The sequence below is a fragment of the Ursus americanus genome, chromosome 11 (genome assembly GCF_024610735.1).
Source record: "Ursus americanus isolate L20-20 chromosome 11, mUrsAme1.1.p, whole genome shotgun sequence".
NCBI lineage: Eukaryota > Metazoa > Chordata > Mammalia > Carnivora > Ursidae > Ursus > Ursus americanus.
Window position 1 is genome coordinate 45093196 of NC_142137.1, and position 107486 is coordinate 45200681.

A 107486-nucleotide genomic window follows, 5' to 3' on the forward strand; every position below is an offset into this window, starting at 1 on the left:
GAAAACTTGCAAACTGGAAAAGCACAAAGAAAATGAGCTGACTTGAGAGATGCTGCCACAGGAGTTGGCTTGTTCCGCCATCATCAAACTTCTCCTCAGTCTCGGACCGCTCCATGGCATAAACCACCAGATCCACCAACTGGTCCTCCAGCACAGGGCAGCGCTGCTTGTGCTGTAGGGCAGAGATTAGATACAGTATTCCAAAAGCCTCCCGGTTAGTTTTAGAAGTTACCAGTTAATGGGCATTAATTGTAACAAGAGGCTGAGAAGCATGGAATGAAGTTGAACTTAGAAAGTTAAGGTTAGATTTAGTCTATTAAAGCTGCATCATGTTACATTATCATAGACGATGAGTTCCATAAAAAATTATTTTTCAGATCTCATGGAAAACAGACTTATTAACTTTTGACTTTCACTACACACATCGTTTCAATTTGACAAGGGGCACTGCACAGTAGAAAATTCTGTTATTTATCCTTTGAAAAAATGATAATTTAAAAAGCATATGAAATGAGGATAGCAGTATTAATTTCGCATTCTAACTCAAAATATAAAAACCCCAAATCTCCAAGAATCAAATATTGTGATGACAGCAAACAAGGCAGAGAGAATCTATGTATTTTAGAACAACCGCCACAAGTTTATACTAACTTTACACACAGAAGTATATCTAAATAGCTGCCAGATTACTCAGTATCTGTTTTTCAATGTGTGTTATTGATCCTGATACTGAAATGGAAACTTCCTGTACAAAAAAAAACCAACCTCGAAGTTAATCTCTGCTCTTCCTTCTTAGAAGCCAAACATAATGCAGCTTTAATTTTAAATTAGACTATTTTAAATTCTAAAACAAGAAAAAGAATTGAATTTAAACACTAAAAATGAAAATGCAACTTCCCTTTCTAGAGGCAAAAAGATTTATGCTTTTAAAAGTGATTTAAAAAAATATACTTTTACCAAAAGAAATATGTTAAGCCATATTTTAAGCCATTTTCATATTTCTTTTATAAAATATGTTATATGACTTAATGGCCAGGCACTTGGAAGCCTTTCTAGTGAATACAATTACTAATACAGATGCTTTCCCTCTAAACTTTAGACATGATTATTAGTCTTTTGCCATGAAAAAGGGATATGATTTCTTTAAATTTAGGGAAAAAATGCAAAATGGGGACGGATTTGGAAAAAAACAAAACATAATGAGTAGCATCCCCTCTTCTGCATGCTCTTTGCCAGCTCCAAACTTGTAAAGCTCCAATATAGCTGCACTTTCTTGAAGCATGCAAATAGAACAAACATCTATCCAAAACAGTAAGCATCAATGGTTGTTTCAGAGTTCTTCCAAAAACACAATGCCATGATCACAGTTCAACCACATTACAGGTTTACAAATAGCAATATTAACACCACCAGTTGAGACTACAGTACTTTCCCTCCAAATGTAATTATCATTATGAAGCAGAGCAAAGTGCAACAGACAACACTACAAACTATTTCTTAAATCAGCATGCAAAACTACTGTGTACAGGGCTTGAAATTCACTAGTTCTGCCAACCACCAACAACCTAAGAAATGTGTCAGACAACACAAATTTAGAGTGAAATCATTCAAAGTATACAAGAGTCAGAAAAATTTGTGAAAAGAAGTAAAGCCAGGATTTCCAGTAGGAATTTTTCATTAGTGATGGGAATTTGCTTCTAGTTTGGAAACTAACCAATTTGTCATCTATTCCTCCATCCATGATGGTCTTCCGTTAGTCCACTTCAGGAAAAAAGAACAAACTAAATAAAATTGGTTTTTAGCACCTGAGTCATTTTGGAATTTCCCTTTTTAGTATTAGATATTTATTTTAAAAAACTAGATTTTTACCTACATATCTTTAACCATGTTGTAATGGTCATATAGTTAAGGATTTAAAGAGGAAAGCCAAAAATATTAAGATTTTGACAAAGTAAGAACTGGGAAATTTACAGTTAAAGCTGATGATCTTTCAATACATACCACGACTCAAACTTCCTCTAAATTTTCTGTTAAGAATTTATCAGTCTGGAATCTCTACGGCATCCAATGCCCTGTGTCTGAGTGTGGCAGAACATCCATCAGGATTAACTGTTTCCCAGGTGTTTTGGTTAAAGCCAAGGATATTTCTCAAACTGAGTTTTGAGATAGCTTATTTCCTTCGTTTATTTGCCAATTTTATTAATACCAAAAAAAAAAAAAAAGAACTCCACTGAAATATAAAATGGTCCGTGTGAACTACTTTAGAATAAGTTTAGCTTTAGTTTTCATTACTAAAAAGTAAGTACATTACAATTAATATTCTCCACCATGTAGATTATTTTACAAAGTGGAACAAATGAAAATTTGTAAAGCAGTTTAATAATCTGATAATGATTAATTATCAATCACTAGGCTATGGTAATTTGGTAAGCCACTGGGTGCTTTGTCTATGGCTATTTACAATGTGCTTTCTAAAAGCTTTTGTAAATTTAAGTCTTCAAGATATAGGCATATAAATCAAACTAGCTAGTTTACATCATATCTATACGCATATTTAGTTAAAACCTGTTTAAACAATAAGAATCTAAGGTCAATATTTTAACAATTTAATTTCTGCATTATAGCTCAAACTACATTGGAAACTTATTTAATTTTCAGCTTTGGTAAAAGCTGAAAATGAGGTACAAGGCATTAATAGAAACACTAGCATTAACCTCTACTCATGCCCCTGATTCTTTCCCACCATTATTTCAAATGGCAAATGGTAATCCTTTTCAGTCTAAGTAACCACATCCTACATTAAGTGGCCCCTGACAACTTTGATTTAACAGTTCTGGTACTGCTTTTGTTGTAAAATTTTAAAATATTATAGTTAGGTGGGCTTAAGTTAAATTTCAAATCATTATTTCAGTGCTAGAAATCAATTTTAGAGCAATACCTATTCAGGACGAGTTGGGAAAAGAAATCCCTTTGTATGTCATTTATCATATTCTCTGCCAATCAGAATTGGAGCCCTATGCGTTAATACCACTTTCAATGGTGCCTTTCAAAGATAACTGAATGATTAGTCTAGTACTTCATTGTCTCAGGGTAGCCAGAGTTTACACACCACCAAAGAGCTTGAGGAGTGTTATCCGTTTTGTAATGTTCTTATTCAGCAGAAAGAACACAAAGTTGTGTAAACACACAAAACAGGATTCTTCCACTGTGAACACTCCACCTTGCTGGTCACAGAACTGGGCTATTTATGACTTTCTGAATGTGACCGACTTTAGGATAAAATATAGCCCAATTCCTACTGGAAAATGCAATATGGACAGCTATTAAAAGGTTTCAAGCTTTAAGTAAATTATTGCATTGCTAGAGAAAGGACAAGAAAGTATAGTGCAGGATATAGTTCTGTAATGATAAAAGATGTGATAAAATAACTTGTTTATTTTTAATCATATGTTTATACTTTGTATTCTCATTTTCTACTCTACTTTCCAGGTGGTAAAAATAATAATATATCAAGTCAAATCAGCATGTATCTTCCATCTACAAGTCCATTCACTACAGAGTTTTCTACCAAAACAATTACTGATGAATTGTGAACTTTTGACAATGTTTACAGTGGGACCAATACTAATAATGTTCTGTCAGCATTTCCATTATAAACTTTATTTTTTATGGATTTATGTCTTAGTCATAAACTTTTTTTAGGTTGAAACTTGTTATTAAAATAATCAAATCAGAAATACTCTTCTATGAATTGTTTTGTCAATTTCTACTTTGAGAAGAGCTGCATCCCAAGAGAAAAAAGCTAATGATAACTAAGGATATCTGGGGGAAGGTACTCGCAGCTCGAATGACCATCGGTACACTTATCCACCAAACTGTAAGAAAAATTGAGTCAAGTATGACTTAAAGTTCATTGCAAAAATTAGTTTTAAGACATAGCGTGAAGCATTCTTTCAAAGTTGACTGAATACTTACCTCTAACTCAAGTGAAAGTTGATCAGAATTAATGACTTGGTATATAAGATGTTAAATTGACAGGTTATATGAAGTAACTGTCAGGTACTGTAGTGTGAAGCAGTTTCAGTTTCACATGTACATAGGCTTGTCCAAACAAGGAAACTTGGTAAATTTTTCAGAAGAAAAAACTTAAAATAATAAAAGAGATACTGCTACTAGGGTGAGGTTTGGCATGCAAAGTTTCAACACTGAGCAAGTTTTATGGCCAAGCTATATGTCCTTAAAAATAGGGCTTTATAAATGGAAGCACTGGCACAACCTTCACTATAGTATTGCAAACAGTAACGCTATTTTATATAACCTAGACAAGAACGTCTTTTTAAAATCAAAAAGCTGGTCTATTTTAATATGTTGGGCTCAAAAATTTTTAACAAAAATAATTGGAACCACTATTTTGCTTAAAATCTCAAAGGTGAAAAGTCCTGGAACAGACTTGGGACTGTATAAGAGTTTGGTTTATAAAGTTTGGCCACAGTGTTTTTCTCCCACTACAGGTGAGCTTCAATTGCAAGGAGCCCACTCTAGGAGGAGGACACTTCTGGCAAAGACTGACAAAGAAGGGTGTTTGTCAAGCAGGTGTGGGGTCACCTAAGAGTGTGACATTTCTTAGTCAATCCCCATGTTTCCAAAAAAACCTTCCCTGTATAAAGTTACCACTCCAACTTTTAAAATAATGTATCTCTATTAAAGTTTTTCCTCTTTTTTGTTTTGTTTTTAATTTGTTTTTGTTTTAAGGCAAAGCAACGTAAGTATTTTTATAGATGTTATTTATTTATGTTTTAATAATCTGGAAAGATAAAGGCCACCATAAATCTTTCCATCTCTGAAAATTCCACAAGGCGAGCTTTAGCCCTAAAGTATTAAAAAAAAAAAAAAAAAAAGTAAAATGGAGTGGGAAGGAAAAACAACCTATCAAAAAGTGACAGGCATTATTGTGTGCCAGGTGTTGTCTCTTTGTTAAAAAAAAAAGAAAAAAGAAAAAAGAAAAAAAAGAATATAAAAAAACAAACACCAAAAACCAAAACCAAAAACAATCCACCAAAAACAACTCTCAAATCCCAAGAAGAAATGCATTTTAGTGGCCTTGGTCTCAGCATGGTCCTGCCAATTTCAAGCCCCGACCATACATGTATTCTCTAAATGGAATCAGTGGCTACAAAGCGGCCAGCGTATCGTTAGTCACAATACAACAGTAAGGTTGTGAACATACCTGAGCAATGTTCAAGGTCTAGAGCATTGGAGGATGGGCAGGACAAGACAGGACAGAACAAAAATAAAGGAAGAAAAAAAGAAAAGACAAAACAGTGACTATGAGGCCAGCCTCAAGGAACCCAGAGTCAGCACAAACCCTCCCACATGTTAAACCACCAAAAACAAACATATACCAAAAAGGGGGAAAAAAAAATCAGCAGTCAGGCCATGCTGAAGATACCAAGGGTTATAAAAATAGGCACCCAAACAAAAAAATCAAAAATTATGGTTAAGTCATGTGTAGGTTTCTCTGGCAAAAGGTATACTTGAAACTGGCCTTATAGAAAAAAAAGCAATGCAAAATAAACCAACTTTTAAAATATCTCCTTTTTAATTTAAACATTTTTAAAGCAATATATAAATGATAGGAACAATACATTGTTTAATAAACCATATATTAAAAAAAAAATCACCAAATAGTTCTTAACTGTTTTGCTCAGTTAGCTCTAGCAAAGAAAAGAGAAAAGAATAGTGCAGATTCTATGCAGAATTTACTTGGTTTCCAGCATAGTACAGTACCTGCTTATTTAAACCTAGCATATTGCAGACCATATCCCTGGAATAAGGCTGCTCCAATACATATCTCAACAAAGCAGTCTGTGGTTCAAACAGATCCTTTAAAGAAAATAAAAAAAATTATTGCTTCAAGATCAAAGTAAATGTTAATTCAAATTTGAAATTGGGATAAAAAAATCTGCTAAAGGCACTTGTTACCTTCACACAGTAGGCAGTATCTAGTGGAAAAAAATCATAGGGTTTTAGTGCTTACAGTTAATCTGATCCCACCCCTCATTTGATAGGAGATACAACTGAGGTGAAGGGACTTGCCCAAGGTCAAACAGAGGCTCAATTTAGAAAGACTTCAGTTACTGTCACAGGAGAGTCTTAAGCATCACTGTAAGGAAAATTTTCTGCTCAGAAATCTAACCAAAGAGGAATGGAGGTAGTTTCCAATCACTTTCATACAAGTGTAAACAAACAAACACTACTTCCAAATTTGGAGAGGACAAATGACTTGATAGTACAGGGGTTAAGAGTGTAGATTCTGGAATCAGCATGTCTGAGTTCAAATTCTAATTCTACCATTTCATAAACATGGAGCCTTAGTCAAGTTATTACCCTGCTCTGTGTTTCATCATCTGTATAATGGAGATACTAAGACGATAGTTGAGAATAAGGGCTATTGTAAAAAACTTCTTAGAACAGTGGCTAGCATGCAGTAAGTGTATAATGAATTGATCTGTTTTCAATATTACTGCTATCATGATAACTGTAAATGCCATTTAGTTTACTACTTTTTCACATTCCCAAGTTTTGCCGACTAATATGCCAAGAGTCCAGGATTGTGACCTTAGTGTCACTATTTCCCTCTCCTCACTTCTGGACTAGTTTCCTAATCACTCTGTACAGCATTTTTGACATAAAACATTTACATGAAAAATTTTTAGTCCAAAAAAAAAAAAACCTCTAGTCCTCCTCATACTCTGCTCTGTAACCATTTCAACACCCAAGATACTATAATGAATCTATCAAATTTCATTCTAGCTTTAGGTCTGTCTATATCTCATGCTTCATTTTATTGATACTTGTAGATTTTTTTTTTTCTTTTGAGAATATTCTACTCTACTTTGCCTTCTCCAACCCCCTTTAAAAAATCTAACACAGGTAGGGGCACCTGGCTGGGTCAGTTGGAAGAGCATGTGACTCTTGATCTCGGGGTCCTGAGTTCGAGCCCCACGCTGGGCATACAGATTACTTACATAAATTTTTTGAAAACTTTAAAAAAAATAAAAAATAAAAAATCTAACAAAGGAGAGACTCACTCTTTAAATTTTAAGAAAAGTGCAAATTCATTTTTGGTCCTCACTTTGCAAAGGAAGAATAAAAAGGTTTCCATTATAAAGATTTGGTTTTCTTAACAGAAGTGCTTTGTCGGGGCCAACTGCAGCATAAACACCCAATATTACAAACCACAGGGTGTATTTGGATACTAGAATCACATGAGAAACCATAAAACTATTTTCATTAAATATATACTTCTTCAGTCTATGAAGAAACAATTTAGCATAACATATCATATAATCCAGGATGAAGACTGTTAGATGGACCAAAGTTCCATTATATTTATCAACATACCTTATCATATGGCAAAAGGCCTTTCAAAGGAAAACGAAGAGTTGCAGGATCCAATTTCCATGAATTACAAATGGCTCCCGAGTTATTTACAACTGGCAGAAGGCTGCAGCGGCCTGTATGTATTACAAAAAAACGTTTTAAAGTAAACGTGAACACAAATGCCTGGTCCCTCGTTCACACTATGAATATTTAATATCTATTCTGAATCAGGCACTGATTTTTAAAAAGGGGTAATTAGATATAAATTTTGAGAATTTTCTTTGATTATTTTTAGTCCAGACGGTTGGAGACCAATTGTATAGGACTTCCAAACTCAAAAATGTTGGCATTTGTTCAAGTATATAGGATAAAGATCAGCAAACCATAATCCATGGGCCAGATGCAGTCTGCCACCTGTTTCTGTAAAGTCTTGTTGGGACACTGATGCTTTCCTACTATAATGGCAGAGTTGAATAGTTGCAACAGATTGTATAGCTCACAAAGCCTAAAATATTTATGGTCACCATTTATAAAAAAAAGTCTGCAGATCTTTAGTCTAGGGTCAACATGATTAACTTTATGCATGCTGTTCCTAGAGGACTTAGATGTAGCATATGACCATCAACTCATATATCCAACTGCCTAATGAATACTGTCACTTGGATGTCTCCCAGGGACCTCAAGCTTAACAGATCTTAAACTGAACTCATCATCCTTCTCAAACCTGTACCACTTCCAGAATTCATTAAATGATACCAATATCCACTCAGTTACAAAAAAGCTAGAAGTCTGAGAATTATCTGTCTAGTGCCTGCTTGCTTTATTTTTGTATTTCCAATCCAGAATAGCATCCGACTTACAAGAAGTGTTCATAATTTGGTCACTGACTAAATAATGGTCTATATAACCAGACAGTGCTGGGCACTGCACCAACTGCCAAATCACATGCTTGTTTTTAAAAGCAAATCGTGAGAACAAAACAAAACATGAAAAAATGAAAAAATAAATGAAGTACAGAACAAAAGTGTGAATTGGAATGGGCTTAAAGAGCCTGATAGTCTTGTGTACTATGGCCAGAGAGGGACAGTCAGTTGAGACTTCTAGTGGCCTGGAGATTCCATGGTGCTGTACTAGCTCTATTAAAAGTTCCCTCTAGTCACCAGGAAATCATTCTATCTTCTAGAATGATTCTATCTGAAGCTTAGACTCAGTCCAGACAGTTGGTTTTTCCTCCCCATACTCTGCAAAGAACCTAAAAACAAGTAAATGGCTATTATTAAGCTTCTACAAAATTACCAAAATGACAAACCACCAAGACATGTGTAAGATACCATCTGCCAATTCTGTTGAATAGTTCACTAAAAACCAGGTACTATTTAGTACATTTTAAATTATAATCCTACCACAAATGGAGTTTATCCTTGCTGTGGGCCTGAAGGTATCCACAAAGTCTGATACCAGGTTTCCAAGTAACTAAAAACAAAAGAAAAAACATAAGTATAAAAATAAAATCAAGATTGCTTTGACTATAACCATCATTTATGTAAAATGAGATAGTATGTAAAGATTTAACATAATACGTGGCATATAAAAATTACTCAAAAGTCAGTCCTTTTTTACTTCCTTCCAAACAATTACTTCCCAGTTCATCTGTCCCTGAATTAAGCCAAATCATACCACTATGTCCTTCGATATTTCATGAAGCTGGCATATTTTCACACATGATATAGAAACTGTCTTGGTGCACCTGGGTGGCTCTGCTGGTTAAGTGTCCAACTCTTGATTTTGGCTCAGGTCATGATCTCAGTGTTGTGAGATTAAGCCTTGTGTCAGGCTCTGTGCTCAGCAGGGAGTCTGCTTGAGATTCTCTCTCCTCCACTCCCTCTGCCCCCCCCTCCCACTCCAGGCACGTTTTGTCTCTCTCTAATAAAGAAATAAATCTTAAGAAAAAAATAAAGAAAAGAAAAGAAACTGTCTCAACAGGATAGCAGAGAAATAAAAGAAATACATTATAATGATAAAAAAGTACATTTTATCTCAGGACATAAGTGACCATTTTAAAAATAAGCACACAAAAATAAGATTAATGTAACTATTTTTGATTAAAATTTCTACCAAAAAAACTTGGAAAATATCAGATTTACCCAGTGTGGAAGTTTTCCCTCAGGATACAGTTTCCTAATCTCTGTGACTGCAAAGTAAGCTGGTAATAAACAGGCATTTCTTTCCAAGATATATGCTATAACCTAAGAAAAATAAAAAAGCAACGTTACTCCTCTTGGTTAGTTCAACAGATAAACCCTTTAAATGCAACAGTGGTAACAACAAAGATATTAAAAGCAAAGATATTATTTTATGGATTTATTGGGCTCAATCTGTAGCATAAAGAGTTCATTTATATGTGAAGAATCTCTAAAAATGAAGATTAATGAAAAATGAAATGATGTTACTAAGTAATATTGCTTTAAATATTTGTAGACTCTAACAGGAAAGCAATAGACCAAAGTAATAATTCTTGCAACATCAGTTACAAAGCACAAAGATCTTTTAAGTGGTCCATAGGCTAAAGTCTTATAACAGCTAAATACTTTAATGTCTGTATCGTTGTTTTCTTACTTAAGAGCCATGACTTAATTAAAATTTAAAATTTTCTTTTGAAATATAATACAAGTAAAACAGCATCTTTAAAACTAGAAGTGATTTTTGTGAAAGTACCCAAATGGGATAGTCCACAAACTACCATATATTTTAAAGGCACAGAACTATAGACTTTTTTGAGGTTACGATCAATGAATTGCGGACATGTCTAAATTACCTCTCTTGCTGCTAGAAGCTGCTGTACAACAGCTGAGCTCACTGTATTGGGAATTGTCAAGATTTTCTCCAAAATCACTTTTAAGAGATCTCGAACACCCTGATAAAAGAAGAAACCCATAGGTTAAAACTAAGTAGTGCTCCTTGTGCTAGTTAAAACACCTAAAGATTTCAACAATATACTCAGGAAAAAAGTTACCTTCAAGATCATGTTTTCAATTTTTCTGAATCAGAACTAACATTCGAGTCCCTAATTATAGCCCAAAAGAAGAGTCATGTTCCAAAGTAGAATTTTAAAGAACGTCTAACAATATGAATGAACAAAGAAAGTTACTTACAATAAAAATTAATCTTTCCACACTCTGCGAAGCTTTCTGGACCCTCACAACATTACAAGAGTTTCTATTGTTACAATGGTCCAAAAAGCTTAATTTGAGCTTAGGGGCAGAAACAATCTGAATAGAACTTGAAAATACTATGAGACATGGGCCATAATGTTAAACTTTCTGGCAGGAGATTCCTTCTGCTCACTCCCTTTGTCATATTCTAATTTTATTCCCCTTCTCATCCATCACATACCTAATCACTCAAACTTATCCAATAAAGCTATTTTGTTAATTGGTCATCTCCTCTCATCTATTACCAGCTGCATTACTTCAGAGCAGAATCTGATACATGGAGAAGAAATTTCATTCAACATGCATTTATTGAGTATAAACTGTGTGATCAATCTTGTAAAAAAGATAGACAAAACATACACATGAGAGAAATTAGCAACAATTATAAAGCACCATACAAATAAGAAAGTAGAAACTACATGTTAACCTGCTAAGGAAACTAAAGAGAAAGAAAAAAAAAAACTTCTTGGATTTAATTTTGTATTGAATCATGATCCAAATCAATAATAACCAGTTAAGTCATTTCAGATTTGAGAAAATACAGACATAAAGCATAGGGTCAGGCATTGGTAATTCTTTCAAAAAGGACAGCAACAAAGTGATTTGAATGAAGGAGAATGGCTGTGCAGCAAGGGAGATCCTGAGTTGTATTAAGATACACAGTTACAGAGTATATGCTGTTAGTTTGGCTCAAGAGAAGTGCTGAAGGACATGTTTTCAATGGAGGTCAAAGTAGAGGTAAAGCAGGACTTTCTCCCTTTATCAGTTGATGCCTCCATCCCTTCACAGTTCCACATACCCCTGCTCTGTGCTCTTTCATGTGAAAGGGGTCACAACATCATAAGATCTGTGGGATGAAGGGGCCCAGAGTTTGCCTGCTGACTTTCCTATCTATCATAAAAAAATATTAGCCACCTGCATTAAAGAATACTAGGAGGAAAGCAGAAAAGCTGTGGGAAACACTGAACAATTTTAAGTCCCTTTAGGAAATACATCAAAAAATAGATTTTGTAAACGCTTCCACCTCATTTCTCCCCTCAGAAGTTAAGATATACACACTGAAAAGTTAGTCATGTCTCAAAGTGATTACTTTTTATAATTAGTAAAAAATACCTTGTAATCCACTCCCCCAATTATTTTCCGAACCAGTTTAAATGTTAAGGCCCAAAGTTGTGTTCTTTCCCATTCAAGTGTGTCGGAGTTTATCAGGGATTCACAAACCATCCTAGAAAATAAGAATACCCATTCCAGTTACAAGACAGAATTTTGCCAAGTTTTCCAATAGCCAAGGTCTGTGTGCTCTGGATATTATATTGTCACAGTGTTCTTCAGAAAGGTACATTACTATTCAAGAACACTTTTAGAAAATTACATATATAATATATTATGCTGCTTACTTGTGTGAAAGATAGAATACAAAATAGAACTAAATAATATTGTTATATTTTTACTAGAAATTTACCAAAAGCTATTGATTAAGTATTTACCATCTATCAGTTTGTGGTAGATTGTATTTTTCCAAGATGGCTGTGAAAAGATTTTCAATCCCACATGCTCTTCTGATGGGTGACACTGAAACTCCTCCCATGAAGAGGTGGGAGAAGGGCCTACATTCTCTTCCCCTAAATGTGGGCAGGCCTAAGATTATGGCAAAAGGGACACTTACGCCTCAAGGCAAGATAATGCAACTTCTGCCTAGCATTCTTTTGAATGCTTGGGTCTTGGACACCACCATGCTGTGATAAAGTCCAGGTCTCATGGACAGGGGCCTATGTAGGTTCCTGCCCATAGCCACAACTAAAGTGTCAGATGACAGCCAGGCATCAACCACCAAACATATGAATGGGGAAACCTTTGTCATAGCTACAGCCATAGCCACCATCGGACGATAATCCCAAGACCCTGAGGTAAAACTGCCTACTGAGCTCAGTCAACCACCATAACCGTTAAGTGTTAATAAAATGTTAAGTGATCCTAGCCCCTGGAATGAAAGGCAAAGCCTGCCTCATTTTGAGCCTTTAAATATACAATTCTAAGAATACTACACCCTAGAAACTAAAACCTGAGGTTTTATGAGGATTACTTGTTGAGCCTAACTTCCTTCTTCATTCCTTCATCCTTTTATAACAACAACCTCGACCAATTTCCAAACATTAATTAAAAAAAAACCAAAATTCTTTGGATTGCTCATATTCACCATTAAACATACCTGGGTGGAAGGAGACCAGTCTCCACAGCCATTGCTAAGCAGTCATAAAGAAAAGAAATTCTTTTAGGACTATGCTGGCCATGAATAAACTTAACAATCCACTGGATGCATTGTTCATGAGATTCCTGGAAAATTAAAAAATGATTACATTTTAGGTCCAAAGTGACATTTACAACTGACAAATACCTAATACTATACCTGGGAGTATATCAAAACTATGAATGAAATAACTCCATTATAAACATTCACAGATGAAAACAATTTAAAAAAAAATGGAAAAATTCAGATTTAGTGTTTCAGTTTTATTAAGCATAAAATCATGTAATTCTATAAACTCCCACTATTTTTATTACAGGAGACCACTAAAAGGAGTAAGATTTTTATTAACATACTCATGGTCAATAGAAAACTCTAACAAGGATTGTATCAGTGGGGGGAGGAAATCCGCTATGAGTACATCAGTCTCATAAGAATTGTGTGAATCTGGGGCGCCTGGGTGGCACAGCGGCTAAGCGTCTGCCTTCGGCTCAGGGCGTGATCCTGGCGTTATGGGATCGAGCCCCACATCAGGCTCCTCTGCTGGGAGCCTACTTCTTCCTCTCCCACTCCCCCTGCTTGTGTTCCCTCTCTCGCTGGCTGTCTCTATCTCTGTCAAATAAATAAAATCTTTAAAAAAAAAAAAAAAGAATTGTGTGAATCTAATCCCTAAAAGCCCAATTGTGAATCCAATGACATATTAAATATTGTAGACTTGTATAGTTTTAAATCTGATACGAAAGTGTAGTCTCCATATCAGTTTGTCTTCTAGGATACGCTCAGGAAGAACCTACATGTCCTCTCCCTCTGCACTACCATTGTCCCTCATACACACTTCTATTGTTGAATGTATACTGGTGATTCAGAAATATCTATTTTCTTCCTGGCTCCATTAGGATATAAATTTCTTGAAAACAAGGACCATCCTTAATTCATAAAATGTTTAATGGATTAAAAAATTAAAATATGTTGAAAAGATGTTCAACACCAAAGAAATGCAAAATAAACCATGAGATATAATTTCTCCTGTTTTAGATTGGCAAATATCAAAAAAATTCATTAACACCCTACCGAGGGGCCCTGGGGAACAGATACTCTTACACATTGCTAGAGGGGTATAAATTGGTATGACCCTTATGGAAAGCTATTAGGCAATTTCTATAAAAATTATAAATAGACATATCCTCTAACCTAGCAATACTACTTCCAGAAATTTATGCAGTGTCCCGTGCATAAGACTGTTCATTACAGTACTGTTTAAAGTGAAGTTAAGAAATAACCTAAGTGTCAGGTAGTAGGGGACTGGTTAAATAAAGCAAGGTGCAGCCACATAACAGACTGTGCTGCTGTAAGAAAGAAAGGCAGAGAGAACTTTCGATGGATTGATGTAGAATTACTTTCAGAAGTGAACAGGAGGAGGAAAAAAGGTGCTAATAAACAGTGAACACATTATATAAACGTTCTATACAAATGGGATCCTATACGTGTAAAATACTTCCAGAAGGCAACAAACTGGGGATACTGGCTGCTGATATGAAAAAGAGCGGGTGATTAAGCTAAAGGAGATGGAAGGCAGACTATTCACTGGGTTTCCCTTTTGGTACCTTTTGCATTTGGAGCCATATGAAAAGATTACCTATTAGAAGATAATTAAAACAAGATTTTTAAAAAATGAATGTATGCCATTATGTAACCCATGTTTGAGTAGGAAGTCTTACCACCAGTGGCTCAAATGCAAACAGTTCTCATTCTCCTACCAAGAATACACCATGAGAGATAATACACTATTGGAACACCAGTTCTTTAAGGATCATACATTTTGTCTTTTTCATGGATACATTTTCTGGTGACCGTTCTTTGTTACTAAGTTTTACTGCTCCTTTCCTCATTTTTATTAGAATATGTTTCTAGGGACACCTGGATGGCTCAGTTGGTTAAGTGTCTGCCTTTGGCTCAGGGCATGATCTCAAGGTCCTGGGATGGAGCCCCACATTGGGCCCCTTGCTCAGCAGGGAGCCTGCTTCTTCCTCTGCCTGCCTCTCCCCCTACTTGTGCTCTCTCTCTCTCTGACAAATAAAACCTTAAAAAAAAAAAAAAAAAGAATACCTTTGTATCTTCATTATAGTATCCTTATTGTGGCATCTTTGTTTCTTTACTACGGTATCTTTAAACAAAGTATCTTTGTATCAGTGCTTTGCTAGCTCCTTTGTTGAGTAAATAAATGAAATCTCTATCTTTTACAATCCCTACCAGAGCTGTTTTCCCATGCACCAAATAAATCAAAATAGGATGAAAATGGTTTTATATAATGTAACATGAGGGAAGATTTTTAAAGACATCTTACACCATGCTGTCATCAGTTTGACTTCTTACTACGGGTTCTCGACTGCAAGAACGCAAATTGAAACAAGTGGAAACCAGAATATACAAATAACAAATAACTACATTTTTGCTTCTCCCTTTCCAGAAAGACCTCAACAGCAACATCCAAGTAATGTAAAAAAGAAGGCATCAAAAACAATCAGCTGAACGTAGTAAAAATGCAGTGCTCACCTGAGACAGACCACCCCAAAACTGTCTGAAGGCCCCCAGGCAGCTAATTAGTTTTGTTTTTTCATCTTCAGGGGTGTCCATAAACATTCTAAAAAACAAAATTCACATTATTTGCTACTAGTTCTAAAAGGCTAATTCAACATAACCAGCATCTTATGGATCTTAAGATACCTCCAAGACAAACCTAAGTAAAATCTTACAAAGATACACTCACGTAAAACCACAAAATTCTGCCATGCATAGATACTCACCCAGGAAACGCCTCTTCTATAATTTCCGTTTTCTGTAAGAAACAAAAAGCAAGCGATGTAAAAGACAAAAAGAAAACAAAAGAAAAATGAAAAGAAAAAAAAAAGAGGGCCCTCCCTGAGGAAAGTATTAAATGTAATAGAGGACAAGTCACCTTAATCAGCGACCCGCACAAAATATCATTTCCGGCCTGGCCTGTCACCAAGGGTGCTGTGGACTTCAAAGGGGGCTTCGAATTTGACAGCATTCTGAAACTCGCTAAACCCTCGCAGGCACACAAGGTGTCACAACAAAGGAGAGGTGGGGAAAGGTGGCCCGGGCCGGGCTCCCGGGCTCTCCCCCGCCGCCCAGCCAACCGCCCTGGGTCCCCGGCGCCTCCACTCACCACCACATCCTCAAAAATGCTCTGCAGTTGCGTCTCCATCTGTACCATCGCCCCGCCTTCCCTCGACGCCCGGCGCGCGGCCCGGGTGAGGCCCGAGCTCCGGGAATTGACGGGCAGAGGGGCGGAGACGCCCGCAGGAAACCTCAGCTCGCGGGGGATGCTTTCTCTCTCTAGCTCTCGGTCGAGAGGATTCCCCCTCTCCTGCCCAGCAAAACGCCGGCGTCCACACGGAAGCCGGGAAGCGCCGGGTGCGTGCGGATAATGAAACCTGCAGAAACCAGGGACCCAGCCCGTTGGTTCCGGCCGTGGAGAAGGGCGGCCCGCCGAGCCAGACGAGAGCGCCCCCACGTGGAGCCTTGAGCCTACGTCACCCTGAGGGGTCGTCGGCTGTAGGCCGCCACCTCCCGGCCAGAGCGGGAGTTGCTTCCTGCTCCGAGCTAATGCTTTTGCCTCCTGGGAGGGAGAAAAGAGCCTGGAGCCCAGGGAATGGCAGGCAGCGAGAGGTCAACCTGATGTCCGTGAGCTGCTGACCTTTTGGAGCCAGGAGTTGAAACCATAGATTTCTTGACGACAGAGACCATGTCTTCTCAAGTATGGTAACCTCAGTGCCTTGCACAGTGCCTGACACATAGCAGGCTTTTAATAAAAATTTTTAAAAAATGAATGCATTAATACTATTTTTAATTAATCAAACAATGTCTACCGTTTTAAAAATTTTTTTAAATAATAATAAATGATTAGCTATAATCATCTAAAATGAAATAATATAATAAATACATAATATTTGTCAATTACTGAACACCTAAAGCATCTTTGGTGAAGGTGGGGGTGGAGAATGGTTGGCAGATTGGAAGGCTGACCCATTGGCAGGGGCAGAGCAATGGCTAAGTGCATTGCAGGGAGTGACCCCTACCACTGTGTTCTTCCAAGCATCCGTTTGACATATTCCCGGAAGCCTGCCCCCCTTGTTCAAGCAGAACGAGGGTCTCTTCCTTATCCTCATATAACATCTTAGTGCATAAGTAGTAGAGTACTTCATGTATGCAATATTTGTTCACCCTTTGCTCCACGCTAGTCACAATGTTAGGTACTTAATGAACTCTGTTGCAGGAATCAATTTTGTAGAATGTCCAAGCTAGAAGGATGACAGAGTCAGAATTATTAAAATCTAAGTAGCCTAACAATCTATTGTTCTTTTTTGTATGCTAAACACATTATCTTATTTTGGGGGCGCCTGTGTGGCTCAGTCGTTAAGCGTCTGCCTTCAGCTCAGGATGTGATCCCAGGGTCCTGGGATGGAGCCCCACATCAGGCTTCTCCGCTGGGAGCCTGCTTCTTCCTCTCCCGCTCCCCCTGCTTGTGTTCCCTCTCTCACTGGCTGTCTCTGTCAAATAAATAAATAAATAATCTTTTTAAAAAATAAAAATAAACACATTATCTTATTTTGGACTATCTTCTAAGAGTTTTCAGTTACTGTCAGGCAGATTTCCATACCTCCACTCTGTTTCCAAATCAGTATGTTCTCAGCAAATGCTAGCAAATCTTAATAATAGCCAGGGCTTGTATAGTTAAAAAGGTAGAATGGTCGGGAAAGAATTACATCATTTTTTTCACAACCAAATACATTTTAATTTTTATATCATGCTTGCTGATGCTTCATCCATTGAATAAAAATTGACCATCTAGTCCTAGACCTTGATGTGTTTTCCCCCAATATTCATTTTTTCAATTGATGTATAATCTATAAACAATGAAGCACCTAAATTTTACATGTACAGATCCATGAATCTTGACCAATATTTACACTGGTTTAACTACGACTTCAGTCAAGATATGGAGTATTTTCATCACACCAGGAAGTTCCTGGTGTTCCTTTGCAGCCAGTCCCCCTTCCCAGAAGCAAAGATTGTTTTGATTTCTGTAACCACTAATTAATCTGGATGTTCTTGAAGTTTATATAATTGGAATCACACAGTATGTACTCTTTTGTGTCTAGCTCCTTTCACACAACTGCATGTTTTGAGATCCATCCATGTGTATCATTCCATTGTATGAGTATACTAGAGAATGTTATCAGTTCACCTGTTGGTGCACATTTAGATTATTATCAGTTTTTGAATAATGTGAATAAAGTTGCTATGAACACTCTTGAACAAGTCTTCCTGCAGACATATATTATCTTTTCTATTGTGTAAATGCCTAGGGGTAGAATTTTGGGGTCATGTGGTAAGTATATGTTTAACCTTATAAAAAATTGCCAAACAGTTCCCCAGACTGGTGTTTACCATTTTTATACTCTAATACTACAGATGTGTGAGAGTTCCAGTTGTTATGACAATATCATAGTATCTCAATTGCTGTAGCTTATTAGGAAGCCTTGAAGTAGGGTAGCCTACGTTCTCCAATTTTATTATTTTTTTCAAGCTTATTTTGGTTATTCTAAGTCCTTTGCATTTCCATATAATTTTAGAATCAGTTTGTCTATTTGAGCAAAAAGAATACTGAGATTTTGGGGGGATTAAGTTGAATCTATAGAGTAATTTGGGAATAATTGACACAGAAACAATGTTGAGTCTTTTAGTCCACAAACATGGTAGCTCTCTCCATTTATGTAGGTCTTCTTTTATTTCTTTGGCAATATTTGATGATAATCAGTGACAGAGTGGTTCCACAATTCTGTAGGCCATAATCAAGAATCAGTCCATTCAGTTAAAATATTCTTCTAAATCCTTACCTTGAAATTTCTATAAAATGGAATATAATTTCCTCAGCAGAAAATGTCAAACAACTGTGTTCACTAGAAGGAAGAAAAAAAACATATTAAGGAAAGGACTGGATGGAGATATGCTTGAATGTGTAACATATCAACCTTCTTAGCTTTCCTCAAAAATGACCAAGCCTTCACAGCAGGAAGAATAATTACCTGGAGCAGCTCAAAGTGGACTGAGCAAAAGGGTGAACACATAACTGCACCCAAGGAAGTGTGCTAATGATCGAACCAGGGCAACTGAACTGGTTCCAGATGGAGCCTTTGTGCTGGGAACAGGAACTAAGTCAGAAGTTCAGGAAATAAGTAAAGGCAGACATGGAGGTAGAAGTGACCAGCAAGACTGGGATAAACTGAGAACACCTAGGACAACTCTGTGGAAAAGGCTGGTACATTTAGATCATTGCTAGTTCTGGACTCAAGACAAATACTTAAATCAGCTTAGTGATGGAGGCCAGGCTAGGCATCATTCAGAATCGGAGGGCCCTGAAAGCCCGGGTGAGTAGTCTGAGTCAGCAGCTAATGAGATGATTGCTTTGGGTTTGTAAATAATGGAGTGAGCTATAAGAAAGACAAAAGGAAAAAAGGAAAGAAAAAGAAAAAAAGAAAAAAAAAAGAAAAAAGAAATTTAAAAACAAGCGCAGGGTTTAGAAGAACCCAGGGGTATACCTACCTCCTTAAGGAATAAGATATAGCAAATGTAATGGGCAGCTGGAAACCCTAGATTTGAGGGTGGAAATGAAGCAGCTTAGGGTCTTTGGAGGATGGGAGTAGAGAGGAGGCATACCCCATCAACATGTGAGCAACATAAGAGTATCATCTGTATCTTCATGTTTTCTATTCCAAATTCTAGTATAATGTCATAATGAATGAGTGAATGATGAATGAAAGAATATTGAGATTGTAAAGGAAGATATGGAGAGTAAGCTGGGTTTCAGGTTCCAAGCAGATAAATTAACTCATGGACTCATCAATGAAATGAAAATCTGGTCTTTGCCCTTGACTTCTGAAGGATAATGTTGAAGCCCTTGGAATGTTGTACTGTGTTTTGGTTTGCCTGGGGCCCTTGAGATACCCTAGGCAGTCTAACAATGTGATTTGGGGTGAGGAAGTTTGGCTTATGAGGTCAACCTCTGGAGGGGCTGGAGATAGAATTCAGCTACAAAGGCATCAACCACGTCTACATTGTGAAGCCCCAGTAATCTCTGGACACAAAACTCAAGTGAGCTTTACTGGTTAGCAACATTTCGTGTATGCTGTCAGGTACTGATGCCAGCAACGTAATGCTGTCCACAACTCCATGGGTAGAGGACAACTGGAAACTCCATTTGGAACTTCCCTGGACTATGTCTTATGTGCCTTTTCCCCTTGACTGATTTCCATATGTATCTTTTAATTATAATAAACCATAACCATGAGTATAATATGAGTCTTTCTAGAAAATCATCAAACCTAAGTGTTGTTTTAGAGACTCCCAAACTTGGAATGGGTGTCAGAAGTGAGGATAATCTTGAGGAGTGCTCCTTTTAACTACACACACCACACTTCCACTTTTGTTGGGAAGGAAAGAAAAGAAGAGAGAAGGGAGAAAGCCTGGGAGGGGAGAAGAAAAGAAGAGAAGGATGGAGGAAAAGAAGAAAGAAAATGTCAACCACTATCTATCTTTACAGGTATGTGCTTGCATACATCAGGAGAAAGTATAGAAGTAGTTTTGCCTCTGGTGGGCAAAATACTAGCCCCCCCAAGGATGTCCATATCCTCATCTCCAGAACCTGAAAAGATGTTAGATTTCATGGCAAAGGGGAATTAAAGTTGCAAATGGAGTTAAGATTCCTAATCAGCTGACCTTAAACTAGGACTACCCTGGATTATTTGGATAGACCCAATGTAATCAAAATGGTCCTTAAAAGTAGAGGAGGGAGTTGGAAGAGAAGAGCCAGAAGATGTGACTAAAGAAGAATAGTCAACGAGATGCAAGGTTTCTGTCCTAGAAGATGGAAAGGGAACCATCAGCCAAGGAATGTGGGTGGCTTCTAGAAGCTGGAAAAGGTAACGGACCAGATTCTCCCCCTAGAGCCTCCAGAAAGGAACCCAGCCACGTGGACACCTTGATTTCAGCCCAATGAGACCTGTAGCATACTTGTAAGAAACAGAACTATAAAATAAATCTATGTTGTATTAAGCCACTAAGTTTGTGGCAAGTTGCTACAGCAGCCACAGAAAACTCATCCATCTTTTTTTTTTTAAAGTAGTTTCCGTGCCCAACATGGAGCCCAACATGTGGTTTAACCTCACAACCCCAAGATCAAGACCTGAGCTGAGATCAAGAGCGGACGCTTAACTTACTGAGCCACCCATGCACTGCCGCAGAAAACTAATCTAAATGCCTAAGTATCAGGATTGGCTACCTGAGAAAGATGGGAAAGATTGCCTATTTATTATAAAGTAATACTTTTAAAAAAATGGAGTGGAGACTTCTTTCCTAGAAGATACTCTCTTTACTTTTGATGCTGAAGATTTCAACATATATGTTCCCCAAATAACTCAACCTTACTAGGTCCAAAACCTAACTTGTCATCTTTTTAGAAAACTAGACTCTCCTCCTGGTGCCCCTCTCTCTGCTAAGGGCCCTGCCCACCCTTCTCCTAGTCACCTGAGTTTAGAATCAGTCTCCAAGCTCAGAGGTGCTGCTGTCCTATTTCTCAAGGCCAGCACTTACCTGTTTCCATGGGCTTCATGGAGCTTGTCACCTCTCTCTAGGACTGTGACACTCACACCTACCTGACCTCTCTGTCTTCGTCTCTGCCCGCTCCGGTCCACTCTATTCTCCAGAACCGGGTAAATATTCTGAGAGCACACCTTCCATTATTTCACTCTCTGACATTAGATCCTTCTTTGGCTTTTCCTTTCCCATAAGCTCACATTTAAATTTTTTCAACCCAAGCTACTTCATTTTTTTTTTCTTTCTTTCTTTTGAAAGAATGGCTTTCTAACTCCAAATTTATTGTTTTAAAATTCTTACCGTACAGATTTCACAGCTTAAAGAATTCTGATTCTTATAATTCATTCTGCCTTGTAAAAACCTCATTTTTCCTGGATTGTTTTATTTGTATAGAGATGTTTTGATTCAGACAGTACTTTAACTCATACCAGTAGTGTTCATTGTGTAGTCCAGAATTAAAAACTTTTTTTTAAAGATTTTTTTTTTTATTTGACAGAGAGAGAGAGCACAAGCAGGGGGAGCAGCAGAGAAAGGGAGAAGCAGGCTCCCTGCTGAGCAGGGAGCCTGATGCCTGCTTGATCCCAAGACCCTGGGATCATGACCTGAGCCAAAGGCAGATGCTTAACCGACTGAGCCACCCACACGCCCCCAGAATTAAAAACTTTAATTTTCTGGTTATACACTGTGAAATCAATTGATAATACTATTAATATAATCCTTAACTCCTTTACACTGTTATTCTTTTTCAAAGCATTACATGTAAATATTAAAAAGATGAATAATTCTCCAAAGCTCATATTAAAAAAATAATAGTTTTCAACCAAACTCCTCCCTATCTCTCATTTCCCAGAAGCTAGCCACTTTCAAATCTTTTTCTATATAACATGCTTTATTCTACTATTTCCTGCTATTTCAGTTTTAGATATTATATCAACTTCTTACCAGGAAAGACGAGTATGTAGTGTTCCCTGGTATGCCTCACATTTCCTCCTTCTCCAACCTACTCATGCATGTATCAGAACTTGTTAAGTAAATAATTACAGACCGTTCATACTGTTCTGACTCCGTAGCGATTATCTACAGTTAGCAACACAGTGCATTGTGATTACATTTCTCTTTTCTGTACCACTTTTTGTTTTGTTTGGGGACTTAATCATTGTCTTTGGGGCACCTGAGTGGCTCAGTTGGATAAGCAGTTAAGCGTCTGGTCATGGTCTCTGTGTCCAGCCATCCAGCGGAGCCCCTGCAGTGGGCTCCCTGCTCAGCGGGGGTCTGCTGCTCCCTCTCCCTCTGTGCACTCTCTCTCTCTCTCTCTCTCAAATAAAGAAATTAAATCTTAAAAAAATAATAATTGTCTTATGTTTTTTTCTTTGCTAAGTTTCGGATGTGCCTATCACTAATTCACCCAAAAACCTCTGTCTGAGATGTAAATCTCCTCTCAGGAAGCAGACGTGTAAAGTAATCCTGTCCGGATTGCCTGCAGTCTACACCTGCCTCAAGGCTACTGGCGGGGGGATAGCATCCTGGGGATTCCCTTTCACCACCCTGTCCTATGTAACATCTGTGTGTTCAGCTACAAGCCTTCCTCTTCCTCTATTTACTCCCTGGTTTGGGGGATGGAGGAGAGCACATCCTCCATTAGCTTTCTCAAAAGACTATTTCTTTTCCCCAAACTATTTTGAAAATTTTAAAACCTAGAGAAAAAATTAGAAGAATTTAATAATCAACACACATATTTTAAACATTTTGCCACATTTACTATTTCTTTGTCTCTTCCTCTCTGTCTCTCTTCTCTCTGTCCCTCTCCATTCTGATTCTATCTGTGTGAACTACTTGAGAATTATTTACAGACATCATAACTTCACTCTGAAATATTTCACTGTGTGCCTTCTGTAAGTCAATGCAATTAGGACCTGACTTTCCCAACCACGATACACTTATCACACTCAGGAAATTAAACATCAATTCACCACTGTTATCTGGAATGCATCCACACTCACATTTCCTCACTTGTCTCAGTAATGGCCTTCAATTATCCTTTTTTTCTTCCATTTTTACTCCATTTTATTCTTCCATGATCCAGTCAGGGATCTTGCATTGCATTTAGTTGTTAGGTTTCACCTTTCAGACTACAGTTCTGTAATCCTTTCTGTCCCCACTTCACAAAATTGACATTTTTGAAGATTCCATGTAAATCGTTTTGTAGAATGTCCCTCAATTTGGATTTGTCTCATTTCTTCTGCCATATTCGTCCTGTTATGTCCTTTAAAGTGTTGTTTTTTGGACACCTGGGTTGCTCAGTCGGTTAAGCATCTGCCTTCGGCTCTGGTCATGATCCCAGGATCCAGGGATTGAGTCCTACATTGGGCTCCCTGCTCTGCGGGAAGCCTGCTTCTCCTTCTGCCTGCCTCTCCCCCTGCTTGTGCTTTCTCTCTCTCTCTGACAAATAAATAAATAAAACCTTTAAAAAAAATAAAGTGTTGTGTTTTAGAAGCTTTGCCTGATGTAAGCTATAAAGAAAACAAGTACAGAGATGCCTGAGTGGCTCAGTTTGGTTAGGCGGCTGCCTTTGGCTCAGGTCATGATCCTGGGGTCCTGGAATTGAGTCCGGTGTCAGGCTCCTTGCTTCTCCCTCTCCCTCTGCCTGCTGCTCCCTCTGCTTGTGCTCTCTCTCTGCCAAATAAATAAATAAAATCTTAAAAAGAAAAAGAAAAATACACACACACACACACACATTCACAAAATCAAGGCTGTGCATAATTTCAAGCAGCTCACAGAGCTTCCCTTGAAGCCTGCACGTGCAAGTACATAAAACCTTGGCAAAGACTGTGCTCTAGACGTAATTGGAGTGGTGATGGGACTCATGATCCTGCTACTCAGCAATAGCACTTGAGTTACATTTTAAGTTACATAACGTTTATTAGAAATGTTACCTCTTACGTTATGGAATTATTTGTTTCCCTAAAATTCATATGGTGAAGTCCTACTACTGCAGAATATGACTGTATTTGGAAATAGATTCTTTAAAAAGGTAATTAAGTTACTATGAGGTCATTAGGGTAGGCCCTAATCAATATGACTAGTGTTCTTATAAGAAGAGAACATTGGAACACAGACAGAAACACCAGACAGGTGCATGCACAGAGAGCCAACCATGGGAAGTTATAGGGAGAAGGTGAACATCTGCAAGTCAGGGAGAGAGGCCTTAAGAGAAGCCAACCCTGCATCACCTTGATCTTGGACTTCCAGCCTCCATAATTGTGAAAAAATAAATTTCTGTTGTTTAAGCCACCCAGTCTAGGGTACTTTGTTATGGCAGCCCTAGCAAACTAATGTTGATACCTTTCTGAATTCTCTTATAAAAGTTTAATTGTTTCCCCTTCTATTCCCCTAGCACTTCATTAATACCACTAGTATAGTGCATACCACACTGTATTATGGTTGAAAATGTCTCTCCTACCAGACTGAAGCTCTTTAGAGTAGATGCTAAACATTCTTGCATCACCTGGCATAAAATCTGGGGCTTGGTGGTTCTCATTTGTTATTTTTTATTCTGAATTAAATGAAAGAATCCAAATAAAGTGCATTTGTTTCATGGGCGAGACTTCCTTTGAAATGATTGCTATTTCTGAAATGCTGGATATAGGAAAAGATTTGGATCACATCCGAAGTTATATCTAGTAAAGTAATTCATTACAATTTGGTTTACTAGACATTTATGAGGGTGGGCTTAGACCTCACATTATTTTTGAAACCATTAATGATTTATTCAACAAGTGTCTATTGAATGTCTTCTAGGTGCTGGCCATTGTGATAGATACTGGACCAAATGGCAAGTCAAAACTGACCTTGTTCCTGTCATGCTGTAGAGATACCAGTTTGGGAAAATAATCCAGTTCCTGCCAGGTTTCAGGGAAGAAGAATGAACCCACGGCCTATGCCTAAATGGACCTTGGAGAGCCTTGGAGAACACAGGTAGCATGATAACACTCTGGTTTTTGGATGTCTTTTCTGGAGATGTCTCTAGAATTTCAGTCATAAATGAGGTCCACTTGAGAACACTGAAAACAAGAAGAGTCTACGAGAGCTTGGAAAATTTTTAGCAGTAAAATTATTTCAGAGTTTTGAAACAAGTAAGAAAGAGTCTTAAAATTCTAACATTACTAGGGCATATTTCTGCACTTGAGGCAAAGTAAGAGAAACAGAGCTCCAGACCCAGAGACAACCTTAGAAATGTTGACTGTTCAGAAGAAAACAATTGCAATGCCATGGGAGGAATCAGAGTAGGCTTCTGACTTCTGAATCATAAGAGGTAGTAATTGGTGGTTCAAGTGACAAGCTAATGCAAGTTTTTCTGGCCAAATACATTAGTGGCAGCCTTTGAAAGTTGGAAGAAATTAGGGGTAGATTAGGGATTAGCAATACTACAAAGGACCAGTTAGTAAGTATTTTAAGCTTTGTGGGCCAAGAAGCAAAACTAAAGGTATTATGTAGTTATGTGTATAAAATCAGAGATGTGTGTGTATTACCATAAGTTAAGAAATAAATTTTTGCAAATTTTTATTGGTAAAATTCAAAAAGTAATAATAATAGAGTACCTTTTTCCCCCCTTGGTAATAAGTGTTTCCTGATAAGACGTATGGAATTCTTTTTTTCCCCTCCAGGGTTGGGAGAAAATTTTTGTTTAACTGAGGTTCAAAATGACTGTTCTCTATCTCCAAGTTGATCATAAATGTTCAACTGAGTTGACTGGCAGTGAAACTTTATGTATTTCATCTTGGAAAATGTCTTTTCACACACAGAGGTACTGCAAAATACTGATATCAATCTATAGTCATTGATTCTACATTATCATTGTCATTGTTTGGATGTCTAGTAACCCAGCCACTTTATTTGTATTTCAGTTTCAAGAACTTGGGTCCTATAGCCCATGCTGAGCTTTTGCTTGACCCTCATATAAAATGTTGCCTCTCAGCCCTGGTTCAGCATTGTTAACAGCAGTCCTACCTGGACTGCTAGTCCTAGTATCAGCTCCAATATTGGATTTTCACTGGCCATGGACTAGCATCTGCCCTTCCTATACTAACTACCCATTAGCACAGCTTCTGCTTGCTAGGCATGCTTGTCAATATCTCTGTGTGTTTTTCTGCCTTTTCCTTATGACAGGCCCTCCTTGAAGTTGGCCACCTGCCCTCTTGTTATTATGTTATTTGAGGTCTCTCAACCTTGACAGACTCCTTTCTGCTGCTGGACCTGAGCCTAGTATCTGCCTCACCTCCACCACCTCTCTCGGTGTATCTAGTTTCTCTGAACCTTCCCAGTCTGGCTTGTCCAACTACCACTCAAGCTCTAGTGCTTTAACCAGAAAGGCTGGGTTTATGTGACTTAAGAAGTTGATGCTGGCAGTCCCTGGGGCTTTCCCAAGACAGCAGCAAATAGGTTTTCTGTGATTTTAGAAAAGCTCTGCGAATTCATGACGACCTTGTAGAGTGTGAGAAGTATTTATGACTGGTGGGAGATGTAGTGATATCTACCTATCAGAGCACAACTGTTCTAGGCCATTAATCATTACAATAAGCAGAGTGAAGCTTTCAGAACCCAGAAGGTGCAGATTGTTCTAAAGTTTAAAGGGGAGGGGTGCCTGAGTGGCTCAGTTGGTTAAGTGCCTGCCTTTGGCTCAGGACATGATCCCTGGGTCCTGGGATGGAGCCCCACACTGGGGTCCCTGCTCAGTGGGGAGCCTGCTTCTCTCTCTCCCACTCACCCTGCTTGTGCTTTCTGTCTTTCCCTCTGTCCCCCTCTGTCAAGTAAATTAAAAAAAATCCTTTTATAAAAAAAATAAAGTTTAAAGGGGAAAAGAATTGCACAGCTTCCAATGTTAAAGAGTATAGGATCAGATCCAGGTGACCAGGCAGTCTATTCCAAAGTCTAAGTTGCATGGACTGTGTAGATTTGGCCAGTGTCCAATGCTCCGGTGGACTGTTGGGAATAAGTTTCTAAGACTTGAGACGCTCAAAAGAGGTTGGGGTTATGGGCTCATTTAGGGGTATTGCTGTAGTAGAAAATAAACTAGACAGCAAACAATGCTAACATCTCTACCTCCACTGGGTGTGTGCCCCAGATAGATCCCCTGAGGTTTACTCACCTCAGGACCTGAACGACTAAGATCTTTTTCCATTAATTTAGTAATTTAGAGATAAGCTGAGACCATCTTAAAAATGAATAATTTGATGTCAAGAGTCAATTAACTTGTGAGAGAGACAAGATTGTATCAGAGGCCTCTTGACTTTCTTATCCAGTGTTTTTGTGTTCTCAGGGTTGGAAGAGGGTGGAGGATGAGGGTGGAAGAAGAGAGGAAGGATGTTTTGGCAGTGGGGGGAGGCAATGAATTACATAATTGTAGAGAGTAAAATGGAGTCTCTCATGTCAAGCAGAAGCCTGGGTCAAGAAATGACGGAAGCAGTTGAGGTTCTGCCGCTAGAAGATATTGCCTAGACCAAGTCAGCTTACACCCCAGAACTGATAACGAGCAGAACCAGAGGAGGTCTGCAGAGACCCAAAACTGATTCAATCCCTTTAAAAAGGGGAGGATTTGGGCAGCAAACTGTCAGACTCTTCAGCATGACCCCTCTACGTCTGACCTTTTAAAAAAGGCAACTGCCACCGAACACTCTACCTGATTGAACTCCAAACAGAACCAAGAGCCTTGCCTGCTGGAACATCAGAAGCAGTCAGTGCCGAGAGCTGACCCGGACCGGACCGGACTGAGACCTCATCTCAACTGTGCGCCCACAGACTGACTTTGCATTTGGTTCATTCACTTCCTGCACCCTTGCGTTATCTTGTTTGTTATGTGACTTGTCTTCTGTCCTGCTCTTTGTGCCGTGTAAGAAGCCAAGTTTAATCACATGGTGAATTGTCATTGAGTTTGGAATCCTGAACCTGCTTTATCATTGTGATTTAACTTTGCTTTATGATTGTATAAAGCTGACATCGTGGAAAGACACAAATCGTGTGCGCCTTCATAGCGTGCTCATGACAATAATAAAAATACGGAGCCAGAGTCAGTGGTATTCTGGTGAACGAAGCCGGTATAGAATCAAGTGACATCATGGAAAGTACCAGGAAGCAGCATCTGAGTGCATCTGGGGTATCAGTACCAGGTAAGCATTCTGGAGTCAAGGCATATAAATTATTATAGAAAGTATCAAGACAAAGAGTTAAAAATCAAGAAGACAGAGGGGCACCTGGGTGGTTCAGTCGGTTAAGCATCTGCCTTTGGCTCAGGTCATCATCTCAGGGTCCTGGGATCTGAGCCCACTCAGCGGGGAGTCTGCTTCTCCCCTCACCCTCTGCACCCCCCCAATTCTGCCCATATGCGCTCCCTCCCTCTCTCTCTCTGAAATAAAGAAAATCTTTTTTTTTTTTTTTAGATTTTATTTATTTATTAGAATGAGAGAGAGAAGAGAGCAAGAGCACAAGCAGGGGGAGCTGCAAGCAGAGGGAGAAGCAGGCTCCCCATTGAGCAAGGAGCCTGATGTGGGGCTCAATCCCAGGACCCTGGGATCATGACCTGAGCCACAGGTAGACGCTTACCGAACCGAGCCACCCAGGTGACCCTAACTAAATAAAATCTTAAAAAAAAAAAAAACCAAGAAGACAGAAACCAAGATAACAGACTCTGGAGGTACAAATAAGGAGAAGTTCAAGTAGGGCAAAGTCTTAAAAAGAGGTGTGAGAAGATGTTCAAAGGATGTATCAATCAAGGTCCTCCAGATAAGCAGAAGGAGGTGAAGGTGAAGGTGAAGGGAGGGATAGGGAGGGAGAGAGAAAGAAATTGACTCACTTGATTGTTTTGGCTGGCAAGTCCAAAGTCCATAGGGCAGGGCAAGCTGATAGGCTGGAAACGTAGGCTAATGGTATAGTCCTGAGGCAAAATTTCTTGTTCTTTTAGCCTTAAACTGTTTGGATGAAGCCCATCAACATTACTGAGGGTTTTCCCCTTTTTTTTTTAAAGTCAGTTGATTGTAGTTGTTACCTCGTTTACAAAATACCATCGTGGCAACACCCTAGATTCCTGAGGCAAAATTTCTTGTTCTTTTAGCTTTAAACTGAGTGGTTGAAACCGCCTTTGTCTAAAGGTCAATTGATTGTTGATGCTACCACGTTTACAAAATACCGTTGTGGCAACACCCTGGATTAGATTTGATTTAATAACCAGATACGATAGCTTAGCCAAATTGACACACAAAACTACCACCATAGAAAGGAAGGTAGAAGTAGAACTATTAAGGAGAGTAGAGGCAGGTTGGGTAGACTGTCCTAAGTGCAAATAGAAAAAATTGAAGCTAGATAACTTGTCAGATGTCTAGATGTCAGATGACTAGATAAAAGCCCTAATTCCTAGGAATCTAATTTTTATGCCAGCTGTGATGTTGATTTTCTTTCTAGACATGATTTTCTTTCTTACCCTCTGTTTGCCCCAACAACAATGGTAACAACAGTACCCCCTGATGCGGGAGTCTCAAGACCAGGTGGAGTCTCACTTCTGAGACAGCGCTACCCAAGGTGACCTTGGGCACGTAGTCAAGCTCTAGAGGTTCTCTAGTGTTATCTGTACAATTGGCAGGTTTAGGTAGAATCCAGAGTAAATGTTTGCAGAAAAGAATTCAAAAGTGCATGCACTGCTCAAAGCGAGGTGTCTATACTGACTTTGGCTACATATAAAATGGCTTGGAGGGATAATTTAGCCCCAAACCCAGAAGATTCTAATTCAGTGGAAGTGGAGCCTGGGCCTCCGAATTTCAAAAATAAAAACGAAAATTAAAAGACTTCTCTGGGTGTTTCTAAGTTTATCTGGTGCAGAGAACTGTGTGCCAAAGGTATCCAAATAGTTTTTTTAAAAAAAGATTTTATTTACTTATTTGAGAGAGAGAGAGCAGAGCGAGAGAGAGAGAGAGAGAGAGAGAGAGCACGAGCTTGGCGGGGGAGGGGCAGAAGGAGAGGGAGAAGCAGACTCCCCACTGAGCTGGGAGCCCCATGCCAGGCTCCATCCCAGGACCCTGGAATCATGACCCAGCTGAAGGCAGACACTTAACTGACTGAGCCACCCAGGCGTCCCTAAAGCTCCTTTTTAATGTGGTGGCTTTCAGCTGTGCTATGAAGTTTATACAAATATAGAAACCTCCTGGAATTTCCCTAACAAGTCTTTTTTGTTTTGGGTTATTTTTGGAAGAAAGCAAATGGTCAGATCGTATTAAAAATTGATTATTGTATTATTCTTGTTACAAACGTTTTGATTAGTATTTAGTGTTTGTCTACAATGTCTCGGGAAAGGACTTTCATCTCTTGACGCTATTGTTATTACAACATTTTCCCGCTCTTTTAATTGTCCAATCACTAAAGACCTCTAATCTTCCCAAACACTTAAAAGTTAGTCACAGCCGCGTACCTTACTCAGTTCCTCTTTGCTGGACTGGAGAAAAGGGGGAGGACTACCGTCTTCTAGTAAAACAGGTTTATACAGATAATGGAGTCTATGCGGGTTTTATCAACGGAAGAACCTGTTAAGAGGAGCAGTGTTAAGAAATATAAAATAATTTGTATTGTAAGTACAATTTTAAATTTTAGTCCTTCTAGCTTTAAGACAGTGTTAAGTGTATAAATCCCCAGTGTGTTGCTGTTTCAGGGTGAAGTTTTTAAGTGATCGTATTCAGTTTAACCCGTCTGACAAATGCGATGCCAAGTTAATATTTTTAATCCTATTTTGCCTAAGAAATGTAACAACAGATTAATATTTGATCAATCTAAGAAGTGGGGGTCTGTGTTGAAACACTCAGCAGTGCTGATTTTAGCATGATTATAATCCCCCCCCCCAAGTCACCATTTTATACTGCCTGGGTATCTTTAAGGCCAGAGAGTGAGCAGTTGAAATCACCCTATCTTCTATTCTTCGTTGGACTGTTGCTTTTAACTTAGTTTACTTCACTCTTAAAGATGGTCTCATGTCTAGTTCCTCTTTGATTTTTTTTTTTTAATATGATAAGATCTTCCCTGTTACAAAGGAAAAAAAAGAAAAGCTTTCCTTGATTTGATTATTCAGACTTTTGGGGAGAAGGGGGGTCCATCCACTACCTTGGTTTTCTCACCACCCAACCATTCTCTGTTCTGCTTGGTTTTTTTTTTGGTTTTTGTTTCAGTTTTAGTTTTTTAAGATTTTATTTATTTGAGAGAGAGAGAGAGCACAAGCAGAGGGAAGCAGCAGAGAGAGAAGGAGAAGCAAGGCTTCCCGCTGAGCAGGGAGCCCAATGTGGGCCTGGATCCCAGGACCCTGGGATGATGACCTGAGCTGAAGGCAGACACTTAACCAACTGAGCCACCCGGGCGCCCCCAGTTCTGCTTGTTTTTACTGTCCTGAAGTCATTTCCCTGAAAGTCAGTCCTTCTCCTCTGTCCTTGTCCTACTGCACCTCCATAACAATAATACTCCCGCATATTATTATTATTATTTTCTCATCTTGAGTTATTCTCTCCTCTTGCTTCCGTGATGGCATTGATATCCCCCATTTTTATGACACTTCTCTTTATCTGCATTCTTGGCTGATTTATCTTCTCACTGCACATTGCACACAGTGTTCCCACCAAACTCAGTCTAAAGATCTTTTCTGTGGGCGATCTCATCTTATGATTTTAAAAGTCACATCCTCGACCAAGAATTTCAAGCAAGCCAGTAGGTCTGACTTCCTGCTGAGTTTCTGTCATACAATTTCAAAAGCCGCCTTGCTGGCTCTTCTTCCAGTGTCTCAAGGCAAAACCAGCTGATTAATTGGTTTCACACCTATCAGGCTGCAATTTTCTCCTAATTCCCTACTTTCTTTAATGTCACCACCGTTCTGTCACTCAAGCATTGTTTCTAGAAGTGGATGAAACCATGTGTGTAAGCGCTGAGTCCAGGAACTAACAAAGTAAACCGTCAAGATATTCTATTTATTCGTTATCCTTCTGGGAACTTCGGAGTGTTAGCTTCTGTGCCATTTATTATATCTATCCCATCTTACAAATTCAAGAAATTATAAACCCTTGGAAGTGAAATTTTGTACATCATTTATTTTCCTTCCTTGTATACTTCTAACGGTTTACTAGTATGTATAATAGCTCAGTATTTTAAAATCATAGTTTCTAAAGTACCCTGTTGCCAAATTTTAACACAAGTTTCATTTAAAAAACTTTACATGTATCTACTGTGTTTCTAGCGCTCTTTATTCAGCCATCGAAAGCTAAATATTGGAGTCTCAGAGGTTTTTGACTCCGGAGCTCTCCCCTCTCCACTTTGTTGGTAGCATAAATAGTTTAAGATACATGTGCACCTCAATATCAAGCTTTTTCATGGGACGCCTGGGGTAACTCAGTAGGTCAAGTGGCTCCCTTCAGCTCAGGTCATCATTCCAGGGTCCTGGGATTGAGCCCACATTGGGCTTCCTGCTCAGTGGGGAGCCTGCTTCTCCCTCTCCCTCTGCTGCTTCCCTCTGCTTGTATGCTCTCTCTCCCCAAATAAATAAAATCTTTAAAGAAGAAGCCTGTTCAGAATTACTACATATTTAGAGGAAATGATTATATGAGATTAAAAATTACTACGTATTTAGAGGAAATTATTACATGAGATTCTGTAAGTTCTTCTTAAGGAACTTATAGAATAATGCAGGGAAGAAATAAAAAACATGGGAAAAGTACAGTCATGAAGAAACAGACACTAAAAATTAAAATTAACAGGAGAAAGTTCAAGAGCATCCTAAGGACAGCTAGGTGCTGTGTATTTTCCCATCAAGTTTGAATGCAAAAGGACCAAAGATACGATGTAAAACCCAACCGTACCGAGACGTAAATCAGATGCATGAGGTTTACCATATGGCTCTTTCCCTGTATTTCGCTGCTTTGTGTTCCTAGTCTTGGTCACCTGTGGCTTTTGAGCATCTTAACAAGGGACTAAGTGTTAGTGATGCTGCTTAATAACTGTTTATGTTTGCTTTCCCCCTTCCATTCCCTCCATTGAATGCATGCCTGCTGGAAGGTCACTGAAACTTGGGCTAACTTTCAGACTTCATAAAACAATTGTTTTTACAGTGTTTTAACATGTTTTCCCAATCGTTGAATCCACTTCTATGGTAAAAGTTAGATGGGTCAACTTTTCCAGTTGATTTTCAGAATGAAAACAAACACAATCAATGCTTATGTAGATTTTTATTATCTAAGCAATTTTGATGGTGTGTGTTTTTTAAGTGTTTTTTTTTTAAAGCCAGAACAAAGGTTATTCGTGTTATAAAATACTTCCTAAGTAATTTGTGTGTCTGTTCCATTCATGTTTTATGGCTATATATTATTCAAGCTCTGTTACCCAGATACTTATCATTGGACTTACCGGGAGGGGGAAAATGTCAGTGGGAAGAATTCTCTTTCACTGTCTCACAGTTTATTTTTTCATTTTTTTTATGTTATGTTAGTCACCATACAGTACATCATGAGTTTGTCCAATATATCACCGCAGAATTCCAGGCATGCATAAAGTCCAGTACACTGAAGAGCCTGGTCAGCAGTAGCAATAATGAATGACACACACACAATCTTCGGTCGCAGAGCTTCCACATCATTGGTCTGAGCTGTGGGATCAAAGTGGATCATTTGCCAGTTAATTATTTGGACGCTATATTTTTACATGTGTTGGATAGTCTCATTCCCTTCTGTAGGCCAGAGCTAGGCGGGGGGAGTGGGGCTTGGTGGGGGGACTTCTGCTCCCTAGGAGTGAGGTAGTTACAGTTTTCACAGTTGAGGAATGCTTTTAGATAAATGATCTCCAAACAGGTGTCTAGTTAAGAATGAGAAATGGGCAAAGGAAAATAAATGGCTCCCATGGTTTCATTCATACTTTAACTCCATTTGGGATTAAGCTAACCAGGACTGATGTATTTGAATTTTAAGATCTGTAATAAATAGTCTTTTAAAATTCTTCGTAAAGCTTTCTTATTTTCAGGCATTAAACAAAAAAAAACAACTGTGCATGCCTCTATCATTGCTGGATCTGGTGTCACTGTGACTAGCCCACTCCGTGCCTTTACTCTTCACTGAGAGAGCAAGGTCGGTATCTTTGTACATTTTACATTTTTAAAAAAAATTGTAAAGGTCACTTTTCCTTTTTCCTCAATAGGTTCTTCTTGCTTTGTTGGTGATTGTGTCACTTGGATTGGGGCTGGGGCTTGGACTCAGGCGACAGGAAGAGCAAGGTATACCCCTCCGTGTTTTCTCAACACAGTTCTTATTACTCGTTTGTCCTCACCCTCACCCCTTGAAGCTTGTCTCCTCTCTGGAGCCCCCTCTCTTGTGCATGGAGCAGTGCCCTGTTACGCTCCTCCTTCTCCCACATTGCACTTTCTAGGAGCCCACATCTGCGGTTAGCATTATCCACTGTCACTTCTGGACTTGACCGTTTTGCCTTCACCCCCTGCTCCCTTGTGAGTCATATCATTCCTGTACGTTCCTCTCATTTGTCCTCGCCTTCGTAGAGGACTTTGGTAACTGGATTAAAGATTCCTGTCCCAGCACCTACTCTACTCCCTCCTATCTGCTGATAAACTTGCTCTCAAAAGTCTTGGTTGCTTCCCTCCGAGGACCTCCTGCTGTGTTAGTCCCGCACTCTCCCCGAAATTGCACTATTTCTTGGCTAGGTGATGCCACATTCTTAAATGTAGTGCAGAGTAGAAGCTTCATGTTTATTTATTTTTCCTCATAACAAGCAAAGAAAGGGGCGCCTGGGTGGCTCAGTTGGTTAAGCGTCTGCCTTTGGCTCAGGTCATGATTGCAGGGTCCCGGGATGGAGCCCCACAGCGGGGGGTCTGTTTCTCCCTATACTCTCCCTCCCCCTCTCTCTATCAAATAAATAAATAAAAATCTTTAAAAAAAGCAGCAAAGAAAAAATAGGAGATAGAGGCCCCAAAGTATCAAAACACATCTCTTTTGCCATATCGGATCAATGTCAACAGTACTGAAACCACTTACAAGTAACTATATGAAAAGCCTTTTCTATATCTCATTATGTATTGTTTTGGTACTTTTAGGAAGGTCAAATGTAAGGTAATTTATTCTCCTTTTTAATTTGGCTGGTTAACTTCTAGTTTGATCCCCTTGGGGAAGGTCTTATTGCTTCTTTGTTAGGGAGACTTCTCGTGAGATTAACAGTCAATTTTCCAGTTCTGTTTTCACTCAAGAATTAACAAATTAACTTACAGTTTGACGCCCCTGGGGAAGGTCTTATTGCTTCTTTGTTAGGGAGACTCTTGGTGAGATTAACAGTCAATTTTCCAGTTCTGTTTTCACTCAAGAATTAACAAACACTCAGTACCCCTAGTGTAACGTGGAAACACGGTGGAACTGGACAGGTGGACCTTACCTGGAAAATGTCTTTTTTGGGGTCACCTGGCTGCTGTGTTTCTGAATTACAGTACCAGTCCTAGACCTAACAGATGGAGGTGTGCCACTTCGGTAGCACTGTTCTGAAGTTAGTGTGCACAGGTGTGCATCAGTTCCTGTTCTCTTATCCCCAAGTCACAGAAATCAGTTGCAAGAGGCATATACTAATCTCTGAACAAAATCTCTGATTATTTTGGCTCTTTCTCTCCCTTCCTTACTTTAGTACACCTACTGGCTGGCTTCCCAGTGTCATTGTTCCTTATTCTTGTCCTTTTATCTCAGTCTATCGGCCCTCATGGGGCATCACCCCTTCCCACCCAGGGCATTGGTACTTAACTCCAGCCCTTCCTTTACCAGCATCCTTAAAATATTCATCCCCTCATTCTTCCATGACTGAGTCCTAATTCCCAACCCTGGACCATTTTCACCATTCTCCACTCCAATTAACCCACTTTTTATAGGCACAGTACTTTTTTTTCTAGTGTGAGTTTTTAAGTGTTCTTATAAATTTATTCTTTTATGCACACACACTTTTTAATTATTTTTCAATAATTGGTCACTGTATGCTAGGTACTATGCTAATTTCTGGAAATACAGTGGTGAAGAAAATAGACACATCCTTCAGAGAATTTACAGTCTAGCATGGAAGGCAGACATTAAAAATATAAATAAGCCAAATATACCTAATATGATAAGGAAAGGGCTAAGGGATAAGGAAGACTGAGAAGGGATTATAAAATATATGGAGTTAGGGTGGGATGGGGATGTGTATGTGAAATGACTTTTGTAAAGAGCTAAAGTGAGGGAGAAATAGGGATATCTGGGGGAAGAACATTCCAGGCAAGAGGAAAGAACAAGGACAAAGGCCTAAGTCAGGAGCTTGCCTGGCAAGTTCATTTAAAGAATATCAAAGTTTGTGAGTTGGAACTAAGAGGACAAGAGGGAGGGTAGTCATAAAATGAGATCAACCAAAGGACTGAAGAGAAGCCAAGTCAGTAAGATTGTCAAGTCAAATCTAGCCATAGGCTTTCATTCTGAGAGTGATGGGAAGTGATTGGAGTTTTGAACAGAGACGCGACATGCCCTGGTTTGCTTTTCCACACACTCACTTAGGCAGCTGTGTTATGAATAAATGGCAGGGTGAAACCAGGAGATGTGGGAGACACCAATTAGGAAATTACTGCAATAATCCACACAAGCTCTATGTCTTGAACTGGGGTGGTAACGCTGTAACTGGTGAGAAGTGTTTGGATTCTGGATATCTTTGGATGTGGTAGATCGATTTATCCACACAGTGGATATGGAGAAAGAGGGAAGTCAAGAACAACGTCAAGATTTTTGGTATGAACATCTGGGAATACAGAATTTCCACAATAGAGATGGGGAACACTGTAGAAGAAGCTAGTTTCGGGAGAGTAATCAGGAACTCGGCTTTGGACATGTTAAGTTTGAAATATCTACTAGATGTCCAAGTGGAAAAGCCAGAAGGCAGTTGGATACATGAGGCTGGCTTTCAAAGGGAAGTCCTAGATGGACGTGCGATGCGGCAGTTATCAGTGTCATATGTGGATTTAAAGCAATGTGACTGGAGCATACTACCTTAAAAAGTGGGAAGATGAGGTGGGGCAGGGGGTAACCACTGACGAAGTCTAGGAAGAATTGGCCAGGGATGTGGGAGGAAAGCCAGGTGATTGGTGTGTCCTGAAAGCCATGTGCAGACAATGTTTCAAAGTAGGAGATGCATATAAAAATGTAAAGGTCTTTTGTATAAATGGTATATAAATTTTTTGGGGTTACTTTTTTACTGAATGTTTCTTAAGATCCATTTAAATTGTTATGCATGCAACTGTTCTTAGGCATATATCTACTTACTACGTAGTACTCTTTAGCATGTATAGTGATAGGCTGTTTGACCTATGCCTTCCTCCCGGTGCTGGATAACCAGGTTGACTTTAGTTCCCTTACATCACATAAATCCTGCAGGTTCCCTTAAGGACCCGTGTGAGATTGCTTCATCATCTACCCAGGAATAGGATTCCCGGGTCTTAGGGTCCGTATTTTAACTTGGGTGAGTAGCCCCAGATTGCTTTCTGGAATGGCTGCCACAGCCTACTCTGTCTTTATCACGCATCCCCCCCCCCCGCCCCCCAACCCTTGGCATTATCTGGCTCTCTCATTTTTGGCAATGTAAACTTAGGTATAGAGTGTTATCTTTTATTTTAACTTTTGTTTCTCTGCTCTGCTGCTCTAGTCTGTGTTGGTTGCTCTCTTGGATTGTTTGGTGTTCCCCTAGACCCTCCATTGTGTTGGATCTCATTATTTTTTGGATATCTGTTTCACTTCCTCATTTTGCTAAAGAACATCCTTTAGTAGCTTCTTAAAATAGGATACATAAAAGATAAAACTTGAGTCCTTATCTGTCTAAAGATATTTTCATCACCCTAACCTAACACTTGATAGTTTGGCTAGATACCGAATTCTGAGACGAGCATAATTTTCCTCTAGAAATATGAAGATATTGCTTTCCTGTCTTCTGGCTTTCAGTGTTGTTTTTAAGAAATTTGATACCATTCTGGCTTGTGATCTTTGATAGATTGCTCATGATCTTTCTCTGGGAACTTTCAAGATCTCTTTATCCCTGTTGTGCTGATCCTTTTATAATATGATTTGTTTAACAATATCATCTCCACTTTCTCTGTTTTCACTTTTAGGTACTCCCTTCCTTTTTAAAGGTCAATTATGTAGCCTTGATTATACCTGCAATATCTCTTTGCCATGTAAAACAGCATAGTATGTTCAGTCTTGGGGATTAGGGTGTGAAATCTTCTATGAAACCATCATTCTGCCTACCACACCCCTCTTTTTTTTTCATTTTTTCATTTACTGCTTTCATGTTTTTATTTCAAGGAGCACGCTGAACATTATTTCTCTTTAAAATTATAGCCTTCTTTCTTATTTCATGGATAGAATATCTTCCTTTCTGAAGATCTCACTGTGCATGTGTGTGCTTGTGTTCATGATTTGGCTCAAGTCATGATTTTATGTTCCTTGCATTGTTTCCTTTCAATCAAGTTTTTCTTTCTTTTTTTTTTTTCTCATTTGTTTTGGTCTTTTATGTTGGATTTTATCTTGCTAGCCTCAAATGTCTGGTAACCATTTCTTCATGTTTGTGAGTACAGCTTGCTCATCTTTTCTCATCATAGCTATCCTCTATGTCTCCCTGTGTGATGAAGGCTACTTTTCCTAAATTCCTCCAGATTATGAGCCTTCCAGCTGGAGTGGGAGGTGGGGTGGTGTCTGCTCCATCTCCAGCCTTTAAACCAATTTCACTTTATTTAGCCTCTGCCTGTCCCTCCTATCTTCACCTAATGGTGCCTGGTGTTTCTGAGTCTGGGGCCTCTCTGGAGTCCTGAGGAAGAATCACTTATCATGTATCACTTTGCCCTGATGAATCATACAGCACAATAAAAAAAAAATCTGTCTGACCTAGTCTGTGCTAGGTACCTCTTCTCTGTGCTTCTGTCATCTAGCTCTGAGATATCAGATAACTTTTTTTTTTAAAGATTATATTTATTTGAGAGAGAGAGAGAATCTCAAGCAGACCCCCGCTGAGCACAGAGCCTGACATGGCCTCAATCTCCAGACCCTCAGATCATGACATGAGCCGAAATCAAGAGCCACGCAGGTGCCCCTCAGATAACTTCTAAGCACTGGTTTCATTTCCTCCATCCCTACAGGCAGTTGCAGGAGGAAATGCTTTGATTCTTCATTCAGAGGACTGGAGAGCTGCCGGTGTGATATGGAATGCAAACACAGAGGCGACTGCTGCTGGGATTTTGAAGACACCTGTGTGGAACCAAGTATGGATTCTGAGGATAAGTTCATTATAGCATGTTGGTTGTCATTAACGCATGTCCAGATGCTCACCATACACCTTGTGTATTGGTTTGCTAGGGCTGCCATAACACAGAAACTGGGGGGGCTTAAACAACAAATTCATTTTCTCAGTTCTAGACGCTAGAAATCCAAGATGCAGGTTTCATCAGGGTTGGTTCTGTCTAAGGGCTGTGAGGGAGATCCGGTCCTTGCCCTTCTCCTAGCTTCTGCTGTCGGTCATTGGCTTTTGGCAGCATAACCCCAAACCCTGCCTTTGTCTTCATGGAGAGTTTCCCTGTGTCTTCACCGTCTTCCTTCTGTGTGTGTGTGTTCATACCCAGATTTCCCCTTTTATAAGAATACCAGTCACGCTGGATAAGGACCACTCCAATGACCTCATTTGAACTCGAGTATCTACAGAGATCTTTTTCTAAGCAAAGTCACATTCGTGGCAACGGGGGCTAGCACTCCAGCATTTTGGGGGGACCCTATTCAGCCCACAACAGCTTGTGTACAGGATTATCGTTTCCCCTTTCTCAGTACTAAACACAGAGCCCACACCTGATTTGATTGAGGTTGAGGTTGAGGAATAATGGTCTCCAGTAGACGAAACGCTGTACGTGTTGCCGGGGGTACGAGCGTCGCAAAGCAGTTTCACTATGGCTCAAGTTAATCATCTTACTCAGTTTCATTTGCAGTGGTTCTCAGATGTCAGGGTGCATAAGACTTACTTGGAAAGCTGGTGATTCTTGGCGATTCTGATGCCGGCACTCCACTGAGCACAACTTCTCTGGGTAGAAGAGACAGCTCTCAATGTTTAATTTTTTTAAGAAATCAGCAAAGGCATGTATGTGTGGGGGTGGCTAGCAGTTCAAAGGGTAACGATTAGAATAGTAGAGCTTCTTACATTGTATTTTCCGAAAAGGGCAAAGGGGAAGGGATAACTTAGTATAGATAAGATCTGTATTCCCTTTACTTAATCTCCCCCAATTTTTTCTAAGTAAATGATACCTAATGGACAATGAAGAGCTCTATACACAACAGAAGCACGTGGCAGTCACCTTTCCAAGGCATTTGTCTGAGCAGAGGGCTGATGTTGATTTTAGGCACTGCTTCCTAGCAGATGGCCCTAGGAAGCAGTCATGGGACAGCCTCTTGCTGTTTTTAGCACTGATGTTTACTTACACTGATCTGTACTGGGCACATAGCCTAGGAGAGCGCAGAGGCGTGGTGGAGGCCCTTCTAGCTCTGTTACCCCCCGTTGCGAGGTGTGCTGACCTGCCTACTTTCTCACAGATCTGACCGAGTTCCTGTAACTTCTGTTGTTACTGCCTCTTTCTTCTTGCCTGTCCTTAAACAAAACTGCTCTTGGGTGGCATCCATTACTAGTAGTTCCTCTCCGTTGGGAGCTCCTACTTTTGGGTGGGAAAAGAGCCAGTGTTCAGAGTTCTCCAAACTCAGAGGTGTACCTGCCAGGTAGACCAGAGCTGCAGCTTAAAAAACTGCATCTCTCTCTGCTACTCATGCCAAATGAAGAAAAGTGATGGGTTTCCCCTTATTTGTATTACGTATTTACATTTATTAATGCAGAGAAGCCAAAAATTTGACCTTACAATAATACAAGCATAAAGACATGGAATTTACATTTGCTATTGGGTACTTCAGTGTAAGTTAAATGTTGGGCTCTGAATTGTGCAATTTTACAGCTCGAATATGGACATGCAATAGATTTCGTTGTGGGGAAGCCAGACTAGAGTCCAGCCTCTGCTCTTGTTCAGATGATTGTCTGCAGAGGAAAGACTGCTGTGCTGACTACAAGAGTGTCTGCCAAGGTAAGCAGAGGGGGTTGGCCCATTTGCTTCTGTGTGTTCATTGACCTCAGAGCTGGCTGACCCAGGCCGCGTAAACTGAAGTAACTCAGAGACTCTTGAGCTACTCCATGTAGAAGAAACAACAACATGTTTATTGTGGGAGGAAATGTGGCTAGTGCCCTGCAGGGAGGGGGAGCTCATAGCATAGATACTATAGAAAAGAAGAGAAAGACTCCAAAAGTTCCATATTCATTGATAAGATCTTCTCCAGTCCAATGACTATGCTAGAAATATCTGTGGTTTGAGATACCGGATGGCAGATTTAAAGTTAAAACATGATGAAAGGGGTTATCTGGCCCATCTATCAATCTGTTAAACCAATGTTACTGTTGAAACTACTGTGTTCTGAGGGGTCAAATTACTGATTAAGGACCTTCAGAGAGTTAATGCAGAACCAAGATTGGGATACAGGTTATTCAACTCCTGGTTCCAACTCTAAGTGACATACTGCCAGTTTAAAAAAAAAAAAAAAATTACCGAACCCTCGGAACATGTAATGAAGTCTATGAAAAATGCACACAAACACACTGCAACAAAATTGCCTCGAGTTTTATCAATCCCTTTTTCATAATGCCACACCCAATAAAGGTAACTAACTTATACTTTTAATATTTCTAGGCCAAAAAGAGATTAGGTTGAATTCTGATTTTTTGTAAAAACTATAATCTCTTAGTAGAAAATAGATTTCACACTAATGGGTGAATTAATTTTTATTACAAAATATAATTGAAAATCAACTAATAAGAGCTATCAAAAAAGAAAAATAAATGCCTGAAATGGTAACTTCTTTTTCAAATAATTATTGTTTGACATTTAATATTGAATCATTAAAAATTCTGCTAAATCCATGAAAGCAATTTCTTGTTTGCTTATTTCTGTAGGTTCACTGACACACTGCCTCTGACCTCTATTTTCCCACCTTCTCCCTCAAATATATAACTCTTAACTTTTTATGTGAAGACTGATCCTCAGGTCATATGGTAAATTTTCCCACTAAATTCATTGCACAGCACTGCTGAAATTTAATAGAACAGTAATTATTATAAGCAGTGTTGACATTTATCACCACTGCTAACTGGGTACTTTGAAGTTAATTTTATCATTTCAGTTTATTTTTCCAAATAAATGTAAATGTTTTCTCTAAGGATTCAACACTTCATTTAAAGATGTTTCATGATTTTTGCCAAAATTAAATCTTCAAGCCCAAGTTTGAAGGCATTTGAATAATTTTTGTACAAGAAACCAGCTATTCTCCTACAATTTAAATTTAAAATTTTAAAAGCTTTATGATACATTTCTAACATATATAAAAGAGAATTGTATGGTGATTTCCCTATATGTCCAGCACCTAGCTTCAGCAGCTGTCAGCTCATGGCCAGTCTTGTCTCCTCTTGACAAAGTATAATTTTCAAAAAGATAAAAACATAACTCTCATAGAAATGTAACGTGAACATGTCAAAGAGTAATTAGGTCATTCATGAGATAACCTCCTGGAATGTCCATCTGGCTCAAAGAGAATGAAGAGACTAAGTATATATATGACTGAAAGAACGTTAGAATGAAATTATAGTGTAAATTCTGGTGGGACAGAAAGGATTTGCATTTCTGCATGACAGTTTCTTTGCTATCAGGCAAGAATCACATATGTTGCTATTACTTTTCTACCAATGAACTGTTAACTGTTACTCTGTAAGATGAATGGTAAGGAATAAGCTAGATAAGGGTATATACTCCTAGGTAATTAGATAATAGGTGTGCTTTTTGGATAATGCCCAGCATGACATTAAAATGAAGCTTAGTGATCAATCCCCCTTTTGCTTATTTTCAAGTTTTGGATTTTTTTCCTTAAGAAAATAGTCTTTATTCACCCCAACTTCTCTCCCCAAATTTTAGATTATTTCTAAGCAAATCCTAGAGTTAATATCATTCATCTGTAAATATTTTCAGGATGTATCTAAAAATGTAAATATTTAACAAAATTACAATACCGTTAATATATCTAAAAACTTCAACTGTCGTTTATTGTCATCAAATATCCAGTGTTCTAAATTTTCTGCTTGTTTCATAGCATTTTTTTAAAAAGATTGTTCGAAGTAGGATCCAAAAAGATTCCACACATTACAAGTGGCTGCTATATACTTCGAGTCCTTTAAAAATAGTTTCTCTTTGTTTTTTTACCCCCTTGTAATTTACATGTAGGAGAAATGGGGCCTTTGTCCTGCAGAGTTTTCCCATCTGTTTTGCAGATTGTATCCTCTGTGACTTAAGCAGTTTGTCATTGCCTGCATTTCCCGAAAATTGGGAGTTAGAATTAGAGGACTGTTAAGATCCAGGTGCAATGTATTTATTTATTTTGCAAGCATACTCCATAGATGGTGGTGTTCCTTCCATCAAGAGGCACATCTTGTCTGCTTGTTGCTTTTTCTGGGATGTTGGCCATTGATGATCATTGCATATATCCATCAAGGGATACAAGTGATGGTATTTATACTCTATCATTTCTACTTCATTAGTTAGCTGGAATGTTCTATAAACAGAAATATTCATAAAGTAAAATTTTCTTAGTTAAGTTAAAACTTTCTATGTTTCATTTTTCCCAGTTGAAATCAATTATTCTCATTGGCCGCATCTGTCCCCCGACAATGATTTCTTTTATCTTTTCTTTAGATGGTATATCTATATTTATTAAACTCTTTTTTTTTTCTAGTTGTCTCTTTCCAGCTAAAAGAATCACCTTTGTTTTTCTTGGTAAAGATGAGCTTCTTGGTATTCAATCTGTCCAAATCTCTGGGAAAACACTGATCTTTTCAACATGTGGAATAGCACTTAACATGTTCTGGAAGAGTTTAGTCATTGGAATAACATGAATGAAGTAGTTTGGAAAGATCATGTTCTTTGAACATTTGTTTCTCTTTTCTGTGGTGCAGCTATCTAAAGATTTCGATCTTGTTTTTCAGGAGAAACCTCATGGGTGAAAGAAGAGTGTGGCACAGCCCAGCAGTCTCAGTGTCCAGAAGGGTGAGACTACGGGGAGTTTTTATCCTCCTTTTACATGGAATGTAGCTGAGAAGCAGGGTGGCATTTCCTCGGCTTTACTTATGTTTTAAAACAGTACACTTAACCAACAATTAGGATTCTTGGTGGCTTCAAACTCAGACTTCTGTTCATGTCATTATTTGCAAAGCATTTTTAATTAATTTTTTACATTCATGTCTTAAAACAATGACTTAAAAAAGTGGTTGAAGTATTAAATGCTAGCATTTTCAGGGTCCTCTGGTCAGGACTAGGATTTAGATCTGAATTACTCTAGCCAGAACTCATTCCTATGAACATCCTGGAACTTTGAATTTACAGTTACTGAAGAAAGGGATAGAAGTTTGTCCATGGAAGGCCTTACAAGGAAAAGTGGATGAGGAAAACTTTATCATGTGTACATGAGTGATGAACGCATGAGGTGAAACACCTCATCCCACCCCTCTCAAGCCTCTCTTCCACATATTTATAATGGCTGCTATTGGACCTTTCCCAGCCCTGGAAGCATGCCCCACGTCACCTCCTAGTCAGGGTGAATTTCCCCTCCAGTTGCCCCTTCTGCCCTTCACTGACTTCATTCTTCTGGCCCAAACAGTGGAAGGAAGATGTTGAGGTAGAAGAAAAATGGAATATCTGGGTGTAGGAAGAATTGGTGGAGTCATTTTTAGGTTGCATTATTTTATTTAAAGAATGTGTGTGGAAAATGTCTGTTTTTGTACCATGCTACTTTGGTTTACCCCAATCCTCAGATCCAGCTGCCCTGTTCAGTGCCTTCTGGGTGGAAGAGCAAAAATTGTAGAATAAAAAGGATACTTGAGTATATTTGCTCTAGTCAATTCTCTAAGCTTCATCTATAAAATTGTAGTAGTAGTAATAATAATAATAATAATAATAATAATAATAATGCCAAGTTCAGAAGATTTCATGTGAGAAGTCAACATCTTGATCCCATAGGTAAACGTTTGACCTTGTTTTTAAGCTGCAAGGTTATTTGGATGGAATATTTGAATATAAAAGTTTTAACAGCCTTATACTAATGAATTTATGAAGAATAAGTATTTCCAATGCAAATTGCAATGCACCACTTGAACTTCTTGATGAGTTTTCTATATATGGTAGTTAAAACAATCCTAATTTTCCATTTTATTTTTCTTTTGAGGTATGATCTGCATATATTGAAATGCTCACATTTATATGTACAGTATAATGAGATTTGGAAATTCAGAAGCCCATGTAACCCAGAGATATAGATTATTTCCAAGATAAAGAATATTTCCATCACCCCAGAAAGACATCTCATGTGCTTATTTCTATCACCATAGATTCCTGTTGTAGAATTTCATACAAATGCAATCATCCCATATGTTCCCTTGTGTCTTTTCTCTTAATCCAATGATTTTGAGACTCATAAATATTATTGCATGTATTTACCACATCTCTCACATGGGCTGTTGCACAGCGTGTGTGTGTGTGTGTGTGTATGTGTGTGTGTATGTACACACATGTATACACACACACACACCCATTTTTTTTTTGATTAACACATTGGTCCCATTCTCTTTTCATATTATTTCTATTTGTTCTTTAGGTCCAAGTACACATGTCTGCTCTTACCTTACAAACATCAAATCTGACATCCCCTACGTAGTTGAATAGCATCCTGTAATCAAATCTACCCCTTAACCACTCCTGTTTACTTCTCAGTTTCATCCCCTAGATTAGGGCTTTAATTCCTTCATGCCTTTATTTTCAATACCTAGCATAATGTCTGAGTCCAATATTTGTTAAATGAATTACACTACAATAACTGTGTATTATGGGAAACCAAATAGACTTGTCCTCTGGACTCTCCTCAACAGTTTCTTTTACAATATGGAATTAGATGGCCAGGCTGATATTTTTCTAGCTTTACTCAGCACCTTGAAAAACATGGAAGTTATTTTTCTTATTAATAGTTTATATTAGGGGTGTCTGGGTGGCTCAGTCGGTTAATCATCAGACTCTTGATTTCAGCTCTGGTCATGCTCTCATGGATAGTGGGTGAACCCCACATCAGTCTCCGTGCTCAGCGGGGAGTCTGCTTGAGATTCTTTCTCTCTCTCCCTCTGCCCCTCCCCCTGTTCACATGCACTCTCATGCTCTCTCTAAAATAAACAAATAAATCTTTCAAAAAAATAGTTTGTATTAGCATTCAGAACTTTCTCCATAATAATATTGAGTATTCGTCAGAATTTTTAAGGAATACTCTAAGCAATTTTCTTGAAAAAGTGTGTTTTTGCTTAAAAATTTATTTTTTTCAATTTTTTTCTAACATCACTTATCTATTTATTTATTGAAGAAATATTTTATGAGCAAAAACTTGCACCAGATGTATTACAGAATAAGGGATAAAAGGCATGTTTCCTCACCTAGCATTAGGGGATTGCACTATTTTTTTCAATTTTAAAAAAATTAACGTATAATGTATTTGTTTCAGGGGTACAGGTATGTAACACCCAGCGCTCACCACAACACATACTCTCCCCAGTGTCCGTCACCACCACTGCATACCCCCTGCTTAAATATTTCAATGTGAAGCTCCTTGAGCACAGAGCTTCACATACTCAGTTGCATGCGGTATATTTGGAATTTAAAACAAATGTTGGTGTTTATAGCTGCTATTCATAATAGCTCCAAAGTGGAAATTACCTAAATGCCCAGCAACAGTAGAATGATTAACTTGTGGTTTATTCATTCACTGGACTGCAAGACAGCCATGAGAATGAATGATGGATTAACCTCAAACCCAAGGTTCAGTAAAAGAAGCCAGGCACAACAGAATACAAACTGTTGGATTATGTTTGCATGTAAATATAAAATCAGTTACAGGCACAACGTATCTCTGTTTGAGGTCAAGCTACTTCTTACCCTTGGTGGGGGTGTGGTTTGCAGGGGCTGTTGAGTGGAAAGGAGCTGGAAGGGAGAATTCTAGTGTGCTGGTATTCTGTTTCTTGATCTGGGTGGAGTTCAGTTAGGAAGTTAGGAAACATTTATCAAACTATACATCTGTGAAATGTGTGTGGGCATGTGTATATAAAATATATACAAGTAAAATTTTTAAAGTGAAAAAAAATTGAACAAAGAAAAGACAGTCTTTGGCTATACCCTGAGAGTTACCTTCTGTCACTTTAACTTAAATTTAAAATATTAAAATATTAAAAAGATTTGTAATGCGTTTGATGTTAATATTAACATAGTGAGATTAGAATAAAGAACCGAGGGGCGCCTGGGTGGCACAGCGGTTAAGCGTCTGCCTTCGGCTCAGGGCGTGATCCCGGAGTTGTGGGATCGAGCCCCACATCAGGCTCCTCTGCTATGAGCCTGCTTCTTCCTCTCCCATTCCCCCTGCTTGTGTTCCCTCCTCACTGGCTGTCTCTATCTCTGTCAAATAAATAAATAAATAAAATATTTTTTAAAAAAAAAAAGAATAAAGAACTGAAAGGGTAAACTTTAGCATAATAAAAAACCTCATAAGCTATAGAGTTCCTAAATTTCATATCATAATTATATCCAAAATACAGTAGAAGAATTAACTTTTACAATTTTTGAGTTTGAGCCTCATATTCAGTAATCATTGCTCTTGACTCTTCAGCAAAGTCAGGTCCATGAAAGGTCTGCAGTTAACAGCCCCATTTCTGGGGATGTTTTGTTAATGCTCTGCTCACATGCTGCTGACCTCTGAAAAACTGCAGTTAATTAGCTCCATATATACTCATTACTGTAAAATACTAAATATATTTGAGGTAGGGCAATGATACTAATGTTCTGTTATAGTGATTCCAAAGTATTAGGTGAGTGGGTTGGGACTGAGTTATGAGAGGTCGAGTAACTGCTTAGAGTTCAATAGCTACTAAAGACTGAAGCTAAGGGATTACTGACCTGCTAACATTACTAATATGCTAATTAGGGGTTCCTTACATACCGCAAGTACTGATTCTTAAGGGAGATAACAATTTTTATTTTATTTTTTAAATTTTTCTAGAAGATTCTATTTATTTGAGAGAGAACCCGAGAGCACAAGAAGGGGGGAGGGTCAAAGGGAGAAGCAGACTCTGTTGAGCAGGGAGCCGGATGCAGGGCTTGATCCTGGGACTCCGGGGATCACAACCTGAGCCGAAGGCAGCCACTTAACCGACTGAGCCACTCGGGCGCCCCAAGAGATAACGATTTTTAAAAAGAAAAAAAAAAAATGACCCAGGATTGTTTTCTTACTGTACCTTCTAAACATTTTCTAATTTAGAGAATTGTAAGTAGTACAGAAAATTGTCTTTATTTTTTTTTACAATCAAAATAATAGACTAATATTTTATTTTCCATTTTCAGATTTGAACTGCCACCAGTTATTTTGTTTTCCATGGATGGATTTAGAGCTGAATATTTGCAGACATGGGACACCCTCATACCTAATATTAATAAACTGAGTAAGTCTTCCACAGCCTCAGGCACACAATGGATAAGGACACTAGTTCACCAGTCTGTAGATGGGTACCTTCCTTCCTGACCTTCCATATTAGTCGTTTGCCTTCTCCCAGGTCCTCCGAAGATCCTGAGGAATTTATCACTCATGTTATCTATTTTCATACTTGTTAGCTTCTCCTTATTTTGTAGCACGTTTATCTTTTTGTTTGTTTATTGTGATTTGTTTTGTATTTGAACATAACTTCCATCCTAAGAAAATCTCTTCACATACACTGTCCCCATAGTGGTGTTTGTCAGACTTGGGTGCTGGGTCTTAGCAAAAAGAATGTGACCAGCGGGGACAGGAGCCTGAAGGAGCCTGAGTGGCAGAACAGAGCCGGCACATAACCAGTGCTCCAGGAGGCAGAAGTCCAGTATCTGTGTCTGGTTCTGGAAGTCAGCTGCCGGGAAGCTGGCTCCACAGCCTCGTAGCGATCTGAGACTGCGGGCAAGCTGACTTCACCTGCTGGTACCCATTCTCTTGAGTTGTAAAATCGTCCCTTCCTACCTGATGGGCATTCTGCGAGTACACACGGAATGATTTTTAGCCGCTATTACAAGTACTGGTTTTATTGTCATCTTAATCAGGATGTTACACTTCTATTCAGGATACTCGGCCCTCATACGATTTTATAAGGTTATTAATAAAGAGAAATTAAGTGCCTAAGGAGGCAGAGCCAAGAAGTATCAGAGTATGGTTAGAGCCAGAGGGTCGGCTCCCGGGTCTATAGTCTTCACTGCCCCACAATTCTTTCTTTCTTCCCCCTTCTGCCAGGCCTTCGTTTGGCTCCAAGGTCCCCCAAGTTTATCAACAATTTTTCCGGTGTCCTGTTTTTATTTTTCTCCAGATAACTAAAAAATAGCTGTTTGACACAAGCCATTCCTTTGTTTTGGTCTCAGTTTCCTCACTTGTAGAATGAGAGGATTAGCTCTAATGATTTCTACTGTTCATTCCAGCTCTAAAATCCCGTGATGGACTGCTTCCCCCTCTAACACAAGGTGCTTTGTTGCTTCAGCTTTTCTCTTGCTCTCTGAGGCAGATCCTTAGCAAAAACATCGAGAGTCTGGGGTTCTGACAGAACTGGCTCCAAATTCGGGATTTGCCATTGAAACGCTGAGTTGCTTCAGCCCTGAAAGTTAATAAACACCTCCCACAGTTTCTGTTTCCTTATCTGCATTTTCCTTGATAATCTGGATATCAAATTCTCTATCCAAAGAGAATTTAGCTAACCAGGCTGAGCTGAACCCCTTTTGAAGTGGCATTATTTGATTTGCTCATCCCACTCAGGGTTGGAAATGACACCAGTGAAAAATATTGGGCCTTGGAGAGTGTTCCCTTTCTAAGGTTTAATATGTATTTTTTAAGTCACGCAGACAAGGTTTTGATCCTTTAAGGTATAAACATCACTAACTAGAGCTACCAAGGCAAAATGGGACGTTAGCTTTCAGGAGACCCAATTAAGAGTAGATGTGATAAGACTTAGGATTAGGATGTCCTGGGAATGGTAGGCTTGAGGGAGGTGTATGACAACAGGCATCACGTTAAGGAAGTCTAGAACCCCATCTCCAGTGTCCCATCAAGCCCTCTGGGTTGGGTGACAGTGACAGTGGTCATGAAAACCGAGCATGAATTAATACCACAGCACCATGAGTCATATCTGTGATGGTTAAAAGGGCTCAGACTCAACTCTAGTGAGCAGGTGAGGTCATTGTCTTGCCTGAGTGTGGGTGGGAACAGAAAAAAAGGGGTCATCCCCAAGAACAGGAAACTGTCCGGTAAGATAGAGGTGATTTGGCTTGAACTTCAAGTCAGGTTTCCTGGAAAGTTGGGCGAGAAACTGGGGACAGAATAAGACTAGTAGAACAGGTGTATCTGACAGGCAACGTTTGCAGAGTTTTGAAGATTAGAGTTAGCAAGGTTTACATTCATGAATAATAGAACTCTTAAATTCTCCACAGCAGACGCCATTTGCTGTCTGCCCCCTTCACCTCCTCCTCCTCCTCTTTAATTTTATTGTGGGAAGAACACTTAACATGAGACCTAACCACTTAATAGACTTTTAAGTATATAATGTAATACTGTTATCTGTAGGCCCAGTGTTGTACAGCTGATCTCTAGACTTCATTCATCTCATGTAAATGAAATTTTATACCCATTGATTAGCAACTCTCCACTTTCTCCTCCCCACAGACCCTAGCAACCACCATTCTATTCTTTGCTTCTATGAGTTTGAATCTTTTAGATGTCTCAGATAAGTGGAATCATGCAGTATTTGTCTTTCTGTGACAGGCTTGTTTCATTTAATGTCTTCGAGGTTCATCCATAGGGTTGCATATTGTAGAATTTCCTTCTTTTTTTTTAAGGCTGAATCAAGTTCCATAACTTAAAACATGCATTTATCTGTCAATGGACATTGAGGTTTTTTTCCTACATCTTGGCTGTTGTGCATAGTGTTACACTGAATATGGGAGTGTTAATATCTCTTCAAGATCTTGATCTCAGTTCTTTTGGATAAACATCTGGAAGTGGGATTGCTGGATCATAGGATAGTTGTATTTTTAAGTATTTGAGGAACCTCCATACTGTTTTCTACAGTGGCTGTACTATTTTGTATTCTCGCCATCCGCATCCAAAAGTTGCAATTTCTCTGTGCCCTTGCCAGCACTCGCCTTTCGTGTTTCTGACAACAGCCATTCTAACAGGTGTGCAGTGATAACTCATTGTGGTTTTGATTTGCATTTTCCTGATTTAGTGACATTGATTATCTTTTTGGTTTTTTTTAAGATTCTGTTTCTTTTTTTGTCAGAGAGAGACACAGAGAGCGAGCGCACAAGCAGGGCAAGCAGGCAGAGGGAGAAGCAGGCTTCCTGCTGAGCAAGGAGCCTGATGAAGGACTCGATCCCAGAACCCTGAGCCAAAGGCAGATGCTTAACCAACTGAGCCACCCAGGCATTCCTGATCATCTTTTCTTACACGTGTTGGTCGTTTGTAGGTCTTCTTCAGAGAAATGTCTATTCAAGTCCTTAGCAAAATTTTCAGTGGGTTTTTAGTTTTTCTTTTCTAGAGTTGTAAGAGTTCATTATATATTTTAGAAATCAATTCCTTACCAGATACACGGCTTGTAAACATTTTCTTCCATTCCATGTTGTTTCTGTTGATGGTTTCCTCTGTCGCACAGAAGCTTTTTAGTTTGATACAGTCCCACTAGTCTATTTTTGCTTTTGTTGCTTATGCTTTTGGTATCATATTCATGAAATCATTACTAAAACCAATGTCATGAATCTTTCCTCCTCTTTTCTTCTAAGACTTTTACAGTTTCAGGCTTTATATTTGAGTCTTTAGTTCATTTTGAGTTAGTTATTTTTTATGGTGTTTGAAAGGGTCCAGCATCTTACTGGAAAAGCTTGGTTTTTCGTTGTGGGAATGATGTTAGCTGTGGGCTTTCCACATATGGCATTTATTATGTTGAAGTAATATCCCTTCACTTCTGGTTTGCTGACAGTTTTTATCGTGAAAGGGCATTGAATTTTATCACATGCTTTTCATGCATCTGTTGAGATATGATCATGTGATTTTTATCCCGTATTATATTAATGTGGTGCATCACATTAAGATTTTTGCATCTGTGTTCATCACGGATATTGTCCTACAGTTTCCTTTTCTTGTAGTGTCTTTGTCTTTGATATCAGGGTAACGCTGTCCTCGTAAAATGAGTTTGGAAGTGTTTTCAATGTTTTGGAAGAGTTTAAGAATGATAGCATTAATTCTTAAAATATTTGATAGAATTCAGCAGTGAAGCCTTCTAATCCTAGGATTTTCTCTGGAAAGGTGTAGTCTAGCTAAAGTTTTGTTAATTTTATCTTTTCAAAAACCAAGTTTAATTTTCATGATTTTAAAAATTATTTTTCTATTCTTTATTTTATTTATGTCTGCTGTAATCTTTATGGTTTCCTTCTACTAACTTTGGGTTTCGTTTGTTCTTTTCAAGTTCCTCGAGGTGTAAAGTTAGGTTGTTTATTTGAAGGTTTTTTTAAATGTAGCTGTTTGTTGCTATACGCGTGCATCCTCACTGCTTTTGCTGCTTCTCTCGGCTGTTCCACCTACTCATCCATTTCGTTTTCTGCTCCTCCTTATAGTTTGTAGTTACTCGGGGTATGTGTTTATTCCATTTATATTTTCAGATTTTTTTGGCTGGTACTTCCCTTTTAAAATTTTTTTTAAGGAGTAAATTATATAAACAATAAACTTTTTAAAACAATATTAAAATGTAAATAGTAGGGGAAAATACGTATCTAATAGAATAACTGCAACCAACCCACAAACAATAAAACTCTTGCCCTGATCTCATCTCTGCAGAAGCAACTACTCTTACCGGTTTATTGTGTGTCCTTCCAGAATGATTCTTTTTAGTTTTAATTTAGATTATTAAATTCTGGGAGAAACAATCATAGAAGACTTTGCTTTCTGTGAGCTGTTCTACAACAGCTGTGGTTCAAAGGCAGGTGATCCAAATGGTAGCCTGAGTCATGGATAATCAGCAGGTGTGTCCTGCTTGGGACATTCGCAATAGGGAGGTGTCATGTTCTTCCATTACCAGTAGCTTAGTTTATATTTTATTTTATACTCAGTGCCTCTAGGCATTTAAGAATTTAATTACATTACCCATGTTTGAAGGAAATAAAAACAGAAACTGACTTTATATTTGTTTATTTTGTATGTTTTTTCTCATACTTAAATTCTTTTCATTGTATAATGAATTGGATCTCATTTTATTTTCTTATCATATGACTTCGTAACAGTAATAAATGTATCTTTCTATGATTGAGAATGAGATTTCTTTATTGGTAGTATTAACTAAAAGAAAAGGTTATTTTAATCTTCAGTTATACTTAGGAATGAAATCGCAGGGCAGGCCTCAACCTTAGGTACAACAGAACCACTAGGGATGCTTGCCACAAATGTAGATTTGATTTATTTATTTATTTGCTTGTTTATTTATTTATTTATTGAACTCCCTTTTCTTCACCTTCCACCTACCCCTCCATTCCTACCAGAGTCCTGTTCAGTAAACTTGATATGGAGCCCAAAAAGGTTCTGAAGGAGGTAATCTCCAGGTCATATTGGAAACACTGCGTATTGGACCAACTCCAAGCCTAGTTGAGCAAACATTCATTATTTCTAGCTCCAAACTTTGTTACTTTCTGGACAACAATCATTTTTGCTTTTTGTTTTCACCTAAATAGAATTGATAATGATGAAGCTTTGTTTTAGAATTTGAGTTGACAGGACTTGGGTATGGAAAATTTCTCGCATTTCACTGTTGCAGAGGGAGCGGCAATGCTGCAGTGGTTCTGACCTCGTTCTGCGGGGTCATTGCACAGACCGAAAACAACAGGACATTTGAGAGCAAAATTGACGCCATGCTTTGTGGAAAACAGATCACAGGAAACTGCAGTGATCCAGTTGAAAACTATACTGAAAATAATAAGTAGTAAAGTTAGCTCGTTTTGTGTTACTACATGACATGGGCGTATGCTCTGATACAAGTCGAATTCCTTTTCAGTTTTCTAGATAGTTGTGTTGACTTTTTTTATATTGGATACTGTCATACAAGAACTATTAGCTGAGATGCAAATGTGATCTAGACATTCTCATCCTAATGACCGGGGTCAGGAAGAGGGGAGCAGCAAAAACAAAGTTGATGGCAATGCATAATTTAGGGTATGCTTAGCTGAGGGGTCAGCAAGCTGTGACCCATGGTCAAAACTGTTTTTCTGTGTCCTGCTAAATGCTAAGAATTGTTTTATATTCTTAAATGGTTGGGGGGGAAAGAATATTTTGTGACATGTACAAATTACATGAAATTCAAATTTCAATTTTCATAAATTTTTATTGGAGGACAGCCATGCTCATTTGTTCACGTAGCACCTGCGGATGTTTTTGGGCCTCAATAGCTGAGTTGAGCCATTATAACAGACTGTATGGATTTACAAAGCTGAACATATTTATCTGTCCTTTACAGAAAAATGTAGACCCTTGATTTGGCTCACTTCTCTACAAAAAACTGACATTCCTTGGGATGGAGAAATTGTAGGCATCAGAATTTCAACCTCTTTCCATCTTTAATCCACTCTTTAGTTACTTTTTTATTTCTCTGGAAAATGTTATGTTTAAGTTTTTATTTATAAAATAAACTCAAAATTTTCCCCCATGGGGAAAGCCTGTTGTTGTTTTTACTGGAGGTGCAGGTGACACGTGACAGTTCATAAAATGGCTTCAAAGGTAGGGGTGAGAGGGGAGATAAAAAATAACATGGGGTGGGAAAGAAAAAACAACCAGGAGGAGGTAAAAGCTGACTGGTTCCTTCTCAGCCTGATTTAGGAGAGGGAGGTGGTGCCTCTGAACAATATGATGGATCCCTTCCTTCAAACCAAATGGTAGCTCTAGGGATCTTTTGAATTGGAGTCCCTCCAGTATGGTGGTGGTCGGGGTTCCCCACTGTTGATGGCAGTCAAGGTCTGCTTTGCCCCTGCCAAGCAGCCCAGGTCCTCGCCTCTGGGACTGTGGGCTGCCTGGGTCCGGGGGGCTGCTGCCACTGCCACGGGAAGTAGGGGCGGTTTTGTGGGTGCTGGGGCTTCTTAATTTCTCACTTTGCTTTGTTGCAGAAACTTGTGGAATTCATTCGAAATACATGAGAGCTGTCTATCCAACCAAAACCTTCCCAAATCATTACACTATTGTCACGGTAAGTGCTTGGCCCAGTGGCAAGACCGACAGGCCATAGACAGGCAACTGGTCACCACGGACACGCTGAGGCACGGCCACACTGAGCTCCATGCCACACATTTCACAGGCACACGTGGTGACAGTTCATGGCTTAATTCAGGCTAGGAAGTAGCACCTCATTGCGAGGCCAGTCCAGTGCTCTGTGGTGTGAAGTCTGATGAATGTCCCAGCAGTAGGCTAATTCATCTGTGCGACAGGCCAGGGTAGCTTCTTGGATGTGAGAAACACCGTTCTCCTTTGATCTTTGGAGTTGCCTCCACTTACCTGAAAGTCAGCTATGGTAGGCTATGTGTGAGGACAGCCACTTTGATGTAGGAAATTTCTTGTTTTCCTAATCTTTTCGTTGTCTGTAACTTGACAAAGCCATCTGTTTTAAATAAATTCATTCTGGCTAGATCGCTTTGGATAAAACAAACCAAGTGAATTGTCATGTATGGTAAGACATAAGTGAAATGATCAATTTGAACTCAAAATAAAATTTATGTAACATTTATAGATTTAGAACACATACTAAGGAGTCCTTCACCTCAGCCTTTGTTACCAAAGGGTATTGTGTCTTTGCAACTTTGAACTTATTCTTTTATTACTGGGAAACAGTAACTATAACATTTAAATTGTAACTCGTAAGTAATAATATGTAATGTACGCATGTATGCTTGGGTGTGTATACATACACACACATACATATGTGTATACATATATATACTTGCAGATTTTCCTAAATACTAAAATTGCACCGCTCACGTATTCCCACCTGAGGTCTACCAACGTGACACTCTGCTGTTCATGTTGTAGCTCTCATACAGTAAACAAATGTTGTTTCCACAGTCTACTGCCTATCCAGTATCATATTTTTCACGTTTGTGCTTTTTGTTGATGATTTTTAAATCGCTGCTTAAAATAGCCCTCAAGCGTAGTGCCAAGTGCTGTCTAGTATTCCAAAAAGCAGGATTGCCACGATGTCCCTCATAGAGAAGATACATGTGTGTTAGATAAGCTTGATTCAGGCCCGAGTTATAGCCAAACAACAACCTAGGTTACGTGAGATATCTTTAAACAGAAACAGACAAAAACAAGATTATGTATTGATCAGCAGACAAAAATGTTGTGACTAGAGGCTTGCAGGAACCTATCCCTGTATTTTCCCGAGGAGTAGCGGTTCAGTATTCACTGAATCAGTGCTTGCAGCAACTTTATAGAACATAATTATCACAGGCAATAGGGAAACACAAATAAAAACTACAATGAGATATCACCTTAAACCTGTCAGAACGGCTAGCATCAAAAAGACAAGAAATAACAAGTGGTGGCGAGGGTGTGGAGGAAAAAAGAAAGATGCACTGTTGGTAGGAACGTAGATAGGTGCAACCACAGTGGAAAACAATACGGAATTCCTTCAAACAATTAAAAATAGAAATACCATATGATCCAGAAAGAAAAAGAAAGAAAGTGAAAGCACTAAATTGAAAAGACATACACCCTATGTTTATTGCGGTATTATTCACAACAGCCAAGTTATAGAAGCATTTTCACTGTCCGTTGATAGATGAATGTATAAAGAAGATGTGGTATATATGGAATTCTTTTTCATTTTTTTAATTTAAACTCAATTAACATTTAGAGTATTACTAGCTTTAGGGGCAGAGTTCAGTGATTCATCAGTTGTATATAACACTCAGTGCTCATTACATCAAGTGCCCTCCTTAATGCCCATCACCCAATTACCCCATCCCCCCACCTCCCTCCCCTCCAGCAACCCTCAGTTTGTTTCCTATGATTAAGAATCTTTTATGGTTTGTCTCACTCTCTGATTTTGTCTTGTTTTATTTTTTCCTCCCTTCCTCTATTCTCTGTTTTGTTTCTTAAATTCCACGTATGAGTGAAATCGTATGATAACTGTCTTTCCTTGATTGAATTATTTCTCTTAGCAAAATACCCTCTAGTTCCATCCATGTCATTGCAAATGGCAAGATATTCTTTTTGATGGCTGAGTAGTATTCCATTGTAGATGGCATATACGGACTATTACTCATCTATAAAAAAGAATTATATCTTGCCATTTGTGACAACATGGATGGACCTACAGGGTGTTATGCTAAAGTGAAGTAAGTCAGACAGAGAAAGACAAATAGCCTATGATTTTACTTATATGTGGAATCTAAAACCAAAACAAATGAACAAACTAACCAGCAAAAACCAAAATAACAAACAAAATCATAAATACAGAGGACAAACTGGTGATTGCCAGAGGGAAGGGAGTTGGGGGGATCAACAAAATAAGTGAAGGGGATTAAGAGATACAAACGTCCAGTTATAAAATAAATGAGTCACAGGGATGAAGGGTAGAGCATAAGGAATATAGTCAACAATAAGGTCATTATGTTGTATGGTGACAGATGGCAACTACGCTTAACCATGGTGAGCATAGGTTAATGTCTAGAATTGTCAGATCTCTGTGTTGTACACCTGAAACTGCTGTAACATTGTATGTCAACTATACTTCAATAAAAAAAGAATTACGTATACATAAATATACGTACATTATGTATATAACACATATATAGCATATGTATGTATAAATAAAGGGTTATATACATAAGTGCTGTTAATTTACTGTATATACATACGTGTGTCCATATTCATATACATAGAAATATTCTCATGTAATGACTCTAAATCTACCTAAAATTAGTTAACAAATGCATGGCATATCATAGGCTTTCAATGAAATGTATAGAGTAAATATGTGATCAGATTGAAGGAATGATTGGGTTGATTGATGAGTGGAAGGGAAGATGGTTACAGACGAGGCAGGCTCCCTTCTAAAGTGCTGGTAACACACTTGAACCCCTTTACCCAAGATATTTGATACTTGAAAAAGTTTCCTAGTAGTATATTTCTTACAATTTTCGGCAAACGTAACCAGTGGCCGATCATTATAATATAGGAAACTTAAACTAACAGTAATTAATCATATACAAGTTACATTAACACCATCAGCACAAGCCATCTGCCAAAGTCATTCATTTGCTGCTCTAGACTATGGTAGAGCCAGAATACCTACACATGTATATAAATACCTATACTTAACACCTACCCCTATACCTACACTTACACCTACACCTATGTATATACATATATACATGTATGTATGTATTTGGTATTTGGGTTTAACCCAAAGGTTTTATTTTGAAAGGCATATGACATCTTTCCAAGATATGAGTTATAGATTTTATGCTATTTCAACTTAACTGTGTTTTATTGATATATTATTTTATTCTAAACCTTTTTTGAAATTATATATCATTTTAGGGATTATATCCAGAATCCCATGGCATCATTGACAATAATATGTATGATGTAAACCTCAACAGGAACTTTTCACTTTCATCCAAGGAGAAAAATAATCCCGCTTGGTGGCAAGGGCAACCAGTATGTAGCATTCTAAATGTGACCCCAAAATAATCTCCTTTTTTCGGTGTGTTAGTGGATCACTCTTCTCTCCAGTTTTACATTATCTTTCTAATTTCTAAGGGTGGAGGGTGTTGGGAAGGTGTTTCACCACTTACAACTTAAATCTTCTAAATATTTATGATTGCTCACCTAACTTGCCTTCTGTTGAAACCTGCTGAGTATTCTAAACATATTAATGTAGAAACTTCTCAGAAGGATTTTCTGTTACTTTTTCCCCTCATTCTGATTCTTTAAAAGGAAGGAGGAACTGTACAATTTTACCAATTTGAAAAAAAAAAAGATCTTTCTTACTAGCTTACTATGTTTTTGATTTTCGAGCTAGATCCCTGGGTAATTAAATTTTGCAGCTGTTAATATTGTGTGGTTTCTAAAAAATGTCACCATTCCTGTAAGTCTACCCAAGCTAATTATTCTCTTCACTTATCCTAAATTTTCTCTTCTTCTAGATCTGGCTGACAGCAATGTATCAAGGTTTAAAAGCTGGTAGCTTCTTTTGGCCTGGGTCAGACGTGGCTATCAACGGCTCCTTTCCTTCCATATATATGAATTATGACAGGTAGTGAAGGGCTTGCAGAGATGATCCCACCTACACAGGCCTGATCGGGATGGTTTTGGTCTTAATCTTGATAGTAATTCTGCTTTTCTGGTTGTTTGGATAAAAAATCTTGAAGAAATCATTGATTCCTCTCTCTCAACCCTCATCTGGTCTGTCAGTAAAAGTTTGTGGCTCTAATTCAAAATACACGCAGTCTGAGAACTTGGAATTTCCAGCATGACTGCTGTGGTTGCAGCTATCATCATCCTTTGCCTGTTACTGCCCTTGCCTCTTGACACATCTCCCTGCTTCTATTCTTATTTCCTGTCATCTGTTTTTAATCTATCTATTCCAGAAGGGTAACTTAAAAAAACAAGTCCAGTTACGACACTTCTTTGCACCAAAAACTTCCATGGCTCCCTGTCCCATGCACAGAAGCCTGCAAGGCCCTGTCCATATGACCCTCACCACCCCCCTGTGTCTCAGACCTCCTCTCCCACTACTCCACCAGGTTCTCACCTCCTGGATGGACCTTAACCCACCTGGCTTGCCCTGTGTAGGGCATTTGGGTGGGTTGTTCCCTCTGCTTGAGATAACTGTCTCCATGTATCTGCACAACCCGCTCCCTCACCCCCTTCAGGCTGTTGCTTAAAAATTATTTTCCTAATATTTTCTTAGCCTGACCAAACAAAGATTTCAAATTCCAAACCATGCCCACCCTGCTCTCACATGCCCTTACTGTGTTCTAGTCTGTCTTTCTCCATAGTATTTGTCACCTTGTGATATACTGATAATGTATTTATGTATCAGATCTATTGTTTATTGTTCATTGTCTTCACTGGAATATCATCTCTAGAAAGGAAGGCATCTTTGGTTTGCCCACTGATAAATTTTATTTAAAATAACTAATAGTGTGTAGAAATAGGTGCTCAATATAACATAAATGTATAAATGAATGAAATAAAACTCAAATGAATGGATCATAATTAGTGGTCTTTTATTTCAGGTGGGGGAAAAATTGAAGGAGGGGAGGTTAAGAAGGAAAGAAAATAATATACATTTAATTTATATTGAGACATCTATTTCTAAGTAGTGAAAACAGGAATCCCTTTGAGTAATACTAAATCCCCTTCAGTATTCTGATCACATATGAACACAAAATGGATATCTACAAATATCAACCTGTCTTCCTGAGTAGGAATATAATGGGATTATTTTTGATTTGATTAATTTTTGAAAATTATTTTTTCTTTTCTTTACAGCAGTATCCCATATGAAGAAAGGATCTCCACATTGTTAAAATGGCTGGACCTGCCCAAAGCTGAAAGGTTTTATCTAGTATCAGAAAAGTGCGGGCACACTGGGATATTAGTGGGTCTAAAATGAAATTATCTCTTAATTGTAAATGACCATTTCTGAAAGAAAGTTGGCGTTTCTTTTTTTTTTAAGAAAATTTTAAGAATGATTTGCTCTTGAGAATGTCACGGGCGCTAGGGGGCGATAGAGATAGAGCCAGTACCAGAGAGTAGAGGCCAGTACCGCAGAACCAGATACAGCCTAGAGGCAGAATGCAGAGCGGATCTGAAACTTTGTTTTGAGCACAGACTCACTGAGCCCGAGGTGTGGGAGCAAGGCCCTGGCAGCCGCCTGGAGTCAGAGCATCCTGCAAGAGAGCAACAGGTCACTAGAAACCAGACATTCACAGAACGAGAATGGCAGACCAAAGAGTGAGCCCCAAGTCAGAGACTGGGAGATAGAAAGGACTGGGCACAGCAAGAGAGGACTCAGCAGTAAGAGCAAGGCAGAGTTCCTAACAGAGTTAGAGCCACTCCACACCCAGGAACATCTATCTTCCTTCCTGTTCGGGGAAGCTCTGTGCTGGGGCCAAGCAGAACCACTGGGCTTGGATGAAGAGAAGGAGGCCAGAGGAAAAGAAGGAAACTGCCACCAAGTTCTAAACCTATAGTTTTCCCAAATCCAACCAGCAGGTGTATTCCAAGTTGATGATGTCTTTCTCTGTTTCCATTTTACCCCTAGACCTGCTTTCTACACCATCTACGTGGAAGAACCTGATTCTGCAGGACATAATAGTGGGCCGGTCAGTGGTGAAGTAAGTGTTCGATTGAACAAAATGCAAGATCATCTAGCTCTAACCTCCAACATAAAATATTCCTGAACTCCCACTACATAAAATGTATTTGATGTGAGCCTGAAGACATTAAAATAGTGAACGGTCTACCTTATTAAACCACAAAATAATTTAAAGCCTAAAAGAAGATACCTGCTTTACTAACTACAACTTGATTCCTTTGACAGACATTTGCGGGGGACTTAGATGCAGCTGTGTGATTTCACACGGTGGGCGCAGCCAGGCAGCTACTGCATATGCCAGTTCGGCACGTTAACGTAGCTCTGTCCAAGCGGGGTCACCTGCACGTCAGTGGTGGACTGTCCGCGGTCTCTTCATGCACTTTGTTCCATTCATAAGATCCTTATAATCTGACTTAATATGCTCCTGCCTTGGGCAGAGTTCTTCCTCTCCTCCTGGGCCACTATTATCATTGAAGTCCCCTTTTAAATATGAGTTTTGTTATTATCTAAACCGTTATGTTACATTTTTACTACAGAAAGATAGGACTTAAATGCTACTTAAGAAAAAATAAAGAAGTCATCTGTCTTCTGAAGTCCATGGAAGCCTCTATCGTCCTGGACATAATGTAAAGCTGGGAAGGCCTCCATGAGGATGGCATTTTCCTTCCTCATGGAAACTGATTTCACAGTTGTCTTCTGTTGGAATACAAGCATATTTATCCTGGCACCCCGACTTTGTGGTTTACCAGAAGCCCCCTTCTTACCTTTTTCCCATTAAACCAAAATGATTCCTTACACAAAGCCCCGCTCAAGTCCTACCACTTTTAACCCTTTTGTCCTTCACATTCCAACACCGCTTTTGACTATATCCCAGAATTTAACATTTAATCAGGCTATTTTAAGGGTAAGTGGCATAGGAACTATCTGAAGTATATTCACCACTTCTTTTTTTTTTTTTTTTTTTTTTTTTTTTTTTTAGCGCGCACGAGGTGGGGAGGGGAGGGGTGGAGCGAGAGGAACAGAGAGAATCTCAAGCAGATTCCCCCATGAGCACAGAGCCTGACACAGGGCTTGATCTCACCACCCTGAGATCATGACCAGAGCCAAAATCAAGAGTTGAAAACTCAACCAACTGAACCACCCAGGTGCCCCTCTTTTTTAATTCCTATCCATATTCGATACAATTGTTTGAGAGGGGACACTATAATCTGCATTTGCCTGACACCCACTGCTGACTTATATTAGGCACCATATCTTTTTCTTCTATTAAGTGCTCTAGTTTGGCCTCCAAATAAACTTTAAGTATCATTTTGAAAGGTGCTGCAAAGGAAAAGATCAAGGTGCCCTGAGAGGTGGTTAAGGAGGTCCTGACCTAGTCTGCGGTGGAGTGGGGACTGGGGTGGTTAGAAAGTTCTCTGAATAATAAAAAAGAAAAAAGGTCATCAATGACCTGGCTGAGGGAGGAGCTGAGCAGGTAGAGGAATGCACAAAATGGACAAATGAGCAGACAGAAAAATGGACAGATGGTTAGACGAATGGACCGCATGATAATAGTTAAGAATAATAATAGCAGTTACTCTTCTCGTGTACACCTCTGTGCCAGGCGCTGCTGGAATGCTGTGTGAAGACTATGTCCCACACACATCTGGAGCGCAGTGGCCCAGAGGTGAGGGCTAAAAGGAAGCCTAGAGAAGCAGGCAGACACCAACTCATGCAGGTCCTTGTTGGCCATGTAATATGTAATGGCAGCCCTGAGGCACTTTAATCAGGGAAGTGACACGATCAGATGTACGTGTATTTAAGGATCAGTTTCACTGTGTGAGAGGAATGGGTTAGAAAAGAGATCACTGTGTTTCGAACTAGGGTAGTGGCAACCCTTAGGCACTTGCCTTTGGCTCAGGTCATGATCCCAATCCCAGGGCCCTGGGATCAAGCTTTGTATTGGGCTCCCGGCTCAGCAGGGAGTCTGCTTCTCTTCTCCCTCTGCCCCTCCCCCTACTCTCTCTCTCTCCAAAAAAATGAACTCTTTTAAAATATGAAATCAGGACTACAAACAATGTATGGGTGCATACACAGTTTGGCTTTCATCTTTTATGTTTAGCATTGTATTGGGAGCCGTTCCCCATGCCATGCTTCTTTAAAACAGATTTCAAAATGTTCGTTAAGTATGTAAGTATGCCTTCTTAAGGATATGGCATATTTATGTTTACTTGTATTGAAATAATGAAAGAATGAATTAATGAATTAATGAATGTAGCGATAACTAGCCTTCAGTATAAATCTCCATTTGTACTATAAGTGTTTATGAGGACAAATGCCCAGAAGTTAGCTGTTAGGTTATAGGGTAGCCTATAGCCTTTTTAACTCTGCAGTTAGGCATTGTCACGTGATCCCCCAGCACGCGTGTAACCACGCAGACTTCTATAGGGGTGTCCGTGACCTTCCCTCCCCAACACTGGGCATTATCATGAAAGCCTTTGCAGCTGAATAACATTGTGGAGGTTGAACGTTTTTCTCAGATATTTATTGGCTAGTAGTCTATCTTCCTTTGTTGAAAACATGGTTTAATTTTTTTTATTTGTCTATAGAAATTTAGGGAATTGGTATTTGATACACGTGGTACTTCAAAATCCAGAAATTTCAGAGAAGGAAATGTATTCAGTTTTTACTCCCTTAGGTAGTGATTTCATTACTTAAAATTTTAATTCATGAAGACAATCTTAACTCCTGTTTCTTGTTCCCCCTCAGGTAATTCAAGCCTTACAGTTGGTAGATAAGGCTTTTGGAATGTTGATGGAAGGCCTAAAACAGCGGAACTTACACAACTGTGTCAATATAATCCTTTTGGCCGACCATGGTATACTTTCCTTTTTAAATCATATTTTATCATTGATTATGTATTACCACTTCAAGGAGTATGCAAAAAGGATAGTGATATTTTAAAGTCTGTACTTCCAGACCTAGTAGCTCTTGAATGAGCAAGGAACAAGTTTTGTGGTAGGCTGTGATGAACAGAGGACTACAACTAAAATTTCTGGTTTATTCTACCATTCATTCTGAAAAATCCATCCATAAACTTATTTTTCTGTAAAAATGGAGTTAATAGTACTTAACAGGGATATGGTTGGATTGTTGTTCAATCAAATATTTTTTGAATGCCTGTTCAATGTCAGATACTTTCCTAGATACGGGGTGTTTGGACGTACATTAAGCAGAAATGGGCCTCTTCCAGATGAGGGTAATCCTCTCTAGGTTAGTCAAGCTAAGCTCCAAAGGCTGTGAAGGAACCAGGCGTGGAGGAGAGGAGGCGAAGGACTATGTCTACAGAACTTTCGTTCATATTTTAGGACATCAAAATAATGAGAAGCAGAACTACTTATTTTAAAAATTCCTAAAATGTTTTCTTAACACATTGTCCTACTGTTTTAAAATTAAAGGGAATCATTTTAATGTGCATTGTGTTAAAAGAAATTTTAAAAACAAAATAAATTTAGGAACAAATATGAAAATAAAAAGTTATGTGTAGTCTGAAGAATCTTTAGTAAAGTTTTAACTACGGAAACCTTTTTTGAAGGATGATACTGCTTAGATAAATTTAAATAACATGTTTGCGATATTAACTTTCTCTAGAGGATTTTCTTCTTTGAAGTTAGTTGATTTCTGTTGAACAAATGATCTGTTTATGATTCTTGTTTATTCTCTTATAAACATGACCCTTCTCCACTGTCAGGATTTTCAAGGTCTGCCATTTAGAGTGAAATCATAGGGTAAATTGTGCAGGTGGTCAGTGAAACTTGAGATCTGTAACCCAGAATATCTCCTATTTGACATGATCAAAGACAACTGATTGTTACTATCTATATATATATTCAGCGGATTTTTTTTTTAATTCAGGAATGGATCAGACTTACTGTGACAAGGTGGAGTATATGACTAATTATTTTCCTCGAATAAACTTCTACATGTATGAAGGGCCTGCCCCTCGTATCAGGGCTCGTAATATACCTCATGACTTTTATAGTTGTAAGTATGAAGATGCCTATGTGAAAAAAAGGTAAAATCGAAAGTGAATAACCGTACTTCCTGATTCTGGGTATGTAGAGACTGCCAGTCCCCCTCTTCCAGCTTCTTGGGAAGACTACAAAGAAGCAAAGGAGAAATCCCCTTCCTTGTTTAATATAATCAGTCTATAAAGTCTATGGTAATATTTAATATTGTTGGATTAAAACATTCTAATCCTATTAATATTAATAATATACTAATCAAAACAAAGCATTAATATAAATAAAATTAATATATTCTACTTGTTAGGTTAACATATATTCTACTTACATAAAATATTAAGATTTAATATATTCTACTTAATTGTTAGGTTAAAATACATTCTTAAATTCTAAAATAGTTCTTTTCTTAAAATAAATTCTTATTTAATCTTACCAGATCATAGTCATTAATAAATGTAGATGTCAGATTCATCTGAGTTGTTCACCTTTGTAATCTGATTCATTTTTTTGTCTTTTGAAACAGTTAATTCTGAAGAAATTGTTAGGAACCTCAGCGTAAGTATACAGTGTCCTAATACATATATGTAAGGTAATATAATGTCCTTAAAATCTGGGTTGGAAGGAATTTATATTCTATATTTCCGAGCCCAGGGCACTTGTCATTTGTTTTTGAAACCCTCTGTTGACATTATTTTACATGCGTATCGGTTGTTTTGTTTTAAGATTTTATTTACTTATTTGACAGAGGGAGAGAGAGAGATTGAGAGCACAAGCAGGATGAGCAGCAGAGGGAGGAGAAGCAGACTCCCCGCTGAGCTGGGAGCCTGACCTGGGTGATTCCAGGACCCTGGGATCAGGACCCAAGCCGGAAGCAGGCACTTAACTGACTGAGCCACCGAGGCGCCTCTACATATCAGTTGCTTTTATCTTAGGTGTTTCCATTTGCAGTCGCCACCCCTACAGGAGATTAGTCTGGGGGACTCCTGGTTTTCACTGAGTGGGCTGACGTCCCATGCGGAAGGGCCATGCCGGTGCGCCTCAAGCTGCATTGCCTGTCCCATGTTTTGCATGACTTAATGTCAGAAAATAGTGAATCATGAACTCTTACCGATCTCTTCATCCACGTCAGAAAAATGATCTCCTTACCTTTGAAGTATAATTGCAACTGCTTTTGATTGGTTCCCACATTCCAGGTCGTGAGTAAAGGGGCAGGATAAATTCTAGATACGTAGCTTAAGGCCATCTGGGGTTTTCAAAGTGGAGCTCACCCCTCCTAGAGAGACCTGACATGTTCGTAGTTGTAGTTTTCATGATTCTGTATTTAAGGTATATTCCCAAGTATATTATCTATTATATGAGATTCATGAGTTTATCATTGCTTGGGATGGGGCTCAATTATTTAAGTATAGGTGGCATGCAATTATAGTAAAAAATGTTAGGATGCAATATGAATGACTGAAGGTGAGAAAAACGCAGGGTGAAGAATGTTACTGTACCCTGGGACCCACCGCACGTCTGATGTAGAAATGACCATTAGAGGGGAGTGTGGGTGTCTCAGTCGGTTTAGTGTCTGCCTTTGGCTCAGGTCATGATCCCAGGGTCCTGGGATCAGGACCCATGCTGGGATCCCTCCCTGCTCAGCAGAGAGTCTGCTTCTCCCTCTCCTGTTGCTCCCTCTGCTCTCTCTGTCAAATAAATAAATAAAATCTATTTAAAAATTTTTGAAATGACCATTAGAGCAGCAGTTTAGAGTCTTAATCACTCCCTTTTTCTCTTACACCTTTTTTTTTAAAGATTTTATATATTTGACACAGAGAGAGAGAGCCAACGAGAGAGGGAGCACAAGCAGGGGGAGTGGGAGAGGAAGAAGCAGGCTCCCAGCGGAGGAGCCTGATGTGGGGCTCCATCCCAGAACGCCCAGGATCACGCCTGAGCTGAAGGCAGACGCTTAACGACTGAGCCACCCAGGCGCCCCTCTCTTACACCTTCTGATACGTGATCTTGGGTGCACTTGGGAGGCAGTCTTACCCCCGCTGGCGAAGGGCTTGCAGGCAGTGCGTTCATGCTGATGGGAGGCGCACTTCTTAATTTCCAACAAGTGGACTCTTTACAACCCCATATTGTTGTTCTTTTCCCCATTACGTCACTAGCCATATAGCTGAAGGCCTGTTGGGTGAGGAAGGGCAAATCTCTAACAGTCCCGGTAGCGCAGGGGGATTGGATACCACAAGCTTTGGAAATCCATTACCTGGCATTGTCAACAGAGGCTGGGCCTGGAGCGACAGAGCCCCGAAGAAATGGACCATCATGTCGTGAAGTCGTCCACGATTCCCAGGAAATACTGCACGTGGTAGTGCAATATTCCCGGTAACGCTGGTCCACGGTCCTGTACTGAGCTTATTTCGGACAAACATAACCAAACACGAACGGGTGACTCTTTAAGTCCAACAAAGTCCTGGCTGCATGCCAGACAACAGCATCAACTGTTCTGCAATAAAATGACCCAAGTTTTCCCAACTTTAGAGTCTTCAGCCTAAATTCTCAAAGGCAAAATATAACCCCGTTCTTTGGAAGTTGGCGGCATGCCTCTAGTCTCCTCGGGGTTTACTCTGGCTACACACTGGCTAGGAAAGTGTGACTCTCACATGACCTGTGGTCGTCAAGGGCACAGTCTAGTCCCTTGTGAAACTGCGCATCCAGCAGCTGCCATCTTGGGCTTGCCTGGATGTTACAGAAATACCGGCTTCAGAAGGAAGTAATGATGGGGGCGCCTGGGTGACTCAGTCGGTTAAGCCTCCGTCTTCAGCTCAGGTCATGGTCTCCGGGTCCTGGGGTGAGCCCCGCACTGGGCTCCATGCTCCGTGGGGAGCCTGCTTCTCCATTTCTCCCTGCCCTTGTTCATGCTCTCTTTCTCTCTGTCTCTCAAAGAAAATCTTAAAAGAACAACAACAAAAAAAGGAAGTAATGATGAATTAGAAAAAGAAGAAGCCTTGATAAAGATACCAAAATAGGCAAGAAAAAAAACTGGCTGAAATATCTGCAATAATCCCTCCCCCCCCCTTTTTTTTAAAGATTTTATTTATTTATTTGACAGAGATAGAGACAGCCAGCGAGAGAGGGAACACAAGCAGGGGGAGTGGGAGAGGAAGAAGCAGGCTCATAGCGGAGAAGCCTGATGTGGGGCTCGATCCGGTAACGCCGGGATCACGCCCTGAGCCGAAGGCAGACGCTTAACCGCTGTGCCACCCAGGCGCCCCTCCCTTCCCCTTTTCATTCTGTAACTCTCCTTGCTGTATTGTCCATACTTCTTTTTCAATTGTTTTTTGTTCAATTTCATGGTATCTTTTTTCGTCTATAAATTGAGCACTAAATAGTTTGAGCACAAAATAGTAGTGACACAAACTTAAAATATTGATGAGATGATTGGGGAAGTAGAAAAAAATGTAATTTCCCCATATTCTTACCTGTATTTTGTTTCTCTTGTTTCTCTTGCATTTTTATACAGTTTTAAAATATGCCATCAAGTTACCGCAATAATTATTAAATAACATTTTACTCCAGTTTCTAAGAGATCCATGAATTTTTCACTGTCCTAAGTTTCAAAAACTTTGGACTTGATTTGAGAATTAAGCCGACATAGGTTATTTCAAGGGTAAATTGAATCCATTGTAAGAGGATTTTGGTGCAGTTAAACTGATTTTTAAAATTTTTAATAATATTTACTAATGTGTTATATACTTTTCATATATAATTTAAATTCAAAAGTCATAATTGCCACTCGAAATCTAGACATCTACTGTCTGTCAAAAAAAGAGGGGAGGGTTGTGGTGGCTTAAGATACATACACAGGAATAAAAACTTAGAACATCAAACACCAAACCATAATTTAAATAAAAATTTTAATTATAATTTAAATGTTGTTGCAACAACGAAAACAACATAATTGGGGAATGTGACCAAATTGATAATAGGTTTAATAACCTTATTTTGTTACCCAAGCTTAAATCCTCTTACATTTTTTTTAATTATTAACATGTAATGTATTATTTGTTTCAGGGGTACAGGTCTGTGATCATCAGTCTTACACACTACACAGTGCTCACCACAATAAATCTTGCCACTTTTAAAAAAATGCTTAATTGTCTTAGGAGATGAAATTGTTGAATTAGCTTGCACATTTTATAACTTAGACGAAGAAAGAATTTACCTATTTTTTAGTGCAGGAAACCTGATCAGCATTTCAAACCCTATCTGACTCCTGATTTGCCAAAACGACTACACTTTGCCAAAAACGTGAGAATTGACCAAGCTGTTCTTCTGGTGGATCGGCAGTGGCTGGCTGTGAGGTTTGTGCGTCTATCTACTTGTCTCGTGATACTTTTAACAACCATCTTTCAATACAGATTACCTTCATTTTACCGTGCTGTTACGATCATGGCATTTTTCCTGATTACTGATACTTCCTTGACTTCTTATGCTACCTCGCACTTCTGCATTTGAAACACCTGTTATTAGGGGGCCAATCTGCCAATCTTAGCAACCTGACCCTCCCAATATAGACAAGAGGGAGGAAGAAGACTGACAGTTTATAGACCATTCCAGAAACTGTTACTACCAGCACATTCCTAACCCCCACTTGGGTCTTTTTCAGGTGGTAGACAGGATGTAAAGATGATCTCAGTTGTCTTCCAGGTTGGTAGTAAGCGATTAATTAGATGGCTCTTCGAGATCTTTGTCATCTTTGTGGTTTTTATGGAAGAGCACCTTTATGGCTCTAAGGCCAAGCTAACAAATTAGGTGTTAATATTTATTTCCTTTTTCTAGTTACCATTCACATTGTTTAGAGAAAAAAAAAAAAAACGATTCTGAATCGCTTCATCCCAAGATAACCAATTCATTCATTGGTTTCACAAATCACATTGATGTTTGTTACTGTGAGTGCTGGGCCTTGATCCAGGCGTTTGGGATACAGACAGGATTCGAATCCAATGACAAAGACTGATAATAAGCCAGCAAACATATACACGCTTTTTGGTAGTTTAACTAATGTTTCCTATTTTTATATTTTATTCCAGTGTTCTGGGTTTTTTTTCCATGTGCATAAATGGTTTTAAATGGAATGAGGATCATATTGTTTTCTGGCCTTATTTGTATGCTATGTAGTGCCGGAGGAGACAGAGGACAATGGGAATACAGAGTCTGAAAGATACGTTTAACAAAGAGAAGACAAAAAAAGATGAGGTAGTTGAGGTCTAATGTATACGGGAGCAGAATGAGGAACTGGGGTTTTGGCAGAGCCTGTTGTGTGAGATAACGGGAAACCCCAAGCAGTACGTGGTTGGGCCAGAGAGTGTGCGTGTTCACACATGACCCATAGATGGCGCTGGCCTCTCTTCTTGGCATTGGAGTTTCATAACCTCTTGTGAAGGTCAGTGGCTTCACTGTGTGGCTCAACATAGCATTCTCCAGAATTAAAAGACTAAGCTTTACTAATATTAAGTATATAAGGCTCTTAGTAATGTGGGTATGTAATATGTAAACACTTATGTGTCCAAATGTGGGTAAATTCTCCAAGTATTTACTGTTGAGAGTATGACATTGAAGTTAGGAGGCCACTGGTACAAAATGAGCAAGTGCCCCTTGATCCTATAACATGACCTACTGCCTATAGAAGAGAGTCCAGCCACCAGAATACCTCCGGGTATTACACATTAATATCTAGTTTCAAATTATGAGCTTTGTGTGTTTAACAGCTAGCAGTGAGATGTTCAAGGCTGAGAGTTTAAGACCCATCTCCATACCTGGTTTGTGAGAACTTAAACAAATTAATGTCTCAGGACTTCATTATCATCATCTGTAACACAAAATTAGCCTGGTTTTATTATTCTCTTGATATTAAAGTAAACTAATTAGATCAAAGGAAATGTTGACGACAGCCCAAACCAGAGCAACCAAGGAGTCTCATTTGATTAAGTCCAGAATTGTAGCAAATTTCATCATTGATTGAAACCTATCACTACCATCATCATCCTTATTTTGCCTAAAATGTGTTGGATTTTACGAATTTAGGGAAACCCAATTATTTGAAACTACAACAGAAGTATTGTTAAAGTGCCCCCTTAAAGAACATGAATAATAGCTTTTTAAAAAAAGATTTTATTTATTTAAAAGAGAGAGCACAAGAAGGGGCAGGGTCAGAGGGAGAAGCAGACTCCCCACTGAGCAGGGACCCCAATGTGGGACTCTATCCTGGTACTCCAGGATCATGACCTGAACTGAAGGCCATCCTTTAACCGACTGAGGCACCCAGGTGCCCAATAATAGCTTTTTATTTTATGATCAGAAAGTGACAAATACTTCCCAGGCACCTTTCCTTTTTTTAAAGTCATTTTTTTTTAATTTTTTAAGATTTTACTTATTTATTTGTCAGAGAGAGCACAAGCAGGGGAAGCCGCAGAGGCAGAGGGAGAAGCAGGTTTCCTGATGACCAAAGAGCCCAATGTGGGACTCTATCCAAGGATCCTGGGATCATGAAGGCAGCTGCTTAACTGAGCCACCCAGGCTCCCCTCCCAGGCACCGTTCTAAGAAATGGGGGTAGACACAGTCCCCACCCTAAGGATCTTTGCACGGGCAAGAAGGAAGACAGCAATTACAATCAGGTGTAACGAATGCTGCTTGAGGATCAAGTACAAGGTACAAGGAAACAAAGAGTAATTACACAGCCCAGGTGTGGATGTCAGAGAACGTCAGAGGATGCTTCCTGGTGGGTGTGATTCCTGCTCTGGGCTTTGAAGACTGAGGATGGGATAGGTTAAATGTTGTCACATATACAGCAGGGCTGCCCCAGGCAGTTGTGCAGTCAGTGCACTGCCCAGAGGCACCCAGCCAAGATGAGAGGCAGTGGAAAGAGAACCCTTGCTCAGCTCACTGAGCTCTGACAGGGGAGCTATGTCTGCAGGAGCAAACAGACCACTTTCCTTTGCTGGAAGGCATCCACCTGCTTGCCAAGCCCCGAGCACTGCCAGGCTGTATCTTCTCAGAGGTGCTTCTTTCTCAAAATGCTCTGCCCAGAGCAGTGGGGCACCTTTTTAAAGCCAGAGCAGCTGCTCTGGGGCAGGCAAGGGTAGAAATAGGTTTGCAGGCAGAAGGACTAGGTTCCAGCAATTTCAAGTAGTTCTGTATTGCTAGAGCACCAGGTGAAAGAAGCTGTTCTCCTGAAGGCCCTTACCTGTCATGAATTAAACCTATGACTTTGACTGTAAAGGAAGCCGACCATTGGTAGATACAAGGTGTCTAGAGGGGGATACGTGGATATGTGGATTTGCATTTCAGAGAGCTCACGGTGTTCAATATGAGTAGAGTTTGTGTGTGTGTGTGTGTGTGTCTGTGTGTGTGAGATCTGGGAAGATTCAGAAATTCAGAGTCAGGATAACCGATTAGGAACTCTGTTCAGGTCTGAAGTAATAAGGCTCTAGCTTAGAATGGTGGCCGAAGAGGAGAGCAGGGGAAAATGTGAAAGAGGCTACACAGGCGCAGAAGACCTGGCAGCTGCCTGGGGGTCAGGAAAGAAGTCTTGCTCGTCGCCCACCTGTGTCATTACTCAGCTGTGGCGGAGAACCTGGCCTTGATTTCAACTTTATTAATTAGACATAGATAAGATAAAAGAGAATTTGTTCCAGAAGATTTCGTAGGGTGCTTGGAAGTTGAGCTAAATTATGACAGATAAAATCAACTCATCTTTTCCAAATGCTGGCTTCTATTTTTCCATATGTAATTTCCAGAGTCAAATTAATGGTTGGAAAGCAGTTAGAATAGCAAATTTCTAAAATTTTGAGATGAATAGAAAATAGTGTTTTTCAAACACTTTTTTATCTTTAACTTCTGATTAAGTATTGATTTTAATATTGACTGAAGTTTTCTAATTGAGTTGGGTCAGAAGTTGAAAATATTAAAAAATATTTTTCTGAAAATAAAGATAGGATCAATTTTAGAAAATTTTTACCAATGACTTCTTTCTAAAGACCTTTTTTCTTTCTTTCATTACTGAATCTTCTAGCCTCCCACACAGAATTTAAAACTTAATTATCCCCAGATAGTTTCAATAATCTTGAAGGAACCAAATATCTCTGCAATAAAGATAAAAATATTTTTAAAACAACTCTTTCCTTATGCCAAAAATTTTATTGGGCTTAACCAAGGTAATGAACTGGCACCTTTGGGTGATTGAATTTAAACCCCTTATAAATAGGACCCCTCTTGTTTTCCCCACTCCAGCTTAGCCTCTCCTTTCTTCCCTCTCTTGGGTAGAGTTGAGCGTAGCCTGCTTAGTGATGTGATTTATTTTTTATTTTGTGATTTATTTTTACTTAAACCGAGTGGGAGTCGTTTATGAATGCTTTAAAAGTTAATTTTTTGAGACACTAAATTAAAGTCCTGCCTACAACATAAAAACAAACAAAAACGTGTGTGTGTGTGTGTGTGTGTGTGTGTGTGTGTGTGTGTGTGTGTGTATTTGCCTGAGGAGTGGGAGTTGGGAGTAGGAAAGCAAATGAGAAAAATCTCTTAAGGCCAAATGTTGGGAAGAGGAGTCTTTTTTTCCATTAGACCTAATTTGAACCAGTATAACATTGTTGCTTTACGAAAAAAAAAATCTAGGTTTATTTATTGCCTTTTTTTTTATGTATAAAAACCAACTATGTATAAAATTGCTAATACTCCTCAATTCAAATACTAAAATATAAGAAGGTGGGCAAAAGACTAATTATATTTGAAAAGTCATTCAAATAATGGAGCAACATTCTATGGAAGAATAGTCCAAAAATTAAAAATAAACTCTTAATTTACAAGAACATACTAGCTTCTTCTTACTAAGTGTTATAATTTACTTTCCTTCCATATTCTTTATGCTTTTATATTATTTCCCTAGGTATCTGATAGGAATCAGTATTTTTTCCCATTTTCAAAGACTTATTTGTTAAGTACTGAAAACCTTTCAGTAGTATTAGTCAAACTATTCTTAATCACACAGACATTAATTAATGTGTAAAGATAAGCTTGAAGACTACTTTTTTATATTTCTAATTAATTTTTAATTGACATGGCTGACACACAATGTTACATTCAAATTATTTTTTTAATCTATGTCTTTGTTATTATCTTGTTGTCAATGGCTAAGGGTCAAAGGCTTTTGAATTCTATTTATAGATTCTGGAATTCTTCCTTCCTTCTCTCCTACCATTCTGTTTGTTCCTCTGTGGTTATGAATTTGAGCATGAAAGGAACTATATTTATGCTGTTGTCGATAGAAAAATTTACTTATATAAAACCAGAAGGTACATAAAAACCCATTAAAGCTCGCTTTATAATAAGATTTTATATCAATATTAATTGCAATATAATATTATTTCTTTAAAGGAGTAAAGCATATTCATGTGGAGGAGGCAATCATGGTTATAACAACAAGTTTAAGAGCATGGAGGTAACTTACTGCTTTATTTTTTTAACAAATATTTATTGAGTACCTGCTTTGTTATAGGCAATCTTCAGGATCCTTGAATACAGTTGAGAACAAAGCAGATAAGGATCCCTGCCCTCATGAAGTTTGTTAACAGAGGAATGTAGACAATTGGCGTAATTAGGAAATACATTATTTGGTATATTAGAGGATAAGTGCCCTGGGAAATAAAAGTAAAGCAGAGTACGTAGACATTGGGGGTGTTTCAGGGGACCATGGGGACAGTATGCAATTTTACACAAGGTGGAGAGGGTAAGAGTCATGGAGATGATGTTTGAAGTGAGACTTGAAGAAGGTGGAAGAATCTACCTTTGAAATACTCTGGGGACACGAGTCCCAGGCAGAGGAAACCGCCAGTGCAGAGGCCTAAAGGTGCATGTGCCTGATATGTTGGGGATGAGAGAACCTTCGGAGGCTATTGGAAGGATGTGAAACTGGGGCCGATTTGAGAGGAAGGAGCAAGGATTCAGTTGGGTACATTAAGTTTAAAATATTTATTAGACATGCAAGTGGAGATGTTATATAGACACCTAAAAAGAGTCTGTCTATGCAGAGATAAAAACTTTGAGTTTTAGGTATGTAAATTATTTAAAAGATCCGCAACTAGAGACCATCCTCAGAAACTGAGTATAGGTAGAAAGGAAGACCAAGTACTGAGCTTTAAGCAGATCTACTTGAAGAGGTTGAAAGAGTCACTAGCAAAGACACTTAGAAGTAAAGCCAGTAAGGAAGGAAAGAAAACCAGGAGCCTAGTGTGTTCCTGGAAGCCCAGGGAAGAGACTATTTGGTACAGTCCATGAGTTAAGTGTAGCTGATATTCCCCCATAGGTAAAGCTTTTATGATTTTTTGCAACATGGTTGTCCTATCTATTTCCATTAATAATAATAATACACACACACACACACACACACACACACACACACACACACACGGCCCTGTTACCAAAAATAATTGTTTATTAATGTTTGACACTTTTCTTCTAGTTATTTATAATCTGAAAATATTAGATGTGTTATGAATAAATGTTTAACATGAATTAATTAAATGTAAATAAACATATTTAGGTTTCTTTATCCTAAAATTAAAGGAGAGATATATTTAAGAAATCAGTAGGTTAGTAGAAGTCGTAAAAAAAAAAATTCAGCATTTAGAGACTTCAACAGTTTTTGTCACGTATTAACACATTTGAACAATGATATGAAAAGAATATTTAGTGTTATTTGAATTTCTAATTTATACTATATAGATATGGTAGAACTGTGCTGACATTGGTTGTCCATTATTGTTTGTTTCTCCTTGTCTCCTGACATACGAGGTGCTGTGGAAGCAGGTACATTTAGCAAAAGTAAATACAATATATTATATTTGATTGGGATGGTTGGAATCCCAGTCATAGGTGCAAATGATATAAAAATCATTTTCAAACCTGAAAAGAAATCCTTACAGTAGCCTCAGACGCAACTGGAGAGCTGGGACAGACGGAAAATTGTGTCTCTTCCAACATTTTTGAGTTTAGATGGCATCTAGTAACAGTAGGACTATTTCCACCTAGGCTTTCTTCTTGGCACATGGATCGAGTTTCAAAGAGAAGACTGAAATTGAACCATTTGAAAATATCGAAATTTATAACCTAATGTGTGGTGAGTATATCTATATAAATTTAACATCAAAATGTGGACATAGTTTGTAAAGTATGTATTCTGAAATTGGTAATAAACTGAATCCCAGAGACAGATGCTTTGCCCTAAGAAGACAGAAAGTAGGAAAGATGAGAATGAATCATCATTCAGAAGCACTCAGCCATAAGGGTGAATTCTTTCTGTTTGCTGGTAATGATAAACATTAGATCTCAGGAGACCAACTTTTCTATCTGTTAGTTACTATTTGAAAATTTCGTAAAACTTAGATAATTAAAAGTACATTTCTAACTTTTCAAAGCAGGGAAAAAAACCCTAAAAGCACAAGTATTTTCTTAGATGGTGGAAAGTCCTTTTCGGACAGATGCTTGGGATTACACTCAGTGTTTAAAAAAAAACAAACTTGAAGACTTAGAATTTTAGGGGATCTCCCCTACTTTTCTGCCTACATGCTTACTCCAGAGCATTGTACTAATAAATCGTTTATCTCGGCAAGGCAATGGGTAAGTTGCAGTTTCACCTTGAGCTTCAGGAATTCTGACGCAAATATACTCACAGTTGTCATTCCTAATCTTGCCAAAGGCCTGTGGTGATTGAATATGACTTCGAAACCAAAGAGTATCCATTTGAAAATAACGTGTTGTAGCCTGAACAACTTTGACTCTTGGTTCCCAAGCTGAGTTTGTGGTCAGGGATGCTGGCCCTTTGTGGGGAGGCTTAGAAGGAATCAGATAGGATTTCAGTTCTAAGAGAGCTCTATTTGGTGGTATTCAGCAGGAGCCGCTTAAAAAACTATACTTGTAAAATAATCTGTATATTGTGTTGTATAAAAAAATAGAAAAAGTTATCTAAATATTGTGCAAAATTTTTGAGTTTAATTTTTTAAAGGTATCTGTCCTTAAGTTTCCTATAGCTAAGTAAATACACTGTAAGCAAGATTGTAAATTAACTTCTTCAAAATTGTTTTTGATTGAAGTATAGCTTTTTATGCTAGAAAACCAGGATATGCTTAAGGAACAAAGGGAGCATTTAAGTTATGATACTTTTCTCTGGAGGAGCAGAAACAGTTCCTGAAAGTGCGTGTAGCTTATAACAAATGTTCCCATTGTCTAGAAAGAGGAGGTGATAGAAACCCTGGAATGGGGGTGGGGTGGGGGAGTGTGTGCGCCTGGGTTGTTCAGTAGGTTAAGTGTTGGACTCTTGGTTTCAGCTCAGGTCATGATCTCAGGGTAGCGAGATGGAACTCACATTGGGCTCTGTGCTCCGTGGGGAGTCTGCTTGAGATTCTCTCTCTTCCTCTCCCTCTGCCCCTCCCTACCCCCCCAACTCTCTGTCCCTCTCTAAAAAAAAAAAAAAAAAAAAAAAAAAAAAAAAAATTCCTTGGGGGAAGAGACACTAACCTGAAGGCATATGCAGTACAAGACCATATTAGAGCAGAATTTATTAAAGGAAGTTTTGTTGTCTTCCATCTGCTAGATAGATGGTGTTGCCTTTTCATTTAAAACTACTTCAAATTTATTTTTAAAAACAGATCTTCTACACATTCAACCAGCACCAAACAATGGCACCCATGGGAGTTTGAACCATCTTCTGAGGGTACCTTTTTATAAGCCAACCCATGCAGAGGAAGTGTCAAAGCCTTCTGTCTGTGGCTTTACTGTTCCATTGCCCCCAGACGATCTAGATTGTTCCTGCCCTGGGCTACAAAACGTAAGTAATAACTTCACGTATCCGTAAGAATGTAAAGGGGCAAGTGAGTCTATAGCCAGGATTATAACTGGGGTAGCTGACTGCCGGGTTTGTGCTCTAGTTCTGACATTTACTAAGTGAATGTATGCAGTGTCTCTGGAACTTGTCTGGAGGTGAGAGATGCATTGTAACGTCCAGCATATGAATATGCTTTGTAAACTGGGAAGCACTGTTTGGGCATTAATAATTCCCTGTGAGCTGAGTGTCTTAACTCTTCATAACAGTTAAATCTTAGCCACTCTTTGATTTCCTTCATAAACTTACTCCTCTTACAGCTACAAGACCTCTTTCAGGTCTTTTCAGTGGGTCAGGCTCTTGGCCGAGTTCGGGAGCTTGACTTCAGATCCCAAGAGACTCTCAGTAAGATGAGATTCCAGTGCTAGGAGTCTCCCCCCATCCCCCCGGCCAAAAAAAAAGGCAAGGAGTCAGAACAGGAGCTCATAATGCAAGGACCAACCCTACCTGTGAGAACTAGGGCACAGGGATGGGGGCTGGGATTTCAGGATGGAATCGGAGCCCAGTTATCAGGAGACCATCAAGTTAAAACCAGTGTCAAGGTGCATTGGATGCCGAGTTCAAAATGTTGTAGAGCTAAATAAGTACCTGCTGCCTCGGGTAAGAATTATTCCTTAAACCAGGAGTCAGCAAACCCTTGACTTTCTTTAATCCTCAAAAACATTACACCGCATCGATCAATAAGTATATAAATCAATGCTGACCAAAAGAGGCTTTAAAGGATAAAAGTCCAGTGAAGATTCCCAATCAAAATCAAATCCACAGCCCAGATCAGAGTAGGGTGTGGGTTTCTTACCTACAGCTTACCTGGATGGAACCTCCATTTAAAATAATAATAATAATAATAATAATAATAATAATAATAATAATAAGCATTACAATGTGGGCGTTTTTGTCTCCGTTTGAGGAAAAAAGAAGAGTCGGAGAAGGTAGGTAAACTGTCCAAGGTCACAGAAATTTGATCTACCGGACTGCAAACCTCCAAATTCTTTGTAAAGAATGCCCTTTGCTGTTCAAAGTGTGGTCACAGGAATAGAATCTGCCTCACTTGAAAGCTGGTAAGAGATCCAGAATCTCAGGCCCCACTGGGCTCAGGATTTCTAATCAGAATCTGCATTTCAGCAAGACCCTTAGTGAGCTGTACTCCTATTAAAAGCCTGAGCAGCCCAGGGATGTTGTCATCCCACGAAGTAGTTGATTCTAGCTGTGGTCACCGTGCTTTGCCGCATTATCGATCGTATCTTTGTTAACTCCCGCACAAAGTATCCCAAGCCTATTTCTGAGCAAGTGGCAGAATTAGAATTTAAACTCGAGTTAGTCTGGCTTGTTTGTTGAGTAGTAAAATATTCAGGCATTACTGTAGAAATAATCCTCTTACAATGTGTTGACTCCCGTCTGTCTTTCCCACATGGTCTTGCAGAATGTTTCTGTGCAGCATGTGAACCAGATGCTAAATCTCCCTCAAGATGCAAGTAAGTCAGTAGAAAACACATCAAGTCTTTGGTGTTTAGCCCTAACAAAACACAGTATTGCCTTTGGGGGATTCTTTAAAATAAGCTCCCAGAGGCTTTTGAACATGAAGATTGCATTGCCAATAATACAAGAAGAAAACCCCCCACAAAACTAGATCTAAATAACAACACTCATAAGCCTGGGTAGTTACAGTGTTTCCAGGAACACAACAAATTCCTTGAGATGGTTGTGCCTGTTCCTTTTCTTAGATGTGAACCGCCCACACTCTATTGGCTACGGCCTACCTCTATTGGCTGTGTGACTGGGCCAAGTCGCTTAACCTCTCTGTGTCTCAGTCTCCTCATCTACAACAATGGCACCCACTGTATGCAGTTGTAAAGATGGAAAGAGTTAATCTGTGGAAAGAATTTAGACCAGTGCCTGGCCTGTAGCAGCATTATTATTACCTATTATCTTTTAAGTGTTCTCGTGTTAAACTCATTAGGCCTGTTTCATCATTTATAAAATGGGGATACCTTCTTCATGGAGTTTTTGTGACAATTAAATGAATTAATATGTGTGTGCACTTAGATTAGTGCCAGGTACACAGTAAGAGTTTAGTAAATGTCTTGGTTGGTTGATAATCTTTTTATAATCTGTAGAGTGTTACTGCATGCCATGAATACCTTGTAGGTTTTAAAACTATCAATAATTGATGGATTTTTAGAGTACAATAGGAAAATAAAAATAAATAAATACATTAGGACATACTGTTCTTTAAAATTGCCAAGTCTTTCCTGTGATAATTGCTAAGGGAGGTTATCTTTGTTACAAAGTATGTCCTTTTGGTTTTGAGGTTGTATCTCTTCAAATATGTCCTGTGAACTGTTAACTGCTTGGCCAGATTACTTTTCTAAACCCTAGTTTTGTAATATGTAGAATGGAATAATAACACTTGCCTCAGAGTTGTAAGAATTAAGAGGTTAAGTATGTGAAACATTTCTCAGAGTAACTGGCACGTAATAGTCATCAGATGATATTTTTTTGTGTAGAAAACATTTGCTAACTACAAACATTTTTATTATTTTATTTTATGTTATTTTCATTTTAGTAATCGCGACGGAGAAACTAAATTTACCATTTGGGAGGCCCAGGGTTATGCAGAAGAACAAGGAACACTGTCTTCTCTATCACAGGGAATATGTCAGTGGATTTGGAAAAGCTATCAAGATGCCCATATGGAGCTCATATACAGTACCGAAACCAGTGAGTTTGTGTCCATTGAGCCATGCAGGCTGGAAAAAATTTATGGCTCTCGAATATTCTAAGAATTGACTTTTGATTTTCAGTAGAGATCCCAAAGGGAGTTCTCTGCTCTGTGTCTTGTAAAACAATGTCCCAGGTATTTCTTAAAGGTATTTATAGGTGCTATGTGGGTGCAAAAGAGAACATGTCGTGTTTTGCCTGGAGAAGTTAAAAGGTGTTCACAGGCCTGTTGGTAAGGCAGGTAGGAAAGAAGCTTTCCAAGACAAGCAACAGGAAATACAGAGGCACACTGTTTATTTTGTCTATCCTAAGTACATGGTGGGTGCACCCAGAAGTTGATGCTAACTAGATTATAAAGGGCTATTTATTTGATTGTTTAACAAATACTTTACTATCTGCTGTGTATTATGGTAGGCACAAGGAGCCTAATGTGAATAAGAAGTAATCCATCCCTGAAGGATCCAGTACTCTAATAGGTCAGGCTAGACTTAAAGGTATAGATGTGCTGTATCATAGATCTCTCCAGGCTGAGGTTCAGAATCCAAATGTTGAAATTGTCTTCCTTTTTCACTGTCTGGAAATCTCTCCTTCGATAAGTGACCCTGGGACATTTGGCTACGAAAAGAAAGAAAATGTTAGATCTCTATCTCATACCATATACAAAACTAAATTGCTGGTGGGTTTATAGACCTAAATGTGAACAGCAAATCCATATTTTCCTTTCTGTATACCTTTATGACCTTGGGATAGAGAAAGATTTCTTGGGACACAAGAACAACAACAACACCAAAAATACAGAGGAAATTGACTAATTGGACTGTCTTAATGTAATGTGTGACAAAAAGACAAAGTTACGGATGAGACCATGTATTTCCACTGTGATGAATATCCAGAATGGTAATTAGGATCCAGAATAGCTAGTAAATTTCTTCCACTAACCAAGAGAATGGCAAACATCTTAGTTAATAAATGGGCAATGACTATGAGCCAACCAATTGAACTTCATTAGCAATCAGGAAAACATAAATGAAAGCAAAAATCAAAGTCTGCCAAAAATCCATCAAAACACCCCTTCGGGGCAGGGATGGTTCTGTTTAATGTATCCCAGCACAATAGAGCTGCCCAGTAAATGTTTCCTGAATGAATGCATTGGCTAAATTAATCCCAACCATTATTTTTAAAGACTAAAGGAGAGAGCAGTGCCTTCAGCTAGAAGGGTTCATAAATAATCAGAAAGCTGTTCTTGTAAAGAAAATCTTGATATCTTAGATCCAAAGACTCTGCGGGTGACAAAACTCAACTTATTACTGTTCTTTCTAAGGGTACAGATACTCCACTCCTTTTTAGGGCCAGGAAGTGATTGGTTGTATCTGGTTTATTTACTCGTCTTGTTCCAATTCAAGATTTCTGGAGAAAAATAAATATTTTCCCACTATTAATTGAAGCTTTGTGTGTTCTGAACACCAACTCTGTTGCTGACAATCGTTTAATTGTGGTCCGCGGTAGGAGTGCACTGATGTTGCCACCCAATGTGGGCAAACATTTTACCAAGAGTTACCTGAGTTCATGTGCATGGTTAATGGCAACAGCACTTTCCTATTATGCAAAATGTTCACGTTGTGTTTTTCTTCAACCTGCTGTGGAACAACAATATGATGTTATTTATTCCTTAAGATAATTCCTAATTGTTTTTGGTTTTGAGAAGAGCAGTATATTTAAGGCCAGTCTTATTAGTCAGTTCTCTATTTTGAGAAGTCCAGGCACCAGGGATTGTGTGGAGTTCAGGGGAATGTTGATGGGTTTAATACTTTGCCCTGTGGTCTTGCATTCCTGAATTTATATGAGCTTTAGCGGAAACCAGAGGCGGAGAGATTTTGAGTGGGCTCAGACCAGGAGTTCAGTACAATTCTTTTTTGTTATTGTTTTAAAACGAGCTTCTTTGTTACCAAAAGTTCCTATCCTTTCACTGATCCCACAGAACTACTTGTGTATTTCTCCCTCCATGTGACAGGATGGAATTCTAGCAATTTTCTGCTTTCTAATTCAGAAATTACTCTGTTAGTATGTTGTGGTTCAAGAAAATTACATGCAAGGATGTTTTGAGATTCACATTAAAATGCTGTAAATCTGCCCTGTGTTTGAGAAATCAGACTTTAAATAAGCACTTTTTGGAGCATGGGCCCAATTGGCTTGTGCCTTTAAGTTTTATGGAGCTTTTGTTTTTCTGTGGTTTTGGTGGGTTTTCTGATTTTTGTTGTTGTTGTTATCTCAGGAGAGTTCTGGAGAAGTAGCTGTGATTTGAAATCATGGTCCTGCAATAACAGCTTCCAAACTATTAGGGTTGATGAGACTGTATATGGGTTTTGCTTCAGGGCCCATTGAGTAAGACTATGTGAACTGCTCTTTCTGTTGCTGGGTGAGAAACTGAAATGAAGAGCAAAAATTATGACCACGTTTTAGAATATATGCCTTATAATTGTAATGTAAATCAAAGCACTTTTTCAGAGAAAAAAATCTAGCACACTTGAAAAATGTTTCTCTCTCTCTCGATCTGTATGTGTATATATACGTCCCACATCACTGGATTTTTGAATAGCCTTTTTTTGTTTCCAAAGCTTGTTAGCGCTAATACTATAAATTATGGTTCGATCATGTTTTATGATTCTTTAAAAAACTAGGAACATTATTATGTATCGTAAACATTTTTTGGAAGTATAAGAAATATTTTCCCTATAGAAAAAAAACACAACTAAAACAATAATTTTACAAGTGTACAGTTATTATCCTTACCGTAAGACCAGATGGTAGCAATCCAATCTTCAAATAAATAACGTTAGCTTTTATGTTCAGCCTACAGGTAAAGAGAGTCTATAACTTAAATAAAATAATTTTATCAACTGTTCAAGTTTTATTTTAATCCCATGCAAGACCTGAAATGAAAGCATCTCGCTTTCCTGTCTATGCTCATCACCTACTTCTCTTGAACAATTTTGAGAGCTAAGGAGTTCAGATTTTATCGGAGTGTCTGAGTTCTATTTATTGTTTTCCTGACTTTCTATCCCCTGGCTTAAAAAACTCTAAAGAGCTCTGAAGAGCTAGCCGGGTGGAAGCTGTTTCTGTGTGTGGAGGTGGAGGGATGGTTCACTGTGCCTTCTCTCAGGAGCCCAGGACTCAGAAATGACGTGATCATACCTCTCCACCATCCTTCTGGAGGGCTGCCTGTTGCATAATCTCCCCTTTATAAAGGAGGCCACATCCTGTCTTCCTAGTCTCAATGCATTTGTATTAGGGGTTCAAGTTTGGTAGGTAAGAAACAAGATTTTCAGTAAACAGAAAAAAAGTATAACCCTTTTGTAACACTCTGGCTAAAGCCATCCTGATCCGTGTTCCCCGACTCAAAGTCCACACTACTTTGAGAGAATAGTAAGCATTTTTGCCCAAGTGGTACGTGAGTCTAACTTCTACAGCTGCCGCCTCATTAGAAATTACAATGCACTTCCTTCCTTAACATTTTAATAACTTTATTTATTTATTTATTAAAGATTTTATTTATTTATTTGTCAGAAATAGAGAGAGAACAAGCAGGGGGAGCAGCAGGCAGAGGGAGAAGCAGGCGCCCTGCTAATAAGCAGGGAGCTCGAGGCAGGGCTCGATCCCAGGACCCTGGGATTATGACCTGAGCTAAAGGCAATTGAGCCACCCAGTGTCCCCATTTTTATAATCTTAACTGTTGAATATAGGCATTTCATCTTCCTCCCATTACAGAAAATACATCCATGGCTACATTTATGTATCATACATTTCTTCAAGTAAGACGTACAAAACGTGAAGTTTTAGAGTAAAATGTTAAAGGCGTGTGGTAGGAAACATCAACTCACAAGATTCTGGTTGTCTATGGGGCTGACAATCGATATGGTTGATTCTCCATTTTACAACATCTTTACGTGCCCCTTGATGTCAGATGAAGAAACCTGGTCATTCAGGACTGTTTGCTCTGATGTGTGTCTGAAAGGATATAAACAAATGGTTTTAGCTTTCCAATGTCTGTCATTAGGAGAGTGAAATGAATGGTGAGAGCTAATCCACCGCTTCTAACACAAATATCTTCATATTTCTTGGTTTACTTTTTGGTTCGGCGGGTTCTATCACTCAGGAACTTCCTGAGAAAGGAAGAAGGAAAGGTGTATTTTTTAGACTTTATGTATCTTAAAATATTCTTATTTCATCTATATACTTATTTGATGGTTTTTAGCTTTAGAATTTTAGAGATCATTTTTCTTCAAATTAATAGGACATAAGGTTTCCTGCATGATTCTCTAATGTTTTTTTACATTCCCTAATTTTTTCCACCTTTTGTCTTTAATTTTACTTTTTGAGATATTTGCAGCTTCGTCTTTTAATTGAATTTTTTATTTCTGTTGTCATATTCTTTTTTAAATCCCAAGAGCTCTTTCTGTTTTTCTATTGCTTTCTCTTCTTATATGGATGTCATATATACTCCCATCTCTCTATGGAGCAAGTTTTCTTCTGCATTGTCTCTTTTTTATCTTGGTTCCTCCTCAATCCCAACAAAATGTTTGATCCTTGGTTATACTTTTATATGTTAAAGGAGAAGCACTAAGCTGTGTGGCTGCGGCTGGCCAACTGGTAGACTTCACTATAGGTTGATCAGAATAAGAACTAGCTATTTTGTTGGGGATTCCTAATTGTAAGCATCTAGTTTTCCTTTTGGACTGGTTTGTTTCCCGAAGAAAGGACACTTTTAATCTGACCCAGCATGTAAAATGGGGCAGCCGTCATGTGAGCAATGAGACTGGGGGGAGTCTCACCATTCAGTATGTGGATTTTTATTTAATCCCACTGCTTTCAGTATGATGCACCTGCTATCTGGGCTGTCTTGGGTCCCTCAGTATGAACATCCCTCTGGTTCAACCTCTCCAGTGAGTAAACTTTCTATCTAGCCTCTTTTACAGACTTGCAGCCTGTCCTCTTCTTTCTGGCCCCATGTACATGACCCGTCTTTAGGAGACTCCAAGTTCTACCCGTGGGTTTTGGCAGTAAGAATCCACTTCTTTGTGCTTTCCCCAGTCATGGCTTTTGGTTGTCAGTATTTACTGGTCTACTAAGTCATGTTATAATAGTAAACCAATGTTGATCTGACTTCCAGCTTCTGCAAATTTCTTATTATCCATTATGTGTTTTCATCATTAATGTTCTTTTAATGGGATTTAGGAAGGGAGCAGAGATAAATGTGTTCAACCAAGTTGAGGAGTCCCCTCAACTTCTATATAGTGTTCTCCAGCTGCAGTGGGGTAGTGTGTTGGGTAGTACCTTCTCTGGTTGGCTTTCCTCAGACTTCGCTCAGCTTCATCTCCTACCTATTCTGTACCTCGTCATGGTACTCTCATGCCTAGGAATATAGTGTACAGTGTATTTTGCCTTTTTCTTTGTGAATTGGTATTACACATTTTATTTTTCTCCAGCTTTATTGAGATATAATTGGCATAAAATGTTGTATAAGCTTCAAGTGTACAATGTGATGATTTCCAACATGTACATATTATAAAATGATCACTATATACATTTTAGACAGCATAGCTAATTTTCGCTTTTAGCACAATGCATTGAATAGGGGAAGAACATCCTAATTTAATGTAACCTTTTTTTGTTGTTAAGAAATAGATACATTGTGGGCAGTAGTGGGTATATGAATCAAAATCTGAAAAAAATAAAATGAATAGCAAAATGTTTACTTACTCATGATTATATGCTAATTGAAATATGGTAATTTAATACTGCATTACCTTAAACACTTGGGTTAGGCAGCATAGTGGATAAGTTAGTGCCTGATAGTGGATAAGTTATTGTATTAGTCTTTAAGTAGAGTTACACCGGCTCAGTCGGTTAAGCATCTGCCTTCGGCTCGGGTCATGATCCCAGGCTCCTGGGATCGATCCCCAGGTTGGGCGCTCTGCTCAGCAGGGAGCCTGTTTCTCCCTCTGCCTGCCACTTGTGCTCTCTCTCTCTCTCAAATAAGTAAGTAAAATCTTTAAATAAATAAATAATAGCTACAAAGAAAATTGCAAAAAATATATTCCTATATTACATGATAAATGAAGCATGGCTACCAATTTTTTTTAGGTCTCTAAGTTAGTAAGTTCACACAACTGTAGCTTCTTTGAATTAATCTCAGATTGCCTAACTGAAGAATAATATCCTTCGTTTGAATGTGTGTTTTAAAAATGAATTGTTTTTATTTTATTTTCAATATTTGCTTATAAGCACACCATATATATCACCACCTTCAAGTTAGATCCTAAAAAGAATTTTGTTTTTTAGTGGTAGCTCCCGTTATTCATTTGCTCTCAATTCAGTTTTATTCTGCAAATAGTCCTTTCCAAGATGTATTTGATTTGCCCTCCCAGTGTCCCTAACAGAAGGGAACCACAGAAGAAAACATTGCTGAAGACATCCATTTCCATTGCTTGCGTAGACCTGATTCACTAAGAAAATAGGAAAAGGTTAAATGAAAAACATTCGAGGGAAGTTATAAACCATATAAGGCGATGGGTTAGCCACAACTGTGGGCGTCACTTTTTTTTCCCTTCTTTTTCTCTTTCAACAGGGAGACACATCGCCTCTTCCTCCCACTGTCCCAGACTGTCTGCGGGCTGATGTCAGGGTTGCTCCTTCTGAAAGCCAAAAGTGTTCCTTTTATTTAGCAGACGAGAATATCACCCACGGCTTCCTCTATCCTCCTGGTTAGTAGAACTCTTTTTTAGGGCAGCAGCTTAGAAAGCCCTCATCAGCTGGATGTGGGCATGTGCTTTAAACATACGCTCCCGGCCGAAACTACCTGCTTGGGCTCAGCTCGCTGCCCAGGAGGCTTCCAGTGGTTGTGGGCTGACCCGACGCAGAGCAACGGCTATAATAAAGACTAATAAATTTTGCAGTGCGAACCACACATCAGCTCTAATCTGGCCCAGATGTTCAGAGAGTTCAGCAGGTTTAAGTTGAATTTTAAAACTGAAGATGCTTGGGAGAGGGACACAAAGCGTCTAAAAAAACATTTTTTCTGGCTGCCTGCCAAGCGAAGGCCTGCACAGAGCCTGCCGCTGGGCCTGTGGCGAGAAATAGGCTGGAGTTCAGGCCTGCCGCTCACGGAGCATGTCAGGCTCAACCATTTCACACCGTGGATGAAGCAGCTGAATGAACTTTACATTTTTTGTTTGTTGGCTTTCAGGGTTTTTTTTAGAAAGCATCTTTCTTGGGAACATGCAAAAGCCAGGGTTATTTTTCTTAAACTCAAATCTCTTCCCTATTCAGCAGGAAATGTCATTTTTATTAACTCACTCATGAGATTTTCAACAATTTCAGCTTCTGGGAATGTGTCAGCTCCTGATATTTGGCTTCATTTTTCTGGAAGCCATGACCTCAGAAGTCAGTTTAGAGATTTATAATTTAGGGATTCTTAAGAGTGGGGGGAGAGGCTTAATAAAAACAAGTAGCATATCAGTTTAAATCCGTAACACAAAGTTAAGATACATAAACTGATATATCTTATTAAAATATCTGCAGAGTTCCCAAACTTATGCAAACCCTAGGATGAAACTTAAGTAGTTGCAACGTTTTATTCATAATTTTTTATTGTATAAAATCGCATCTGTTGACCCATAAGGCGTTGGTTGGTATATATTTGCATCAACAAGGAAATGAAATTAATAACTAAACAACTTGTCTCAAAAAATCTTAAGGATGAAATGAAACTCTTTGCTAACTCTCCACTATTTTGTTTGTTAGAAATTCCATTAGAAGCTAACCTTATTTTTCTCTGAAATGGAGGTGATAATATATGGATTGCTATCCCAAATTTCAGGGCTTAATTTAAAAAGCAGAAAAAGCTTCTAAGGGTTCTAAGGACTGTGAATAGCATGTGAAATTTTAAGGAAAAAAACCCCCAAAACTTGTTTTTCTTGCTTTTTTGGTGTCCACCCATTGGCCTTTCATTTAAATATTAGCATGCCCAAGTATAGTTTAAATATAAAAAGCATTATAATAAACAATTATAGGTTTGCACCTTTTTAAATCCTCACGATATTTCCGTGATGTAGATGTCACGAGACAAATGAAACACAGAAGGACGGAGCACTTTGCTCCAGCGGGTCAGCTGGTAGGCAGTGGAGCTGGGCTTCCAACCTCGGCAGTCTGGTTCTCGAGCACACACGCCCAGCACCCACTGTGCTAGACAGCACATGCAGGAGTCCTCCAAACCAATCATGTGCGGTGTGGTGCCGTCAGCAGTCTTCATCGAGTTAAAACTCACTTAGGGAAATTTGATTTTGGAAGAGTTATGTATAGCCGCATTATTACTTTGTGCACATTCAGTAACTGTGCGTTCATACTGGTCCAGGGCTTGTCTCCTAGAGCTGTTGTAACAGATCACCACAAACCTGCTGGCTTAAAACAATAGAAATGTATTGTCCCAGATGTAGAGACCAGAAGTCCAAAATCAAGATGTTGGCCGGGCCGTGCTCCCTTTGAAGGAGAGAATCTAAGGGAGAATCCTTTACCTCTTCCAGCTTCTGGGGCCTCCAGGCATCGCCTGATTTATGGCTACATTACTCCAGTCTTTGCCTATGTCTTCACAGTGACTTCTCCCCTGAATTGCTCCTCTCCTGAACATCCTCTCTCTTTAAAAAGACACCAGCCTACTCTAAATCCAGTATAATCTCATTTGAGACCCTTACTTCAATTATATCTGCAAAGACCGAATTTTCCTATATATCACACCCAAAGGTACAGGGGGTTTAGGACTTGGATATATCTTTTTGAGGGTCACCATTCAACCTATAGGTATCAGATACATTAAACTGCCAGCATTATTGATAACCTTTACTGGAGACTACTTAGTATCCCTGTGTTTTGACTGCTAATAAATTTTCACTAGTATGTAATAGTATTTTGCTTATTACATAGTGTGTTATATTTTCTCTTCTGGCTAGAGTTAACCAAATCCATTTGTTTTGCAGCAAACAATAGAACTTCTGATAGTCAATATGATGCTTTAATCACAAGTAATTTGGTCCCTATGTATAAAGCATTTAAACGTAAGTATACATTTAGATTATTAATTTAAAAAGATCAAAGTGCTTTACATCAGAAACCAGGGATGTACTGTATGGTGACTAACATAATAAAAAAACATTAAAAAAAATCAAAGTGACTTTATGAACTTATAAACTGAACACTTTTTTTTTGCAATTTGTCCCTGATACTGAGTCATTATGTTCTAATGCTTTAAATTTAGAAATAGGAAGGATCTCTGACATAGTTTTGTTTTGTTTTGTTTTGTTTTCAACCTACTTCAACTTTGGGTGCCTTGTGACTAGAAGTTCAGTAATTTCTTTTTAATCGTAATTTAGCTCTCAATGGCTATTCACAAAAAGAAATTTTACTGATACTTACCATAAGTGAGTGAAAGGTGTTTGTCCCTAGGACCGTAATTAATTAAGCAGTATGCATGTTCTGACCTTTATTGAATATCACTGTCCCCAAAGCACCTGAGTACTAGGAAGTAATTCGGAAACATATTTTACTGTAATGTCAAGACTGCCACTACATCAGCAACAGGAAGTACCATCAATGTGACTATTTATTTATTTTTGTTACATGGACTATTTTGCAGAATTTACCTAACCCCACTGACAATTATTGAAGCAGAATTTGATGCTATTTAAATGTACCTCTCTAATAGAAAATATTTCCATGTTCAATAAAGGTAGATATTTTAAACATCTTATTCTGTTATTTTTAGAAATGTGGGATTACTTCCACAGTGTTCTTCTGGTAAAACATGCCATGGAAAGAAATGGAGTAAATGTGGTTAGTGGGCCAGTATTTGATTATAATTACGATGGCCATTTTGATGCTCCAAATGAAATTACAGGGTAAGTAATTTGAAAACAAATGGACTTTTTGATTTAGCAATACGGTATCATGAGGGGAAACCTCGGTACTCTAAATAAAAGCTTAGTATTCTAAATATTACACAATATATTTATGTAGAGATGTTATCGTTGACTATTTTCAACTAGTCTAAATAGATTGCAAAAATTTTATATGGCAAAAATTTAAACTAATGGGCAAAGAAATTGTCAGAAAAGTTCAACAAACTTTTTATTTAGAAAATTTCTAAACAATGGGCACAAGGGAAGTGTGATTTTGTAAAGGTTAAAGAGAAGAGACTCACTGTACTATCAATAAATACAGAGCCAGTCCAGCAATTAATTTAAAAAAAATCAAGTAGTGATGATTAACAATACTGTCCAATAGTGGATGATTCGTAAAATAACTCCCAGGAGAGGATAGAGGCTTCCGCTAGAAAACCAGTCCTATTAACCTTTATATCTTTGTACTAAATATGGTCATACTGCATTGCTAAGAATTACCTTTGAATGTGGCATCCAGGAATAGAGAGTTTTAGTTTTATTCATTATTTCTCTTTATCATCAAAGTGTATGAAGGGCCAAAGTAAACAATGGTGCTGTCTGAGCCTAGATTGTGTAATTCAGCAGTTTCTACCCATACCTTCTGATAGAGTAACGTTTATGACAACTCAGTGTGAGGCCTTTTTCCATTTCATTTGTCTTGTCCTTATTTTAGTGCTTATTAATCCTATATTTCACAGTTTAATAATTCTGGCAAATACTTGGATAGCACTTTACTGCATGCTAAGTACTTTTCTAAACATTTACACTTCATTTAGTCCACAAAACATTCCTACCGTTAGATTCTATTAGCTCCCATTTAGAGATGGAGACACTGAGGTACAGAGAGGTTAAGTATCTGGTCTATGTCCCACAGCTAATAAGTGGGAAATCCAGGCTATGAACCATCTGAGTTCATGTCAAAATCCTAGAATCACAGTAATATAACTACTTACAGCAGTTGTATTTCTTTTACTGGGCTCGTAATAATAGCCTACCTTTATTTTGCACTTAAAAGTTTGAAAAGCACTTTCATGTTCATTGTCTAACACTAAAGGACTGTCATATAGGTTATATGGATTTATCCCCATGTGCACTCTGAAGTTGGTAGTAGAGGTCACCTCCATGTTAAAGTTGAGGAAACTTACCAAGTCATACAACATGGAGGATTAGCACCTGCCTAGACATCTAGCCGAAGTGCTCAGCTAGACTTGGAATTGGGGCTTCTCTGTTTCCAGTTCCTGGCCTATTGCAAATTGTCAGTATAAAATATAAGGTTAACAAAACTAGGAAACACAAGAGGCATAGTGTCACGGTCTGCTTTTCTTTGTATTCTCATATTTTCCTGTAATGTTATAATGGCCAAGTTTGGACTTCTATAAAGTTCTGATTGGGCTCATGGAAGTGTAAAAATATGAGATAGTATTTTGTACTTTCTATTCGTTTACTTTCTTTGACTGTATTTTTACTTTAGCATTTATTTAAAAACTGTATATTGACATTAATAATGCTTTAGAAGCAAAAGTATAACATGAAATCTTTTCAATTGTGTTTTTAGATACATAGGGAACACTGGTGTTCCCATCCCAACGCACTACTTTGTGGTGCTGACCAGTTGCAAAAATCAGAGCCACACCCCTGATGCCTGCCCTGGGTGGTTGGATGTCCTGCCCTTTATTATCCCTCACCGACCTACCAACGTGGAGAGCTGCCCAGTGAGTATGCTCCCGGAGAGTCCTCGGGACCTGAGAAAATGATTAGTCAGAGCTCCCTTCCAGGCTTTCATAAAAGTGGCTTTGACTCCAACATATTTTTTTAGTTGTTTCATGGGTAGAGTTGTACTAAATTACCTCATTTTAAAACTTTTCCTTAGACTATTGATCTTTATGTAATTGGTGTCAATTTAAATATGTATATGCCCACATGAACATGTGTTCATATGCATATCTTATGTATTTTATTCATATATGTTTTATTCACATTCCTAAGGGTCAGGGGTGGTATCTTATTAATATTTTTATTCTTAGCACAGAAACTTGAAGGTGCTGCGCCAAAGTTGGCACTCAGTGTTTTCTGAATGGATATGTAAATATAAAAACTCCATCACCTTGAAATACGAGGTCTGAAATTAATTTCCTACACACAATGAGTTAAAGTAACACTTTTTTAAAGCGTCATGTGGTAGTCTACTTCAACATCTCTATGGATCAAGGAAAATTGTATGTGAATAGTTACTTAGACCTACATTTATTTATTTATTTATTTTTAAAGATTTTATTTATTTATTCAACAGAGATAGAGACAGCCAGCGAGAGAGGGAACACAAGCAGGGGGAGTGGGAGAGGAAGAAGCAGGCTCATAGCAGAGGAGCCCGATGTGGGGCTCGATCCCATAACGCCAGGATCACGCCCTGAGCCGAAGGCAGACGCTTAACCGCTGTGCCACCCAGGCGCCCCTGCATTTATTTTTTATAGGAAAAATATGTATTCTTATAATTGGGTTTTACTAATTATTCAACAAATACATTGAGTACCCATTAAGTGCAGAGTCCTGTGAAAGTTTTTAGAATGCACCAAGTAGGAATACATTATCTCTGCCCTCAAGGAGTTCATATATAATTTTGACATGTAAATGAGACATATAAATGAGATATAAATAAGGATAAATGAAATATAGACACATAAATGGGTTGTTGATAATATAAATTTTTTTAAAAATAAAAAATAAGATGTCACAAAGTTGCTTTAATTGCTAAATCCAAAGTTGGATTAATTGCTAAATGTTTAAGGATTTAGTATTTCAATTTGAAACACATGGGGTTGGCGTAATCAATAAAGGAGGGTTATATAAAATGAGGAGAGAGTAGGGCTAGGTCCTGAAAATGGGCAGAATTTGAACAAATTGAGAGGATGGAGAAGAACCTTCAATGGAGAAAAGATTTGGTAACTGATTGGATGCAACAGCCAAAGAAAAAGGGAGACTCAAAGATGAATCAGAGATTTTAAATGTAGGTAATTAGGGAAAAAACAGAGAGGGAAGTTAGGAATGAGAATTATTTTGGCAGGTAGATAAGATAGTTAAGTTTAGGCACGTCCGTTGTAGAAATGGCTGTTCACATGGAAAATCCCGTAGGCTAGTAAGGACTGGAAATTAAAGCTTAGATTCTAGGCCAGATTGGAATTCATCTCTGTTCTTTCAGGTGTTCAACCCATACCTGCCTTCACTATACTATGTATTATGGGAGATACACCAAAAAATTAGACATGAATTCTAGCAAAAGGGGCTCACAGTCTAGCCCTTAGATGCCTAGTACAATAGAAGAGGGAAAAGAGAAGTGGCACAAAGAGGGACAGATAAAATTGCTATAGGTTTTCAAAGGAGAAATATTTCTTAGTAGGGAAGGTCACATTCTAACTGGGTCTTGAAGATAGGATTTGAATTTGAATGTTTGAATGATTTTTCAGTGACTAAAGATGGAGGGCAAAGGTTAGAGGCTAGGCAGTGGGTCTCTCATAGTCCTAGAGTGGGCAAGAGTTTCCAGAAAAGGGTAAGCCATCATTCTTCACTCACTCTTCCAGTGGTGACAGTGGCGACTAATACACTGTGGTGCTGGTTACCATTGAATCAGAATTATAGTTCTTTATAGCAGGTCCTAGGTAGCTACTATGGATTGATTAAAATGGGTGTGCCAAGAAGAAACTGTAGGCTATCCCTGGTCCAGGCCCTTATTGCCTTCTATCAGAACTTTTGAAAATGAATCCTCAGTAGCTTCATTGTCTCTTGTCCTCCCCTTCACCTCTGTACTCCGCTACCAACTACCTTAAACTTCAGGATTTCATTATGACATACTTTCTCATCCCAAAACTTTATCCACCTTGAATAAAAAATGAAAACAAGCAAACAAAAACCTCCTAGCCTGTACTTAAGGCTCTTCACAATTTACCTCCCGTTGACCTTACAAACCCAAGTTGTGGGCCCTCTGAAGTCCTTGAAACTGCTTGATGCATTTTGAGTTTCCCTACCTCAATATCATTGCTCATGCTTTTCTTTACTAGAATGCCCTTCTTTTCCATCTGCTAAAAATTCTACCTACGCTTCAAGGTAAAGTACAAATGGTATGAAGCCTTGAACGTCCAAAGTAAAGATGATCTCAAAATTAATAGGGCATCATCTCCACTGAAGAAGATATAAACACTACTGAATTGGATATTATCTAAGATTTTAAGGAATTTGCAGTATAGTAATGAGGATATGACATAATTAGGACACATAATAATATGGTGAGTATAAAGCAAACTTAAACCAAGCTATGATTATAAGAGATTGTGCTGTCCATTAGACGTGAGGGAGGGGAGAGGCAGGATGAGAAAGGGTCGAAGGTAACTGAAAATTTAGGCATGACTGTCTATGAAATACATGAGACAATCAGCTGTTTGGGGAAGGATGGATTTGCTCTTGGTGGTCTTCAAATTGAGAAACTAGTTGAATATCTAGGAAGATACATGAGAAGTGGTATAGAACAGATCTTAAATGCATGGATTTTGGAGTTGGATATCCTATGTTCAGTTATTGATATCACCTCTTTGAGGAAATAACTGAATCTCAATCTCAACTGTATACAAAAATTCACCTTCCCTCATAAAATTGCTGAGCGTTAAATTATTTCACATAAAATCCTAAGAATTCTCAACACATAGTAAGCAAATGGTGACCATTCAAATTAAATTTTATTTTGGAGTTACACATTCTACAGTCAACATAAAGTGAGATTCTACACAAATAAAATCCTCTTTAATCAAATCACCCAATAAGCACTGTATATATACAAACTATACCTTAATAAGTCTAAATCAGCCTATATTCCCCCTAGCATTAGAAAAGGCACCCAGTGAAATAGCTGGCTTGCTTTAAGGAGCACATTGTATGGAAACAGCACTTTTAAATACTCAAATCACTCAGTGCAGGGAGGTACCCCCAGTGTAAGAGATCTGAAGAAACTGACACCTGTTGTAGAAATGATAGATTCACAATTCCACCTCACACCTGGTCTAGGGAACTAGCTTCATACAGCCTTATTTATTTTCTTCCTTCTCTGTTCTTTCCATATTTTCCGCCCTTCTTTTCCTTTTTCTTTTTTTCCCCTCAACTTTGTGTTGTTAAATTCCTGTCAGATAAAAGAGAATGTTGTCATGAGTCCAAGTGGCAATCATTATTGTGCTTGTTCAGAAGATACTGGAAAATACAGGTATGGAACTTGGAAGAGAAATCAGAACTGTAGAGACAGATTTGGTACTAAATTATGGGAGTGAAATAAAGTTGCCAAAGGGAGGAAGGTGGAAAGAAGAGATCCAAAGATCAAACTGAGGGAAATGTCTATATTTCTAGGATGGAAAATACTAGAATCGATAGAGGAAACAAAGTGTCAGTGAATAAGGAAGCAGTTAGAAAAAAGAGGGAATTTTAGAAGTTTGGGGTGATCGACTAAATGAAAGATCTAAAACAAAAACAAAAAAGAAAAAACAAAACAAAAAACAAACAAAAAACTCCAGTCAGTTCGGTGATCCTTGACAAAGCGATTTCATGAGTGTGGTAACAGCAATAACCACACCGTATGTGGTTAAGGGGAGGAAATAAGGAAGTAGTTAGGGGAAAAATACTGAAACTGATATTGCCTCAAAACCTAGCAAAGTGAGTTATATTTTAGGGGTATATAATACTTCTAACACATACACAGTTGACTCTTAAACAATATGGGGGTTGGGGGTGCTGCCCACCACACATTTGAAAATCCATAACTTTTCACTCCCTCAAAACCTAATTCCTAATAGCCTACTGTCGACTGAAAGCCTTACGATACCATAGACAGCTGATTACAACATATTTTCTATGTATCATATACTGTATTATTACCATAAAGTAAGCTAGAGAAAAGAAAATGTTATTAAGGAAATCATAAGGAAAAGACCATTGCAGTTCTGTACTGTATTTATTGAAACAAATCTGCATACACATGGATCCTCACAGTTCAAGCCGGTGTTGTTCAAGGGTCAATTGTATTTAAATAGAGCTCATAAGAACTGTATGTACGTAAGGCTGCTCTTCTGATGGGATGCCCTGGTACAGTGAGGGTTGTCCATGGCTGGCTTCTGTTCTGATTGGTTGGTGCAGGTGGACTGGCTGGTAGTCAGTAGTACCCCTGCCTAGAGAGAGTTATGTGTTGTGCTTTCCATTCATTGAATTGCAATTTTAAAAGAGGGTAGACCTAGTCAGGTGTTGAGTAAACATTTAGTTGGCAAGACACCAAAGAAGCCATGAGAGAGCAGAGCACTCGAAATCAAGTCGGAGAGAACTTTATGAAAAACGTGGTACGAAACATGAAATGCTGCTGAAATGGAAGACCAGTAAAGGCCAGAAAAAAGAATGAATTCATTAGATTCCCATTGGATATATGAGCTCAAATTAATACACTGCTGTTTATTCTAAAAATTAATGTACATCATTAGCACTTAGGAGGTTAGAAGTACTTAGGGGCTTAGAGACTAGAAGTAGTTTCCTCTCACACTTCCTCTAGCTCAAATAATAGCTCCCTATTTTAAGCCTGTGTATTTAAAAAACAGGTAAACTACCACACTGAAGTCAAATGACAGTTTTTTTTTAAAGTTCAGTTAGCCAGCATATAGTAACATCATAAATCAAATGACAGTTACTAGAACACACTCTTCTAATTCAACAAACTTTTATATTTTCTTACTTTAAAAAAATTGAAATGAAAATTAACAGTACCGTATGAATATCAGAAAATTGCTATATGAAAAATAAGAAATTATGTAGAAACCCATGGCTCTAAATAATCGAATTAACTTTTACATAGCACAAAACCTATTAAAAGTCAGATGGCCAAGAAATGTCTGAAAAGATGCTGAGCTATGATGATACTTGGGGTAATAAAATCAAGCAGAGATGGAACACTGTTCTTGTGTTTTGTGATTTGGCAAGGATGTGGGGAAAGAGGTATTATCCTCCACTGCCAATGCAATGTAAATTGATAGGAGCACCTTGAGGAGTGCAAGGTCTAATATCTGGTAAAATTAAAGTAGCATGGACTCTATGATCCAACAAGTTCGTTTATAGACCTTAGAAACTCGTATTCTTGAATACAGGAGACATGTGCCAAATTGTTCATTACAGTATATTTATAAGGCCAAAAGCACTATCAATGTGGCAATAAAAAAAAAAACCTTCCACCATAAATCACAGCTAAAAACACATGATTTAACTAGCTCTAGGTATATCGCTATGGATAGATTGCAAACATACTGACTGAGAAAGTAATTATAGAAGACCACTTACAATATCACTTACAAATTTGAAAACTCATAAGTCAGTAACATATATTGTACATTGATGGGCAGCAGAAGTTTAAAAACACAGGCTGGATTCACATGAACTCGTGATAATGATGAATGCTGAGTAGAAGGACGTTGGGGATTTAACTTCATCTGTAAGGTCTTATTTCTTTTCTATCTGAAGTGAATATTAAAATAGCTAAACTTCAGGGGCGCCTGGGTGGCACAGCGGTTAAGCGTCTGCCTTCGGCTCAGGACGTGATCCCGGCATTCTGGGATCGAGCCCCACATCAGGCTCCTCCGCTATGAGCCTGCTTCTTCCTCTCCCACTCCCCCTGCTTGTGTTCCCTCTCTCGCTGGCTGTCTCTATCTCTGTCGCATAAATAAATAAATAAATCTTTAAAAAAAAATAGCTAAACTCTATGACTTTGTGGTGGTCTGTATTTGTTCTAGTGCACTTTGTACTTTTGTTTTCCTCTTATTTTAAGGAACAACAACATTTGGCTATCTTAAGACATAAGGCAATAAAAACCCCAGGAAAAAGGAAAACTTGTAAATAATAAAAGATCTTTCTGTTAATGAAAAATAATGTCCTGTGAAAAACAAGTCTTTTGTTTCATTTTACAGGAAGGTAAACCAGAATCTGTTTGGATTGAAGAAAGATGGCAAGCCCACATTGCTCGGGTCCGCGATGTAGAACTTCTTACTGGACTGGACTTTTACCAGGAAAAATCACAGCCTGTCTCTGAAATTTTACAACTAAAGACATATTTACCCATATTTGAAACCATTATTTAACTTAATATATGAATGAATTCTGGCAGAACGTAATGACTTTTTCCTGTAAAATAATCACAGAATAAAGTTTTCCATTTTCCTTAACTCCTTTAAAAAACCATGTGGCATAATTTCATCATTCTCTTCTTTTTCATCTCTGTAAATGTGAACTTTATTTTGAAGTCACTTTTTTTTTTTTTTGCACAGAGATTATACTCTGTGAGACCTACCTTATTATATTTATTGTCTCATTTATAATCTTGGGCTATATTTTTCTGCCCAGCATTAACTAAACAGAAGGGAGAGCAAGAGAAGTGTCACTTTGGTGAACGTCATACCAAGAAGTGTTACATTTGACAATTAGACAATATTTATTAAAATAAGCGCATTACCTCACTCAGTAACTTCACTTGTAAAAACTGTGTCAACAAATCTTTTACAGTAGGAAAGACCAGAAAACAACCTAAAAGACTGGTTGAACAAATTACAGAATTTGTTTAAACAAATAATGGAATGGAATGCTATTCCAATACTATGAAGAAAGTAACATATCTGTATATTGAATGTATGTCTATTGTTAAACAGAGGACTAGGTAAAATAGCATGCTATCATGTTTTAGGGGCCGGATGATAAAATGTCTTGGGCCATACAGTCCCAGTTGCAGCTACTCAGCTCTGCCATTACATTGCGGAAGTAGTCATAGATACTACGTAAAAGGAATTGGAATGATTGTGTTCAAATAAAACTTTATTTACAAAAATATCAAGACCCACGGAGATCTAGATTTGGCTCCAATAAACTTTAAGAAACAAACCATGGATGGGCTCTCCTTTGTCAATCCCTGATTTGTATAATATAGCTGGGGTGAGGAGAGGTAGGAATTAATGGTAGAGAGGGAGATCAATTTATTTTGTGACCCTTGGTATTGTCTAAAATTTTAAAAAGTCACTCTGTTTATATTTAATTTTTCAAAACTTATTAATCAAGGAGACCCTATACTTTTTGAGGGGCGATAGCATTGATTAGATATTTGGGTTGCTAGACTAGCAACATTCCGAAAGATTCTCTGATATATAAAGACCAGTTCATCCAGGGGACAAAGGCTTTGCTAGTGATGAAAAATCCTATGACACAAGATTCCAAAAAAATAAACTATTTCTGTTAGGAGGTCAATTGGTCATTAATTACAACTAATTGAAATGTTAGTTTAAATGCCACTGGGTTGGGTTTGTGTGTGTGTGTGTTTACATTATTTTCTCCACTCGTAAGATTTAGTTTCAAAAATTGTGCAGGGAAAACTGTAAACACAAGTTGAAAACTATTTCCAATCACATGACAAACATTAGTACCCTGAATATAAATAGAATTCCTCCAATTCATACTCCTCTACCCCATCACAGCCTGGAAATAGATAAGATCACCTGAATTTAGACTCCCACGGGGAGAAAAATGGAGGGTGGTTATACCCCTGAACTGAATTTAACTCAATGTCCTCGTTGCTTCTGAGTTTCTTGGAAAGTAACTAAGTTCTTTTCTATTATCAGGTCAAATGGGTGCTCAACACAGAAATACACATTTCAGTCAGAAAAATTAGTTATTTTTTTTGCATGGAGATTGTGTGATATTATACCTTCCTTTTGTATAATCATTATCCTATTAAAAAGAAATACAAATGTGTGAAATCACTTTGAAGGAAGGACACCAGGTATTTGGCAAGTCATGGAATTACAAGGGTTTTGAAATTGCTACTTTACAACTTTAAGTATGTAGTTAATTTTTTTTACAGTGAGCTTGTTTTATTCTGAAAAAATCGGAAAATGTAGACAATGTTAGTTGCATTTTAAAATTAATTATTTAGAATTTCCAAGATACAGAAAGGTTGCAAGAATGGTATAAAGAACTCTTGTATAACCTTCACCGAGCTTTATTAATTGTTAATATCCTTATTTTTTCCCCCTGAACTTTCTGAGAGTACATGCTACTCATCACACCCATTTACCCCCAAAACTTCAATGTGTATTTCCTACGATCAAGGACATTAACTCATACAACTGTAGTTGGGAGGTTGAATGTTGGTACAATAACATTTAGTTTATAGGTCTAATTCAAGTTTTCTCACATTTTCAGTAATGTCCTTGATAGCATTTTCTGTGATCCAGAACAATATTCATTGCATTGTTTTCTTTCCGCTTTGGTCTCTTGAAATGTACAACTGTTCCTCAGCCTTTACCAAATAATGTTGACATTTTTGATGAGTCCAGGTCATTTATTTTGTAGACTGTCCCTCAAATTGGGTTTTCTGACATTTCCTTGTAATTGGATCAATGTTTTGCCTTTTTGGCAGGAACACTCCATCAGTGATGATGTGTTCTCAGTGCTTTATATCCGGAAGTACAAGATGTTCAATTATGTCATTGTTAATGATGCCAAATTTTATCAGTTGGTTAAGTTCATGTTCACCTGGCTTCCTTTCTGTAAAGATAGTATTTCACCCTTTATGTTATTTGTGGGGAATACTTGAGACCCTATAAACTCCCTGGTTTTTGTTGAATCACCCACTGCCTTTAGTGTACATTAATAATTCTTTTTTTTTTAAGACCTTATTTACTTATTGACAGCACAAGCAGGGCAGCCTCAGGAAGAGGGAGAGGGAGAAGCAGGCTCACCACAGAGCAAGAAGCCCCATGCGGGGCTTGATCCCAGCACCCTGGGATCATGACATGAGCCAAAGGCAGACGCTTAACCAACTGAGCCATCCAAGGCCCCCTACCTGCATTAATAATTCTTGCTGATTAAATTTACTATGATAGTTTCAAAAAGGTGATTTCTTAAACTGCCATTACTCCTTCTACATTTGTTAGCATTCTACTGTAAGGAAACGTTTTCCCTCGTGCATTTATTTGTTCATTTTTTGTTATTTTTATAGACTCATGGATTCTTTTTATTCCAATAAATTAAAATACACTATAATTGTTAACTTACTTTGGTACTCAAATTGCCCCAGATTTGGCCTGTGGGAGCTCCTTTAAGTAGACTCTTGTGTCCTTTTGATATATCCTCATCATTTTTAGAGTACCTCCTTAGGTTTTGATATAAAAAAGATTTAGACTCATCTTATACTTTCCCTGTGCTAACTCTGGAATCAGCCATTTCTCCAGGGAGCCCTGATTCCATTTAGTGGGCACTGGTTCTGTAATTACTTCTGGAGTATCACTGCATCTTTGCCCCTTTAGTCAACAAAAGAACAATCTGTGTCTACATCTTCTTGTCTAGGATCTCTATTTGTGTCTCTATTCATATTTATAACTATGTGTACAAAAAACCATGAGTCCATTGTCCGGGTATACTCGTCTATATATTCACCTACTGAAAGACAGCTTGGTTGCTTCTCAGCTTGGGCAATTATGAATAAAGCTGTTATGAACATCCATATATAGGTTTTTGTGTGGGCATGAATTTTCAGTTCCTTTGCGTAAATACCAAAGAGCAAAATTGTTGGATCGTATGGTAAGACTATGTTTAGTTTTTTTTAAAAGATTTTATTTATTTATTTGAGAGAGAGCGAGCATGGGGCGGGGAACAGAGGGAGAGGGAAAGCAGACTCCGCGCTGAATGGGGACCCAACATGGGGCTCGATCCCAGATCCTGAGATCATGACCTGAGCCAAAGGCAGACACCCAATTGAGCCACCCAGGGCACCTCCGTTTAGTTTTGTGAGATGCTGCCAAACTGTCTTCCTAAGTGGCTCTACCATTTGGCATTCCCACAACAACAAATGAAAGTTCCCATTGCTCCACATCCTTACTAGCATTTGGTGTTGTCAGTGTTCTGGATTTTGGCCATTCCAATAGGTATGTAGTGGTATCTCATTATTGTTTTAATTTGCATTTCTCTGATTATGTATGATGTGGAGAACCTTCACATGCTTATTTGCTATATTCTTTGGTGAAATGTCTGTTAAGGTTTTCAACCCATTTTTTAATCAGATTATTTTCTTATTGTTGGATTTTAAGGGTTCGTTGTATATTTTGAATAACAGTCCTTTATCAGATGTATCTTTTGCAAATATTTTCTCCCAGTCTGTGGCTTGTTTTCTAGTTCTCTTGATACTGTCTTTGGCAGAGCAGAAGTTTTTAGTTTACTGAAGTCCAGCTTATTAATCATTTCTTCTACGAATTGTGACTTTGGTGTTGTATCTAAAATGTCATCACTAAATTCAAGATCATCTAGATTTTCTCCTATGTTATCTTCTAAGAGTTTTATAGTTTTACATTTTACATTTAAGTACATGATCCATTTTGAGTTAGTTTTTTGTAGAGGGTGTAGGGTCTGTGTTTAGATTCACTTTTCTGCAGGTGGGTGTCCACTTGTTCCAGGACTGTTTATTGAAAAGACTATCTTTGCTCCATTGTATTGCATTTGATCCTTTTTCAAAGATCAGTTGGCTATATTTACGTGGGTCTATTTCTAGCTTCCTTATTCTGTTTCATTGATCTATTTGTCTGTTCTTTCACCAATAACACTCTGTCTTAATTACTCCAGCTTTATAATAAGTCTTGAGGTCAGGTAGCAACAATCCTTCAATTCTGTTCTTCTCTTTCAGTATCATATTGGCTATTTTGGGTCTTTTTCCTCTCTATAAACTTAGAATTAGGGACGCCTGGGTGGCTCAGTCATTAAGCGTCTGCCTTTGGCTCAGGGTGTGATCCCGGCGTTCTGGGATGGAGTTCCGCATCAGGCTCCTCCGCTGGGAGCCTGCTTCTTCCTCTCCCACTCCCCCTGCTTGTGTTCCCTCTCTCACTGGCTGTGTCTCTCTCTGTCAAATAAAAAAATAAAATCTTTAAAAAATAAATAAATAAATAAAATAAACTTAGATTTAGTTTGTCAATATCCATAAAAAATTTGCTGGGATTTGGATTGAGATTGCATTGAATCTATAGATCAAGTAAAAGAGCTAACATCCTAACAATATTGAGTCCTCCTATTCATGAACATGGAATATCTATTTATTTAGTTCTTTGTTTGGTTCACCACTTTTGTCATTTTCCTCATTCAGATCACGTACATATTTTGTTAGAGTTATACTTAAGTATGTCATTTTGGGGGTTGCTAAGGTAAGTTGCATTGTGTTTTTAATTTCAAATTCCACTTGTTCTTTGCAGGCATAAAGAAAAGTGATTGAGGGTAACCCCTTTGGGTCCCCTCCCTCCTTGGGAGCTTTCTACTATCACTTTGCTATCACTCAATAAACCTTGTTTTGCTGCCCACCACTCTGTTTGGTCGACCTCTTCATTTTTTGAAGTGGTGTGACCAAGAACTGTGGGCACTGATGGAGAAAAACATCTTGCAAAATTTATGGGGACTCATCTGGGATATCCACCATCATTAAGGACAACTAACCAATAAAGGTCATCAAATTCCAAATGGTGGTGGTTCAGATGGAGCCTCATGTGGAGGTCAAACCAGACATCTACAGGGGAGCCCTTGTTAGATCTGGATGAAAGGAACACTGACTACCATATCATCCAACACCCCTGACCAGCAGGAAGTAGCTACGATCAGTCGTCCCCTTCTTCCCTAACAGCAGTCAGGGTTACCTCCTGGGGGGGGGGGGATGATGAAAGATAGATGGAAGGCAGTCAGGCAAGGACAAGAGGTCCCCCACCCTAAGAGGAAACCACCCTTAAAAGGATTACACCACCCTGAAAGGAGCCCCCCGCCCTTTCCCATATGATATGATAGATAGGTGACAAAAATCTGATTGGATGTTGGGCACCGGGAGAGTTAATCAGTTTAAAACAGTCCACCAACAAGCTCATAAAAACTGCTGATGTAGAAACTCCTGTGGCAACGCCTTCTGGTCCCCTCCCTTCTTGGGAGCTTTGTATTATCGCTTTGCTACCACTCAATAGACCTTGCTTTGCTGCCCTCCCCGCCCCACAAAGTGATTGACTTTTGCAAGTTAATCTTGTATCTTACAACTTTACTATAATCACTTATTGATTCCAAGAGTTTTTTTGTTGATTCTCTTGGATGTACTACATAGCTAATCAAAGAATCTGTGAATAAATAAATAAAACACAGTTTTATTTCTTCCTTCCCAATCTGTATTCATTTAATTTCCTTTTCCTGTCTTATTACATTAGCTAGAACTTCCAGTATGTTGTTGAAACGAGAGGGGAGAGGGGACATCCTTGCCTTGTACTTGACCTTAGTGGGAAAGTTTTGAGTTTCTCATCATTATGTATGATGTTAGTGGTAGCTCTTTTGTAGATATTCTTTACCAAGTTTAGGAAGTTCTTCTCTGTTTCTAGTTTACTGAGAGCTATTTATCATAAATTGAATTTCATCAAATGCTTTTCTCTATTCTATTCTATTCTTTTTTCTATTAATATCTGTCTATTAATATGATTATTAATATTTCTTTTTTAGCCTTTTGGTGTGATGGATTACATTAATTGTTTTCCAAATATTTAATTAGCTTTTCATACCTGGGATAAATCCCACTTGGTCATGGTGTACAATTATTTTCATACATTGTTGGATCCAATTTGCTAATATTTTGTTGGGGATTTTTAAATCTGTGTTCATGTGTGATATTGGTCTTTAACTTTCTTTTCTTGTAATGTCTTTCTCTAGTTTTGGTATTAGGGTAATGTTAGCCTCCTAAAAAGGGTTGGGAAACATGAGATGTGCTTCTATTTTCTGAAAAAGAATGTAGAGAATTGGTATAATTTCTTCTTTGAGTAGAATTTACCAGTGAACCATCTAGGCCTGGTGCTTTATGTTTTAGAAGGTCATTAATTATCGATTCAATTTTTAAAATAGATATAGGTCTATTAAGATCACCTATTCCTTCTTGTATGAGTTTCAGAGGATTGTGTCTTTCAGAGAATTGATCGGATTCATCTAGGATATCAAATTTGTGGACTACCATAGTTTATTAAATCAATCTCCTATGTAAGAACCCTTAGATTTTCCCAATGTTTTGTAGTTACAAATATACAGCAATGAATAATCTTATGCATATGCAATTTTGTTGGAAGTATATCTTCTGGAAAATTCTTGGAAGTGGGCAAACATATATTTGGTAGTTTTATTTTCTGAAACTAAAAGTACTGTATTGGCACAACTTTAGTTTCTAAATTGACATATTCAAAATCCAAATTTAATGAGATATGGTTCTCCCTCACCAAAAATGGAAATAATTTATGCTTTCTGAATCATGAAAGTAACACATACTCATTGTAACACTATATAAATTGTATAACTATAACTATATACATATAGTTATTTTTTTACTTTTGGACAATCGAACTATATCGTCTCAGGTAATGTAATTGTCTTTTCTTTTTATTCTGCTGACCTAGAAATACATGATCAACTAACTTTTGATAAGTGCTTTCTATGTAAGTTATAATTTAATACAATAGAATTATTTGCCTTTAAATAGAGGAACCACATATTACTGCTATTTTTAGTTGTATGCATTTTGGTAGACAGGTCTATTAAAGGGAGATTTTTGTCAGTTCCAATGTTACTGAATCAAGGTTTACAATTAATTTAATTTGTAGAAAGAGAACTTTCTAATCCAAATGAGG

The 107486-nt window shown here is 38.4% G+C and overlaps 2 protein-coding genes across 5 annotated transcripts in view; one reads left to right on the forward strand and one right to left on the reverse strand.

Moving 5' to 3' along the window:
- The window catches only part of MED23 (mediator complex subunit 23), a 46475-nt gene extending 30190 nt beyond the window's left edge, over positions 1 to 16285 (reverse strand). The window contains exons 1-12 of one of the 2 annotated variants that reach the window (XM_045805545.2): positions 16028 to 16285; positions 15645 to 15676; positions 15394 to 15481; positions 12805 to 12929; positions 11709 to 11820; positions 10199 to 10297; positions 9528 to 9629; positions 8787 to 8856; positions 7405 to 7517; positions 5788 to 5883; positions 5228 to 5245; positions 1 to 172 (exon numbers count right to left, since the gene is read on the reverse strand). The exon at positions 1 to 172 is cut by the window's left edge and continues 29 nt beyond it. In XM_045805545.2, coding sequence (XP_045661501.1) covers positions 1 to 172; positions 5228 to 5245; positions 5788 to 5883; positions 7405 to 7517; positions 8787 to 8856; positions 9528 to 9629; positions 10199 to 10297; positions 11709 to 11820; positions 12805 to 12929; positions 15394 to 15481; positions 15645 to 15676; positions 16028 to 16075 — 1075 coding nt within the window. In that variant the 5' untranslated portion in view covers positions 16076 to 16285. The remainder of the gene's footprint in view (positions 173 to 5227; positions 5246 to 5787; positions 5884 to 7404; positions 7518 to 8786; positions 8857 to 9527; positions 9630 to 10198; positions 10298 to 11708; positions 11821 to 12804; positions 12930 to 15393; positions 15482 to 15644; positions 15677 to 16027) is intronic. The other variant, XM_045805546.2, reaches the window with a different exon arrangement.
- Positions 16286 to 28489: 12204 nt separating this feature from the next.
- ENPP3 (ectonucleotide pyrophosphatase/phosphodiesterase 3) lies at positions 28490 to 99989 on the forward strand. 3 transcript variants are annotated; one of them, XM_087865497.1, is made up of 25 exons: positions 28490 to 28679; positions 34714 to 34789; positions 39710 to 39832; positions 41555 to 41680; positions 44677 to 44737; positions 49115 to 49212; positions 55916 to 55995; positions 59349 to 59468; positions 59957 to 60066; positions 61308 to 61373; positions 62083 to 62155; positions 64885 to 64993; positions 66031 to 66159; positions 66664 to 66695; positions 70359 to 70486; positions 75556 to 75619; positions 77209 to 77296; positions 78825 to 79003; positions 80478 to 80529; positions 81621 to 81775; positions 88401 to 88536; positions 90805 to 90882; positions 91590 to 91722; positions 93320 to 93476; positions 99735 to 99989. In XM_087865497.1, the coding sequence occupies exons 3-25, from the start codon at positions 39772 to 39774 to the stop codon at positions 99903 to 99905; spliced, it is 2406 nt and encodes an 801-aa protein (XP_087721623.1). In that variant the 5' UTR covers positions 28490 to 28679; positions 34714 to 34789; positions 39710 to 39771; the 3' UTR covers positions 99906 to 99989. The 3 variants fall into 3 exon arrangements, with proteins under 3 accessions (XP_087721623.1, XP_045661500.1, XP_087721622.1); XM_045805544.2 differs by lacking the exon at positions 28490 to 28679 and adding an exon at positions 30988 to 31123; XM_087865496.1 differs by lacking the exon at positions 28490 to 28679 and adding an exon at positions 30988 to 31123 and having other exon boundaries at positions 61311 to 61373.
- The last annotated feature ends 7497 nt before the right edge of the window (positions 99990 to 107486 follow it).

Coding starts and splice junctions, on each gene's coding strand:
- ENPP3 (XM_045805544.2), top strand. CDS start 31,046: ATGGAGTCTATGCGGGTTTTATCAACGGAAGAACCTGTTAAGAGGAGC. Junction 66,160..66,663: donor ACCTCATGACTTTTATAGTT/GTAAGTATGAAG, acceptor CTTTTGAAACAG/TTAATTCTGAAGAAATTGTT. Junction 93,477..99,734: donor CCAACGTGGAGAGCTGCCCA/GTGAGTATGCTC, acceptor TTCATTTTACAG/GAAGGTAAACCAGAATCTGT.